At 42.0% G+C, this 144179-nt stretch overlaps 1 protein-coding gene across 2 annotated transcripts; it reads right to left on the bottom strand.

Moving 5' to 3' along the window:
- Positions 1-16511: 16511 nt before the first annotated feature.
- On the bottom strand, positions 16512-110277 carry LOC148034367 (M28 Zn-peptidase nicastrin). Of its 2 annotated transcripts, XR_015691063.1 has the most exons (15): positions 109931-110277; positions 108623-108777; positions 105018-105121; positions 104800-104866; positions 104626-104718; positions 104359-104523; positions 104119-104259; positions 103925-104002; positions 103487-103599; positions 103321-103381; positions 103062-103229; positions 34276-34377; positions 33242-33327; positions 17107-17196; positions 16962-17002 (listed from the first exon to the last, which is right to left on the bottom strand). XR_015691063.1 is itself a non-coding variant. In XM_087679311.1 (14 exons), exons 1-14 carry the CDS (start codon positions 110208-110210, stop codon positions 16940-16942), a joined length of 1680 nt encoding a protein of 559 aa, XP_087535437.1. In that variant the 5' UTR covers positions 110211-110277; the 3' UTR covers positions 16512-16939. The 2 variants fall into 2 exon arrangements, 1 of the variants encoding a protein (XP_087535437.1); XM_087679311.1 differs by lacking the exon at positions 33242-33327 and having other exon boundaries at positions 16512-17002.
- Between the last annotated feature and the right edge of the window lie 33902 nt (positions 110278-144179).

Here is a 144179-nt window from a genome sequence, read left to right on the forward strand (position 1 = left end):
ACCAACAGAAACCAGATTCTTGGTGATATTCGGGACATGAAATACATCGGACAGGTATTTCTTTTTCCCATCCTGCATAGACAAAGGAATTTTTCCTATCTGCACAATCGGATGTGCAGTATCATCACCAGTCTCCACAAATCCTGGTTTTTCCATTTTCCTTGCATCCTCCATCCATTATGCATGACCTGTCATGTGGTTTGATGCACCTGAGTCAACATACCACACATCGTTGCTTTCTTCTGTATTTGTCACAGAATTGTTCATGTGCTGCACCTTAAACAAATGCTCATTTCTGTCATCACCCTGTCTACTAGGGTGCCTCCTCCAACAGACTCAGAGGAGTCCTCTTAGTAGTCAATTGAAATTCATATCCATGCATGTCACCATCTAGTCTTCGTAGGACTTAGTTGAACATGGGAATCTTGGTTCTACTTCACAGGGGAAGCGTGGACAAGTCACCCCTTTTAGCAATCTAACGCCCACCTAAGAAAGAGCACATTGTAATTAATCAAAGACAGGAGTGAGGTTAACACCGCACTTGGTTCAAAGAGAGTGAGAGATGAGGGAGAGTGTAACTCGATCCCCCTACCCATAAGGTAAAATCTCAGCTCCCACCCCCTAAAATAGTGTTAAAACATGGTAACTAATCCTACCAATATTGGGAGGTCACGATTTAATCAATTCTATCTAGTGTTTGAAAGTTACCCAAAAGTTACCCTAAAACAGTGTTAAAACTTGGTAACTAATCCTACCAATATTGGGAGGGTCACGATTTAATAAATTCTATCTAGTCTTGAAAAGTTACTCGGCTTATCCGGTCCACCTAGCCATAGGTGTTTGATCATTAGGATCGAGGCCTCCCACTTTCCTCAATTGGGTTTTCTTACTTTTCTAATTAGCAAAGCATACTACCACACTGTTTGGACATATAAAATCAGCTTCCTTTTATTACCCCTTTAAATTGGGTTGTTTAAACTCAATCTTTAGCACATAACAAATAATTTAAAAATCAAATACTTTATTTCATAGTTGTTGAGATATCGAGCTCCACTCGTGATACGCCAGGGTGACCGTTGTGTATTTATGTCACCGACTTGTCAGTTGCAGACGCGGTTGGTACACCGCCCATGAATAATAGCTACATGATAGCTATCCTTATCTACTCTAGTTCGTGGCTCAGTTAGTATGCCACCTTAGTTAGTTGAGTTTGGTTTGAGACCCATATATAGGGTTCTTCTATTTCTTTGTATGAGAGTTCTTTTGGCTTACACAACTAAGAAGAGGAAAACTGTTTCTCAGCCTCCACCCTTGTGTGTCTTCCCCCATTGTGCAAGCAAGAAAGCTACATGTGAGACTCCTTCCTTCTCTCCCACAATCTTGACATGGTATCAGAGCCTTGTTCGTGGTAAGAAGCTCAAGAAAGCAAGCCAAGCTCGCAGTGATCTGGTAAGAGGAGCAGTGTTGCTTTCATTTTCTGTTTTGGGAGCAGATCTCTACAGGTAGCACAGCCGGAAATTGCAGGAGTACATTGTCTCAGGTTGAGACGCCCTTCGCAGTGAAGCAAGAGGGCAGTATATGTTGCGGGGGAAGGCTTTAGCCCTCGGCGACCCTGTTTTTTTGATTTGAGACCATTTCGGGGCCTGTTTTGGAGGCGGAAGTTTTCTGCACGCACTCAGGAAAAGGCCCAGTTTTATGCTGTGCAGCCACTGTTCTACAGGTCGGTGAAAAGTTTCTGTAGAAATTGCATCGTATGCTTGTGCGCAGAGACATTGGGAGTTACAGAATCATCCCTGTTGCCTGTTGATGCAAAATCGTCACTAGGAAGTGACTGTGTGGTCAAATACCACTTTCACCAGTTTTGCAGATTTGCCCTTGTGAGGGTGAAGCTGTGTTTTTTGCAGTGACAGAATTTTTTGCAGTGTTCTGTAATGGCGTCTGATTCTCTTTCACAGATTGTCACTGAAAAGCTTGACAAGAACAACTTCCAAGCATGGAAGTTTAGGATGACGAATTTCCTTATGGGAAAAGGATATTGGGAATTTGTTGCAGGAAATGAAGAAGAACCAGTTCTTCCTGATGTTTCCAATCAATAGCAAATGCAGGCATTCAAAGCATGGCATGAGAGAGCCAGGAAAGTTATGTACTGGCTGTCTATCAGTATTTCAGACTCTATGATTATGCATATTCAGGATGCAAGTACGCCAAAGGAGGCATGGGATACTCTGTCAAAAATGTATAGCACAAATACGCAAGCCAGGAAAATGCAGCTCAAGCAAGAGTTGCATAACGTGCAAAGAGAAAGTATGAGCATCAATGACTACCACATGAAGGTGAAGAAGATTGCAGATGCACTTGCTTCCATTGGGTCGCCAGTGGAAGATGATGATTTAGTTTTTGTGACCTTGAATGGTCTAGGAAAGGATTATGCGCAGTTTCGGATATCCATTTCCGTCCGTGAAAGATTTCCTGATTTTGAGGAGTTGATTGCTCTTCTAATTTCTGAGGAGCAGAGAAATGGTGGTGCATCTTCTTCAGGAGGAACTTCAAAAGAAGCTGTCTTCTACTCAAATGCTGGAAGAGGTAGAGGCAGAGGTAGAGGAGGCCGATTTGGAGGCCGTGGTAGAAATCAGAATATGCAGCAAACTCAAGAAAACCAGTCCTATGGAGGAGGACGTGGTAACTCTAGAGGCAGGGGGAGCCAAAGAGGTCGTGGTGGATGGCAAAGAGGTCAAAATGCAAACAGTAATGTTGAATGCTACTATTGTGGTAAAATGGGTCATATGGCTAAAGACTGCTATAAAAAGCAGAATGACATCATGAATGGAAAACTGCAACAAGGAAATTATGTATCTTGGCCATGTCAATACCATAATCTGAATGGTTCCTTGTGAAAGTGGCTTTTAGAGATGCATTGTTGCTTAAGTTCCTCAACTTGAGATTGGTCTTTGAGTTGAGTAGCATGCACATAAGTGCAAAGTATTTGGACACTTCTATAAAATTGAAACTTGTAGGTGTGGGAGAGAGATTGGTTGAAGGTTGGATGTGGGAGAGAGATTGGTTGAAGGTTGGATGTGACGTTGAGTTTGTTGCTCCATTTGCTCCTACAAGCTTTCTTCTCGCTCCATGATGGACTTGATGAATGTCAAGCTCCTTCATGGGTGGCTCCTACAAACAATACCTTGGAGGGTAGTGTATTTTAATGTAGCTATTGTTTAAGTGCCAAATGCTTGGCATATCTAAGGTTTCTAACTCCACATTATCTATTTTGATAATTATATGGATGTAGTAAGGACCAAAGCATTGAATTTTGAGCTTCTATTTATGGCATCTCATCGAGCATAAAAACATTAGATCGCATTTATTGAAGGACTACTATTTGATGTGCTTATCAAACTAGGCATTCCATTGGGCCTTTTCATCAAGCATGGCATGAGTTGCCAAAATTTGGGTTTTTGTTCAATGTTCAAGTTATCTAAAGAAATTGGCCAAAGCCTTAGTGCCTTCCCAAAATTTTTGCATCATTTCCATAAGCTAGCCTGAGGGGGTTTACCTCATGGCCATCTTTTAAGTTGTTCAATAAGCCCATAATACCACCATGAGCTTATGATCCCAGTTTGAGCTTAAGAGACTAAAATGTTCTTGATTAAGTAATTGATATATATTTTATTGGTGGGTTCTACTTGGCCATTTTCTTGAGGATAGTATGACCAGAATTCCTATGTAGGACCAGAACATGAACAATAGGTGTCGATGACTTCGCTTAGGAAGTGAGTTCCTTGGTCAATGATTGCCTCCATGGGATAGACAATTCATGAGATGACTTACTCCCATGGGAATTTTGTCATAGTGTAAGCATCATTCCAACAAGTGGAACTATCCTCTAGCTACTTATTTATATAGTTTGGTGGCCACAATAATATAGCGAGCTTGGGAATATTGGTATGTAGCACTAATGGCCCCCATGAAGTCTATACCCCACTTTTTGAAGGGTTGGTAAACGATGACAGGGGAGAGTTCCATTTTATATTTTCAAATCAGTAGTTTAGTTCTTTACTGCTCATCACAAGGATTGTATCCTTGAACAGGATTGAGCATCATAACTAGGAATTCAACACATTCCTAGCCATGGTGTTTGTATTCGAATGACCACCTACAATCCCTCGATATGCTTTTTATAGCACATCCTCAACTTCAAGCCCACATACATATCTTTGAAGAATACCATCTTACCCTAATCTATACAAGTGATTGATGATCATTTAATTAGGATCACATCTTAATGAAGAGATGGGTGAGCTATGCCTTCTTGATAGGTCAATCGAGCAGTCCATTTTCTATTATGAGAATAATGTCATTTTCCCAATGGGCTTGATGACACCCACAAGAAGCATAAAAACAAGGCACAAAAGAATCCAACCATGCATCATATTTTTATTATTGGTCAATAGAATAATACTAAGCTGTTATAAAATCACCAAAAAGAGATAGAGATATGAGGGGGCCACATCCACATCCATCATAGATAAATGATATACACAAAAGTGTTACGTGCATGCATTTGTAAAGGGTAGGAATACTCAAAATTAAAGGCCAAAGGCCTTATAATATCAAATGTATCAAAGTTTCAAAGAAATAATAAAATACGAAGGGTTGTGCTTTTTGGGGAAGAAGTGGGGTGGAGTGCACGAGTGGTTATGTGTCTCTTTCCCTTCCCTCTCTCTTCTCCAATCACATATTCTCCCTTGTAGGGTGGTGCCAAAAATTTGTTCTCTCTCCTCTCTCCTCTGTCTTTTGTGTAGAAATTTCTCTTTTCCCTTTTGTTCTTGCATCATGGTTGAAGCTATGGATGAAGATGATGAAGATGACAAAATTGTTTATTATTCAGAGAGATTTATGGTTTCTTTTCAATTTTTGAGGTCAATGGCAAAGCCATACACATAGATTTTGCGTGCTTTTTCCTAGGTCCTGTGGTTGTTTCTGTTTGTGGGAGGGTTGCTGTCATTTTGGTATGTAGCTAGAGAAGAAGCTAATCTCAACAACCTGAAGGACAGAACCCCCTTCGTGGGAAAATTTCACAGGAAACAAAGCAAAAATGGAGGATACCTTCTGTAACCCTGTCAATGGAAAGGTAGGGCTGAGGGTGTATATAGAAAGGGTCAGCCTCCATATATTGATGGAGAGAAGAATTGGGTTACACAATTAAGATTGAGGATATATGAAGGCAATCCGATGCCCAAAGAAAAGGGCAAGACACGATCAAGTGGAAGAAGAAGCAATTGATTAGAAGAGTGCAAAAAGGAACACCCCCAAAATCACACTCACTTTTGTCAAGTCTGAGGCGTTCTACTAAATTTGGGAGTCTCACCAAGTTTTTGTGATGAAACCCTCTCCTCATCATCGGCATCACCCAGAACAGAGTTCAACGCACCCAACACCTAAATTAGGGAAAAGCATACAAGTTATCTAACCACCAAAATGTCCTCTTATTTCTCTGCGAGAGCCCAAAAACAAAAAAAAAAGGCAGACATGATGATTTCTCTCTCTCAAGGGCCCTGCAAACAAACCCTCCCAAATGGAAAGCTACATTCACTAATCGACGATCTACCCCATGGCTACTCATAGTAAAGACGAACCATTCATTTCCCCCTCCTATGCCTCTCTTCTCCTCTTCGACATTGCCCCCTCCAAAAAGACTCTCTCTCATGAAGTGCCCTACCAGAAAAAATCCCAGAACATTACCTTGTCAATTGAACGACTGAAAGAGATAGGGCTCTTTTCAATTTTAGTTTGAATGCCTCTCTTTCAGTTTGTGCAGAGGGCAACAAGGGAAGATGGAGCCAAATATACTACAATACCACCATGGCCAGTAGATTCCCCCCATTGTAGCCAAGCATTTTAGGCATTATCCATGAAAGGATAGGGCTTGGGTTCTAACATGTAAGATGCAGAGGAAGAAAGAAACCAAAGAAGGACAATAACTACAGAGAAACAAAAATAAGAAGATGTTTCCCTGTTTTGGCTCCCCACATGGCCAAAGCTCCAAGTGTGCTATTGGGCACTGAAGATTACAAGAATAAGAAGATGAAGAAAAGTGAGAGAGAGAGAGAGAGAGAGAGAGAGAGAGAGAAGCCGACGCAACAGCACGAGGGTTTCGCTCCCTATCATGGCCCTGTGAATTCTACTCCCCCAGCCCCTCATGAGAAGAAGATGTAGTAGCAGCAGTAGAAAAGAAGAAGAAGAAGGCCAAGAGGGGGGAGGACTGAAGCAGGTGCACCCAGACACCAACATCTCTTTCAAGGCCATGGGCATCAGGAACTCCTTCATCAATGGCATTTTTTAGAAGCTCGCCCATGAGGCCTTCCACCTCGCCCATCACAATAGGAAATCCACCATCGTGTTGTGGGAGATCCAAATGGCCGTCTGCCTCATTCTGATGGGGAGCTTTCCAAGCACACCGTGTCTGAGGGCACCAAGGCCATCACCAACTTCATGAGGGCCTGAAATCACACATAAACAGGGAATAAGAAGAAGACGAAGAACCAAAAGAAACTAAGGGAAGAGCCTCCCAGTCGTACCAAGAAGAGAAGGAGGAAAAAGAAGAAGACAATTTAAAAGAAGCATGTTGCCTAAGCGCTCTAATCTGCATGGTTAATTTTTGGTGGATATGGTCTACCATGCACACAAAGAGAGACAAGTAGAGAGGGAGAGACTGGGTTGACTCCATTTCTACCTATCTGATGTGAACTAAATTTTCTGAGAGAAGGGAAGAGGTCACAGAGTGGGGCAGAAGGTAGTAAGTGAACAAATGACACACAATTAGGGTTTTCTGAGCAGAAGGGAGAGATCAGATAAAGAGCATAGGATCATATTCACCCTAGAGAGAGAGAGAGAGAGAGAGTATAGTCTGCTTGTCATCATCTCATTCCCATGCTCTACTTTTACTTATATAACACAATGAAAGCTTTGTGTGGCCTTAGCCTTGCCTTCTCCTTAACAAACCCTCCCATGGGCCTCATATATTTACCCTCACCATTTTGCCAACACGGCTTCACCCCTCTTCTCTTTCTTATGTCCACATACCCAACCCTCAGTGCCCTTTTAAAGAACAAATAATGACAAAAATCTAAGTTGAGACATAACATTATCAAAGAAACAAAAAGCTAAAAACATCAAACCTAGGCACATCTTCTAAAATTCTAAAACACACCCTTGTGATACCTTTCACTAGCAATCACAATGCAAATCCTTTTCCAAGGGGATAACTAGCTAAAACAATTTTATCATCATAGCTAAAAATGCTAGCAAAACATCAAGTGCCTTTGGAGCTACGTGCCAGAGGGAGCCATTCTTTTTCCTCCATTGTGGGATGGAGAAATTGTTCTTATGATCCCTTATTGAAGATTACCTATCCTTTGAAGACTAGTAAAGTTTTTTCAGTGTGGGAGTGTGACATAGGTAGGAGTTCCCTTACTCTGGTGGTCATGGATTTAGAGTCCCCATACCCTACCATGGCTAGGCCTTATGATCAAAGTTGTTTTACTAACAATTTTGTATGTGATTTGTGTTAGACAATGGCTCTTCTTTGACAAGGTTCGCGAGGACGCTTCACATTTCAGTGTGAGAGGAATATGATGATACCCAAAAGAAGCATAAAAACAAAGCAGAAAAGAATCCAAGCATGCATCATAATTTTATTTTTTGTCAAGAGAATAATACTAAGTTGTTACAAAATTACCAAAAAGAGATAGAGATATGAGGGGGTCACATCCACATCCATCATAAATAAATGGTATACACAAAAGTGTTACATGCATGCATTTGTAAAGGGTAGAATACTCAAAATTAAAGGCCAAAGATCTTATAATATCATATGTATCAAAGTTTCAAAGAAATAATAAAATACAAACGGGTGTGCTTTTTGGGGAAGAGGTGGGGTGGAGTGCACAAGTGGTTATGTACCTCTTTCCCTTCCCTCTCTCTTCTCCAATTGCATATTCTCCCTTTTTGGGTGATGCCAAAAAATTGTTCTCTCCCCTCTCTCCTCTGTCTTTTGTGCAGAAATTTCTTTTTTCCCTTTTGCTCTTGCATAATGGCTGAAGCTATGGATGAAGATGATGAAGATGACAGAATTATTTATTATTAAGAGAGATTTATAGTTTCTTTTCAATTTTTGAGGTCAATGGCAGAGCCATACACATAGATTTTGTGTGCTTTTTCCTCGATCTTGTGGTTGTTTCTATTCGTGGCAGTGTTGCTATCATTTTGGTGCACAGCCAAGGAAGAAGCTAATCTCAACAACCTGAAGGACAAAACCCCCTTCATGGGAAAATTTCACACGAAACAAAGAAAAATTTGAGGATACCTTCTGTAATCGTGTCAATGGCAAGGTAGGGCTGAGGGAAAATATAGACAGAGTTAGTCTCCATATATTGATGGAGAGAAGAATTGGGTTACACAATTAAGATTGAGGATATATGAAGGCGATGCGATGCCCAAAGAAAAGGGCAAGAAACGATCAAGTGGAAGAAGAAGCAATCGATTAGAAGAGTGCAAAAATGAAGACCCCCAAAATCACACTCACTTTTGTCAAGTCTGAGGCGTTCTACTAAATTTGGGAGTCTCACCAAGATTTTGTGATGAAATCCTCTCCTCATCATCAGGAGCACCCAGAACAAAGTTCAGTGCACCCAACACCTAAAATAGGAGGAACATACAAGTTATCTAACCACCAAATGTCCTCTTATTTCTTTGCAAGAGCCCAAAAACAAAAAAAAAGGGCAAACATGATGATTTCTCTCTGTCAAAGGCCCTGCAAACACCCCCCCAAATGGAAAGCTACATCCACTAATCGACGATCTACCCCTTGGCTACTCACAATAAAGAGGAACCATTCATTTATCCCTCCTATGCCTCTCTTCTCCTCTTTGGCATTGCCCCCTCCAAAAAGACTCTCTCTCATGAAGTGCCCTACCAAAAAATTGGTTGTCTCCTCTCTAAATCCCAAAACATAACCTTGTCAATTGGACGAATGAAAGAGATAGGGCTCTTTTCAATTTCAGTTTGAATGCCTCTCTTTCACTTTGTGCAGAGAGCAACAAGGGAAGATGGAGCCAAATATACTACAATACCACCATGGCCAGTAGATTCCCCCCATCGTAACCAAGCATTTTAGGTGTTATCTATAAAAGGATAGGGCTTGGGTTCTAACATGGAAGATGCAGAGCAAGAAAGCAACCAAAGAAGGACAATAACTACAAAGAAACAGAAATAAGAAGATGTTTCCCTGTTTTGGCTCCCCACATGGCCAAAGCTCCAAGTGTGCTATTGGGCACTGAAGATTACAAGAATAAGAAGATGAAGAAAAGAGAGAGAGAGAGAGAGAGAGAGAGAGAGAGAGAGAGAGAGAGAGAGAGAGAGAGAGAGAGAGAGAGAGAGAGAGAGAGAGAGAAGCCGACGCAACAGCACGAGGGTTTCGCTCCCTATCATGGCCCTGTGAATTCTACTCCCCCAGCCCCTCATGAGAAGAAGATGTAGTAGCAGCAGTAGAAAAGAAGAAGAAGAAGGCCAAGAGGGGGGAGGACTGAAGCAGGTGCACCCGGACACCAACATCTCTTTCAAGGCCATGGGCATCAGGAACTCCTTCATCAATGGCATTTTTTAGAAGCTCGCCCATGAGGCCTTCTACCTCGCCCATCACAATAGGAAATCCACCATCGCGTTGTGGGAGATCCAGACGGTCATCTAGCTCATTTTGCCGGGGCTATGTGGCACAAGGAGAACAAGTTTAGTACTCAAAAAATAGAGGTGACTTTTTCCTAAAGGGTGAGTGGGAATTATATTTATTTTTTACCATCTCCCCCACCCAATTGTAAACACACATACTCTCTATTTTTCTCTTTCTCTTTTTTAATTGAATATAGGATATGATCATGGAAAGGGAACATGGATTCACATTGTTGAGCTTTGGGTTCTACTAGTGTAAGTTCATATATTATCCATAGTTTGCTTCCCTTAAACATTTTGATTGCTTTGATAAATCAACTTTATCTTCCGTATTTCCCAACTACATAGTTGACTATTACCTTATTTGATGAGCCGTCGTGGTACCATCCACTTGAACCCTTTTTCTTCCAATGTTGGCCACAATTTGGTGGTCTCTAGGCTATATGACTCTGAGCTTTCTTCACAATCTTCATCAGCTAGTTCCTCTTGTGTTTCTTCATGCCATGCCTCACGGAGACCTCATATATGTGCAGGAAATGCAATCTTCTTTTATATTAGAGCTTCATTAACTACTAAAATACTAAAAACATGGTGTGTGACATGCCCTCTTTATCTTGTACTTGTTGATCTACTCCTTTTTTGTTTCAATTTCATTTTGTAGTTCTTGTTGTACGCTTATCATTATTTCCTTGACTTCATCTTCAATCTTTTTATTGGTTGTAGCCACTTCTCTAGCTTTCCCTCTAATTCTGCCAAGTGCCATAAGAACTTTTGCAAGTGACAGATCTCTATTTGTCTTAGGCAATTATGCCAAGACCATTGAGAAAGTACTCATTGATGTAAGTACTCCCATGAGCTCAAATCTCTATTTGTCTTAGGCAATGATGCCAAGACCATTAAGAAAGTCTTTAGGTTTATCTCACTGTTATGGTAGGAACTTAGGCCTAACTATCACCCCTACATGCCACCCTTGCACCTAAGGGGAGGTAAGAGGGGAGATATAAAAACTGCTCAATCCTTCTATGTGAACAAATCTATGTAAAAGGGGGGAGAATATGTAGATTGGAAAGAAAAAGAAAAATAGAAAAAATAAAAATAATGAAACAAGTGCCAAACAAGTTGCTCTATAGCTTTGACAAGGGACGGAGATTAAGAGAGACTTCGATGCATCAAAGGCTGAGAGAAACTATAATAGGTCAAATGCTAGTGGGACCTTGAGAAAAGAGAGCTAGAGTGCACAAATTGTTGGTGCTTGAGAAAAGATGAATAGATAGAGAGAGAGTGAGTGAGTGAGTGAGTGAGTGTGTGTGTGTGTGTGTGTGTGTGTGTGTGTGTGTGTGTGTGTGTGTGTGTGTGTGTGTGTGTGTGTATCAAAACACCTGGGTACTACGTGGAGTACAAAGAGAAGATGTGGACTATAATGAAAGGGAGCGACGGATCGAAGGTTGAACTCGACAGCTATGGCGAGAGAGCAATAGCATGAAAGGGAGAGACTAGAAATGGGAACTCCAACAGTCACAATGTGTGACCGGTTTATTCAAACTGTCACTAAAAGAATAAAGAATAAAGTGACGGTGACGAGTGCTCGCCACCTGCAATGTGCAGGGGCGGTGACTGTTAGTGTAGTAATACACGGGCGGCTAGGCAGAGGCGCCTTTACCTCCAATAACCTCCCACTTAAAGGCGAATCTACCCTAGTGAGGAGTGAAAAGAAAAAGAAAAAAAAGACAGTACAACATGTACACATGTACAACAGGATGAGGAAAGACGTCATCTCATCCCACACCCATCAATCTCCTGAGGAAGGCAAAGCGCTCTGTAGAGAGGCTTTTCGTGAGTAGATCTGCAGGATTCTAGTCAGTCGAGATCTTGGAAAGATCAACAGAATTGTCCTCAACGACCCCACCTATAAAGTGATACCTCACCTCAATGTGTTTCGTCTTCGCATGGAAGACTGGATTCTTGGCTAACTGAATAGCACTCATAGAATCCGAATGCAGTGTAGGGATAGCATCAATACCAAGGTCAACAACTAAACGACCCAACCAAATGGCCTCCTTGCAAGCCTCAGTGGCTGCAACATACTCGGCCTCTGTAGTAGAAAGGATTGTGCATTTCTGCACTCTGGACATACAAGAAACAGCACCTCTAACATAGGTGAATACATAGCCGGAACTGGACTTCCTACTATCTGCATGGCCCGCATAATCAGAGTCAGTGTACCCCACGACTCCTATATCCTGGCTGCCATAGCATATGCACATATCTGCAGTGCCCTTAAGGTACCTCATGATACCCTTTACGGCATCCCAATGCTTCTTGCCAGGTGTAGCCATATAGCATGCCACAACACCAACTCCAAAGGCAATATCAGGACAAGTAGCTATCATGGCATACATAAGACTGCCCACTGTGGATGCATAGCGAATATTGGCCATCTCGGCCCTCTGCTCATCTGTCTGCGGACAATCAGCTTGTGAGACCTTCACATAAGAAGACAATGGACAGCCAATAGTCTTTACGTCTTGCATGTGGAAGCGCTCAAGGACTTTATGAATGTACCCCTTCTGTGACAAGTAGAGGAGTCCCTGATACCTGTCGCATCTAACACGCATACCAAGTATGTGAGTGGCATGTCCCAGATCTTTCATCTCAAAGCTCTTCTCTTGAGCTGAGCCTTAAGAGCATCTAGCTCATCATGAGCTTTCCCTCCTATTAGCATATCATCCACATAGAGTACCGAAATCAATAAAGAACCATCACGAGCTTTCTTCGTGTAAAGACACGGATCAATAGCACTCCGGCTGTAGCCATGTGACTGCATAAAGGCATCAAATTTATGATACCACTCCCTAGGTGGCTGTTTCAAGCCATAAAGACTTTTCTTCACTTTGCACACTAGGTGCTGCCTGCCACGTTCTGCAAAGCCCTTAGGCTGCTCCATATAAATCTCATCATGCAAGTCCCCATGTAAGAAAGCCGTCTTGATATCCATCTGGTATAAATCCAAGTCAAGCTGAGCAACCAAAGCCAAGACTAAGCGCAGGGTGGTCATCTTAACTACAGGAGAAAAGATCTCGTCAAAGTCCACACCATGCTCCTGCTTAAAACCCTTTGCTACCAATCTAGCCTTGTATGCCGGCTTGGGGTGTCCAAGGGTACTTTTTAGCTTGTACACCCACTTGCATGGCAAAGCCTTCTTGCCCATAGGCAAGGAAACCAAATCCCAAGTGTCATTCTTATCCAGGAAGTCTATCTCAGACTGCATAGCCCTCTCCCAGGAGTGACTGTCACCCCTGCGCTTAGCCTCATCATAGGTGAAAGGCTCTCCTGCATCTGTAACCAAGACATAATGCATCAAGGGCTGAAATCTATCAGGTGGACGTCTGTCTCTAGTAGACCATCTCACGACAGGCTCTGCTGCCTGCCCAACTACCTGTCCAACACCCTAATCATGAGCATCTACTACAGCTGTAGATTGTCCAACTAGCCGTGCGGGAGCTCTCGGCTCCTCCTGAAATATGACCCTATGGATCTCAACAACTCTCTCAGGCTACCTATGCATTTTGTCTTCATGGAAGACTACATAACTGCGGATGACTTTCCGCACCTGCGGATCCCAGAGATGATAACCCATCTCACCTGCATCCCCATAACCAAGGAAAATGCATTTGACACTCTTGAGATCCAGCTTACTTCTCTTGTCCGTGGGCACATGGCAAAATGCCTCACATCCAAAGACACGAAGATGCGCATAAGAGGGAGGTTTTCCAGTCCATACCTCCTCTGCAACCTGGAAATCCAAACCACTAGAGGGTGATCTGTTTATGACATGCACAGCTGTACTAACTGCCTCAGCCCAAAAGCTCTGTGGTAGGCCTGCATGGCCAAGCATACTGCATACACGCTCCTAGATGGTTCTATTCATCCGCTCAGCCAAACCATTCTGAGGGGGGTGTAGGGGGTGGTCAACTAATGCTTAATATCCCTCTCATCACACAACTGCTCAAAAGCACGTGAGACATACTCACCCCCGTTATCTATTCTTAGGCATTTTAGCCTATACCCAGACTGGTTCTCAACCAATGCAAGCCATCTCTAAAACACAGCCAAGACATCGGATTTCAGCTTAATGGGATAAGCCCAAACTTTCCGTGAAAAATCATCTATGAATGTAACAAAATACTTTGCACCACCCATAGACTAACAAGGCATGGGCCCACAGACATCCGAATGTACCAATGCCAAGGGCTCACTCATGCGTACCCTACAAGACTTCTTATGTGTAGACCTAGTATGGCTGCCATAAAGACAATGCTCACATGAATCAAAACATGCATAATCAAGGGATGGTAAGTACTGCAAACGAGAAAGCATTTTCATTCCCCCTAGTATTGATTAAGCATTGTGACAACTATGTGAAGCACTAGTGTGCAAGCTTGGCATGGAACGCCTAGTATTGATTAAGTACTTTTAACTAATTCTTAACATAATCATTTGAAATCTTCAAATTAGAGTTAGAATGTCATTTGATGCCTACCTAAACAGAAGAAATCATAAATTTTTAATGAAGGCTAATCTTGTGTCAAATTTAAGGCCTATAGTTAGCCCCTACATTACTTGGTGCATAAGAAATGTTCGAAAGACCAAAAGGACTAATTTTAGTGTCCATTCAATAACCTCTAGATTTCATTCGCAAGCCTACCAATTAGTAAGCTATCACATTATCAACCGCCTTCACAATCGGTTCCTCTATACTATTACTTGGTAGTACTCACCACATAAAAACCTCTATGTTACTATGCGGCATGCATATAAACCCTTTTGTGTATATCATACTCTATGTAGTAATACGTCTCATGGTCCCTCAACATCAGGAAAGGGAGGTCAAGGGTGCACCAACCCATGTATGGGGTTGCAATTGGCATGATCCACAAGGGCTCTAAGACCCTAAACTTGCTCAAATTTACATACAACATTGTCTCCCTCTCCCTCTACCATCTCCTTGGCAAATTTGCATGCTTGTTTAGCTTGGAAGCTAAAAACATGGTTTTGAACAACTCACTAAATGTGTGCTCGGCAATGCTACAAGGATGCTCGCAATGGTGGGGCTATAGCTAATAAGATTATTGAAAATCAAATCAAAGGAATAGCTAATAGGAAGATAGTCCATGAAATCAAACAAATAATAATCAAGGCTCAATACCTAATGAAAAGATTGAAAATGAAGTCAAATAAATGACAATCAACGTCCAAGAGGAAATACAAAAGGCAATTAACATGAGGCAGGTATGACAAGCACTATCATTACATTAGTTAATAAAAGCTACATTGCAAATAAATATTGTATTTCGTGCATCTTTAGGAGGTTGACTAGTGGCATAAGAAAATAAAAAAAGAGAGACTAGATAATGAAGACCACTAAGCATGTTGAGCGTCAAACATGCTATAGACTAAACTAAGGCCGATATAGGAACAAAAAGGTTCCTTTGAATGGTACCATGGAAGATTATAAAGCAAGGAAACAATCAAGCAATCATGTTGTTTAAAGCGTGCAAGTTGTAAGTATTCAAATTTAGGACATGATAAAGGGACCATGCCTACCAAATGGATGCACCATCATGATAGTACAATTTGGACCCACTCTACCTTGCACCCAATTGCATTGAGCTTAATCAAACCCTCAAATATACATCACAAGCATAAACGTTGAGAAGTCATAAATCTCATCATTGCAGCTCGCATAAAGATTGTTGTTTACAAGGGACCATCTCCAAATTCCTAAGATGGTTTCAAAATCACACTATGCTACATGTCTCTGTGTCTCATCTAGAGTGAGATGTGAGATAAGTTAGATGTGAACCTCCTTATACTGACTTACTACTCTACACAAGCATGAAAGGACAATATAAACATGGATAGCACGCCATACAAGGAAACGGACAATGACCCTGTTGATTTCCTTGGCCAAAAATATTTTGGACTCTACATTCCAAGGAGCACTAGAGATCAATATTCATTGTTCTAGACCTCGCATTGCGTTTGTTATATACAAGTCCAATAAATACTTGCTAACCGCTCCCCCCCGCCCCCCACCCCCCACCCCCCCCCCCCCTTTCAGCTAGGGGGACCCATTTCCCCAAGTCCCATGTGATTTTATTAGAGAATCAAGCAATCCTCCTCAAGGGCATAAAACATCTCAACAAGCAATCCATACAACTGTGACATTAGATCAAACGCAAGAGAACCTAGTGCCCTTCCATGTTAATGGCATTGCCATTTTTCTTTCTTCTACATAATAAGCTGTACAATGGATGAACTGTATTCATCATTTTTATCTCTAGCCAATTTGGCATTCAGAGGATATCACTATACCATTGCTTCTCAAGCAATCCAAATTGTCAAAAGTCACTCCAGAAAGTTAACTAGGAAGCAAGCCATTCTCTAATCAAAGACGTTCATGGTGCTCACTTCACAACATACATTACAAAACATATGCCAGGCTATATTTTGTAGAAGAGCCACAAGTTCTTTGTACTTGTATCCAATGCTATAACGGATCAATGACATTCTGAGTACTTGTGTCGCTGCTGCTCTTTCAATTGCCAATGGTAGGAAGTTACCAAACTACCAAAGCATTGCAGATCTCTGATCAGACTGGTTTTGCACCTAGTTGTGTGGATGTACACACGAGCACAAGTAGAGACGTGTAACTGTAACCAACCGTCTTAGCATATCAAATAAAAAATTAGAGACCAAAAAAGCAAGCACTAAGAGTCCAGTAGCAAATATGAAGACAGAAACGTTCTCCTTTATGCAGTGGTACATTATCACATTCAAGTGACCAACCCTGCAATTCTAATGTTTTAAGTATCCAGCATATACAAAGTTCGAATCAATCCTAACTGTCTATGCCTTGGATCCCTATGCTCACTCACTCTGCATCAGCTACAAAATTGTACAGGAGACAGGAAAGTACTAGGAACGTCCTCAAATCTGAAGATTGCAATAACCCTTCAAACAGGGGTTTATCCTTCACAAGAAAGGTAGAAATAAATGTAGCCTTCAAAATAAGGATATACTCGGGAGGAAAAGCAGAGTGTACCCTTCCAATCTCTTCACAAAGAAATTGAAGTTCAGTATAGCCCTTCAAATTAAAAATTTGGGCTGTCCTTCAAATTCTAGCACTGCTTTGCCTGATGATACTGCAAGCCTAGACTACTTTGACCTTCTTAGAAGGGGGGCGCCGGAAAATTACAATCAGATCATCAAAGCTCTGCAAAGGAGAAAAAATAACATATGAGGAATAAAACCACAACCTCACTCATCACTCTATAAAGAAATCACCAGTTGGCAAGTGAAAGATACAGAAGCTTGTACCTTTGTTGTTACAACTAATAAAACAAATAGGAAGAAGAGATATGCTAGAACTGCAACCATGATAACCAAGTCAAAAGTTACGCTAGCCACCTGCATAGCCAATGGAGATGCCCAAGTCAGCTTATTAGCATTGACAGCAGAAGCATGTGAAGCTATTGACTATACCATTAAGATATTTGTTTTAGGAGAAGACACACACCAACTGGCAACTGTACTGCAAAATATCTTCAAAATCACATTTAGTTGAAATGCACTCAAGATTCATCATTGTCCTAACATAAGTAGTCGCAAAACTGAACATGCAACAAGAGTGAAGTTAGAACTGCAATGAGCAGCAGTAGAAATAGAGGTTTAAAGAAGAGACATGAAGCTGATGAGCAAGAATGCAAAGTGTGTACTTGGGAGAAGCTAAGATATAACAGACAGCCTGTATGTGGTGTGGATCCATGTCAAAGATAAGGGACTTGCCCTAGTGGGACCATGGCCAAAATGGCCCAGGAACAAGGGAGCTAAATGTCGATGGATGTTGAAATTGCCATGAATTCCTCACATTTTTCTGGCATTTTTATGACTCCTAAGATCTCAAAAAAACTTATTCCATTGAAAATGATTTTCTAGAACTTCAGTAGGACAAGGGCTCAAAATTTTCTATATGATGGAATCATCATCATTAACACTCTCATCCCTCTCCATTTCACTTCAGTGCCAGCTCCCCAACCTCTCCCTGCTGTCATTATCATCATCACTATCAACATAATCATCTCTCCCTCCTCTTTCAGAGGCCACCCTGCTCCAATCAGTCCAGGTGTTGCTGCTCAGCCAGTGTATGCTCAATCATTGCCCTCTGCAGCTGTTGTCATCACAGATTGCTGTGTTTTTTCCATCTCAGCCTGCAGCCTACCTCCCCATCACACCATCCAGATTCTGCACATTGGCCTCTCCTGCCCTCTCCCAGTCATCAACACTGATGGCTACGTTGCTGTGCTGGACTGCTACACATCAAAATATCTGCTGTGTTTTGCTGCTGTCAGCATCTCGTCAACCTCCTGCATTTTAGGTCTCCTGCTGCCCCATATCTTCTCCTCTTCATCCAGTATTGAGCATTGGCAGTTTTGCTGCACTAGGATCCATTCCAAAGGACACCACTCTCTGACACTCTCCCTCAGCTGCTCCCACATGAGAGAGATTGTTGGGCAATCGTCTTCTCCTCCAGCATCCACTGTATCGCACCTGCTAGTGTTTTTACACACTTGTGTTCTCACTACATAATTCTACTGCACCCTTGCATGGTATCAAAGCATGTGCTGTTGTTAGAACTTAAGTTATCCTGGCCTATCATGAGAGCTGGGTTTGCATGAGGACATGATTACAATGGACCACATTTTATTTTAATTAAGAGATACCACTCTCCTTCCTTAAGTAAAATAGATAAGGAGTTCTTTAATCAAATACAACCACAAACAATGTACAAACAATTATCAATAGGTCAAATTTGAAACAATGAGGAGTTCCTGAATACAATACAACTGCAAACAGTCATTATCAGTGGAATCTACAACGATCATAAAATCATTGTCGTACATGTAAGCCAATGATGGAGTTTATGGTAACATTTTATTTTGCTTTTGCCAAGACTCATGTGGAACAGTTAGCTTTTGGTTGCTTGTTAAGGTTCACTGTGCTATTCACTGTTACAATCTTTACTCCAGGTGCTATTGGGAGCTGCCAGGGAAATTGCAGCACCCTCCATCAATCACATTCTGCCATTGAGATTTTTGTTCTTTTCTTTTTGAGGTATGCATGTAAGATGGATTCTAGTAAGGTGTTACATTAGCCCATGTCTTCACCTTCAACGAAGTCTTGTGTTCTCTACTGTGTGCATTCCACACATGATGATACAAGATTGTTCAATTTAGAAAAAATAAAAGAGGAACCTAGATCCATACTCGCAAGAGCAAAACTCCACCAAAGCATTTTGCCACATTGTACCTCTGCTTATATTTATTTGGATTACCATCAAGTACCATCCTATGGTATTGTGGGATCTCACTTAGTTTTTATTGGACATCTCGCAACTTCAAGAGGTGACCAGATGGCAAGACTTCTATTCTTACCATGTTTTGTCACTTGATGCCACAGAGGGTGGGGGAAACCCCCCTTAAAAGCGGCTACAAATTAGTCCATTATGGATTCTAGAAAGAGAATGTTTATACGTCATTACACCAATGATGTAACGTGCCTACCTAAAAGCTGTCCAAGCACGTTTTAGCAGTCCATCAAGAAACAAATCTAAGCATCGCCGCCCGGCACTCCCAGGGAATGTTTTGGGGTTTGTCGCCTAGGGTTTCCCGAGTCTGCCTCGCAACGGAACGTTCACGGCCAAACCCACTTGGATTGACCTGAAATTTGGATTCCTAGGGCCAAGATCTCCTAACAGTATTCCAGCATCGGGTTTTGGATATCCTACTTTACGCAGAGATACCCAATCCGAAGTAGATCCATACCGCACTTGGTTCAAAGAGAATGAGAAACGAGAGGGATGCGCCACTCAACCTCTCTGCCCGTAGGGCATAGTCCCATTCCAGTCCCCTAAAACGGTATGAATCAAGTTCTAACTTAACAATACCTAAAGTCGAATGGCGATAAACCCTTGTGAGAAGCCTCCCAATTCTTTGGGACCACCCTGCCGTAGGACGGACCCGTCAAGAATTCCGTCCACCCGCTTCCCTTGATAGCTTTAGTTTTCTAATTAGGTCCTACCACATTTATGTGCGACATTTAACATCAGCTTCATTAATTAAGCATTTTAGGGCACAGGGTTCGTTCATGTAATTTACAACACAGATACGAAAACAAAACAAGCAATCCTTTTGACAAACAAGTTCCTTAACTTATCTTCAAGTTAATCTTTGTCTCCTGCCCATACATGAGAATTATGTATCCCTTCTGTCCAACAGAAGTACCCGGTCCAAATCACATGGCACCAAAACTTTCATCCTTAATCTAGAATAGGATCTTCCAACACCCTAGACGTTGGGCTCACGGCAATCTGCAATTCTGTTCCGGTCTAGGCAAGGGGTGTCCAGAGCTCCACTGACCCCAACCAACCTAAGAGTGAGACACAACTTCTGTAGTTGGCCTTTTCACCACTTGACCTTCGACCCGTGAATCGAGTAGTGCCCTCTCGGAGTAATCCACGATGCGATCTTGGAGATGATCCACTGGTGCAAAATATCCTTCCTTAATTAATCCAATCAAGAATCAAGCACGATCAAGGTAATCAGCCTAATATCATCTTCCAATGAAACATTCCTTTAATTCCCATGGCTACTTGGCATTATTGACCCTTGCCATGCTTTTACCATCAAACACAATCACTTGGTATATTTACCCAAATCACAAATCCAACAATCAATTGATTGAAAAAAAACATTCAGGATGTTGTTCAATCAACCAACAAAACTAGTTGTATTTTTCCCAAACAATACAAGAATAGACACGATAATAATTCCATCGCATATTCACTCTCCCCCTTGGGATCAAAGAGCCATTCTATGCAAAGTTTACTTAATACTTGTATGCACAATTCTTAATATTATTCTTTTTACGATTATGCTATTTATAACCCCTGACCAATTGCTCTATCAACAAATAAGCCATACGCAACTAAGTGCAATTAACTTCCCTTAATACATGCACTTTGCAAACTCCATCTTTCAAATATGTGAGAAGAGCCCTATCCCTTCCCATGACCTATTCTCGTACATCATAGTAAGGAGCCTAATGTATCTCATATGAGAATCAAAGCAAGCATCTATCAATTTAGAAATACATTACTTACGACGGGAACCACAGTTGGATTGACACTGATGCCTTCGCCCGAAGATTCGTTGTTGGTCGTAGAATTGCCATCCGCACGAGACATTCTTTACTTAGAGACCATCGTCCGCAAGTAGACTCAAGAGATTAAGAAGGTGGAATAGATTCAAGATAAGAGAGTGTAAGAGAAGATGGCTAAGTCGAGGATTGAGATAGAGAGAATTGAGCTAACTCTCTCCCTTGCAGCCTCTCGAGATAGCTATATACTCTCTCTCTCTCTCTCTCTCTCTCTCTCTCTCTCTCTCTCTCTCTCTCTCTCTCAGGGGTATCCTTCTCTCTATCTCTCTCTCGCAACCTCTCGGAGTCTCCTTATGATCCCTTGTGCCTCCCCATGCCTCATATTTATAATGAATTGGAAAAGAGGGGATAAGGCTGAGAACAAGAGTTCTTGGTGGAGGAACTCTTGGAAAACTCAATGATCTGATGCTTAACTCATAAATCCGATGATTCCATTAGCTCCAAAAAAGGGGTAAAACCCCAAGACACTTGATTGGAAAGCTTTCAAATCACTCCTTTCTCTCCCTGTTCGAAGTGTTCTCTACTACCTGTAGATTGTGATTGTGATACGCGCAATTTCGCCAATTACTCTCTTTATCTTTTTTCTTTTTATAAAATCTCCAAAACTAACTAAGACATCACTTGTCTTTTCTTTTAAATGACATCCAATTCTATCTTTTTAGGATAATATCTAAAAGATATTAGTTTTTTGCCCAAAAATCTAATATCTTTGGACCATCCATATTATACACATTGACATTAATGATTAATATGGCTCATAACTCTCGTTCACATTGTAACTTCCGTGAAAAGTGACTATGGTTCTTGTTAATCCGAGAAAAATATCGGATTTACGACACGTTTTTTTTAATAAAATATTTTTAATTAAATAAAAATTGTTAGTTATTAATGTTTGTTAGTGTTTATCTTAGTTAGTCTTTAGTTAGTAATCTTACTAACTTATTAATTGACTAACTAACTTTCAAACTAACCAACTAACTTTTATTGCGTAAAAATATTACATCCTCCTCCCCTTAGAGAAATCGAGATGTCCTCATCTCAAGAGAAACCGGGGGTTTCATTTTGAAACCTGTGGGTTATGGGACCACCACACTTTCGTTGCGTTATTTTGATCACTCATAGGCATGCAGCATGCGGTCTTTTGAAACAACAACCTATTGTATTTGATATATCTGAGTCTTAATTACAAGAGAAAATTTATTGTAGTTACATCTCATGAATATCTTCTAGGTTTTTCCTAAGTACTTGGTATATTCTGAATCACTAGAGCTTGTAAAATTTGTAAGTTCAAGTTCTCTTTGAGTCCTGTTGGGACAGTTGACATGGGTATGTCCAATGTTGTGGCACTCGGAGCATCGGTGTTTAGGGTGCTTTGGACATTCCCTTTTGAAATGACCTAACTCCTTGCAATAGAAACATCGCGGAACTTTATCACTTTTGGTCACAAGATTCTTGGTTATCCTTGGTAGGATTTTCTTCTTTAGACCAAATTGTCCTAACATCCTTTTAGCAGATTGCAGTGGTCCTTTATCTCGCAAACTATGTTCCAAGATTGTCCTCTTCTTAGTTCGGGACTGAGCTCCATGAACAATCGGCTTTGCTTATAATACTAAAGAATACTTCCAAGCTTCGATATTCTGGTAAGACCCAATCTATATTAGTTGAGAAGGAACGACTTAAGAAGAATTCATTGCAAGTTAATACTGTCATTCCTAGCCAGAGTATCTCTAATCATTTACAAGTTCTAGGCTCAAAATAGATGTAACTCATATTACTCAAGTTCACTATAGTTACAAGAGTAAAGTTTATTACAATACAAGTTGTATTTCATGTCGATAAAATTTCTAGGATTTCTAATCATCCTAAAGTGTTGTAGGTTCTAGGTCTTTGTCTTCATCTGACTCCTCTATATATCCATAGACTGCACCTGTGTAGCTTCGTTTTCTTAGAGACTCAATGTCTTCTTGACTTAGATCACGGCAGTCTGCTTGGATGTGACCTAGCTCATTACAATGGAAGCATTGACGGTAGGGACATCTCCTACTGATGTGCCCTATCTCTCCACACAAGTGGCATCTCTTGTCCTGATCTCAAGAATCATCTTTACTACAATTGCCCAATTTAAGTTCTTGGATGATTGGATTTGCTCGAAGTAATGCATCTTGCAAGTCTATTGGACACATTGCTTCAAGACGGTGGTTCAAATGAGTGTTCAAACCATGGCAAAACTTGGATACTTGTTGTGCAATATCCATAGGTGGCGCATATTTTAGTAGGGTTACCAACTTTGAGTAGTAAGCTTTCAAGGTTAATTCCAACTCCTTGAGCTTGAAGAATTCATTCATCTTCAAAGTCTAGTAGGTTGGCAGAACGTATCGTCCGCGTACAGCATCTTTCAGCTGAGCCCAAGTGACAGCGGCTTCAAAAATACCTTGATCTTTGCACCATTGCTTCCATCGTAACCGAGCTTGGCCATCTAGCTTAAGTTTGGCTATCATTGCTTGATTCATGGAGACAGTTCCCGAAGCAGAGAAATAGTCATCCATCAACTCAATCCATGTCTTCGCCTTTGCTATGACGTCTAACTCTTCTCCATCAAACTCGGGTGCCTTAATTTGCTTGAGAAGGAATTTCTTCTCTTGCATATCAACATTCGTGGATGTAGAAGGTGCCTGACAATCAACTATACCATTTAGGTTATATATCTACGAACCATACATTAATCAATCCCATATCATTACGAAGTTTCGCTTTGATATCAACTGTAACGTGCTTGGACAGCCGATAGGCAGGCACGTTACAGATGACTTCCACAACATGTCTGTACATAGAACTTTGACCAAGACACCTCCGTGCCAATAAGCCCTAGGACATCTTCCAACTTTAACGAAAGGCTATACCATGCAAGGAATACCTTTGAATATAGTAGGTGCAACATGCATCCTTTAGATGAGAAGTAGAGTGTTGGTTTATCAAACAAAGACATATTTAAGAAGCCTAAAATTTTGGGATACTAGTGGAGTTTGGACGACCAATACTATGGCACCACATGAACTCATTAGTCTAATCACCACAAAATGGATCAACAATAGCACAGATGGACTTTGAGATTCAATTATTACATAAGAAGCCTAACAATTTCTTATCAAATAAAAAGTCTTATGGTTTGAGCTAGACCGATGTGACTTGGCTTCAAGAAATGTCTCATGCCCAATAGTCCTCTCATTTCCCAACTACTTTATGTATTCAGCTTGAGGCAAATAATACAGCAAATTAGACCATTATCTTGTGGCAGCATTGCTTAACCCATCCATACCTCTCAAGCAACCTCATATCCTTCTTGCTCTTTGTAAGGCCAAGAGACGTTCACAAATGCTCTCTAATTTATGTTTTTCTAAATGCCCCCCTGTACCTATCCCGTATGGACATGCTTACTTTATGGTTCTACTTTTTGGGTCAATCTTGTCATCTAGGTTGACAGTATCTGAACGAACCCCAAAGACATTTGAATACATGCTAAAAATGGAGTTATGCTAGTTTATTGTTAAAAGTTCATTAAGACTAATGAAGCTTTGTGGTCATTAGATCAATAACTCAATTTTTGTTATGTACAGTCCCATGAAATGCAACTAGTCAAGTTGCCACCATCCTTGGTAGCTTCAACGGGGTCGATGCTCTCTTGTTCAAGACAATTTTAACTCACTTCTACCTCTCTCTAAAAGGTAGCATTACATTGTCACATATACCATCATTGCGGTGGGATTTAGCAATGAGTCCAAGATGAAACTTTTAGCCCAAAAGTTGAAGTCAATCAAGATTGGGTTACTTTTGGCAAGGCAGACTATTTGTGCCTACTAGTAAAGAGATCCATCTTAATTTTGTATATGATGCACTATGTGTCAAGAGCCAACATGCAATTTTGAGTTCATTATTAGTCAACGGCACATTATTCGGGGTTTTAAGAGCCAAGAGTCCTTAAGCTCTCTATGGAATAATTATCCATCTTGACCCAAATGTGGAGCAATTGTGCCAGAGAGAGAGAAATGAAGCAGAAGAATACTCAAGTCACAATAACAATCAATCGAATTAGTCAACTGAAATAAATCAAACTACAATGAATCAACAATGACTGTAATGATGTGCTAGAATGCACCAAATGTCTATAAATTGAAAATCCTAGGATTAATTGTACTAAGTGTCCTAAGAAACTCTAAACTTAATTGTACTAGCAGTACTAATTGTCTTAAATCTCCTAAGTGGCATGTCACAAGTGTTAGGCTCTTTACTAGGCTTGTTATTGGGTGCCTTTACGAGCACTTGAGCAACCTATTTAGGGCTAGCTCATTTGTTTGAGGTCTCATCCTAGAGTCTATATAAACTCCACTCCTCTACTCTTGTTGTATTGGATCACATCCACCTAGAGCAAGGAAGATTGGAGATATTGCTGGCCACCACACATGCCATCATCTGTGTGGTTAGTACAATACATCTCCCAACTTGTGTTATGGATTCCATTGCCCATTCATTCATTATTTGAGTTCCTATGTTCTCTCTTTCACTATTCATTCTTCTTAGCGTTTGAACTTTGGTGGTCGTGATTCTCCTAGTTCAATTGCTCATTCTCAAATGGTATCAGATGTCTAGTTTCACATGGTCCAATTTCACATGGTATCAAACAACCAATGTTGCTGATTTTGGTGCTTTGTGCTGCTCTATACAAAGATTAGAGGTCCGAAATTGCTGCATCTTTTACTATGGGGAGTTGTTCTACCTTGCATTTGTTCTTCCTGGCCCTTATCTATTGTTGGGCAGCTAGTCAATTGCTAACGCAGCCTGTTTTACTGCGAGCAAGAGCTGCTAAGTGCTCTAAGTCGTTGTACGGTGACTTCTTCCTCAGCTGGGAGACCTTAGTTTAGGGCTAGGCAACCTGTCCTCCTAGCTGCGGATGCTGGAAACCCAACATTTTGGGCCTGCTCTGCTATCGCTGCTGGTTTTCACCTCGTTTCATTTTCAGCTGAACCTGCTGCTTTTCAATGTAATGAGCTTTGCCTTTTTATAATCTGATTATATTCAACTTGCATTTTTTACATTTGCGCATTTGCGTGTTTTCAGCTTTAGAGAGAGTCTGTTGTCTCGCTTTACATGCTTCACTGCTGCTCCTATCTCGATTAGCTGCTTGTGTGTGAACTGCGTTGTGAAGTGTGGGCCTCTTGACTGTTTGAGCTGGTTGACCACAAGTACTGCAAGTATCTCTCCCTCTCAATTCTCTGCTAATCATCTTGCATATCATAATCATCCTAATGACTTTTCAATCTAGAAGGCTTGATATTTCTTCGCCATTGCCTAACCTTGATCTTTTCATGCTTTCTTTTCAAGTTTGGAGGATGCTTGGTCTTTGGCTCATAGCTGTAGGTTCTGAAGGGGAGAGTGCGCAATGGAGTGCAAGATCAAGGCATGTTGAAGAGCAGAGCTGAGAGTTAAAGAGAGTGATCGCAGAGATAGGTGTACCAGATTGTGATGGTACACAAAGAATAAAGGAATGTATTTATATGTTAGGTACATTAAGGGTGTGTTCACACTCGCAAGTCTATTTACACGGAGCAGAAGGGACATTACACCCAACAACCTCCCACTTAAAGGCCCGAAGTGGTACCTTTAAGCTAACCAACTCCCACTAAACGAATGCAATGCTCATGCTAAGCCTTTGCAAGACACTTAGAGAGAACATCTGCAAGGTTATCTTGGGTTTTGACCTTAGTCAATGTGGCAAGACCATCATCCAAGACCTATCGTATAAAGTGATACTGAACATCTATGTGTTTGGTACGTGCATGAAACATGGCATTCTTAGCCAGACATACTGCTCTCTAGCTATCACAACCAAGCACTGGAGTACGTGAAGAAAGACCAAAATCCTTGACTAGACGGCCAAGCCAAATAGCTTCCTTAGAGATAGCCCCACCACAGTACTCATTGCCACAATTTTCTGCAATCTTGAACACCAAGAGATAGCCCCACCAACCAAAGTAAAAACATACCCACTGGTATATTTTTTAGTGTCAAGATCTCCCGCCATGTCCAAATCACAAAATCCCTGCAACTCTAGTGTACCCTTTCCATAACATATACATTTTTCTTGTGTACCTTTCAAGTATCTGAAGATACATTTCATTGCTTCCCAATGTGGCTTGCCAAGGTTAGACATGAATCTACTAACAACTCCTACTGCATGAGCAATGTCAGGGCAAGTTGCAACCATGGCATACATCAAAGATCCACAAGTTGATGCATAAGGTATATCCTTCATGGCACTAGCAACTGCATCATCCTTAGGGCAATCAGCTTTGCTAAGCTTTGTATGTGGCGGTAAAGGCACACCAAGAGGCTTAGCATTAGCCATATTAAACATGTCAAGTACTTTGCTGATGTACTTTTCCTGTGAGAGAAACAACAAACGCTGCCCTCTGTCTCTTTTAATGTGCATGCCCAAAATGTGTTCAGTTGCCCCCAAATCTTTCATAGAGAGGACTAAACTCAGCTGCCTTTTAAGAGCATTCAAAGTACTCTTATGCTGTCCTGCTATCAACATGTCATTCACATATAAAACCAGCACAAAAAGACTTCCATCATCAATCTTTGTGTATGAGCAGTGATCTGCATGACTGCGTTTAAATCCATTGCAAAGCATAAAGGTATCAAATTTTTTGTACCTTTGTCTAGGGGCTTGTTTCAGCCCATATAAGCTGTGTTTCAGCTTACAAACCAAATGCTCTTTTCCTGGAATAGCAAATCCTTCTAGCTACTTCATGTACAGCTCTTCATCCAAGTCACCATGAAGAAAAGCAATCTTCACATCCACCTGATCCAACTCTAAATCCAAGGATGCAGTGAGAGCAAACAAAACACGGAGTGTAGTCACCTTCACCACTGGTGAAAAGACCTCATGGAAGTCTATACCTTCCTTCTATGTATAGCCCTTGGCAACCAGCCGTGCCTTGTACTTGGGCTTTCCATCAATACATTTTACTTTGTAAACCCATTTATTAGAAATAGCTTTCCTACCCTTGGGCAAAGGTACAAGCTCCCATGTGTTATTTGCATATAAAGACTTCATCTCTTCCTACATAACAAGCTTCCACTTTCTCTTTTCACATGACTGTGCCTCTTTAAATGTTAGAGGCTCACCCTCATCAGTCAGCAAAATGTAATCCAAAGATAGCATTGATTTTATCTCATCATCAAAGCTCCCTGCAATCAACCAGATCTGATTCAGTTTTGACAATTGAAGTCAGCCACCAATTCTCCTGTGGAAGTTCAGCTCTGCAGATTTCCAAAGATCTACAGTGACCACTGCTCCATTGAATGGGGACTCAACTCAGCAGATCATTTTTCTGATGATTCTTTGAAGCCTGGTTTGTATGTATGTCTGGGTAATAGCCTGTTCTTATACCTTTTCTATTGGCTCAGATGTAAGCAATGGTACAAGTTTTCCCTGGAGTCTTTTTGGGATGGCAAATCCACAGCAGCTGATTTGGAGCAGGTTTGACACTGTTCCAGTACTTGTCGGCTTTGACTTCCTCTCTACGTTGTTCGCCAAGCCCAATGCCTTTTTCACTAGCTCCCAGGTCAATTCAATTTGCACCTAACGAGCTTCCTCTCCCTCATGCACAATTATGATGCCGTGGTTCCTATGGAAAGTCCTCAAAAACTCTACATAGTGGATGTAGTCTACCCCTTGGTCTACTGCTTCCACGTATTTCTGCAAATTGCATTGCTCGATGATCTCGACAGCATGCATCTGACTCTCTCACAAAGTTTGCAATTAAATCTTTCTGCCACGCCATTTGATGAAAAATTATAAGGGGCTGTCAACTCCCTCTTAATGCCATGCATCTCACAAAACTTGTTAAATTCATTTGAGGCATACTCACCCCCATTATCTGTTCTTATGGCTTTCAACTTAAGCCCTTTCTGTGTGGTAACAAAAGCATGAAACTTTTTAAAAACATCCAACACTTCCTTTTTGCTCTTAAGTACATACACCCATGACTTTCTACTGAAATCATCAATGAAAGTAACAAAGTAGCGTGCACCCCCATACGAATTAACAGGCATAGCACACACATCAGAGTGTACTAAGTCAAGAGCATTAGACTTCTTAACGACACCACAGTAATAAGGAGACTTCACTTGTTTTCCATATAAGCAATCATTACAAAATTCGAGACCAGAGCCTTTTACATCAAATCTCCTTAAAGAGGAAAAAACCTGAAAGCCTTTCTCGCTCATATGACCAAGTCTTTTGTGCCAAAGCTCCATCTATGAATGGACTTCAGCCACAGCCAAGAACTTACAATGCAAATAATATAAAGTCCCCCTTTTGTGCCTTTAACAACTAGCATAGAGCCCTTATGGACCTTCCAAAATCCACCACCAAAGGTAGTAAAATAACCTTTAGCATTAAGCTACCTAACTAATAGTAGACTTTTCTTTATGCCAAGTACAAATCTGGCATCCTGCAAAATTAACTCTTGGCCATTTTCAAGAGCCAAGTGAATGGTGCCAACACGCTCTATCTCACATACATAGTAATTATCCAAGTAAACCTTGCCAGGAAGCCTGCAGTGTATTCAGAAAATGACTCCAAAGAGGGGGTAACATGAAAAGAGGCACCGCTGTCCACTATCCATGATTGTGGCAACCCATCATGAGTTGAAAGTAAGGTATCAATTACCTCCTTTTTGGTGATGTGCATATCACCTGCTACTGCCATAATATCTCTCAATGGTTTCCAACATGCTTCATTGAATTCTCTCAGTGCCCACTTTTTTAGTGGCTTTGGCGGCCCCATCTCTATGTTATCCAAATGAGATGGTGTCATACTTCTTCCTTACTGATCATGCCAATTGATTGACAGTGGTGACTGAAGCAAAGAGGGTCACTGTGCTCTATGGTGGCATGGCCGATTGTATGGGGCTAATGGACAGATGACTACTACATCAACTGTTGACCCCTCAACCCGGTTTGGACGGTGGTTTCATATCAGGGAGGCTAGCCAACTCCTCCTACAATATAGCTAGGCTGGACCAATACCTAGCAAGTTTTCCTATGCTAGTTCTGCCATTCCCTATGAGACTTATTCTCCTCCGGTGCATGTCTTGGCATAGAGCAGGGATGTCCCTGTCCTATAGTCGTGGAGTGGCGTTCCTCAAATATCCCCAAGCCAAAGGGGGACAATTGTGAGAAGGTGGAGGTAGGGCATGTTATTGCATGCCATACATTCCTTTGATGCTGCGCACCTATTAGAAATAGTCATATCATTGGTTTAGAGGCAGCCTATTTAATTTTATTTGATTATTGGTCAACCTATTTAACAGTAGGACAACTCCTTTATTTTTTTCTATAAAAGAAGGGAGCATCAACAAAGTCACTCGTTCATGTACTTACAAATTCTTGTGGTGCATTGAATTGCAAGTGATGGTAGGGCTTAAGTGGTGTTGCAAGAGTTGTTGTGTGATGCCAAGGGTGAAAGCCAACTTAGACGCAATAGCCTTAAGTCATGGCCATGGAGCTCAAAGACAATAGCTATTAGGGCAGCACTATTGTCTCTATTACCTTTGTTGACCCAAATGTGGATTAATTGTGCAATATAGAAAGTACTTGACCACAATGATACATTGATAACTAATGAATGAAATGAATCAAAGTACAATGGCTCAATATTGATCATAACCCATGAACATAATGATCCACACTAATGTGCTAGAACATAAAAAGCCTTTAAATAGAAAACCCTAGGGTTAACTATATTAAGTATCCTAAGAGATCCTAGGCCTAGCTGTGTTCAGTGCATTACTCGTATTAATTGTACTTAAGTGAAAATAAGTATGTCTAGGAAGGTCGTACCAAAGCACAAAGAACATCAATACACAGTCCATGAGCTGGCAAATACTTTAGGCATCAAATGGATTGACTTTAATATTCATACTTGCATAGGTTGCTCTCTTTTTTCTAAAATGAAAAGCATAAATTTATTAACAAATCCACTGTAAGCAAAGTATCTCAAGGCAAAGTATAAAAACAGCCTTGTAAAGGGACTTCCAAAGCAAAGAATTATACAACAAACAAGAAGTCTATTACAAAGCCTAAGTAAATAACCAATCAGAAAGTCTATACTGCAAACCATGTGTGGTTGATAGTGAAAGACTGATGATGATATCCCAAGTTCTATGAAAAGCATCTCTTCTCCTGCTCTTACTGTCTGAAACACCCTATATCCTCTCCCATTTCAAACAAAGAGTATGGAAAATCATTGTCCAAATCCTTGACAGAGTCTCTATAGAGGATATGTCTCTATATTGGATATGTACAACTGATCTATAGAATGGCTGCATCTTACAGCCCAAATATTGATGTTATGAGCTCCCATTTGTGGCAGTGCCCCTAAATCCATATAGGTTTCTCTCTTTGACATGTCCATTCTTCATGCATATCCATTACTCTTCAATGCATAACTTCTATCCTTCTTTACATTCCCAATACCCAAATCTTGATCACAGAATGGACTGAATGCCACACTCTTCATGCATATCCATTGCTCTTCAATGCATAACTTCCATCCTTCTTTACATTCCCAATACCAAAATCTTGATCACAGAATGGACTGATTTGGCACTACACAAGGTATGGAAAGCCTTGATTAATATCACGTATTGTTACGTAAATGGGAGAAGCAAAACTTAAAATTATGCTCATATAATCAAAGATACAAAGTGGAGAGCTAATCTGTGAAGCATGTGTGGAGCTAGTAAGAAATTCAAGGCCTTGAGAGTGTGAGGGTATGCACATGAATTTATAAGAGGGTTTCAGTAGAGGTAGAGTTGTTCCTTTTTACCTCTGCCCACCATAAAGCTTGGAGTAAAGCTTGACAAAGAAGTCTATGATTGCTTGAGGGTGTTGCTCCTCCTTCCTCGACTACCCAAATCTCTTCAAAACTTAGTGGGGGGGTGAGCAATCTAGATTCCTTCATTTCAAGCTTGAAGTTTGCTTCCCAATTTTTGAAACTACATTGAATCTTAATGAAAACCTTGCTTACAAATGAAGAATGTCCTTGCTTGTTACCTCAAGCTTATTTATAGATTCTCTCTTTTGTGATGCTTCAGAGACTATGGAGGTGAGAGGGATCCAAGTGGAAGAGGAGAGGAGTGCCCTTGTGCCCATCAGCATGAATTTCAATGCATTTCATGCTCATGCTTCCTAACCTGCAATCCTGTTAAGTTAATACTTCTAGCACTTACTAACGGTACTCACTTTCGCAAAGACACTCTTTAGACCTTGGATGATGGAATTGAAGTATGGAAGAACAGATTGCTCAAGGTTCTTAGTTATGGAAGACTGTTCTGACAGGCTGAAAATGAGAAATGCCTCTCCAAACCCTAGCATGTGAGAGCTTGAAGTAAGAGGAATAGATTGGCGATGTCGAATGGAGGGAAACGATTCATGGAAGTGCAGTAGAAAAGCTTGAGGGGGTGGAACAAGAGCGGAAAAGAGAGGAGAAGAACAAAGAAGCTTCTCTAATGATTTCCAATTTGTCATACGAATCCTCAAAAAGGAAAAACACCTAAAAGCTAAGTGTCAAGTTAGCCCTTCCCCCAAGAACAATTGAATTGGAAATGCATAGGACTTTCTCCAAAGTGTGGCCCCAACTAAATATCCTAGCTAGTTGTAAAAACACTAGAAGATAAACTAGAACTACTAGAGCTAGTCACTACTAAGTGACCAAGAGCCAAGCTCTAATACCAATTGTAACAAACCAAAACCTACGAGGGCAAAATAACCCATTTGACAAGGGGTGTGTGTTGACTTTCACAGGAACCCAAGTGCTACCAAGGTATCTAGCCACAACTAGCCGGACTCCCAAGAAGCAATATAAAACATACACACAATGTCTATCCAAGCTAATAAGCCTAAGAGGCCTGAGTCCTTTACAGAGTGAGGGAAACCTTAGAAGTTAGTGTGACGCAAGCTCATGAGTCCCCTAAGATGGCCTTGAGCCCTAGGACCAATTCACTATATCCATGAGCAAAAATCAAGATGTTTGAAACTTTGTATGGAAATATCAGCAAAGAGGCCATACTATGATAATGTCAAAATGCCACATGGCATGGCTACCAAGCCCCCATCAAAAACTTCTTTACTTGTGATATATGTAATTGTTACCAAGCACCAAACTACTTACATACTGCAGCAAAGTGTTGAGAAAGCAATCAAAGACTAGGTAGGATAGATCTCGTGAGCCCAATATCCACATGATCCAAGAGCCAGCTACAAATACAAAGGGGAAAAAACAAGAAACATGAGAAGAGACGCCAAAACAAGTTCAAAATAAGTACTGTATAAGTATTCCATATTTTAAGATGGCATGAGTTCCCCCAACTCACCCCAACCATGGCAAATGCACAGATATTCCATTTTTCTTTGTTCTGTTTAACCACTTCAGGCCATTACTATTACACACCATAGTACTGCATGGCAAAGTTCTAGGAAGCAAAGGGCTGAGGTAAGATAGAGCTTGTGGGCTTATTATCTACTTGATCAAGAGGCAGCTCCACATACAAAAGGGAAAAACCAAAGATTGTGAGAAGAAACTTCAAAACCTGTTCAAGGTAAGCAATGTATGCCATTACTCTCACACTACTAGATGTATAAATATTCACTTTTTCCTTTCTTGTTTTAAACTTCTTAAGGCCCTTATTAACACACACATACCAACCCTCGTGTCTTGAATAGAGAAAGGGCCTGGCCTACAGTCAGTTTTCCCCTTTGAGTTTTAAGTTCACACAAGAATATACAAAAAGTACCACTTTTGTCTCAAAGTATTATTGGTCTTTTCCAAACATTGTTGTACACCCTTAAATCTCAAAGTCCTCAACACTCACTCATAGTTAGTAAAAGCTCTTCTAATCTTTTCAATGGGACTATTGATAATCATCATCCTATAGACATCAAGCCCATTGTTTAGTATGCTGGAAACCACTTCAAATTATTCCTACATCAGCACTCCTCACAACTTTCTATAGACAAACCTTGCACCAAAGTCCCTTGTGGACTCAACAAGTTAAGTAGGTGCACAAATTATTATAACTTGGTGGAATGATATTATGAGCATTTTAAAGTCCTGCAAACTCTCAACCTCAAAAGAATGATCATGAAAGAAATGAAAAGCCAGGAGAAAAAAAAAGAAGACCCAAAGGTTGTGTTTGCAATACTGACTTGATAAACATATAGCTGAGCATTGGGTACATCGTAAAAGGTGAAGTCATTATCCAGAATTTCATGTTGAATGCGCACTTCCGCTGTGTGATCAGCCAATTCCTGCAAGCATATTTGTGCAGTTAATCACATGCAAACAATACTAAACGAATATCATCATAAAATCCAACAACTCAGTCAAAAGTGGCAGTTGTCATTATCATATAGCCTTAAAGATCTGATTCAGGAAAATATTGAGGATATACTTCTTCACAGTTGGTAGATAACAATTTGAAGAATAAGTGACCACAACATACTAAACATGACAAAACACAGTGCTCAGTTTTCTAAATGATATGCTCAAGATGATAGGATGCCACTATAGGCATGCCAATGTGCCAAAAAGTGGAGAAAAACTCCATGGGCACCTGGTTCAAAAGATGGGTGTGTCCCAAATGGAGCTGTAACACTCTCAACACACCAGGTCAAAGAGATTTTGGAAATAATAAAAATGTGGAACTCAAATCATGCTGGAGAGATCCATGCAACTGAACATAAGGAGAGAAGTGATCACCACCACCCTTCTCAAAAGGTGTGATACATGTGTGCCAACGTCCCTGAGCAAGTGTAACATGCATAAGAAAGACAACAGTGGTCAAGATGGAGGCTACAGTGAGTACTCACATGCTCTCTTCTTTGTTTTCTTGTATTCTTGGGCATGGTGTCTAGGCAAAGAGAGAGGGATAGAGGTGGATATAGAGCAACCTTGGTTAGAGATAGGTGAGTCATGGAGGGTGGAGACCCTGCAATACTAGGTGGTTCCTATTAGGATAGTTTCCCTCATGCCTGACGTCACATATAGGTATGTTCTTTTTCCAATTTTATCAAGAATCGCTCTCTTGAGATCTCCCCCTCCTTGAGTTTCACCTCTCTGGTGTTTGCCTCTCCCGATTTTCAACATACAGTATTAGAGCAGGTTCGGCTCTGAGGGAATATTCTTTACAATCTCCTTCACCTTTATCTTTTGAGAATGAAATGGTCAGACATCCCTCATGCATCTCTCCAGCAACCTCATTGGTCAACCTCATTTGTTAGCCCATGCAACAGCTTCTAGCAGAGGAGCTTCACCCATAGTTACCAGGAACGGGGAACGGGAACGGGAACGGGACCCCTTGGAACGGGGGGAACGCCCAAAGCGAGGGAACGGGAACGGAGGGAACGGTATATATATATATATATATATCCTCTAGAGAGAGAGAGAGAGAGATAGAGTCAACACTAGTCTTAGAATCTAGAGAGACAGATCATATCTATTATCAACCATGAATTATAATTCATGAAATTAGACTCTAGAGACATAATAACCAAGTTTCAACTTTCAACAATAATAAAGATTCAAAACATTGTAACCAGCAATGGATTGTCGCATTCATAATTCAACACTGTAATCAACAATGTTGCATAAGTCCAACTGGCAACAAGTGTGCATTGCAAAAACGCAAAATATGCACTAAACAGTAAACTTTAAAGCCTAAATAGTAAAGATCCAAGTTACAAGAGCTCCAATTTCCAAGTCAATACTCTAAAGTTGCAAAAGGCTAGCTACTAAGTGCTCTGATTCATGGAAGATGGCTCCACTGTGCCTGAATGCTCATCCTGCTGAACAACATCCTGCCCATCATCATCACCATCATCATCATCGTCATCTTTTTTCCAACATATAAAAGAATCAGCCTTTGCAACTGATGTACGAGCTAGCAAGCGAAGATTGGAGCTCACATAAACTAGGTCATTCGTCTTCATTGTACCAAGACGATTTCTCTTCTTTGAGTGAATGTGATTGAAGGAGCTCCATAGTTGCTCTAAACAAGAAGAGCTAATTGTTTGGCTAAGAATACGAATAGCCAAACTCTGCAACTCTGGAGCTTCTGCCCCGTAGTCCTCCCACCATAAAGCAGCCCCAATATTTGTCCTGTCCTCTAGTGCATCCTCTGTACCAAACATCCCTAATGTTTGTCGATATACAGAGAGCTGATTTTTAATTTTGCGTTGCATTTCACGGCTAGGATAAAGCCTTGCAAGCAATGTGTTCCAAGCCTTGACTACCTCAAGGTCTCTTTCTTGCATCTTTCCTTGAAACTCAGGATCAAGCACATATGCTGCAGCATGCATAGGAGAGTCATACTCATTCCATCTGCTGATGCATAACTCCTTGATTTGCTCATACTTATCTGCATTTGGTTCCAAACTCTCCAACCTCTCAATCATGCGATCCATACCTTCATAGATCTTCCCAATGCATGGATCCATGCCATCTGCAAGCCTCAACATGTGCATAATAGGATCAACCATTTGGTTGGTGCGATTAACCTCATCCCAAAAATCTCTATCAGAAACATATGCATTACATAACACGGCAGTAGAAGTGGCAGCCCCAGTCCAATTTTCATACTCATCACTAGCAAATAGCTCCCTAATTGCACCTTTGCAATAGTCCAATCGACCAAGCATAAGAAAGTTATATGCAAATCGTGTATCCGAGTATTTAAGAAGTTCTTTGTCACTTCTCTTGCGAAACTCAGCATGCAAGTACTGATGATTACATATAAATGTGATAATCTTGTTGCCTTTCGCAACAAGAGATGCAATCCATGGCAAGTCCCCAATATCCTTCAACAAGTTATTCAAGCAATGCGCCATGCATGGACTAAAGGTGATATGTGGATACATTGCCATTAAAATGTTTCCTGCTGCCCTGTTTGTAGGTTCACCATCTGCCACAAACTGCACTACATTTTCTGCCCCAACAGCCTGCACTGCCTCGCACCACTCGGATGCCAATACATCTGCACTCTTTCCAGTCTCTGAAGCATCATGACTACCAATGAAGTATACATCTCCACGAGAATATGCAACAACACCTTGTATGGACCTATGGCGTGTGTCACTCCATCCATCTGCTATCAATGTCACTCCATTTCTTGCCCATTGATTGCGAATATTTGCTGTTACAATCTCTATGGCTACTTTCTCCTTTTGAAGCAATGTAGTCCTGATAGTTTCTGATGAAGGGGGCTTATATGTGGGTCCATACTCTGCAATCTTTGTCACCATATTTAAAAAATAAGGTGACCTGACTGATTTGAATGCAATATGGTCATGGTACAAAAAGCGTGCCACTGCTGCATCTGTTTCCTCTTTTTTCTTTGGTTCCCATGAAGTGTGCAATGAACTCTGTTTAGCACCACGACCTGTTGCCATTGATGGCCCACGTGAAGGCTGCGTAGCCACTAATCCTGGTGGTCTTCTACATGAAGCACCATGCCCTGCTGGTCTTGGAGTCCATGTTGTTGGATCCACTGCTATATTTGGCGTCCTCCTGGCATGTGAATTCCCCATAGATGTGGCTATGCGGTCAAGTAACTCCTGTCTTTTCTCAATTGATACATTGGTGCAAAAACGCACCTCTTTCCCCTCCTCATGTAGAAGATGGGCTCTCACTTTATCAGCCCCACTAGTGAGAGCATAAGGGCAAAGTTTGCATTTCCAAGGGCGAGCCCCTCCACCTCTCAATGGCACCCCTGCATCTACCTCATCCCACCATGACCAAGTAGTGCTTCGACTTCGTCCAGTTGTTGACGAAGTACCTGCTGAGGATGATGAAGATCCCATAGATGTCAATGCTGCCATCTATATAAAAGTGACAAATAATCAGTAAAGTTCAATAAAATTGCAGAAATTTGCAGCCAAAATTTCAACATGTGTGTGTTAAATTTTTAGCAATGCTAAAAATGCCAGAACTTTGGTGCTATTTCAGCCTACATTCCTTTTACTGAAAATGCCACAAATTTGGAGCATTCTAGCCTGCATTGAACATTCCTTTGCTGAAAATGCCCCAAAATTTAGAGTATTTTCAGCTCCCAAACTTGGGGCAATGACAGACTCAAAATGCCCCAATTTTGGGGCATTCCAGCCTGCAATTCCTTGCTGAAAATGCCCCAAAATTTGGCGCATTTTCAGCTCCCAAATTTGGGACAATGACAAATTTGAGAATCGAGATACTGATCTTCGGACCTTGAGACTTCACCTGATCCCGGGGAGAAGTCACGCCAGGCAAGAGAGGCGGGCCAGGCAGGCGGGAGAGGTAGACGAGTCCCGAGAGCAGGTGGGAGTAGGGCCTAGGCAGTGGGGGCAGGCGGGGCAAGCGAGATAGTCGGTGGGAGAGTCGGAAGGGCAGGCGGAGCGGGCGAAGTGGGCGGGGACAGTCGGCAGGGCAGGCGGAGCAGGTAGAGTGGGCGAGGACAGTTGGCAGGCGGACTGGGCGGACCAGGTACTCGGCGGGAGTGCAGCGTGCCAGCGGGAGCAGTCGACGTAGGCGAAACAGGCGACGTAGGTGAAATGAGCGACAGCGCGGGCGACAGACAGACGGGCGCAGGCGAAACGTGCGACAGACAGACGGGCGCGAAACGGGCGACACGCAAGCAGTTCGAGACAGCGCGGGCAACGACAACAAAAAAAAAAACTTAAAAGTTAAAAATTAAAAAAATTAAAAAAACTCTTGAGCTAGAACGGCCGTTCCAGACAGGGAACGGACCTGGAACGGCCAAGGAACGGACTGGAACGGGAGGGAACGGGCCAGGAAACAGGCTGGAACGTTTCGCCAACGTTTCCTTGGCCCGAACCCCTCGGAACGCGTTAATCCGTTCCTATGTGCCGGAACGGGTGTTCCCTGTCTCTATGGCTTCACCTTTCTTCAACTCAACTGCCAATGGCAGTGTTAAATCCTGAGATGGCAAAAGTAGCAAACTAGTATATGCAGACTGGACTCTGACACTTGCATGTGCACAGCTCTAGATCTCTGCTGCCCCCTTGGGATCCTTGCATTCATCTTTTGCCAAACTATTGGAAACAACAGACACTTAACCTTCCCCATTGGGCATGTGGCTCCACATGTGGCAATCACCATTGACAAGCTGTCACTTTTCCACTCTCTGCCCTCTCTCTCTGTTTCCTCATCAAAGCAATCTCTCACCTTAACATTTCTTTCCTTTCTCTTCATAATTTTCCTCCTCCCTCTCTTCCATCTTCTCTCTCCCCCTAATCCTCTTTTTGCTTTTATTTTTTCTCTTAACTAAGGTTTAACGAACACCTTCATGTAATTCTAAAAAAGTTTCAACTTACTCTTTCCTCCCCTTTTTTTTTTTGAAACTCTTCAATCTTGACATTTTAAAACTAAGGTCTTCAAACCTTAGACCAATTTTTTATTCTCTTAAATAGAGATCACTACTTTACATGCTTCTCTCCCTCTCCTTGTGAAGATATGCTGGGTTTGCATTGAGGGAATACAGAATGTACGACCACGACTAAAACACAAAGACTCAAACAGTGACGTGCAAAACTCAAACCCTAAAAACTCAAAACTCAAAATGCAAAAGCACAAACACAAACAAACAGAGAAAGAAGATAACTCTGAAGTGAATGAATCAATGCAAGTAAATGAATGTAAGAGTGTACAGAATGCTCAAGGGTAGAGCACTCAATGTCAAAGTGTAACATCCACCAAAGACGGATCCCGAGCCCAGTAACCACCAATTGAAGCTCTCTTAAGTGTGGAAAAGATGAAAACCTGATCACCACAAGCTGTGGAGCACCAAGCGATCGCAGAGCTAATGGAAGATGACGCACACAGCAGGCCAAACTGCAAAACACAGCTGTGAAGGAAGTTGCCTGAGAGAGAAACCTGACACCAGGTGTTGGAGGCAACAAACACAAGCAAGAACAAGTGCTAGAGGAGCTACAATGGCAAGAGGACACTGAGCACAGCAAAGGGAAGTCACCAAGTAGCAGGACAGCAGCTGGAGGGCTGATGGAGAGTTGGTAGTAGTCGCAAAGGCTGGACAGCCACTAAGTGGAAGGCTGATGGCTGAAATGTACACATGAACACTAGAAACCAGCACAAAAGGATGGGGTTGAATGGTGGGCAGCCTCTCTATTTATAAATGTGGAAGGATCCTCCCAAATTATGATTTTGCATGTGGGACATAGAAACTCTCTAGAACTAGTCCCCGTTTAATGAATTTGTTTTGGGGTTGTCTTAAAGAGCTAACCAATCAGTAAGGAATTTTTAGCTCAAGACCCCCTCTCAAGCCCAAAACTGAAACCAAGAAGGGACTAGAAGAAAAGCTCAATCCCATTTTTATCCCAAGGAATCCCACCACAAAGCAGCCAAGGCATCAAACAAGGCCTACCAATACTACAAAGGCGATAGTTATCTAACCAAGGGAGTCCAAGTAGTCACCCCAAAGAGGACAAGGCATTGGAAAAAGGGTGCTTGGAACCCATTATTAAGGAACCAAGTCATTCAACACATTTTCCTTCATTACCATTTTTGGTTTCCATTTACAACCCCAAAAAGGCTTTCCAGGTGCCTTCCAGGAGAGTCAGGGCACCACCCTAGAGAGCACTCAAGAGAGTTGCAGCACCACTCCAGAGAGCCTGTACCCATAAATATGGCACTAACTAATCATGTTTCCCACAACAATATCCATCACAAATCCATTTGGGTTCCTACTCATCCCTCCCTCATCTTCCGTTGCACCTTCCTTTCTGCTTCCATTAAGTGCATCACATTATCCACCACACATCACACCAAGGGGCCCTGCACATTTAGGCACAATCTCTAGGACCTCCTCATACCTACTTCTAGGTGGTATTTCAATGACGGAGGCTCGACCTCCCACACAAACTTTCGAGTTATCCCTCTTGGAGTGTATCCCAAACATACTAGAGTGTGGATCGTTTGGTACCACAGTTTGCCTCTATAGCATTACCTAGTGAACCTTCCAATCATTATGTTGTTCCCCAATTGACATTTAGATAGGGCTATCCTGTCCTAGTGCCTCCACATACACCTACGGTATCATATGGATCTATGTCCATTTCGGTATCTCCATAGCAATCAACACTCATTGGACATCAGCAATCTATTTCTACCTATCCACCATTTGTTGGCATTAGAGTCATCCCCTAGACAGGCTGTGTTAGGATTTTTGCACAATTAGGGTTTGGTACAGCAGACAAATCACAGAGCCACGTCAACAACAAACAGAGTACAGTGCCACGTCAGCAGCCAACCACGTCAGTAGACTGCACAGGTGACACGTGGCAGCCTGCAGTGCAGTCGGATAGTATTTGGCATTATTTTATTGCAATCGGCTGCATTTAATGTTATTTTTATGCCTTCTATTTCTGCTTAATATAGCAGTCCTCCAACACATTGTTGACACATTATTCAGTGATTTCAAATTCTGATCTTGAGATCCGTTGGCTGAGACAGACTGTGCTCGAGCTAACGGAGATCGAGGTCATCAAGTCGGCTACATACGCAGATATTTCCTTTGCCCCCTTGTGTATTTCTGCACTCTTATACAGCATACTACACCGCATATTTTCTGCGTTTACACTGTCTCCTTTTCTCTCTCTCTTCTCTCTGTGTTCACTCTCTCTCTCAGTCTCTGTCCTACGCTTCCGCATCGCTGCACTCTGACATGGTATCAGAGCGGTGAAGATGGACTGACTGAGGGCTGAACCTATCTGAAGAGGAGATTTCTGCGCGACACAAGGCTGCGTTTCCAAGATTCGAGGGCGAGCGGGAGGGCTGCGCATCGGATCGAGGCTGAAGCAAGCGTGGGCGTGCGAGAAAGGAGTCTAATCGGTGAATTTGTTGCAGGCTATTGCTGTTTGAAGGGGAGGAAGGCTGCGTTTGAGGCCTTCCATTGCAGATTTTACCTTTTCATCGCCTCCGGCGGGTGAAGGAGGTTTGGGCAGCGGAGGAACCAGCCTTAGAAGACTGTGTTTTCACAATCAAAGGGGGCAGATTTGCGTTTGTGCAGGTATTGCAGGTTAACATGTCTACAAAGACTGATTTGGAGTTCCACGCAATCATGGACAAGAAGGTGCCTGTCCTACGAGCTCTTCCATCGGATCAAAAGCTTGATGGTGACAATTACCGCATCTAGCAGGTGATGATGTTGGCCATTTTGGAGTCTTATGATTTGGCGAAACTGGTGATGGAGGAGATTAACAAGCCCTCAGTGAGGGATGAGTCCAAACTAAACTCTCTATAAATGCTCGTGCGGAATTGACCAAGACCCACTCTCATTGGGACAAACTGAATGCCAAGATTCGATTTTTTCTGTTTCTGTCTTGCACTACAGCCGTGATAGCTCACATCGAGCACTTGACGATGGCTCGAGAGATATGGCTGGAGCTCGATCAGATGTACAACCAGATGACCCTGATGAAGAGGGTTTCTTTGGAGGCGCAGATGCGGACCTTGTCCATGAATACGTCTTCTTCGCTTTGGGAACACATCAACAAGCTTCGGCAGCTTCAGATGCACGTTCAAAATGCGGGGAAGCCTATTTCCTCCAAAGACATGGCGATCACTTTACTATCCCAGTTACCGCCACGATTCGGTACTTTTTATTCCACTTTTATTGCATCACGGCAAGAGTCGACTCTTCGATGGAAAGAGTTGGTTCCTATGGTCTTGGACCAGGAGGAACAACTGAAGGGACAGAATGCTTCCAAATCGGAGGCATTGGTTGGTCAAGCCTCTCAAAAGAAGGGGAAAGACCAAAAGAAGGAGGAGGGGGACAACAAGTCCAAGAAGGACAAGGAGAAGGAATCGACTTGCCATATTTGTGGCAAGACTGGTCACTGGAAGACGAATTGCCCCGACAAAGACAATAAGGATACCAAGAAGAAGGACACGAAGGATTCTGGAGCGGTGGCTGCACCCTCATCAGCTGCTTTTCTACACTTAGCAGTCATTGAGGACTCTACACCGAAGAATTCTAATGTTGCGATGACAGCTCCCCAGGCTCGTGAGAGGATCGTGGACAGTGGTGCCTCCCGACATATGACTCCTTCTCCAGTTGGTGTTGCCCATTTGCGACCTTCGTGTGGGCAGATTCTCATTGGAGACAGCTCTTTTGTGTCTATTGCTATGCGGGGTGAGATGCAACTTATTCTAGATGGAGGTGGTGGTACCCACACCTCTAAGGTGTTGCATGTGCCTGGTTTGGGATATCATTACTTTCGGTCCATAAGATTTGTGCTCTTGGCCTCTTGGTGGAGTTTAACAGTGATACTGTTCGAGTCCTTGATCGTGGATTGAGAAAGGTTCTCTCTACAGGGTATGAGGAGAATGGCGTCTACAAATTGAAGTCTTCTTCAGCTCTTACTTCTCTTCTTCTTACTTCTCAGACACAATCTGAGTTATGGCATGCTCGGTTTGGCCACCTGAACTACGAGTACCTTTGGAAGATGTCGCGAGGGTCATTTGTCCGAGGATTGCCGAACATAGTGGTGAGCCATCAGTCATGTGTCTCCTACATTCGTGGGAAACTGCATCGGGATGTGATACCCAACAAAGCTTCTAGGCGATCTACTTCACCCATGGAGCTTGTATCTATGGATCTTTATGGCCCGATGAGGACCGAGTCCCTAAAGGGGAGCTTGTACTTCATGTTGATCATAAATGACTACAACAGGATGACTTGGGCCTATTTCTTGACTTTGAAGTCGAAGGCTTTCTCTCACTTCAAGGATTGGCTTCTCTTTGAGGAGAACTGTTCTAGCCGATGATTGAAGACCTTGCGTTCAGACAAGGGAGGTGAATTTATGTCTAATGAGTTTGCTTGTTTTTGTGCAAATAGGGGCATTCACCAAGAGTTTGCTAACACTGGCACTCCCCAACAGAATGGCATTTGGGAGCGGAAGAACCGAAGTGTGATCGAGATGGCACGCACCATGATGGAGCAATGATAGACACCTCACTTTCTGTGGGCCGAGGCAATGGCTACCGCAGTTTACATCCTCAATCAATCTCCCACTTCGGCCGATGAGAGGACGCCACCTTTAGAGGCTTACTTCGGGACTAAGCCTGATGTCTCTTATTTCAGGATCTTTGGGTGTGATGCTTATGTGCACATTCCGAAGACGCAACGTGATAAGTTCGAGGTGGCTTCCCAACGACAGGTTTTTGTTGGCTATAGCTCCTAGTCCCAAGGTTATCATTTGTTTGATTCCGTCAAGCGGGATATCTACACGAGCCGAGATGTGCGGTTCATGGAAGTTCCGGCCACAGAGGGGGGTAAGGAGCACCCCGTCCTTGAAGATCCAGGGGAGAGTTGGGCTCCCAAGACAATTCCTTTGGAGCCAGAGCCTCTTCATGGAGATTCTTCTTCCGATTCAGAGTCTTCTCTTCCACCAGCCACCCTCGAGGAGTTTCCGCCGGTGGATCTTCCTGAGTCTTTAACAAATGGAGAGCAACGGGGAGAGGTTCGCGTCCTCCTCGTTGGGCCCATGACACACTCCGAGATTCAGGGATCGAGGGGGTCCCTGAGGACTGGCAACCACAGGATGGACCGCGGAGGTCACGGAGAGCCCAGGCACATTCTTCGGAGCTTGTTTGCTCCAACTACTGTTTGCTAACCCATGTTATGCAGGATCGTGAGCCCACCTCAGTGAAGGAGACTTTGCAGTCTGATCATTGGCGTAAGGCCATGGAAGCCAAGTTGGAAGCTATTGAGAGGAATGGCACTTGGTCTCATGTGCCTCGTCCCTCTCCCAAGAAGGTGATTGGTGTCAAGTGGGTCTTTAAGACCAAGTACCTTAGCGATGGTTCTTTGGACAAGCACAAGGCTCGCCTTGTTGCTAAAGGTTTTGCTCAGCGCCCAGGCATTGATTTCCATGATACTTTTGCCCCCACTGCTCGTATGGCGACTATTTGAGTTGTTCTTGCCTTGGCTGGCCATAGGAGATGGCTTGTTGGATGTGAAGTCGACCTTTCTGAATGGTGACTTGCAGGAGAAGATTTATGTTGAGCAACCTCCTTGCTTTGGATCCTAAGATGAGAAAGTTTACAGGTTGAAGGCGGCCTTGAATGGCCTCAAGCAAGCTCCACATGCATGGAACGAGAAGATTGACTCGTTTCTTCAGTCGAAGCTGGCATATCGGCGCTCCAAGGCCGATCCGCAGCTTTATGTGCACACTTCCACAGTTGGTCGTGTGTTGTTTGTGTTATATGTTGATGATTTGATTTTGACAGGGGATCATGCATAGAAGGTCCGAGAGACCAAGATAGCTTTACATCAGGCATTCGAGATGACGGATTTGGGGCTTCTTCATTTCTTCTTGGGTCGCGAGATTTATCAATCTTAGAGGGAGATTTTCATCTCTCAACGGAGGTACATTCAGAAGCTCTTGGTGACTTTTGAGATGGAGCCTTGTTGGCCCATTACTACTCCTATGGATCCGAATTGGAAGGCCACTTCACACTCAGATTCTCCCGTGATGGATGCGTCACGCTACCATCAGTTGATTGGATCCTTGATTTGGCTTCTCAACACTCGTGTTGATCTTTGTTTTGATGTGGGTCTTTTGGCAGGGTTCATGATGGAACCCAAACAGGTGCATTGGCAAGCTGCCCTGCGGATTCTTTGGTATTTGGGAGGGACCTCTGACTTAGGGATTTCTTATCCCACAGGTATAGATGCTTCAGATCTGGTTCTTGCAGGTTGGAGTAACTCGAATTGGACTGGCAATGTGGACCACCGATGGTCTACTACAGGCTATTGTTTTATCTTGGATACATGTGTTATATCTTGGAGTAGCAAGAAGCAACCCACGGTGGCCCTTTATTCTACTGAGGCGGAATATCGGGCTGCGTCTTCCACCACATGTGAGGTTGTGTGGCTTCGGAGATTGTTGGATAAGCTTGGCTGCCCCCAGACTCGTCCTACTCTTTTGCGGTGCGACAATGAGAGTTGCATTGCCTTGGTACGGAATCCTGTATTCCATGCTCGGACGAAGCACATTGAGATCCAATATCACTTCATTCGCGAGAAGCTTTTGGATGGGACCATTGATGTGGAGTATTGCAAGACGGAGGATAATCTTGCAGATTTGTTTACGAAGGCGCTTCCCCAAGCTCCTCTTCGGCAGCATTCCAGATCCCTCAGTTTGATGCCTTGTCCAAGATCTAAGAGGGGGTGTTAGCATTAGAGTCATCCCCTTGACAAGCTGTGTTAGGGTTTCTGCACAGTTAGGGTTTGGTACAGCAGACATATTACAGAGCCACGTCAGCAACAGACAGAGTACAATGCCACATCAGCAGCCAGCCACATCATCAGACTGCGCAGGTGCCACGTGGCAGTCTGCAATGCAGTTGGACAGTATTTGGCATTATTTTATTGAAGTAGGCTGCATTTAATGCAGCCGACCTGTTTATTTTTATGCCTTTTATTTCTGCTTTATATAGCAATCCTCCAGCACATTGTTGACACATTATTCAGTGATTTCAGATTCTGATCTTGAGATCTGTTGGCTGAGACAGACTGTGCTCGGGCTGACGGAGATCAAGGTCATCAAGTCGGATTCATACGCAGATATTTCCTCTGCCCCCTTGTGTATTTCTGCACTCTTATATAGTATACTACACCGCAAATTTTCTGCGTCTACACTGTCTCCTTTTCTCTCTCTCTCTTCTCTCTATGTTCACTCTCTCTCAGTGTTTGTCCTATGCTTCCGCATCGCTGCACTCTGACAGCATTACCCCCTTCTCCTTATCCACTAACACTACCACCCGCTTATCCTCCATCTTACCCTACCTATCCATCTTCACTAACACCTCATGGTTCTAGCTCCTCATCCGCCAAGTGTGCTTTTAATGACAAGACTCCTTTTAATGGGTCAAACTACACCACTTGGTCAAATCTGATGAGGGATGTCTTAGACTCTCAAAACCTATGGGTTTTAGTGCAGGGTTGGAACCCCAACCTGATTCCGCACTTGTTCCATATGAGATCGTCCGCTCATGGAAGGCTCGTAACGCCTCCGCTATTGTCGAGCTTATACAGGGCTTATTGCCTGAGTTTCACTCTAAGCTTCAACATTTCGACTTAGCATCCGAGCGTTGGGCACACTTGACTGACCACTATGGGCTCAAGATAGGACCTATCGCATCAATTTGAATCATGAGCTTCAAAACTTTAAAATCACAAACAAGGATGACTTAAAAGTCAAGTTGACTGAGTATCAGCATCTCCTCACTGAGTTCTCAACCATTAGGATTCCCAAGTTCTTTGACAATCAAGTTACCTTGTTACTTAACAAGCTATCAAGAAAATATTCCCATTTTGTGCAACAAGTGATTTCACAACTTCAGATGGCTACATTTTATGAGTTTGAGTGTCAACTCTTCCGTTATGCGTGGTTGTTCGATCAATTTCATAACGCATCCTCGATAGAGGAGACTATCATTGCATCTTCTCACAGGGGCAACACGACAAAGGCAAACAAAACTCAAATCAAGATCAAAATCAAAATCAAAACAAGGCTAGTGAATCCCAAGAAACCACTCAATCTACTCTTAAACTTGGATGGGGAAGCAAGGTAGTAGCAACCCCGAACAAGAGCAATGGCAAGGCTAGACCCACACTGCCACCGGTCACCCATCACAATCAGCAAACTACTCAACTCCAGAGGGTTTATCCGATTGGTCTGCAGAGGCCCAGATCATCTCTTTAGAAACATCGGATGCGAGTCTCGTTCACCTTTGTGAGTTGCCTCCTAATGAGGTGACTCATAGACCCACTCATCACAACTGAGCCCCTCAACACACGTTTGGCTTGTGCATATTGGAGCTACCCATCATATGACTCCTATAGCGGCTATATTATTTCCTGAGCCCCTATAGCTGAGAGTGTTTCCATAGGAAACAACTCCTTGGTCAAGATTCAAGCCCAAGATCACGTCAGTTTTTCCACTGACCTAGGTCCTGATCTATCTTCGTTGGATTATGTCTATCATGTCCCTTAGCTTGGAGTAAACTTGTTGTTCGTTTAGCAGCTTTGCTAGTTGGAGAGAGCAGTTTTTCTTCACCACAACCACAATCAAAGTCCTAGACTCTCAAACTAGTTTAGTGATTCTCAAGGCAAGGCACTGCCTAACGGCCTTCACCTTAGTCGCTAAATATATTGTTTGATTTGACTTTGTCATTCAGGACATACTGTATATAGATGAGTTTGCATCAAGGCAAGGAGAAGCTCGACATGCGGATCGACAGAAGGATTCAACTCTGAAGGAGTATATTGGTAACCTTGTTGCAAATTTGGTGGTCTTCCATAAGAAGTGCTCACATGATACATTTTCTTACCGAGCCCACTACTGATGATTTGGAGTTCCATCGCTTCCAGGCATTGGCTTTTCGCTTAGGACATCTTGGCTACAACTCTCTTTATGAGCTATCGCATCAAGGGATGATTGAGGGCCTTCCACACCTAAAACTCTCTTAAGAGGTCTATAAAGCATGTAGGCTAGGTAAGCAACATCGTACACCCTTTCCTCCACAATCTTTCACTCGTTCTGTTAATTCCCTTAGGCTCATTCATGTAGATCTTTGTGGTCCCACATCCACTGTTGCCTTGAATGGTGCATTGTACTTTGTTGTGATACTGGATGATTTCTTTAGATATATGTAGGATGTACTTCCTGAAGCACAAGTCAAATGACTTCACTTATTTTAGTGCTAGGATGCTACTCGTTCATAACCAGACTTGTCGTTGTATGGGTAATATAAGGAGTGATTCTCGTGGTGAGTTTACCTTCCACAAGTTCTTTGAGTTTCTACAAGAGTAGGGCACTACACGCCAACTCACCTCTATCAACTTACCTGCATAGAATGGAGTCGTAGAGCGTAGGAACTGAACAATCATGAATATGACACACTCTATGTTGTTCGTAGCAAAGCTCCTGGAGCGCCTTTGTGTTGAGGCTATTAACACTTCAGTGTACATCCTTAACCAATGTCCATCTTTGGTGGTCCTTAAAAAAACTCCATACAAGACATTTGTTGTGGCGCTCAACCTGTTATTTCTCACTTCAGAGTCTTCAATAGTTATGCTTATATGCACACTCTTGATGTCAAGATAGGAAAGCTCACCACTTGAGTTGATCTCTTCATCTTCATGGATTATTTTTCTAAAGCGAAAGCATCAGATGAACAAGGTGATTATTAAGAGGGATATCGTCTTTAATGAGAGGAATATAGTGTAATCTTCTGCACCAAACTCTTTGTTGGGAATAAAGGGTCACCGTGCCTTTTATTGTGTTCAGGTGTGAACGCACCCTTACACTTTGTACTTTATATATATTCAAAACCTAAAATGCGGTACATTCATCATTGTACCGAATACCCATTGTGTCGTACTCACTCTCTCACTCTACCGCTCTCAACTCTCTGCACCTTCACTCTCAGCTCAGCTTATGCACAGACTCCTTGTCTACATCAAATTGGTATCAGAGCACACAAGCTGTTCATGCTTCCCGAAGCCAATGACGAGTGTCAGGCGAGCAAAAGCTTCAGGTCCCAAATGTGGAACGGCAATTGGCAAGTCGCAAGCTGCAGGAGACGTGTTTGAGGTGACCAAGCTCAAGCCAAACGCTGTAGACAACACGTTGCAGGCGACTTGCGACTAGACGAAACGGGCTGCAAGCACACAACGCACAACAAACTGGACGGGTCACAGGACGACCGGACAAGACAAGCTTCAACTAGTGACCGCGACCAGTCACCACGAACATGGCACACGCGACAAGCAGTAGTCAACGTTTTTTTTTAAGGAAATATCCTTTTTTTTCTCTCCTTTATCGAGCGTTCACACACCAAGGCAGAAAGCCAAATTCTCCCCAAGAAAATTGGGGCTTTTCTCAGATTTGGGGACTCTAATGTAGAAGTGGACAATCTGGCTTAGAAATTGCGAAATCAGTGCACGATTGCCCATGACATTTTGGGGTTTTTTCACATTTAGATGAAATTTCTTCAATTTCAATGAGATTTGTGCACACCCGACCAGAGAAATTTGGGGCTTTTGCAGAATTTCATCAATTTGTGCAAGAATTGCTTGGTATATGCACTTGGGCACTTGAATTGATGCAATTTTGAACAGTTTATCCTCTTAAAATTTAAGGCTTTTGACCCAAATTGTCAAATTTTGCTCGAGAATGCCTTTGGAGCAAAAATTGCAATGAAATTTTGGGGATTTCACATGTAATTGTTAGCTTGGTCTCTAATTGCGTCAAAAATTGCTTGAGAAGTGCGGCAAATGACACTTTTTTATTCTGAAAATTCATTTGCAGATCTGAAAATTTCTGCAATCTTGGGATTTTCATTGTTGGTTGGTACTCTTGTGCACTGTGGTCACTTGTGTCATATTTGGGCTTGCCTTTGGTGACTGGCTGGTCAATTTGGGACTGCAAATTATGGCTGGAAACACTGACAGCAGTAACCTTTTGCACATTAAGAAGCTTGAGGGTGCCCATAATTTTGCAATCTGGTAGAAACAATGCTATAATGTCTTGGTGCAAAAGAAATATGTAAAGCCCATCAAAACAAAGGGAATCAAACCAGCAGACATGGAACAAGACGAGTGGGATGACTTGGACGAGCTTTCTCGCTCTACCATTGAGCCTTTAGAGTTAGACAACTTGCTCTTCAACATTGAGAAGCTGAATTCAGCATATGCAATGTGGCAAAGGCTTGAAGAATTGTATGCTCAAAAAGTGCAACCAACAAGGTTTATTGGCTGAAAAAACTGATGGACTTCTGAAAACAGAGCACGCAACAAATCTCGTGGAAAGAATGTGGAGTGCCATCATTGTGGCAAAAAGGGGCACTACAAAAGGGATTGCTTTTAACTAAAGAAAAAAGAAGGGCAAAAACAAAAACAATGAAGCCAACAAGGCTGAAAACAAGGACAGCCAACCTGTCAAAAAGAGCAATGTGAAAATAGAAGAGGTTAATGTAGCTACTCATGATAATGACAGTGATGGTGATATGCTTCTAGCTCATAGAAACAGGGAACGGCCGTTCCGGCCTGTAGGAACGGTTTAACGCGTTCCAGATCCTTGGAGGAGGTGAAACGGTTAGGGAACGTTCCCTGCCGTTCCTTGGGCTGGTCCCTGCCGTTCCCTATTTGGAACGGCCGTTCCAGGCCTGTTGACCAAAAATTTACATTTTTCCACGTTTTTTCTTTTTGCTTGTATCACACTCCTTCTACCACATGTTCACCTATCTCCATTGCCTAATGTGCAGACACTAATCTCTCTCTCTCTCTCTCTCTCTCTCTCTCTCTCTCTCTCTCTCTCTCTCTCATTGAATATTCAAAGTGTCAAGACAACCCACAAGCCAATTAGGAGTCCATGCAAAGCTCAAATTTGATGCATTATGAACTCTTGCAAATCACAATCAAATTTCAGCCTATTCTCAATTCCAAGGTAATCATCCATTTATATTGTCTAATTTCAAGGGAAACTGGAATAATTGGGGCAATTTGGAGCGATTTGGAGTTGTGGGGGTAATCGAGTCAATTTTGGGACATTCGGGTCAATTTGGAGCATTGAGAGGTATTGCGACAATTAGAGGGACATTCTTTGGGGCAACTTGGTCTTGCAAGGCATATTTGGGGCACTTAAGACATGTGCCGTTCCCCCCCGTTCCCGTTCCCCCACCTTAAATGTTTCCCCCGTTCCAGAGAGTCATGTTCCCCGTTCCAGGTAACTATGTTCTAGCTTCTTCTTTGGATGCACATGCATTGATTGCAAATTTTGAGGATGATATTCACACTTGGATACTCAATTTAGGTGCATCCTTTCATGTCACACCACATCATGAGTGGTTCTCTGACTACAATGGTGTTGTCCACTTGGGGGATAACTATGCATGTAAAATTGCAAGTATTGGCAGTGTGAAACTAGAAAGCATGGCTCCATGTTTGTTTTGCATAATGTGAGACATGTACCTCAACTCAAGAAGAGCTTGTTAAGCACAGGGCAACTAGATGATGAAGGCTATCACACCACCTTTGGGGATAGCAAATGGAAAATATGTAAGGGCTCTCGCATTGTTGCCAGGGGGTCCAAAAGTGATACTCTGTATCCTTTGCACGTATCTAGTGTGCGTAACTATGTTATCGCCATAACTCAGCAGCCAAGCGTTTCTTTGTGGCATAGCCAGTTGGGACACATAAGTCAATCTAGAATGAAAGTGCTCTCTCGTTTGGGTTATTTACCGTGTTTAAGATATGCTGATTTTGAACAGTGTGATCATTGCATTTATGGTAAACATGTTCAAACATCACACAAAAAATCTTTCTCTAAAGTCTTCACCCTTCAGAGTTAGTACATTCAAATGCATGTCAAATGCCAGGGTTATCTGTAAGGGGGAAGAAGTATTTTATTACCTTTGTTGATAATGCCACATGCAAAGTTTGGGTTTATCCAATCCGTCGCAAAGACGAGGCCTTGGATAAATTTAAAAAATTCCTGGCACTTGCTGAAAATCAAACCAACAAGTCGTTAAAATGTCTTCACTCTGACAATGGTGGGGAATATGTATCCAAAGCCTTTCAAGACTTTTGTGACAGCAAAGGAATTAAGAGGGAGCTTACTGCTCCTCATAATCCGTCCCAAAATGGTATTGCAAAGCGTATGAATCGGACCATTCAAGATAAGGTTCGTACAATGTTGTCACATGACAACCGTACACGTGATTAATCAGTCACCAAACAAGTCTTTTTTTTTTCTTTTTTCTTTTTTTTTTTTGGGGGGGGGGGGGGGGGGGGGGGGGGAAGGGCTGCTTAGATAAATCTCCGACATCAAATATGGACGACCACCTAATACTGGTATCAAAGCCATTGGACTACATTTCCTTGGAAAGAGTCGTGAGCCAATTACGTCACTCGTCGCCCTTCCGAACTGGAGCCTAAATCCAGTGTCTAAAACATTTCTTTGTTGGCGGGCTTTTTTCGAAAAAGAGCCGTCGGGTCCCGTCCCTACCTGGCGCGCCAATCTGGAGCTGTCGCGTTACCAATCGGCAACTGTGCACATCAATCCTGCAGCTGTCCACGTCAATACGGAAGCATCCGCACCAGGCTAGTGCGGGCGTCGCCAGTAGGGATGGTGGGACAATGTAAGACGTGTCGGGCGAAATCCCTCCTTAAAGTAACAATAGTGGTCACAGCTAGTTCATACGTGACCTCTGTGTGTATGTGTGTGTGTGTGTGTGGGGGGAGAGGGGGGGGGGGGGGGGGGGGGGTGTGGATGATGTTTAATCCAATCCTCATCCTATGTTTCTGCCCGAAAAGCCTTATTCCCACGCGACCGGCACAATTTGGAGGAAAGTCGAACTGTTCCTCACGTCTTTTGCTATCACTAAACTGTAAAAGCCATCGACATCTGCCCTATCACTGTAATCAGGGAAGTATCTCATCTTGTACACAAATTTCTTATATTTGCTTTCTAATTCCAGTGTATTAATGGAGGGCAAAGAGAAAAAGGAGGTAACCGAAGGCTCTAGTTCCGGGGACTATCCTATGGTGGATCCCCATGAAACGGAAATTCAAGAAGAACAATGGGAAGAATTTTTTGCTACACAAGAACAATTTGATGATTTAATCGCTCGTGTCCAAGCACAGGGGGTTCAAATGGAGTTGCTAACTCAAGCACTCACAGAAATAAAATCTCAATTAGCCTTATTACTAGAAAGGGATGAAAACGGGACGATGTCCAAAGCTATCACCCAAGTATTGTGGTCCTTTCACAATACTTAAAAGGGTGGGAGAACATGCTTACAAGCTCCAACTACCTGTTGGTAGTAAAACACATCCAGTTTTTCATGTAAGTAAGCTAAGAAAGAAGTTGGGCGATATGGATAATCTAATCTTAAATGATAATATCGAGGAGCTATCAGATGACCAATCTAATCCACATGAACCAGAAAGAATTTTAAATGTTCGTAATAGACAAACAAGGAACACTATTTATCAAGAATATCTGGTCAAATGGAAAGATTGTTCAGAAGAAAGCTCAATATGGGAGCGAGTAAGTACTTTAAGAAAAAGGTTTCCCAATTTAGAGTTGGACCTTCCAAGTATCGTTTTTGAGGATGAAACCGATTATTAAGGGAAAGGAAATGTTACATTAATAAATGTAACTTATGGGGAGACAAGCGCGAGGAGGGATGACCGTCCGGGGGCCTTGGGCACCCGAACGGCGTCAAGGGGAGCCTAGAGAATAAGTGAGTTAAAAGATAGTATGACTCACCTAAAGCTGACGGCTGGCAGTCGGCGGATCAAGATTAGGAAGCTAGCAACCTTCTAGGCGAGGCTGGGGGGAGAAACGAACAGAATCTCTCGTGCAGTTTGGAGTTGTCGACAGGGAGGGGGGGGGGGGGGGGGGGGAGGGGGGGGCACTTAGCTGAATCTCCGACATCAAATATGGACGACCACCTAATAATATTGATGATATATTACTCATTGGCTCAGATTCTGTGACTATAGCAAAAATTAAGAAAAAGCTTTGTCATATTCGAGATGACCTTGTTGTCCTATTTCTTGGGGATGGAGATTGTTAGATCGGAGGAAAGTATATTTCTATCCCAACAGAAGTACGCCCTACAACTAGTAGAACAGCATTGCACTGATCAGACAAAGCCAATGGCCACACCTCTAGATCCCACTATCCATCTACATGAGGATACCTCGAGTCCGCTTTCTGATGCTCACACCTATCATTCTATTGTAGGAAAATTACTTTGGTTGATTCATACTAGGCCAAATCTTGCATTCTCTGTTAGTTTTCTTAGTTAGTATATGCACCTCAAATATCTTATTGGATTTCTTGTCTTTTGTGTGTTAAGATATTTAAGGTATACATATAATTATGGACTAACTTTTGGTCATGGTTTATGCTTACAAGGTTACACAGATTCTGTCTGGGTGGAAGATCCTAACACCCGACATTCCCATGGAGACTACCTCTACACCTTGGGCACAACACCCATCTCTTGGGCTAGCCGTAAGGAGACGGTGGCAGCTTCCACAACCGAGGCAAAGTATCAGGTTCTCTTCAATGGTACTACAAAGGCCATTTATCTCAAAAACTAGTTGGCTATACTTTAGTTTCCTTGTGAGTCACCTACAGTTGTCTACTGCAACAACCAAAGCACTATTACCCTTGCAGGCAATCCTATCATCACCCCTCAAACATGACACGTAACGGTTCATTTTCATTTCACCAAAGAGCAGGTTGAGCTAGACACTATTTACCTAGAGTTTGTACCATCCAATGACATTTTTGCAGATATTTTGACCAAGGTGGCGGTTAACAACCCGTTTTACAATACCTTCTATCACAAATTGGTTTGGGTACACCCTCCTCTACTTCTTCTGATAGACAGGAAAAAAGTGATTTCCTCTTACTTCTCCTTCCAGTTTAAGAGAGTACGATTTTCTTCTCTTGGTAGTAACAATCATGACGCTTACAATTTTTCACTTTCAAACATTTATTTGCTTTGTATTGTACATTATAGACATTTGTAACTTCATCTGCAATGTCAAGATGACATGATTGTAAAAGAACACTTGGGCAAATAAACAATTCCCCTACGAGGGCACGATCCAAGTGACACCGTTGCAATGCATTCTCCATGAGCATGCAAACTTGCATCTTTCTCTACATTACCCCATGCATTGGCATTTTATTCATGTGAACATGCATTTATATCCATTTATCGCTTTTCAATCACCCTTAAAAGTGATCGACTCCAGATCCACCATACTCGTAGCATTGCACATGACAATCTCCAAAGGTAATTTTTTCCTATGCTTGCATGTGGGCTTTGTTTGTCTTACTTGATTCCACGTTGTATTGCTTCTCTCTCCACATATTCTCAATATGATTCACACACACACATACCCTCTTAGGAATCCCTGAGCACTTTCCCTAGTAGTATGTGGGATTGTTTTGCTTGTTTTGTGAAGATAGTAGAACTATCCGGCCTTATTTTCTCATTCTTCAAAACACAATGACTCAATGGGACGAACACTAATTTGAAACTCTCATTTCATGCTAAATCTTGTGATACACTAAAACAATACTCTTTTTAAAAAAGGCCAAAATTCCATTGTTGATTTCATCCACCTTTGCAAGACTTAGTAGGTCTTTGAGCAGCCGACAAGCACCCTTGGTCCGATACTAGCCTCTCTAGGGTGATTGCTTGGGCTCCCTTTGTAAGATAACCATCGTCTCTGTAGTCTTGGTAGGTCACTGGGTAGCTAACGTGCATCATTTGCCCAATGCCCTAGCTACTTTAAGGTGGAATGCCTTAGGGTAAAACGACACTATTTGAAAGGGCTTGGCTGGCTTATTTCTCGTGGTTCAAATTTGAGCCTCAAAAGGGGTGTTGAGCTAAAATTATATTAGCATGACTTGAACAGTCCCAAAACGCGCTTAATTAGTGAAGAAACCTTCTTATTTAATTAAAGATGCAATCCTAGAAAGTTATGTGTCCCACTTGCACAACTCTAATTTGGATATCCCAAACTTTCTATAAATAGGCATGCAGCCCATCACTCTCCTACAATCTCGTTTTTGTTGGAAATAAAGGACCATCGTGAGGTACACTAGTCTTTGTATCCAAGAACATCGTGTCGGGCTCACTCTCCTTTCTACTGCTCTCTACTCTCTATGTGTGTTATCCGTCGCGTTCACTCTCAGCTCTATCAGACTGGTATCAGAGCTGATGGTCCACGTAGATAGCCGCAACATTGACAGTCATAGACAATAGTCGTCAGCTGCAATCGACAACCACAGTCAGTGCACAAGCACTAGTTATGGGCAACAATAGTACCCAGGCCCAGGTGTCTGACAGGTAGCGCAGGCAGGTGTCAGACGATGGTCAGCTGGACGAGACCTGCACGCAGCGCGACAATCGACAGGACTGACGAAGGCCATGTGGCGGGCGACAAGGTACGGAGGCCACACGACTCACAGATCGCAAAACTGGAACATGGGGCTGGACGGATTAATGAAGACGTGTGTGGCGGGCAACAGGATTGACGAAGGCCAAGTCGACGAGGGTCAAGGCTAAAGAGAGCCAGATAGGCAGGTCAACGGCCCTCTTTAATAAATTTGAAAATTTCAATTTTTATTCCTTCTCTTCCAAGTGTTCACATGCATGAGCACAAATCATAAATTTCTACAAATTTGCCAATGAATTTTAGGGCTTTTCACATTTAGTGAAATTTTTTCAATCACTGAAATTTGTGCACACCGAACCCGAGAAATTTGGGGATTTGTCCAGATTTGATGCGAGCAAGACACAATAGTGATATTTGTCTCAAAAATTGCAGAAATTTATGACATTTTGCCCCCGACATTTGGGACTTTTCATGTACATGCAAGAATTGGACTGAAATTTACCCAATTTCTCGACATCGATGCACATTGGACCCTGTACAATTTGGGGCTTTTTCTGTTTGGGCGAAATTTGTGCGCCATTTGGTCATTTTATGTAGATGCGGATTTAATTCCATGCTATTTTGGACATCTAGCACTTGGAAAATTTTGGGGGTTTTGCTGAAATTGCTCTATGTTGGCGAAATTGGCCTATTCTATGCATGTCAAAGACAATGCAGATGTATGGTTGATGCTTTGAGCACAAAAATTTTGGGGCTTTTGACCGTGCGTGTCAAATTTTGTGCCCGTGGGTGCATGTACAACAGAAATTGCAGCTAAAATTTGGAACTTCTCGTGTAATGTGATGTATTTGTCCTTGAAACAACTCTAATCAGTTGTGGAATGCTGTAGCACAAGGTTTAATGCTTCTGAAAATTTATCTGCAGATCTGAAATTTCTACTTTTACGTGGTTATTTATTGCTGGTTGGTACTTGTTTGTACCTTGGTCACTTGTGTGACAGTTTGGGCCTGCATTTGCTGAATTTTTTGTCACGTTCGGGCTGAAAATCATGGCCGGCAACAGTGACAACAGTCATCTCATGCACATTAAGAAGCTTGAAGGAGCACATAACTTTGCAGTCTGGCAAAAACAGTGCTATAATATCCTGTTTCAGAAGAAGCAAGGAAAGCCAATTAAGACCAAAGGGGCAAAGCCCGCAGATATGGAACAAGAAGACTAGGATGAGTTAAATGAGCTTGCATGTTCAACCATCAAGCTATCGATTTTTGATGCCTTGCTGTTTAACATTGAAGGTTTGGATTCTGCCTATGCTATTTGGACTCGACTTGAAGAACTATATGCCCACAATAGTGCCACAAGTAAAGTTTACTGGCTGATAAAGCTTATAGATTTGCGTATGAAATAGGGTACATCAATGTCTACTCACTTGAGTGAGTTTAACTCCATTTTCAACCAATTGGTTGCCTTGAAGTTCATGATTGATGAAGAATTTAAGGCTATGTTCTTGCTTTGCACTTTGCCAGAGAGTTGGGATACATTCAGGACTGCTATGAGCAATTCTAATGCGATCCTTCTGTATATGCTGATGTAGAGAGTGCTCTACTCATGGAAGAAATGAATCAGTAAAACAATGCATCCAGTAAGTCTTCCAGTGCTTTGCATACTAGGGCCAAATCGCAACAGAAAGGAAAATCTAATAGCAAGAGACGCAGTAAAATACATGGTAAGGATGTTGAATGCAATCATTGTGGCAAGAAGGGTCACTTTAAACGTGACTGCTACAAATGAAAAAAAGAGAAAGGAAAGGGCAAGAAGACAGATGATAGCAAGGAAGAAAAGAAAGAGAGTTAGCCTAAGAAGAGTAGTGTTAAAACTGAAGAGGCGAATGTAGTCACTCATGACAGTGACAGTGGGAATGACGCACTCTTTGTCTCTTCACACTTTGGTACACATGCTTTACTTGCAGATACGGATGATGACATGCATACTTGGATTCTAGATTCAGGTGCTTACATGAAACCAACCTTCCTTCTTGGAATGGGTGGTGATAACCTGATTTAAGAGCTAATTACAGCAATAAATAAACGCACATAAAATGAAATACACACTTTATCATAACATTCTTGGACAGTAGACACCCTGTTGGCCCCAAAATTGGCACCCCTTGCGGTATTTCTTTAAGCTTTCATTCAATTGGAAGGAGTACAACTTGAGATTCTTTAATCTCCTCCTGCTAACCAATTGCTCTTGCTGTCATATATGTCCAGCAAGCCTTTTAGATCATTTGCCCCTTGTTTCACCCAGGACTTCTCCTCCAATTTGACCCTTGGCTGGCCAAATGCTGCCCCAAATCAATTCGGGATGGGCTGGCTCCTGAAATTCCTTGATAACCTTCAATTATCAGCTGCTGATTTCAATCCCTTGAGCCTTCAATATCTGGATCCCAAGGTGGCTGCTAAACCCTAATTTCTGCTGTGAATTAGGATTTACTGCAGAAATTACAGATCAGCCCACCAAAAATGGCTGAGATCTCCTCCGAATGGCTGAGAATGGCTGAGCATAGGCTGAAGGAAATGAGAGAATGCTGTAGAGAGAGAAAATTTTGAGATTTGTCACGAAGAACTGATCAAAATCAGCTGCTGCCCTACTGTACCAGCCCCAAACAGATGCACCAACAACAATAGGAGCATCAGAGACTGTGATCTTCAGGAGAAAGTGCATCAGCAGCAATTGTCAGCTTCCCAAGGTCAAGAATATGCAATCTCCATCAACAAAATGGTCTCAAATGGCTGGGAATTGGCCCCAAAAGCTGCCAGCCACAATCCAGCATCTCTTTCCAACAGCTCCGAAATGAAAAACGAGATTTCCCTCTCCCTTCAGCCCTATTTAGCCTTTCCCCCACTTGCATGGAAAAGTTTTGCCAAGTGGCAGCTTTCTTAATCCATTTTCAGCAATTTCCAGTCATTTAATTCATTTTCAGAATTAATTAATTCAACCCTTAATCCATGCCCAAAAAATTGACCTTGCCCATCCAAAAATTAATTGGCTAGGCCATTTGCAACCCAAAGTGGTCCCATGCATTAATTGACCCTTGGACAAGCATTAATCCATTAATTAATGCCTAGTCCCTAATGTCACCATTGACACTTAATGGCCAATTAATGATCCTAGGGGCAAACTGACATCAAAATTCACCTAGAATCTAACAAGTGTAACTTGTTACAACTTTTGCCTTTGACACCCATCTTTTTCACAAGGTCCTTCGGTCTTCAACTATGAGAAAGTAGCTTGCAACTCACATGTGCAACACATGTGCATCTTTTAATTGCAAATTTGATTAATCCTTTAATCAAATGTCAATTAAACATAAGCAAAGCATCAAATTTTCACGTCCTCGTGACAGGCTTCCTTTCATGTCACCCCTCATCATGAGTGGTTTTCTGACTATATAGGGGGGTTAACATGGTGTTGTCCATCTTGGGGACCACTATGCATGTGACATTGCAGGTATTTACAGTGTCCAGTTGCAGTTTCATCATGGTTCTGTCTTTACACTTCAACATGTACGGAATGTACCTTAGCTCAAAAAGAGCTTGATTAGCACAAGGCAACTAGATGATGATGGATTTCATACCACCTTTAGTGATGGGAAATGAAAGATCTATAAGGTATCTAGAGTGATTGCCAGAGGTTGTAAAAGTGATACCTTGTATCCTCTCCATGTATATAGTGTGTGTGACCATGTTGTTGCCGTGACCGAGCAACCTGATAAGACACTTAAGTGTCTTTGCTCTGACAATGGTGGGAAATATGTGTCCAAGGCCTTTCAAGCATTTTGTGACAACAAAGGGGTAAAGAGGAAGCTCACTGCCCCTCATAATCCACCCTAAAATGGAGTTGCAGAGCGTATGAATTGGACCATACAAGATAAGGTCTGTACAATGATGTTTCATGCCGCATTACCCCATGGCTTTTGGGCAGAGGCTGTTATGACAACCGTACACTTGATTAATCAGTCACCAAACAAGTCTTTGGGGGGGAGTTCCCCAAGAAGTGTGGTCAGGCAAACCACCTTCGTATGCACACTTGAATGTGTTTGGTTGCGAAGCATTTTGTGACATACATAAGGAAAAACGCAGCAAACTTGAGCCAAAGTCCTATAAATGTATTTTCCTAAGATATGGTGATGAAGGTGAAATGGGGTATAGATTATGGAATCCCGAGAAAAGAAAAGTAGTACGCAGCAATGATGTTATTTCCAGGAAGATCGCATGCACAAACAGCCCGAAAGAACAGAGGAAGTCCGTAAGGTTGTATTCCGGGAAGAAATACCTTTTGGACAGCAAAATGTGCCCGCTGTACAGCAGCAAATACCTGTTGTAAATGAACTTGCAAATGCAAAAAATAATGCTGGAAATGATCAGCCAGCCATTGCCCATCATGATGAGCCACTGGATGTGCACGAAAAACCACGACAGCAAGCTGTTAATGCTGATTTGCACGTTGAAATGCCAGGACAGCAAGCTAAAAATGAAACTTTGCAAGCTCAACAACCAACAAACAATGATCATTGGGCTAGGAGATCGTCTAGGGCCACTAGACAACCTAATAGATTCGTTACTGGTGCAAACAATGTGGCTGATTATGTCATGTTGACAAACTATGGTGAACCGTCTTGCTTCAAGGAAGCAATGGACAGACAGGATAGCAAGAAATGGTTTAAAGCCGTGTTGTCAGAGATGGACTCTCCTGAGAAAAATGACACTTGGGACTTGGTGCAGCTACCTAAAGGGCAGAAAACCCTTCCATGCAAATGGTTTTACAAGATGAAGGTCACTTCTAGTTCCTCACCAAAGTACAAAGCACGATTGGTTGCGAAGGGATACAAGCAAGAACATGGAGTTGACTTTGATGAGATCTTCTCTCCTGTAGTCAAGATGACTACATTGAGAACCATTTTGGGCTTAGTTGCAGCTGAAGATATGAAGCTCATACAGATGGATGTAAAGACTGTATTCTTACATGGTGATCTGCATAAAGACATATATATGCAGCAGCCTGAAGGGTTTGTGGCAAAAGGGGAAGAGACGATGGTATGTAAACTGAAAAGGAGTTTGTATGGGCTGAAACAAACACCAAGAGAATGGTATCATAAGTTTGATACATTCATGCAATTCCAAGGTTTTAATAGAAGTCAAGGGGATCACTCCTTGTACACCAAGAAGGCAACAGATCGCAGCCTCATTATCTTGGTTCTGTATGTCGATGACATGTTGATTGTTAGCAGAGATACTCATGTCTTGGACTCACTGAAGCAAAGTCTTCATGGCAGCTTTGACATGAAGGATCTTAGTGACGCAAATCACATTCTTGGCATGCGAATACTCAGAGATAGGTCAAAAGGATTACTCTATCTATCTCAGCAGGAGTATATCTCCAAGCTTTTGCAGTGTTTCAATATGGAGGGAGGGAAAACAATTAGGTTTCCGTTGCCTCCATATGTGAAACTCGGTGCAGAGGACAGCCCTACATCTGATGATGAGAAGGCTAAAATGGCCAAGATACTATATTCTTCAGCTATTGGCAGTTTGATGTATGCTATGGTTGCTACACGTCCTGGCATTGCCTTTGCAGTGGGAGTGGTTAGCAGATACATGGCAAACCCTAGTAAAAAGCATTGGGAAGCAATGAAAGGTATTATGAGATACTTCAAAGGCACAAAGGATTTGTGCATGTGCTTTGGAAAGCAAAAGGCGTCTATCGTTGGCTTTACGTATCCAAACTATGCTGGTCATGCAGACTGCAAAAAGTCCACTTCTAGGTATGTGTTTACCTTCACAGGAGGAACAATCTCTTGGATCTCCAAGCTACAAAAGTGTGTTGCATTGTCTACTACAGAGGCAGAGTATGTGGTTACCACTGAGGCATGCAAGGAGGCTTTATAGCTTTCACGTCTGGTGGGAGAGCTTGGCATTACAAAGTTACCTGTTCTCCATTGTGATAGTCAGAGTGCTATCATGCTAGCACAAGATCCCGTCTTTCATGCAAAGACGAAGCACATACAAGTGAAGTATCACTTCATTAGAGATGTACTTGACAGCAAGAGCATTGAGCTTGTCAAAGTACATACAGATGATAATTCTACACATCTTTTCACAAAGGGTCTTCCAACAGAGCAGTTTGCTCATTGCCGACAGATGATGGGAGTTGGATAGGTATATGTATTTCAGCTTTGTATATACCTAGACTTAGTTGATTCTTTTCTCCTCTTAAGGCACATTGCCTTTAGGTGGGAGGTTGTTGGGAATAAAAGGCCATTGTGCCTTTTATATGTGAACGAGGGTGAACACACCCTTGGCACATTTGTACTTTCATATATATCTATCTAAAACCTAAAGAGATACACTAGTCTTTGTACCCAAGAACATCGTGTCGTGCTCACTCTCCTTTCTACTACCCTCTACTCTGTGTGTGTGTTATCCGTCGCATTCACTCTCAGCTCCGTCCGTCAACCTCCGTCAGTTTTTGCAAGTTCCAAGAGACGAATCTCTTCTAGTCACACCCTATTCGCAAAGAATATCACAGTCAAAGCTTTCCACAACCATCTACCACCATCTCGCGCCTGATTTCAGCCTCCATCTTCTTCTTCCATTGCTGGCGACTGCATCTAGAGACTCTTCTACTGCTGGCAACTGCTCTTCACTAACGATCTACTATTTTTACCTATCGCCCAGCTACGCACACATCTATCCAAGATATCATCAATTCTTGGAATGGAAAACCTATTTCGAATTGTAATTTTGTTGAGGACTGTGTAGTCAACACACATATGCCAAGATCCATCTTTCTTCTGCATGAAGAGAACTAGAGAGCAAAAAGGTGAGAAATTGGGTCTTATTAGACCCTTCTCCAAGAGCTCATTCACTTGCTTCATAATCTTCTCTTGTTGTGTTAGACTCATGCAATAGGGTGGCCTACTCCTAGGATTGTAATCAATGTGATGATCTTCGGGTCTCTTTGGTGGTAACTCGTCAAGTAAAGTGTCTACCAAAAAATGTTCATACTTCTTTAAGAAACACATTCAATCCTCACTCATATCTAAGATGAACTCTTCAATTCTAGACTCTTTATTAGAATCTTTAACAAAAATCAAATACGAGGAAATAGACTTTTTCATTGCTTTACAAATTTGTACATGGGATAAGATGTGTCAGAGTGAAGCAATGCAGAAGTGAATGACCGTAGTACGTGACAAAGAGTAAACAGAGACAAGAGAGAGAGAAAAAATATATGCACAATATCTATGCATATGAGATGAAGAAAGATGAAAGATGGGAGACAGTGAAACACACAAAATCTGCAATGAAGAATACTATATAAGGACACAGAATTATACACGGGTGCAAAAGAATATCTGCGTATGTCTTCGCCTTGAGGACCTCGATCTCTGTCAATCTCGAGTGCTATCTCCATCACCAGCAGACTAAAATCTGTCAGATACAAGTGATAAAAGCTGCTAGAATCTTAGCCTTTAAAAAGGCTGAAAAGAATGCCTCAAAAATGCATGCCCAAAATAGGCAGGTCAGCTGCCGACTGCATTTGGACAATCCGACTGCTGTCATGTGGCAAAATTGCCATGTGGCACTCTTGACGTAGCAAGGAGCTGACTACTAACACCCCCCCTCAGATCTTGGACAAGGCAGCTGACATAGGGATCTGGAATGTCGATGAAGTAAAGCCTAGGAAATTGCCTTCGTAAACAAATCTGCAAGATTGTCTTCAGTCTTACAGTACTCCACATCAATGGTTGCATCCAGAAGTGTAGGGCTACCTTCGTCTCTTTGACCTTCAGGGTATGAGCACCTACAATAATCAAGTTATCAACATACAAACAACACACGACCTCCCTCGGAAGTGTGCACATACAGCTATGGATCGGCCCTAGAACGCCGATATCCCATCTTGACCTGGAGAAACGAATCAATCTTCTTGTTCCAAGCTCATGGAGCCTGCTTCAAGCCATACAAAGCCTTCTTTAACCTCTAAACCTTCCCATCTGAGAAACCAAAGCCAGGAGGCTGCTTTGCATAGATCTCCTCCTTTAAATCACCATTCAAGAAGGCCAACTTCACATCCAACTGAAAAATTTGCCATCTCCTATGACCAGCCAAGGCAACAACAACGCGAATAGTCACCATGCAAGCTGTAGGGGCAAAAGTATCATGGAAGTCAACACCTGAGCGTTGTGCAAAACCTTTAGAAACAAGGCGAGCCTTGTGCTTGTCCAAGGAGCCATCACTATGATACTTAGTCTTGAAGACCCATTTGGCACCAATCACCTACTTATGAGAGGGACGAGGCACACGGAACCAAGTGCCATTCCGCTCAATAGCCTCCAACTCGGCTTCCATTGCCTTCTACCAATGATCAGACTGTAAAGCCTCCTTCACTGATGTAGGCTCTCTATCCTACATAACATGGGACATCAAACAGTAGTTAGAGCAAACAAGCTCCATAGCATGTGCTCGGTGCCTTCGTGACCTCCCGGTCCATCCTGCGGTTTCCACTTCTCAAGGATCCCCTCGATCCTTGAATCTTGGAGGGTGTCACAGGCCCAACGAGGAGGCGGCCAAATCTCTCCTCAACGCTCTCCATCCACTGAAGACTCAGGTACATCCAACGGCGAGATCTCCAATGGGGTGGCCAATGGAACAGAAGACTTGGAATCTGAGGACGAATCTCCATCAAGAGGCTTTGGCTCCAAAGAAACTCTCTCGAGAGCCCAACTCTCACTTGGATATCCAAGGACAGGGTGCTCCTCACCCCCCTCTGTGGCTGGAACTTCCACAAACCGCACATCTCGGCTCGTGTAGACATCCCACTTTACGAGATCATACAAGCAATAACCTTGGGATTGAGAGTTGTAGCCAACAAATACTTGTTGTCGAGAAGCCGCCTCAAATTTGTCACGCTGCGTCTTCGGGATGTACACATAGGCATGACACCCAAAGATTTCTGAAATATGAGACATCAAGCTTAGTCCCAAAGTAAGCCTCAAAAGGTGTCATCCTGTCAAGGGCCGAAGTGGAAGATCGATTTAGGATGTGGACTACCGTAGCCATTGCCTCAACCCACAGAAACTGAGGTGTTTGTTGGTGCTCCATCATGATGCGCACCATTTGGATCACACTTTGGTTCTTCTACTCCAAATGCCATTCTCTTGAGGAGTGTTGGTATTAGCAAACTCCTAGTGAATGCCCCTATCTACACAAAAACGAGCAAACTCATTAGAAACAAATTCACAACCCTTGTCTTATCGCAAGGTCTTCAATCTTCGACTAGATTCATTCTCCTCGAAGAGAAGCCAATCCTTGAAGTGGGAGAAAGCTTCCGACTTCAACGTCAAGAAATAGACCCATGTCATCCTACTATAGTCATCTACGATCAACATGAAGTACAAGCTCCCCTTCAAGGACTCATTTCTCATCGGGCCACAAAGATCCATAGATACAAGCTCCATAGGTGAAGTAGACAGCCTCGAAGCTTTGTTGGGAATCGCATCCATATGCTGCTTCCCACGAATGCAAGAGACGCATCGCTGCTAGCTCACCACTATGTCCGGCTAACCTCAAACAAGCCATTCTCGCGACGCCTTTCAAAGGTACACATAGTTCACGTGGCCAAACCAAGCATGCCATAGCTCGAACTGTGTCTAAGAGGTAAGAAGAAGAGAGATAAGAACGGAAGAAGACTTCAATTTGTAGATGCCATTCTCCTCATACTCTGAAGAGAGAACATTCCTTGATCCACGATCAAGAACGCAAACATCACTGTTAAACTCCACCAAGAGACCAAGAGAACAAATCTTATATATCAAAAGTAAATGATACCCTAAACCTGGCACATGCAACACCTCGGAAGTGTGGGTACCACTACGTCCACCTAGAATCACTCGCATCTCATCCCATGCAACAATAGACACAGATGATCTATCTCCTATGAGAACCTGCCCACACGAGGGTCGCAAATGGGTGACACCTACTGTCAAAGGAGTCGTGTGCCATGAGGCACCACTGTCCACAATCCACTCTCGAGCCTGGGGAGCTATCATCGCAACATCAGAAGTCTTTGGTGAAGGGTCCTCAATGACCGCTAAGTGTAGAAAAGCAATTGATAAGGGTGCATCCACTGCTCCAAAATCCTTCATGTCCTTCTTCTTGGTGTCCTTCTTGTCCTTGTCGAGACAATCCTTCTTCCAATGGCCGGTCTTACCACAAATATGGCATGTCGATTCTTTATCTTTGTCCTTCTTGGATTTGTTGTCCTCCTCCTCCTCCTTTTGGTCCTTCCTCTTCTTCTGAGAGACTTGACCAACCAATGCCTCCGATTTGGAAGCATTTTGTCCCTTCAATTGTTCCTCTTGATCCAAGACCATAGGAACCAACTCTTCCCATTGAAGAGTCGACTCCCGTCCTAATGCAATAAGAGCAAAATAAAAAGTATCGAATCGTGGCGGCAACTGGGACAATAAAGTGATCAACGTGTCTTTGGAGGAAATGGGCTTTCCCGCATTTTGAACCTGCATCCGAAGCTGCCGAAGCTTGTTGAAGTGTTCCCAAAGCGAAGAAGAATTGTTCACCGATAAGGTTCGCATCTACACCTCCAAAGAAACCCTCTTCATAAGGGTCATCCGGTTGTACATCGGGTCAAGTTCCAACCATATCTCCCGAGCCACCATCAGGTGCTTTATATGGGCTATCACGGCTGTTGTATAAGACAGAAAAATAAAAGAACAAATCTTGGCATTCAGTTTGTCCCAATGAGACTGGGCCTTGGTCAACTCCGCACGAGCACTTGAAGAGAGTTTGGACTCATCTCTCACCGAGGGCCGGTTGATCTCCTCCATCACAATCTCCACCACATCATAAGACTCCAATATAGCCAACATCATCACACACCATATGTGGTAATTGTCACCATTAAGCTTTAGATCTAATGGAAGAGCCGGTAGGACAGCAGGCACCTTCCAATCCGTGATCGCCTAGAACTCCACGTCAATCTCTGTAGACATCTTCACCTACAATGCATGCACAAACGCAAAAAAAATCCCCTCTAACTATGAAAACACAGCCTACTAGGGCTCTTGTCTCCGTGTCCCGAACCTTCTTCAATCGAGGCAATGAAAAGGTAAAATCTACACTTGAAAGCCAAAAAAACAACCTTCTTCCTTCTCTCACAACAGAAAAACAACAGCAGCTTCAGCAAATCTTCTCTTTTCTCGCCTGTCCGCGCTCACCTCAACCTTGTTCTGATGCGCAACACACCTACTCACACTTGAACGCTGAAAACGCAATCTTGTGTTGCGCTAAAACTCCTCTTCAAATAGGTCCACCCTAGGTCAATCCTTCAATGCTCTGATACCATGTCAGAGTGAAGCAATACGGAAGTGAATGGCCATAACAAAGAGTGAAACGGAGAGAGAAGAGAGAGAGAGAGAACGAGGTAATGAAACACAGAAAATCTGCAGTGAAGAATGTTGTATAAGGATGCAGAATTATACACGGGTGCACAGAGAATATCTGCATATGTCTCCGCCTTGAGGACCTCGATCTCCATCAGTCCTGAGTACTCTCTCCATCACCAACAGACTGAAATCTATTAGATACAAGTGATAAAAGATGCTGAAAACTCAGCTGAAAAGAATACCTCAAAAAGACCCACAATAGGCAAGTTGGCTGCATAACTGCAGTCGGGCAGTCCAACTAATGCCACATGGCAAAACTGCCATGTGGCATTGCTGACGTGGCAAGGAGCTGACTGCTAACAAGATGAAAATAGAGTTTCCTTCCACCCCCACATCAAAAGATACATTTTTACCCCTGAAAGGGAATCTAAACTTATTTTGATTCCAATCAACAACTGGATCTATTCTTCTATACCAGGTATTCCCAATACAACATCACAATGACCAAGATCTCCCATGACAAAACTCTCATAATCTACATAATCTCCTGTCTCAATTCGTAGCTTCCCAAGAATGGGAGTAACTTTATACTCCATATCCAAGGATGGATATAATGATATGTAGCCCCTCTATCAAAATGAATAAGAACAAGTTGATTAGCAATCTTACCCTGAGCCATAAAAAGCTTCCTTTTCTCTGACGAAGTTTCATCCTGTTGCAAGGATTCCTTAGGCACAACATTTGCTTGAGGAGTCTTTTGAGACTGGTTTTCCTTCTTTGCCTTATTAGGACATTGACCAGCCATGTATCCTTTTTCTCCACAAGAAAAACATCATCCTTCTCTTGTATATTTTGCTAGTTGCTGATATGTTAGCTTTTTTTTGAATGGCAAAGGGGTCTACCTCCATCCTTATGCTTTGTAACTTGTTTATTTGACTTCTTTTGGTCAAGCATTTTGTGGTGGTTCTTTTATGACTTTACCAAGCATCCATGGCATATGCAGTCTTTCAGCTTCTAAGGCTGCATCTTAGACTGCTTTCAAAGTATCATACTTTGTCATCTTGACAGCTCATCATACCATCGGATGTAATCCATGGATAAACTTTCTTATCTCCACATTGAAAGGAACTTCATTAAGAAATGGTAATTTAATAGAAACATTGCAAACTTGTTGATATATATTTCAGCATTGTCTCCATGGCTTTGCTTTAGCTCATCCCATTTTTGTTGCACATCGACGTCAAAGGATGAAGGCAGAAACTTTTTGTTGAACATATCCTTAAAACTCTTTCCAAGACTTGGGTTCCTTTCCCTCTTGAACAACTTGAGCCATCAATTCAAAGCGGCATCCTTCAAATGCATTTTAACCATTCTAATTTTTTACTTTTCTGTATAATCATCACCACCAAAAGTAGCATTAAACTATCTAGTAAAAGACACAGCTTTCTAAGAATCTCTCTTGCTATAGAAAGCGTCAAACTTGACGCACTTCTCTCTAGGCTTGAAGTCTCTTTTAGCCTCATTTTCCTTTGATAAAAGCATCTTTGGAGATTCAACTACCATGGAAATAGCCAGTTCTTTTATTTTCTTCGTGCCCTTCTCTATGAAGGGACCCTTGGGACAAGAGGCATCTTGTGTATGATGAGACTTTGAAGTCACCGCATGGGTGGATCCTCGAATGATAGATGATATATTACCTTTCATAGACTTAGTTGCATCAATAACATTGATAGCTTTCATGCTGAGATAAGCCTTCGCAACCATAATACCATCTCTCTTTAAAGCCTTCTCGGTAAGGAAACCTTCAAAGACCTTCTCTTCAGCCCATCCTTTAGCCCTTCTCTCCATCAAAGATTGAATTTATGGATCGGCTTCTAGCTCCTTGTATCTTTGTATCTTCTGATAATCAGAGAAGCATACAGACTCAGAGTGTCGAGAGCCTTCCGATTGTTCACCTAAATTCTCTTTACCTCTTGACATGGTGAGAAAGTTGGGCCCAAAGATCGTCACTCAGAAAAGTTCTTGCAAAGAAAAAGTCCTCGCTCTCATACCAATGTAAGCACGGGAAACAACGTGAAAATGACAATACTTTAAACTTAACCAACTCGATCAATTATCACCATGAAAATTGAAAGATAGAGAGTAAGAGAGAAAAGAGTCGACACCACGTTGAGAGAAAAACCGGCTCCTCCCCCTTTTCAAAAATTTATTGAAACAAAACCACAGGCACCAAGTGCCTAAACCATATACAAAAGGGTTCGTTTGCTACAATCCTAAAAATTAGGGTTTTGAAACCCTAATTTTTGCAAACTCTAGGCAACAAGTTGATTTTTTTTCTTTAGTACTTGGATTAGATCAAGCTAAGTAGAAAGTGTTTCTTAGATGAGAGATAGATAGGAGAATGCAAAGCATGCGACTGAAATTTTAGCATGAGAGCTTGTTTTAAATGAAGAGAGAGACTTCCAATATATACGTGTGGGGCTTGGGTGCTCAAAAATCGAAAGTAGAGGCTATAAATGAAAAGTGTTTGCCGTAAATGACAAGTGTAGCGACGCCTTTTCAAAATGACACATCTCCTCTTCTAAATGCCACATGCTACTTTTCTAGAGAAAGAAGCTTCTAAACATTCTACTCTAAAAATTTCTCAAATGGTTAAGAATTTGATATAGCTGCTAAAGACAAAATTGTTCCTTGTGAAACTCTGGAGCCTTTGACATGAGCAAAATTTCCATTTGAGCAACTTCTAAAAATATGATCTCCTAAATTTTAGGAGTCACCAAATTTAGCTTTTGGAGAGCTTCATTATATAGGTTTAATGGTTTGTGGTTTGTTTCTCCGATCTTGAGCATTTGGTTTCACTTTTTGAAACCACTCATTATATGGGCTTCAAGTCAATGTAACTATCTGAGTGTAAAAGTCTTAGTCATCTAAGCCTTCTAGTCAATCTAACCACCCGACTAAACTTTTAATTTCTCTTGGGTATCTTATCAATGATGACCCAAATATAAATATAAAATATTCTAGTCGTTGGCCACCGTTAAATAAAAAGATAAACATTAAATCATATTTTGAACACTTAGATAATACAGATCACATTTCAAAGTACATAAGTATCAAATTAATTTGAAATCATTGAGCCAATATGTCTTGGTAACAATTGATATGCAAAATCTGTTGGAACGCGCAGGTAGCGTAAGCGTGAAGATTTGCAACAGAGGAAGTGAACAAGTGAGTGAGAGAGAGAGTAAGAGTGACGAACAGATTTTGGGTGTACCAACAATGTGTTGGTACACAAAGAATAAAATGTATTTATACTTAGGGCCCGTAAGGGTGCATTCACATGTACAACATAACAATACACGTGTAAAATACACGGAGGTGAATAAAGGACCTTTACATCCCAACAACCTCCCACTTAAAGGTCCGGAGTGAACCTTTAACCAACTCCCACTAGTCGTATGCAATGCTCATGCTGAGCCTTGCCTAGACTTTTAGTGAGAACATCTGCAGCGTTGTCTTGTGTTTTGATCTTGGTCAATGTGATTAGACCATCCTCCAGAATCTGTCTGATAAAGTGATATCGCACATCAATATGCTTTGTGCGTGAAGGATCCATGGCATTTTTAGCCAGATACACAGCACTCTGGCTATCACATCCCAACACTGGAGTACTCATAGACATGCCAAGATCCTCTGCGAGTCTGCTCAACCATATATGAAAGATGGCTTCGAGAAAGACAGAGAAAAAACGATGAAAACCCTGAGCACGAGTGATTCTTCTTCTCCCAACCACGCCTAGATAAGTGCTGGCACCTCTCCCCCGTATTCCTCTGCCAGCCGTCCACTTTTCTTGAGTCCTACTATTCTTGGACTCTCTTACTCTCTAGGCTCCCCTTAACCCCGTTCGGGCGCCCAAGATCCCGGACGGTCATTCTCGTGCATGTTCCCCTAGATTTACCTTAATGTCACATTAAATGTCACTTTAATGTCACATTCCATATTTATGACCTTAACGTGACATTAAATGTCACTTTTAATGTCACATTTCCTTCCCCTTAAGAATCGGTTTCGTCCTCGAAAACGATACTTGGAAGGTCTAACTGTAAATCGGGAAACCTTTTCTTTAAAGTACTTACTCGCTCCCATGTTGAGCTTTCTTCTGAACAATCTTTCCACTTAACCAAACGTTCCTGATAAATAGTATTCCTTGTTCGTCTATTACGAACATTTAATATTTTTTCTGGTTCATGTGGATTAGATTGGTCATGGAATAGCTCCTCAATATCATCATTTAAGATTAGATTATCCAAATCACCCAGCTTCTTTCTTAATTTACTTACATGAAAAACTGGATGTATTTTACTACCAGCAGGTAGTTGGAGCTTGTAAGCCAATTCTCCCACCCTTTTAAGTATTATGAAAGGACCACAATACCTTGGTGAAAGCTTTGGACATTGTCCCTTTTTCATAGTTTTAGTTTGTTCAGGCACCTTAAGATAGACCAATTCTCCTTCTTCAAAGGAGATGTCTCTTCGGTGAGGATCTGCATATGCTCTAGCGCGATTTTGAGCTTTTTTAATATTTTCTTGAGCAAATTTTAACATACTATTCATATCCTCCAAAAAATCTTTAGCTGCCTGAACCTTTTCCTTATGCAGTCCTACTGCAAAAGGAGCTCTGGGCTGAAACCCATACATTAACATAAATGGACTATATCCAGTGGAAGAGTGCTTGGCACTGTTATATGCAAACTCTGCTATCGGTAAATACTCTTCCCAATTAGTTTGCCTTTTACTTACATATGCCCTAAGCATATCTTCAAGAATTTGGTTAACCCTTTCAGTTTGCCCATCTGTTTGCGGATGATCCGCCGTACTCATGCTAAGTTTAGTATCCAATTTCCTAAATACCGCACGCCAAAAATGGCTATCAAATTTTCTATCCCGATCAGAAACTATATTTGCCGGAAGGCCATACAATCGGTATATGTTCTCTACGAACAATCTAGCCAATTCTGGTGTTTTAACATCAGTTGAAGTTGGAATGAACCTAGCCATTTTGGTTAAACCTATCCACAATCACCCACACAGAGTCGTGCCCCCTCTGTGTTTTGGGTAAAGCAACAATAAAATCCATGGAGATACTCTCCCATTTTCCCGAAGGAATCTCTAGTGGATGGAGAAGTCCTCCCATTTTCAATCTTTCAGCTTTATTAACCTGGCATTTATTACATTTGACCACATAGTCAAGGATGCCCTTATTCATTCCAGGCCAATAGAACTGCCTTTTAATAAGACTATAAGTCTTATTAACTCCTGGATGTCTCACGCTCGGGGTATCATGACACTCAAAGAGTATCTGGCGCCTTATTTCTGTATCTTTCAGGACACATACCCTACCCTTGTAGAGTAAATAACCATTATCAATGGTAAAATTCTTCCACTTGGATCCGGTTTGAGCAACCCCTAATGCTCCATTTCCTTGTTGAACATCCTTAGATATTCCTTCCTCAATAGAAGCACTTTCATTTGGATCCCCATTTTTTATTGCTTCCCATATGTTGGAATATGTCGGATCAACCTGGCATTTCCCTTTTAAAGATTCAAGCAAGTTGGAAGTGAACTGAGTAAAACTCAATTCATTAATGATGGGCATTCTGCTGAGTGCATCAGCTACTATATTATACTTTTCTTTTCTATATCTTATCTCATAGTCGAACTCTTGGAGGAGTTCGGCCCATCTGGCTTTACGCCCGTGTAAATCCGGTTGATCATTAAGCCACTTAATGCTTTCATGATCCGATAAAATCAAAAGTTTGGCACCGTACAAATAGTGCTTTCATTTCTTCATTGCATGTACTATTGCATATAGCTCCCTCTCATAAACAGAATAATTCTGTTTTGCACGGTCTAATTTCTTGCTTTCAAAAGCAACTGGTTGACCTTCTTGTAATAAGACCGCGTCTATCGCCTTATCACTGGCATCAGCTTCAACCACAAATGGTTTATTGGGATCCACTATTAATAATACTGGAGCTGTAGCAATAGCTACCTTAAGTTTTTGAAAACTTTCATTTTGATCTGTTCCCCAATTAAAACTTTTCCCTTTCCCTTTAAGTTGGTCAGTCATTGGAACAGCTATTTTGGCATAATCTCGAATGAATCTACGATAAAATCTAGATAAACCTAGGAAGATCTGCAGCTCTTCCAGGTTCCTTGGAGATGGCCATTCAATAATTGCCCTTACTTTTTCTGGATTCATGTTGATTCCCTCTTTCGAGATAATATGCCCCAAATATTTGACCTCTTGTGCAAAGAATTCACGTTTAGTTTTCTTCGCATAAAGGGAATGTGTTCTTAACAATTGGAATACTAATTGTAAGTGTTCCAAATGTTCTTCTCTTGATTTACTAAAGATCAAGATATCATCCAAGAAGACTACTATAAAATGTCCTAGATAGGGCCGTAAAACACTATTCATCAACTTCATAAAGGTAGCTGGTGCATTAGTGAGGCCAAAAGGCATCACCAAAAAATCATAATGTCCGTATCTAGTACGAAATGCTGTCTTGGGAACATCTTGTGCCTTAATTCTTACTTGGTGATAGCCTGATCTTAAATCTATCTTTGTGAAGAATTTTGCCACTTGTAATTGATCAAAAAGATCTTCCATTCTGGGCATAGGAAATTTATTCTTCACCGTTATTTTATTAAGTGCTCTATAGTCAACACAAAGTCGCATAGAACCATCTTTTTTCTTTACCAATAAAATTGGTGAAGCCCAAGGTGAATTACTGGGTTGAATAAACCCTTTATCCAGGTAATCCTTAATTTGTCTTTCAACTTCCTGATGCTGTGTAACACTTAACCTATACGGTGGTTTTGAAATAGGGTGTGTATCCTTATTTATATCAATTGGGTGATTTATATCACCCCTATCTGGTGGAAGACCACTTGGTAAATCAGAAGGAAACACATCTTTAAAATTATCTAACAAACTACTCAATTCATTATTAACATTCAACTCACAAACATAAGAAAATTGTTGCTTTATATTACAGAAAGTAAAAGTATTCTGTACAGGAAGAGACCATAGCATATATACCTCACAAACTTCCTTCTTTGTCAGCTTCTGAACTTCAGTAGAACACAGCAAAGGATTATCAGATACTTCATGTTCACCTTGAATATCAAAAATCTTACCATCCCTTTCAAATTCCAGTGTATTATGGTGATAACTACGTTTTAAGGATGGTTCCAATCCGCATAGCCACTCCCTCCCTAGAGCAATATCAGCTCTTTCCATGTTCATTATTTGAAAATCAAGTTTATCTTTATATCCTTGAATCTCAATTTCCAAATTGGATACCATTGTATCCCATATTTTATTGTCTTGGCCTTGCATCATACGAACAACATATTGATGCCCACTCTTTTGTTGGGAAAGTTTCAATTTTTTGACAAGTGCATAATTTATAAAATGATGTGTGGTAGAGTCATCAATCATGACTCTAACCCTTTTTCCAGCTATCAATCCATGTACTCTAAGTAAATCATGTGGCCCAATAGTAGGCTGCCACATAGAAGTTGACATACAACACTTATGTTGTACATCCATGTGCAAGACCTCTAAAGATTTGTACTTTTCATGGCCCTTTAATTCTAAGGTCTGCACTACATGGATTTGTTTTTCTTTTCCCTTGCCTTTGTCCTTATCCTTTCCTTTGTCTTCCCCCTTTTTCTTTTGAGGGCAATTCCAAGCAGCATGGTTAGGGGATAGGCAATTGAAACACAACTTTTCTTTTTTGGCCTTATCAAAGTCATCAGGGCTTAACTTTGGCCTCATATATGGTTTCTTTTCAAAAGGTTGTTTTTTACCCTTAAAAAATGGCATTTTCCTTTTAAATTTGCCCACAAATTTTGAGGTTTCCAATTCCTTAGACTTGGACTCCGTATCAGTGAGACTAGTGAGTGTACCTGGACGCATACTATCTTCATTAATTAATGCAAATTTAATTGCCTCTTCCAGCGTCTTAGGTAAACTCCGTTTTACTTCCTTTTTACAGGCTTTATCTAGTCCCCTAATGAATCCTCTTGTTTTTTGGAATTCATCTATTCCTTCCAATTTGAGGATTATCTCACGATATTCCTCTAGATATGTCAGCAGGGGTCGTCCCTTTTGTCTGACATAATCCCAATCTTCCCAATTTCTTTCCATTTCATTTTCAGGAAGAAATTCTTTCAAAAAGATGGATTCAAATTGAGCCCAGGTTTCAGGTATTTTATTTGCCTCCTTTAAAGTTCGCCACCACTTATATGCTTTGGGTCCCAAAGTTAAACTAGCCTCCAGTGCTTGGAGATGTGGTGGGGTATTTTTTAATTTATGTAAATCTTCCCATTTTTGGAGGAAATTAAAGATTGTGTCTTTATTCCTATCTTTTTCCTCCCCGTAAAATTGAGGTGGTTTCATATCCTTTAGAACTGGATTATCCCTCAATTTATGGTAAGGTTGGGGTTCCTTAGGATCTCGCATAGTCACATCTAAATCTTTCGATGAAGATGGGACATCCGAGGTTTCTATCTTATTTTTATCTCTTTCCAACAATAAAGTTAATTGAGATTTTATTTCAGTGAGTGTTTGAGTTAAAAATTCCATTTGAACCCCCTGAGCTTGCACACGAGCAGTAAGATCATCAAATTGCTCTCGTGTAGCAAAAAATTCTTCCCATTGTTCTTCTTGTATTTCTGGTTCATGGGGATCTACCATAGGTTGGTCCCCAGAACTAGAGCTTTCCATTACCCTTTCTTTCCCTTTTTCTGCCATTAATACACTGGAATTGGAAAGCAAAGATAAGAAATTTGCATACAAAGTAAAGTACTTCCCTGATTTTAATGGCAGGCAGTGGTTGCTGGTTTGGAAAGAAATCCGAAGAGTAAGGAACAAATTTTATCGCCCGAACAAAGTCGGTCACGCAAAAAATGGAGCTTCTTTGCAGAACGACTAGTATTCAGCCCCCTTCTTTAATAATCACGCTGGTCATCAATGTCGCTTTCCTGAATTTGCTTCCTGCTGAACCTGTACTTGTGATATAAATACAGTCGAGGCTGAAAAGAAAAAGTCCGAACACGCAGTCGACTGATCAAACACATATCAGAAAAGAACTTCAACTTCAGCCCGTGAAAAGGAGAAGAATGCGTGTTTTGTTGGTGTGTTCATGGAGGGCATTCACAAACAGGCGTGGCCAGGATTCGGTGGCCCACGATCAGCTTACGCGTTTTTTAAACAGGCGTAAAAAAATGGCTGCCCTTTCGATACGTTTCGTGACCACAATTAAAGGGCACGTTAAGTTTTTCGTGACGTGTCACGTCACGTCTGACCAGTGGCTTACGGGTCTATCGACTGTTGTCGACTAAATGAATAGCGGGCACTTGACGTTTGACCAACGACTTTACGGTCCGTCGACTGTCGACTGAACAGATTGCGGGCACTTGAGAATCCGTCACTGCCCTTTCATTGAAGATCTCCAGGAATCCTCACGGCTCTGATACCAATGAAAGATGGCTTCGGGAAAGACAAAGAAAAAACGATGAAAACCCTGAGCACGAGTGATTCTTCTCCTCCCAACCATGCCTAGATAAGTGCTGGCACCTCTCACCCGTATTCCTCTGCCAGCCGTCCACTTTTCTTGAGTCCTACTATTCTTGGACTCTCTTACTCTCTAGGCTCCCCTTAACCCCGTTCGGGCGCCCAAGAGCCCAGACGGTCATTCTCGTGCATGTTCCCCTAGATTTACCTTAATGTCACATTAAATGTCACTTTAATGTCACATTCCATATTTATGACCTTAACGTGACATTAAATGTCACTTTTAATGTCACATTAATGTCACAATATAGCTTCCTTAGAAGCTTCAGTAGCTGATATGTATTCAGCTTCAGTAGTACTCAGTGCGACGATGTTCTGCAACCTGGAGCACCAAGAGACGGCCCCTCCAGCAACTGTAAAGACATACCCGCTAGTGGACCTGCGAGTGTCTAAGTCACCTGCAATGTCTGCGTCACAATAACCCTGCAGATTAAGTGCACCCTACCCATAGCAAATACACTTTCTTTGTGTACTCTTCAGATATCTAAGAATACTCTTGACAGCCTCCCAATGTGGTTTGCCAGGATTTGACATAAACCTGCTGACAACTCCCACTGCATGAGCAATGTCTGGACGAGTAGCCACCATAGCATACATAAGAGAGCCACAAGCTAATGCATAAGGGACTCCCTTCATAGCATTGGCTTCCATGTCATCTTTTGGCCTGTTGGCTTTACTAAGCTTAAGGTATGGACGTAAGGGTACTCCGAGAGGCTTAGCTTTAGCCATGTTAAATCTGTCCAGTACCTTTTCAATGTACTTTTCTTGAGATAAGAACAGCAATTTCTGCGTTCTATCCCTACAAATCCTCATGCCCAATATATGCTCTGCATTCCCCAAATCTTTCATGGAAAAAGCTGATTTCAGCTGATCTTTGAGAACATCCAAGCTAGTCTTTCTCTTCCCAGCTAGCAACATATCATCCACATACAAAACAAGTATGATAGGGCTGCCATCTGTATCCTTTTCATATACAAACAATGATCTGCATGGCTGCGCGTAAACCCATGAGAGAGCATAAAAGTGTCAAACTTTTTGTACCACTGCCGTGGTGCTTGTTTCAGCCCATATAAGCTGCGTTTTAGTTTACACACCAACTGCTATTTTCCAGGAACTACAAAACCCTCGGGCTGTTTCATGTAGATCTCCTCATCAATGTCACCATGCAGAAAAGTTGTTTTCACATCCATTTGGTACAGCTCTAAATCCAATACAGCAATGAGAGCAAAAAGCACACGTAGTGTGGTCATCTTCACGACAGGTGAGAAGACCTCCTGGAAGTCAATCCCTTCCTTCTGTGCATACCCTTTGGCAACCAATCTTGCCTTGTACTTGGGTTTCCCATCACCTGTCTTTACTTTGTAAACCCATTTGTTTGGAAGAGGCTTTCTTCGTTTGGGCAACGACACAAGATCCCAAGTATCATTAGCATACAGAGATTTAATCTCTTCCTGCATAGCTAGCTCCCACTTATTGCTGAATTTGCATGACTTAGCCTCTTTATATGTCAAAGGCTCACCCTCATCAGTAAGCATCACATAATGCAAAGAGGGGTCATACCTATGTGGCTGCCTTCTTGGGCGTGTAGACCTACGTACCCAATGATCTACATTCTCAAGAATCGGATCTACATCTGGAGGCATGTTATTTTCAGCATTTATTGGCTGCTGTAAGCCATTTTCAGCATGCTGTTCATGCTGTACAGCACCTTCATTTTCATTTCCAGCACCTGCATTTTCATAATTAGCAAGTCTATCTTGCTGTCCATGACCTCCCTGTGCTTCTATTTGCTGTCCATCATCATCTGGCTCAAAGATAACCGGCTGATCATCAGTTTCAGCCTGTGGTACAGCACCATGAGGCTCATCATCTGAAGTAATAGGTGGCTGCGAATTCTGAAATTTGACCTTTTTCATGTCTTCATCAGAGACTAAAGTACTTTTCAGCAACTTTGCCTCATTAAACACAACATTACGGCTGCGAACAATTTTCTTGGACTGAGGTAGCCACACTCTATAGCCAAATTCACCCTCATCACCATAGCCCATGAAAATGCCTTTGGTGGATTTCGGGTCAAGTTAATTCCTCAGCTCATTTCTAACATGCACAAAAGCATCACAGCCAAATATTCGTAAATGGTCATATGAGGCCGGTTTGCCAGACCAAACCTCCTCAGGAATGCCATTATTTAGGGACCTGTTTGGAGAGCGGCTGCAAATGTGAACCGCGGTTTTAAGTGCCTCCCCCCAAAATTCATGAGGGAGATTAGCAGTGGACAGCATGCACCGCACTCTCTCACATAGAATCCTATTGTATCTTTCAGCCACACCATTTGAAGAAGGGCTGTAAGGGGCTGTAAGCTCCCTCTTGATCCCATGCAAGTCACAAAAGGACTTAAATTCATTAGACGTGAACTCACCCCTATTATCAGTTCTCAAGCATTTCAACTTTCTACCTATCTGAGTGGTCACGAATGCATGAAAAGTTTTAAAAACAGCAAACACTTCACTTTTCTTTTTCAACAAATAAACCCAAATCTTCCTGGAACAATCATCAATAAAAGAGGCAAAGTATGCAACACCACCTAACGATTTCAAAGGCATGCTACATATATCAGAATGCACTAAGTCCAAGACATTTGACTTACGGGAGACACCAGAGTAAAATGAATTTTTCATTTGCTTTCCAAACTGACAGTCATTACAAAAATCAAGTTTAGAGCCTTTTCCATCAACCCTCTTCAAAGAGGTAAGAACATCAAGTCCTTTCTGGCTCATATGGCCTAATCTCTTATGCCATAACTCCAAATGACAGCCAATTTCAGCAACTGCAAGAAACTTGCCATTCAAGGCTTTACAGTGCAGACAATACAAAGTGCCCTTCTTGGTTCCTTTAGCAATCAGCATGGAACCCCTTTTTAATTTCCACAAACCACCACCAAACAGTGTGGTGTAACCATGCAAGTCAAGCTGTCCAACAGATAGTAAACTCTTCTTGATGCTAGGCACATATCTGACATCTTTCAACACAAGTTCTTGCCCATTATCCAAAGACAAGTGTATGGTGCCAATCCCATCAATGCTGCAAGCATGATTATTTCCAAGGTAAACCTTGCCATAACAGCCTGCATCAAAAGTAGCAAAACACTCCAAGCATGGAGTCACATGGAAAGAGGCACCAGAGTCTACAATCCAAGTCTGAGTGACACTATCATCAACTGACAAAAGTGCATCAATCACATCAGCCTTGGTGATCTGAATATCCTGCATGTGACATACAAGGGCATCATAATCCACTGCACATAATACATCAGCCTCTGCATCTGAGAGCTCCTCTATGACAACACTAAAGGCCACATTGGCCTTTACCTGCCTCAGATGCATCTGTCTTTTCCTCTTTCTTCTTTTTGTCTCCTGCATTCTTCTTTCTCTCTTGTTCCTTCTTGTAATACCTGCAATCAGGCTTCTTGTGGCCCTTCCGACCACACTGATAGCATGTAACATCACTCTTTTCTTTTCCTTTGCTCTTGCTCCTGCTTCTCTGTCCAACATTTGCATTTTTCTTTTCAGCCCTACCTCTAACATTATAAGCTGAGTTGCTGCCTTCTCCACTAGACTTACGTCTAATTTCTTCATTTAAGATCGAACCCCTCACACCATCATATGTGAGATTGGGGTTATTGCTGAGAGAAACAACCAAAGTCTCCCAAGAGTCAGGCAATGTCATGATCAAAAAGATCGCCCTCAACTTATCATCAAAATCCAAACTTGCATCCTTGAGCTGATTTAAAATGCCAGTAAATGCACTCAAGTGCTCAGCTGCAGGCTTGGACTCATCCAGCCGCATATTCACCAACTTGCGCATTAAATGCACCTGATTAACAAGTGTGGTGATCTCATAGGTAGTCTTCAACTTCTCCCATATTGCATGACCAGTGTCTAAACCCTTAATGTCTGTCAAAATGTCATCAGTGACACCCATCTTTATATAAGCCATAGCCCTTTTATTGACTTTGGCCCAATCCGCCTCAGACATTTGTGCGGGTTTATCCATTTGCAAAGCATCCTCACAATCCTTTAAGAACAGTATGCCCTGCATACGATCTTTCCAAAGATCAAAGCCCTGACCATCAAATCGCTTGATTTGCATCAAACTTTTAATGTCAGAACTGGAAGAAGTTGCAGCCATTTTATCACAAGTACAAGTGCAAAAGCACTGAACTGCAAGAGCACAAGCTAGATCAGCAAATACACTGCCGTTCTTGCATAACCAGCAATAATCCTCTGCTGTTTTGACATAGACCAACCACTGCACAGGCAAATAATGCAGAAATTTATCAAATTCTGCACAAAATCCCAAATTTCCAGGTCCAAATGTGCGCAAATGTCAGCCAACATGACTCAACTGAGCAAAATTACATCAATACATGAAAAGCCCCAATTTTTCTTGGTCCAATGCCAAGAAATTTTACTCGGATGAGCAAAATTCCAACAAATTTGAAAAATCCCCAAATTAATTGAGGTCAATGCGCACAATGTCTGCAATTTCTGACACAGATGTCACTGTCAAGCATAAACAGCATCAAATCTGGGAAAAGCCCCAAATTTCCAGGTTCAAATTTGACCAAATCTGAGAACTGTGCTTGCGCGCGCAAACTCCCGTCAGTGGCAAAGGGGTTGCTTGCAGTAAACCTTAGAAAATTTTTAAAAATATTTGGAAGAAAAATGTGTCGAATCTACAGCCGTTGACCTGCGCTGCCCGTCAGATGCCACGCAGCCTTGCGTGAGCTGTCGCCTGCTCAAAAACATGACGAAACTGCATCGCGTGACCTGTGCAGCCTGCACCTGATGCCACACAGCCTGTCGCTGCAGTTTCGTGACCTCTGTTGACCTGTGCAGCCTGCGCCTGGCTGCTCGTGACCTGTTCGTGACTGCCTGCCTGGTCAAAAATAGACCTGTCACCTGTCTATCAGGCTGTCGCTTGCACAAAACGTGACCTGCAACACTGTCGCCTGACTGTCCAGCACATACACGTGCCTGGAAACAGTGACGACCTGACCTGTACGAGTGACGACTTACTAATTCCTCGCGAGCGAAGAGCTGGTGATGTCTCATGCGGACTTCGAGGAGCGTGAGCACCTTAACCTCAGCTCTGATACCAGTTGTTGGAGCGCGCGGGTAGCGAAAGCGTGAAGATTTGCAGCAGAGGAAGTGAACAGGTGAGTGAGAGTGAGAGTAAGAGTGACGAACAGATTTTGGGTGTACCAACAATGTGTTGGTACACAAAGAATAAAATGTATTTATACTTAGGGCCCGTAAGGGTGCATTCACGTGTACAACATAACAATACACGTGTAAAATACACGGAGGTGAATAAAGGACCTTTACATCCCAACAAAATCTTTGTTACATCCCACCCTCTTCTCCTCAAGTTGAAGAATACACATTTCGACACTCTCCAACTTTTGCTCTTTTCGAGCCTTAGATACCTTCTTCGGCACGCTCGGCGGTACTTCCTTCATCCTCAAACACCTTGGAGTCCGTGATCCATGAGTTGGAGTCCCTCTCTCTCAAAGGAGGATACAAAGGGAGTTCTTTTCCTTTGCCCTCCGTGGGGACGTCTCCTATTTCTTCGACTTTAAAGGGGGCTCCTACTCCTCCAATTTCCGAGGGAAATTGTACTGCTCTCGAAGTTCTTCACCCACCATCTTTTACTTTCAAGGTTTGGCTCTCCTTCGAGCAGTTTTACCTCCACAGAAACCCAACATCAAGAGGATGTATCTTCAATTGGGGCCCTTGGATTTTCAACAGCGATTGTGTGACTAGACTTTTGTATTCCTTCTGGCATGGTGCACGTAGCTAGTGGCTTCTCACGCTAGGTTGTGTTCCAGGTTCTATCTTTCATCCAGTCTCCTAACTATCTTCAAAGGTCTCTTTCCAAGTGGTATTCTCAAATTATAAGGTGGTTCTTCTTCTTTCCACCTCACTCCTTTTTTGTGCTTTTTTTTTTTTTTTTGCCTAACAGGGGGTGTTGAGAAACCCTTCACTCACCATCTGCTTTCGGCATTCTGCATTTAGGGTTTCACAATTGACAGCCCTAAAAAGAGATTGGGGGTCCATTTCTCGACGCCACCCTAGACTAGTCAAGGAGAGACCCTAGACAAATTTTGCTTGGCTTCTTTTGTCACTCATCCATCACTGGCTCATTCAGTCAATCACCATCATCTTTCTCTCTCCATCTTTCTCTCCTCTCCTTCCACCACTCCACATGTTGCCAAGCACCAACCTCCATCACTCATGGGCTGTGTTTAGGTGACAATGGCTCTCTTCACTACTGATGCTCCATCTCCACCTTGGCATCAACATCTCCTAGAGCTCCTTCATCTTGCGTCTGGTGCTCCTCCTCCACCTGGTCCCTTCATCACCAGGCATCATCTTTCTTAGCTATTGGAGTTTGTGTTTGCCGCATTTGGCAACTGCTCCTTGCATCTAGGCCTTCTTCATCATCTGGTAACAATGGACCAATCCTTGGCAACATCCAGCCTTTGCATTTTGGCTATCTGAGTGGTCACCTTCATCAATCACTCTTCATCTCTACGTTTACATATTCAAAGGCTTCTTTGGCAATTTCCTTGCTCTAGGCGACAACAACTCATCTGCGCATTTGTAGATTCAAAGACTTATTCGACAATCTCCCTCCTCCTAGCGACACATCTTCATCCCTACATTTGCAAATTCAGAGGCTTCTTCAGCAGTCTCTTTTCTCTAGGGCATCTTTCATGCCACGACATCCTTGTATCAGATTCACTTCAGTATTACATCTTGTTCATCTACACATTGTGTTCCTCCTTGCAAACCCTACTCTCTCTCTCTGGTTGCTCAATCATTTCTTGATACTATATAGGCTAAGTTCGATTCTATCGAGCAAAACCAAACTTGGAACTTGGTTCCTTATCCGAAGAAGCAGAAGGTGATTAGTGTGAAATCGATCCATAAGGCTCAGTATCTTGTGGACAGGACCTTGGACAAGCATAAGGCATAACTTATTGCCAAGGAATTCTCTTCGTGAGGAAGTTTGGATTACTTTGAGACTTTCACACTAACAGCTCAGATATCCACTGTTCAAGCTATCTTGGCTTTAGCCGCTCATCACCATTGGCTGGTTTTGTCAAGTGGACATCAAGTCAACCTTTCTAAATGGCGTCTTGGAGGAGGAGATTTATGTCTCACAACCTCTAGGTTTTCTTATGCACGGGAAGGAAAACCGTGTTTACAAGTTACAGAAGGCCCTCTATAGCTTGAAACAAGCTCCTAGGGCTTGGTGTCAACGGATAGATCAATTCTTCTTAGAAAGTGGCTTCCATCGAACAAATCATGACCCCAACCTTTATAACAAGGTTGAGAAGGATAGGTATATCTTGGTCATCTTATATGTTGATGACCTCATTATCACAAGGAGCGACACACAGGAGGTTGATCGAACTCCGGATATATTGCGCCAAGAGTTCAACATGACGGATCTTCGGATCCTATACTCCTTCCTTGGTTTTGGAGATTTATTAGATGGCAGAGAGCATCTTTATTTCCCAACATGGCTGCATATCGGCCTATTTCTTGCCCCATGGACCCAAAGTCCAAGCTTGTGGCAACAAGCAATCCCCTTCAAGATGCCACCCATTACAGATGTCTTGTTGGCTCACTCATCTGACTCATTCACATTAGGCCAAATATTTATTCTGTGGTGGTTTCGTTGTCTTCTTTTATAAAGACTCCTACTCAAGCTCATTGGAGAGCCGCCTGGCACATTCTACGCTATCTACAAGGGACACGATCCTATGGGATCATGTATGGAGAGAGGGCTACTCTTTTCGAATGGAGTGACTCTAACTGGACACGTGATGTGGATTTGAGACAATCCACTACAAGTTAAAGAGATAGGGAGCTATCTCTTGGAGCAGTAAGAAGCAACCTACTATGGCCCTTTCTTCTACGAAGGCTTAGTATCATGCACTTTGTTCTACAGCTATAGAGGTGGTATGGCTCCGTCGGATGTTGGTGGAGCTTGGCTTTCCACAAGCAAAAGACCCATGAAGCTGCGTGTTACATTATAAGGTAAATTAAGGGAAACATGCACGAGGATGACCGTCCGGGGTCTTGGGCGCCCGAACGGGGTTTAGGGGAGCCTAGAACCAAAGAGAGTCCAAGAATAGTAGGACTCACCAAGGTTTGACGGCTAGCAATCGGATCACGATGAGGGTGGCCAGCAATGAACTAGGCAAGGCTGGGAGGTGAAACGGATTGCTCGTGCTCATTTTGTATCGGACTGCTTTCCTCTGGTCTTCATCGTCTTCTTCAGAGCCGCCTGTTAAGCCCGTTGTCCGTCAGTCCGTCAATTCGTCAGTCAGTCGTTGAAGGTTATCACACGAAGTTGTAAACGTTGATCGTGACACGTCACGAAAGTGTGACACATTGCAGCCGTGATGAAAAGCGTGAGGCGACAGCTGTAAGTAACCGTGACGAAAAGTATGAGGCGACTGCTGTGAGACGAACGGAAAAACGTCAAATGGTATTTCAGGTGTTACACATCATACGACTGTCTTTGAGGAGTAGTTTACAGCAGGATCGTGTCCACCCGACTAAAGTCAGGAGCCAGATCGCTATCGGCTAACTGAAGTCGATCAGACCCGTTTTTTTTTTTTACATAGAAAATATACCGGATGTTCCCATGATTCTTCCGTTTCTACCACAGAACTTCATTTCCAGCATGACTGGTTCGCTGCTTTAGTCCGGGAAGGCAAAATTTGTTCCTTACTCTTCGGGTTTATTTACAAAACCAGCAACAGTTGCATGCCATTAAAACCAGGGAAGTACTTTACTTTGTATGCAAATTTCTTATTTTTGCTTTTCAATTCCAGTGTATTAATCGCAGAAAAAGGGAAAGAGGGAGTAATGGAAGGTTCTAGTTCCGGGGACCATCCTATGGTAGATCCCCATGAATCAGAGATGCAAGAAGAACAGTGGGAAGAATTTTTTACTATACGAGAACAATTTGATAATCTTACTGCTCGTGTGCAAGCTCAGGGGGTTCAAATGGAATTTTTAACTCAAACACTCATTGAAATAAAATCTCAATTAACTTTATTGTTAGAAAGAGATAAAAATAAGATAGAAACCTCGGATGTCCCATCTTCATCGAAAGATTTAGATGTGACTATGCAAGATCCTAAGGAACCCCATCATAAATTGAGGGATAATCCAGTTCTAAAAGATATGAAACCCCCTCAGTTTCACGGGAAGGAAAAAGATAGAAATAAGGATACAATCTTTAATTTCCTCCAAAAATGGGAAGATTTACATAAACTTAAAAATACTCCACCACATCTCCAAGCACTGGAGGCTAGTTTAACTTTGGGGCCCAAAGCATATAAATGGTGGCGAACTTTAAAGGAGACAAATAAAATACCTGAAACTTGGGCTCAATTTGAATCCGTCTTTTTGAAAGAATTCCTTCCTAAAAATGAAATGGAAAGAAATTGGGAAGATTGGGATTATGTCAGACAAAAGGGAAGACCCCTGCTGACATATCTAGAGGAATATCGTGAGATAATCCTCAAATTGAAAGGAATAGATGAATTTCAAAAGACAAGAGGATTCATTAGGGGACTAGATAAAGCCTGTAAAAAGGAAGTAAAAAGGAGTTCACCTAAGACGCTGGAAGAGGCAATTAAATTTGCATTAATTAATGAAGATAGTATGCGTCCAGGTACACTCACTAGTCTCACTGATACAGAGCCCAAGTCTAAGGAATTGGAAACCTCAAAATTTGTGGGCAAATTTAAAAGGAAAATGCCATTTTTTAAGGGTTAAAAACAACCTTTTGAAAAGAAACAATATGTAAGGCCAAAGTTAAGTCCAGACGACTTTGATAAGGCCAAAAAAGAGAAATTGTGTTTCAATTGCCTATCCCCTAACCATGCTGCTTGGAATTGCCCTCAAAAGAAAAAGGGGGAAGACAAAGGAAAGGATAAGGACAAGGGCAAGGGAAAAGAAAAACAAATCCATGTAGTGCAGACCTTAGAATTAAAGGGGCATGAAAGGTATAAATCTTTAGAGGTCTTGCACATGGATGTACAACACAAGTGTTGTATGTCAACTTCTATGTGGCAGCCTACCTTTGGGCCACATGATTTAGTTAGAGTGCATGGATTGATAGCTAGAAAGAGAGTTAGAGTCATGATTGATGACTCTGCTACACATAATTTTATAATTATGCACTTGTCAAAAAATTGAAACTTCCCTAACAAAAGAGTGGGCATCAATATGTTGTTCGTATGATGCAAGGTCAAGATAATAAAATATGGGATACAATGGTATCCAATTTGGAAATTGAGATTCAAGGATATAAAGATAAACTTGATTTCCAAATTATGAACATGGAAAGAGCTGATATTGCTCTAGGGAGGGAGTGGCTATGGGGATTGAAACCATCCTTAAAACGTAGTTACCATCATAATACACTGGAATTTGAAAGGGATGGTAAGACTTTTGTCATTCAAGGTGAACATGAAGTATCTGATAATCCTTTGTTGTGTTCCACTGAGGTTCAAAAGCTGATAAAGAAGGAAGCTTGTAAAGTATATATGTTATGGTCTCTTTCTGTACAAAACACTTTTACTTTCTGTAATACAAAGCAACAATTTTCTTATGTTTGTGAGTTGAATGTAAATAATGAATTAAGTAGTTTGTTAGATGAATTTAAAGATGTGTTTTCTTCTCATTTACCTAGTGGCCTTCCACCAAATAGGGGTGATATAAATCACCCAATTGACACAAATAAGAATACACACCCTATTTCTAAACCATCGTATAAGTTAAGTGAAACACGGCATCAAGAAGTTGAAAGACAAATTAAGGATTACCTTGATAAAGGATTTATACAACCCAGTAATTCATCTTGGACTTCACCAATTTTATTAGTAAAGAAAAAAGATGGTTCTATGCGACTTTGTGTTGACTATAGAGCACTTAATAAAATAACGGTGAAGAATAAATTTTCTATACCCAAAATGGAAGATCTTTTTGATCAATTACAAGGGGCAAAATTCTTCACAAAGATAGATTTAAGATCAGGCTATCACCAAGTAAGAATTAAGGCACAAGATGTTCCCAAGACAGCATTTCGTACTAGATACGGGCATTATGATTTTTTGGTGATGCCTTTTGGCCTCACTAATGCACCAGCCACCTTTATGAAGCTGATGAATAGTGTTTTACGGCCCTATCTAAGACATTTTGTAGTAGTCTTCTTGGATGATATCTTGATCTTTAGTAAATCAAAAGAAGAACATTTGGAACACTTATAATTAGTATTTCAACTGTTAAAAACGCATTCCCTTAATGCGAAGAAAACTAAATGTGAATTCTTTGCACAAGAGGTCAAATATTTAGGGCATATTATCTCGAAAGAGGGAATCAACATGAATCCAGAAAAAGTAAGGGCAATTATTGAATGGCCATCTCCAAGGAACCTGGAAGAGCTGCAGATCTTCCTAGGTTTATCTAGATTTTATCGTAGATTCATTCGAGATTATGCCAAAATAGCTGTTCCAATGACTGACCAACTTAAAGGGAAAGGAAAAAGTTTTAATTGGGGAACAGACCAAAATGAAAGTTTTCAAAAACTTAAGGTAGCTATTGCTACAGCTCCAGTACTATTAATTGTGGATCCCAATAAACCATTTGTGGTTGAAGCTGATGCCAGTGATAAGGCGATAGACGCGGTCTTATTACAAGAAGGTCAACCAGTTGCTTTTGAAAGCAAGAAATTAGACCGTGCAAAACAGAATTATTCTGTTTATGAGAGGGAGCTATATGCAATAGTACATGCAATGAAGAAATGAAAGCACTATTTGTACGGTGCCAAACTTTTGATTTTATCGGATCATGAAAGCATTAAGTGGCTTAATGATCAACCGGATTTACACGGGCGTAAAGCCAGATGGGCCGAACTCCTCCAAGAGTTCGACTATGAGATAAGATATAGAAAAGGAAAGTATAATATAGTAGCTGATGCACTCAGCAGAATGCCCATCATTAATGAATTGAGTTTTACTCAGTTCACTTCCAACTTGCTTGAATCTTTAAAAGGGAAATGCCAGGTTGATCCGACATATTCCAACATATGGGAAGCAATAAAAAATGGGGATCCAAATGAAAGTGCTTCTATTGAGGAAGGAATATCTAAGGATGTTCAACAAGGAAATGGAGCATTAGGGGTTGCTCAAACCGGATCCAAGTGGAAGAATTTTACCATTGATAATGGTTATTTACTCTACAAGGGTAGGGTATGTGTCCTGAAAGATACAGAAATAAGGCGCCAGATACTCTTTGAGTGTCATGATACCCCGAGCGCGAGACATCCAGGAGTTAATAAGACTTATAGTCTTATTAAAAGGCAGTTCTATTGGCCTGGAATGAATAAGGGCATCCTTGACTATGTGGTCAAATGTAATAAATGCCAGGTTAATAAAGCTGAAAGATTGAAAATGGGAGGACTTCTCCATCCACTAGAGATTCCTTCGGGAAAATGGGAGAGTATCTCCATGGATTTTATTGTTGCTTTACCCAAAACACAGAGGGGGCACGACTCTGTGTGGGTGATTGTGGATAGGTTAACCAAAATGGCTAGGTTCATTCCAACTTCAACTGATGTTAAAACACCAGAATTGGCTAGATTGTTCGTAGAGAACATATACCGATTGTATGGCCTTCCGGCAAATATAGTTTCTGATCGTGATAGAAAATTTGATAGTCAATTTTAGCGTGCGGTATTTAGGAAATTGGATACTAAACTTAGCATGAGTACGGCGGATCACCCGCAAACTGATGGGCAAACTGAAAGGGTTAACCAAATCCTTGAAGATATGCTTAGGGCATATGTAAGTAAAAGGCAAACTAATTGGGAAGAGTATCTACCGATAGCAGAGTTTGCATATAATAGTGCCAAGCACTCTTCCACTGGATATAGTCCATTTATGTTAATGTATGGGTTTCAGCCCAGAGCTCCTTGGAAAAGATTCAGGCAGCTAAGGATTTTTTGGAGGAAATGAATAATATGTTAAAATTTGCTCAAGAAAATATTAAAAAAGCTCAAAATCGAGCTAGAGCATATGCAGATCCTCACCGAAGAGACATCTCCTTTAAAGAAGGAGAATTGGTCTATCTTAAGGTGCCTGAACAAACTAAAACTATGAAAAAGAGACAATGTCCAAAGCTTTCACCGAGGTATTGTGGTCCTTTCATAATACTTAAAAAGATGGGAGAACTGGCTTACAAACTCCAACTACCTGCTGGTAGTAAAATACATCCAGTTTTTCATGTAAGTAAATTAAGAAAGAAGCTGGGTGATTTGGATAATCTAATCTTAAACGATAACATTGAGAAGCTATTAAATGACCAATCTAATCCACATGAACCAGAAAGAATATTAAATGTTCGTAATAGACGAACAAGGAATACTATTTATCAAGAATGTTTGGTTAAGTGGAAAGATTGTTCAGTAGAAAGCTCAACATGGCACCGAGTAAGTACTTTAAAGAAAAGGTTTCCCAATTTACAGTTAGACCTTCCAAGTATCGTTTTCGAGGACGAAACCGATTCTTAAGGGGAAGGAAATGTTACATTATAAGGTAAATTAAGGGAAACATGCACGAGGATGGCCGTCCAGGGTCTTGGGCGCCCGAACGGCGTTTAGGGGAGCCTAGAACCAAAGAGAGTCCAACAATAGTAGGACTCACCAAGGTTTGACGGCTGGCAATCGTATCACGATGAGGGTGGCCAGCAATGAACTAGGGAAGGCTAGGAGGTGAAACGGATCGCTCATGCTCATTTTGTATCGGACTCCTTTCCTCTGGTCTTCATCGTCTTCTTCAAAGCCACCTGTTAAGGTCGTCGCCTGACACTGCATATGGACAACCAAGTGTCAGAGTGAAGCAATGCGGCAGCGAATGACCGACACAAAGAGTGCACAAAGATAGGAGAGAGAGAGAGAGAGTGTGTGTGTGTGTGTGTGTGAAATATAGAAAATCTCGACTCTGTCAGCCCTAAGAGCAGTCTCCACACTCTGCAGCCTGAAATCTGGGAGCAAACTGTAAAAGATAGCTAAAATCAAGGCTAATAAATAGGCCAACAAGAAATCACAAGAAATACTAGGTCGGCTGCATTAAATGCAGCCAACTGACAGCGGTGTTGTCCAACCAAACTGCCACGTGTCACCTACTCTTGTCCGACCTGACTGCCATGTGTCACCTGCGAAGGCAAGAACAACGCGAATAGTAGCCATCCAAGCTGTAGGGGCAAAAGTGTCATGGAAATCAATGCCTAGGCGTTATGCAAAACCTTTAGCAACAAGGCAGGCCTTGTGCTTGTCCAACTTGCCATCACAGTAGTACTTGGTCTTGAAGACCCATTTGACTCCAATGATCTTCTTATGAGAAGGCTTTGACACAAGATACCAAGTGTCATTCCTCTCAATCAACTCTAGCTCCTGTTCCATAACTTTCCGCCAATGATCATGCTGTAAAGTCTCCTTCACGAAGGTGGGTCCACGATCCTACATGACACAAGTCATCAAACAATAATTAGTGTAAACAAGGTCAATGTGGTGTGCTTAGTTCCTCTGAGAACGTCGCAAGCCATTCTACGCAGCTGCTAGTCCTCAGGGACCCCCTCAATCCTTGCATCACGAAGAGTGCCATGAGCCCAATGAGGAAGAACCCGGATCTCTCCTTGTTGCTCTCTATCTACTGAAGTTTCTGGAAGGTCCACCGACGGCGAGAAACAATCAGTGAATCCAATGGCTGAAAACTAAGCTCCTCATCCGAAGAGTCCTCAAAAGGCACATGCTCCAAAGTAACAATCGTTGGCGCCCAACTATCACCGGGATCTCCGAGAACAAGGTGTTCCTCACCCCCCTCTGAGGTTGCAACTTACATGAACTGAACATCATGGCTCGTGTAGACATCCTGCTTTACAGGATCATACAATCAATAGCCTTGAGACTGCAAGCTATAGCCCATAAACATTGTCTTTTGGAAGCCGCTTCAAATTTGTCATGATGTATCTTTGAGATGTGAACATAGGCTTCACACCCAAAAACCCTAAAATAAAAAACATCTGGCTTAGACCCAAAGTACGCCTCACATGCAATCATACCAACAACAATAGAAGTAGGGGAACAATTAAGGATGTGAACTGCGGTAGCCACAACCTCAGCCCATAGACACTGAAGTGTCTGTTGGTGCTCCATCATGCTACAGGTGATCTTGATCACACTGCGATTCTTCCGCTCCAAGATGTCATCCTCCTAAGGGGTGTTTGTCTTGGAAAACTCCTAGTGAATACCAAAATCTACACAAAAATGAGCAAGCTCATTAGAAACAAATTCTCTGCCCTTATCCAATCGTAAGATCTTCAACTTTCGACACGATTAGTTCTCCTCAAAGAGCAACCAATCCTTAAAGTTGGAGAAAGCCTCCGACTTCAGCTTGAAGAAATAAGCCCATGTCATCCTATTGTAATCATCCACAATTAGCATGAAATACAAGCTCCCTCTAAGGGACTTCATCCTCATCAATCCACAAAGATCGATAGAGACAAGCTCCAAGGGTATTGAAGACCACCTCAAAGCCTTGCTAGAAACAATATTACGAGTCTACTTCCCACGGATGCAAGATACATAAGGCTGCTGGCTCACCACAATATCTGGCAAGCCTCGAACAAGATGTCCCTTGGACGCCTTCCGAAGGTAATCATAATTGAGATGGGGCCAAACCGAGCATGCCAAAGTTCGAACTTGTCAGAGATCATAGCCTGTTTTCAGGCAGCAGCACAGCTGGTCCAGCAGTCGGACCAGCTGCACAGTCGGACTGCCACGTGGCAGTCCGACTGCCTGCAGCCGATTTTTTTCAGGCTGCGCCCTATTTTGGCGCCCCATTCCAGGCAGATTTTCGCCTATTTATTGCTGACGTTTTCAGCAGTCTGGCGATCATTCTCTGTCGCAGATTACAGACCGGTGCCGTGCAGATCTCTGTCACTGTTCGCAGATTTCAGACAGCAGACAGTGCAGACTGCAGCAGACTTCGAGGTGGACAGCAGGTCGCATCGTCGAGGTGGAGACACGCAGTCCAGCGAACTGCGCCCGTGTATATCTTTGTATTCAGCATTCTTTATACAGCAGATCTTCAGTGTACACTGTCTCTTTCTCTCCCTTCTCTCTCTGCGTTCTCTCTCTCTCAGTCCTACGCTTCCGCACCGCTGCACTCTGACATGGTATCAGAGCAGTGTTTGAGGGCTGACTGAGCGCAGAATCAACCTGAAGAGGAGTTTCCATCGCGACACAAATTTGCGTTTTTTGCGTTAAAGGGCAGACAGGAGGGCTGCGCCTTGGAACAAGGCTGAAACGAGTGTGGGCGCACAGGAAAGGAGTACAGGTGGTGGATTTGCTGCTGTTTACTGCTGTTTGTCGCGGAGAAAGTTTGAGTTTTCAACCTAAAAGTGCAGGTTTTGCTTTTTCATCGCCTCCGGCGGGTGAAGAAGCTTCGGGACGCAGAAGAGCCTTAGCAGGCTGAGTTTACCCAGTCAGAGGGGGCTGCTTTTGCGTTTGAGAAGGCATTGCAGGTGAAGATGTCTACAGAGATGGACTTGGAGTTCCAGGCGATTATGGACCGGAAGGTGCCTGTCCTACCGGCTCTTCCTACAGATCAGAAGCTCGACGGCGACAACTACCGCATTTGGCGCGTTATGATGTTGGCCATTCTGGAGTCCTATGATTTGGCGGAGTTGGTACAGGAAGATATTGACCGGCTTTCGGTAAGAGATGAGTCCAAACTCTCTTCCGATGCTCGTGCGGAGTTGGCCAAGGCCCAGTCTCATTGGGACAAACTGAATGCCAGGATTTGATCCTTTCTCTTTCTATCATGCACTACAGCCGTGATCGCTCACATCGAGCACTTGACGGTGGCTCGTGAGATATGGCTGGAGCTTGATCAAATGTACAATCGGATGACCCTGATGAAGAGGGTTTCTTTGGAGGTACAGATGCGGACCTTGTCCGTCAATAAGTCTTCTTCGCTAAGGGAACACATTAACAAGCTAAGGCAGCTACAGATGCAGGTTCAGAATGCGGGGAAGCCGATCTCCTCCGAAGACATGGCGATTACACTCTTGTCCCAGTTGCCGCCACGATTCGGTACATTTTACTCTGCCCTTATTGCTTCAGGGCGAGAGTCTACTCTTCGGTGGGAGGAGTTGGTTCCTATGGTCTTGGACCAAGAGGAACAGTTAAAGGGACAGAATGCTTCCAAGACGGAGGCGTTGACAGGTCAAGCCTCTCAGAAGAAGGGGAAGGACCAAAAGAAGAAGAAGGGGGATAACAAGTCCAAGAAGGACAAGGAGAAGGACAAGGACAAAGACTCCACATGCCATATTTGTGGAAAGACAGGCCATTGGAAGAAGGATTGCCCTGACAAAGACTCGAAGGACACCAAGAAGAAGGAAACCAAGGATTCTGGAGCGGTGGCTGCACCCTCATCAGCTGCATTTCTACATCTAGTTGTCATTGAGGACGCTTCACCAAATGCTTCTGATGCTGCGATGGCGGCTTCCCAATCTCGAGAGTGGATTATTGATAGTGGTGCCTCACGGCACATGACTCCTTCATCAGATGGTGTTGCCCAGCTGCGACCTTCGCATGGGCAGGTTCTCATTGGAGACAGCTCTTCTATTTCTATTGCAGGTCGGGGTAAGATGCAGCTTATTCCGGATGGACGAGGTGGCACCCATACTTCAGAGGTTTTGCATGTACCAGGATTGGGGTACCATCTCCTTTCAGTCCATAAGATTTGCTCTCTTGGTCTTCTGGTGGAGTTTGACAGTTCTACAGTGCGAGTCCTTGATCGTGAATCGAGGAAGGTTCTATCATCTGGATATGAGGAGAACGGCATTTACAAACTAAAGTCTTCCACTGCCCTCTCTACTCTTCTTCTTACCTCACAGTCACAGTCACAGTCTGAATTATGGCATGCTAGGTTTGGTCACTTGAACTATGACTATCTTCGGAAGGCGTCACGGGGACAGCTTGTTCGAGGGTTGCCGGATATAGTGGTGAGCCAGCAGCCATGTGTCTCCTGCATACGGGGGAAGCAGCATAGAGATGCCATTCCCCACACCGCTTCGCGGCGGTCTACTTCACCGATGGAGTTAGTATCTACGGATCTATGTGGCCCTATGAGGAATGAGTCCCTGCGTGGGAGCTCGTACTTCATGCTGATCGTGGATGACTATAGCAGGATGACATGGGCCTATTTTTTGGCACTAAAATCAGAAGCTTTCTCGCACTTCAAGGATTGGCTTCTCTTTGAGGAGAACCGATCAGGCCGGAAGTTGAAGACCTTGCGATCCGACAAGGGAGGTGAATTTGTCTCTAATGAATTTGCTCGGTTTTGTGCAGATAGAGGAATTCACCAGGAGTTTGCCAATACGAATACTCCACAAGAAAATGGTATTCTCGAACGGAAGAACCGCAGTGTGATCGAGATGGCGCGCACCATGATGGAGCACCGACAGACCCCCCAGGTTCTGTGGGCCGAGGCTGTGGCTACTGCAGTCCACATTCTTAATCGATCTCCTACTTCGGCCGTGGAAGGAATGACTCCATTTGAGGCGTATTTTGGGTCGAAGCCAGATGTTTCTTACTTTCGGGTCTTTGGGTGTGATGCCTATGTTCACATTCCCAAAGCTCACCGTGACAAATTCGAAGCGGCTTCCCGCAAACAGGTATTTGTTGGCTATAACTCCCAGTCCCAAGGCTACCAACTCTATGATCCCGTCAAGCGGGATGTATATACTAGCCGTGATGTGCGGTTTGTGGAGGTTCCGGCTTCTTCAACGGGTGAGGAGCATCCCATTCTTGGAGATCCAGGGGAGAGTTTGGCTCCTTCTACAGTTCCACTGGAGCCTGTGCCGTTTGATTATGATTCTGTTTCTGACACAGAGTCTACTGCTCCACCGGATCCTTCTGAGGAGTTACCACCGGTGGACATTCCAGAGTCTTCTACTGATGGAGAACGACGAGGGGAGGTTCGGCCTCCTCCTCGCTGGGCCCGTGACACACTCCGTGATTCAGGGATCGAGGGGGTTCCTGAGGAGTGGGGACCGCAGGATGGTCCGCGGCGGTCACGGAGGCACCAGGCGCATTCTTCGGAGCTTGTGTGCTCCAATTATTGTTTGATGTCCCGAGTTATGCAGGATCGAGAGCCCACCTCCGTGAAGGAGGCTTTACAGTCCGCCCCATGGAAGAAAGCTATGGAAGCTGAGTTGGAGGCTATTGAGAGGAATGGCACTTGGTCACTTGTGCCACGCCCCCCGAAGAAGAAGGTGATTGGAGTCAAGTGGGTCTTCAAGACCAAATATCTCAGTGATGGTACTTTGGATAAGCACAAGGCTCGCCTTGTTGCTAAGGGTTTTGCCCAGCGCCCAGGGATTGACTGTCATGACACCTTTGCCCCTATAGCTCGTATGGCAACCATTAGAGCTGTTCTTGCTTTGGCTGGCCATAGGAGATGGCCTGTTTATCAGCTGGATGTGAAGTCGGCCTTCCTGAATGGTGATTTGAAGGAGGAAATCTACGTTGAGCAGCCTCCTGGCTTTGGTTCTTCGGACGGGAAAGTCTACAGGTTGAAGAAGGCCCTGTATGGTCTCAAGCAGGCCCCGCGAGCTTGAAACGAGAAGATTGATTCGTTCCTCCAGACTCAGTTGGAATATAGGCGGTCCAAGGCCGATCCGCAGCTGTATGTTCACACTTCCGAGGATGGTTGTGTGCTGTTTGTATTATATGTTGATGATTTGATTGTCACAGGTGATGATGCACAGCAGGTCCAGGAGACAAAGTCAGCTTTACATCGGACGTTCGAGATGACGAATTTGGGGCTACTCCATTTCTTTTTAGGACATGAGATTTTTCAGTCTCAGAGGGGGATCTTTCTCTCCCAACAGAGATATGTCCAGGAGCTCTTGGTGTCTTTTGAGATGGAAGATTGTCGGGCCCTCTCTACTCCTATGGATCCGAACTGGAAGGCCACTTCCCACTCAGCTTCTCCTTTGGCGGATGCTTCCCGCTATCGACAGTTGATAGGGTCTTTGATTTGGCTTCTCAACACCAGGGTTGATCTATGTTTTGCTGTTGGGCTCTTGGCAGGGTTCATGAGTGAACCTAAGACGGTGCATTGGCAGGCTGCTCAGAGGATACTTCGGTATCTGAGGGGGACGTCTGATTTGGGGATTCATTACCCCGCAGGGACAGATGGGTCAGATCTTGTACTTGCAGGTTGGAGCGACTCGGATTGGGCCGGTGACGTGGACCACAGGCGGTCTACAACAGGTTACTGTTTTACTTTGGGTGCAGGTGTTATTTCTTGGAGTAGCAAGAAGCAGCCCACGGTAGCCCTTTCGTCTACTGAGGCGGAGTATCGGGCCGCGTCTTCCACCACATGCGAGGTTGTGTGACTTCGGAGACTGTTGGAGGAGCTTGGGTGCCCCCAGACTCGTCCTACATTGCTGCGATGTGACAATGAGAGTTGCATTGCCTTGGCGAGGAACCCTGTTTTTCATGCCCGGACGAAGCACATTGAGATCCAGTACCACTTCATCCGAGAAAAGCTTTTGGATGAGACCATCACTGTGGAGTATTGCAAGACGGAGGATAATCTTGCGGATTTGTTTACGAAGGCGCTTCCTCAGGCTCTACTTCGGCAACATTCCAAATCCCTCAGGCTTCTGCCCTGTCCAGGCTCTGAGAGGGGGTGTCAGAGATCATAGCCTGTTTTCAGGCAGCAGCACAGCTGGTCCAGCAGTCGGACCAGCTGCACAGTCCAGCTGCACAGTCGGACTGTGCAGTCGGACTGCCACGTGGCAGTCCGACTGCCTGCAGCCGATTTTTTTCAGGCTGCGCCCTATTTTGGCGCCCCATTCCAGGCAGATTTTCGCCTATTTATTGCTGACGTTTTCAGCAGTCTGGCGATCATTCTCTATCGCAGATTACAGACCGGTGCCGTGCAGATCTCTGTCACTGTTCACAGATTTCAGACAGCAGACAATGCAGACTGCAGCAGACTTCGAGGTGGACAGCAGGTCGCATCGTCGAGGTGGAGACACGCAGTCCAGCGAACTGCGCCCGTGTATATCTTTGTATTCAGCATTCTTTATACAGCAGATCTTCAGTGTACACTGTCTCTTTCTCTCCCTTCTCTCTCTGCGTTCTCTCTCTCTCAGTCCTACGCTTCCGCACCGCTGCACTCTGACAGAACTAAGTTTGGGAGGTAAAATGAAGAGAAGTCAAGGCAAAAGAAGACCGAAACTTGTAGACTCCATTCTCCTCATAACCTGAAGAAAGAACTTGCCTTGCTCCACAATCAGAAATCCGAAAAGAATCCACATTAAATTCAATCAAAAGGCTAAGGACACAAATCTTGTGTACCGAAAGTAGATGCACCCCAAGGCCGGCACATAAAGCACCTTGGATGTATGAGCACCACCTCATCCATTTGGAATAAGATGCATATTTCCCCTTCCCTGTATAGGAATATATGAACAGTCACCAAAGAGAATTTGGACATGCAAAAGCCGCAAATAAGCAACACCTGTTAAAGAAGTCATGTGCCATGAGGCACCACTGTCAATAATCCACCCTTGAGTATATAGGGCAGTCAACGTAGCATCAGAAGCCATTAGGATCAAATCCGCAACCACCTCCAAGTGGAGGAAAGCAACCCATGAGGGAGCGGGAGCAACTACCACCACTCCGAAGTCCTTTGAAGATTTCTCCTTCTTCTCCTTGTCCGGGCAATCCTTCTTCCAGTGACCTGTTTTGCCATAGATGTGACAAGTAGACTCTTTGTCTTTGTCCTTCTTAGATTTGTCATCCTTCTTTTGGTCCTTCCCCTTCTTCTGAAATAACTAACCAACCAAAGCCTCAAATTTAGAAGCATTGGTCCCTTGCAATTGCTCCTCTTCGTCAAGACCATAGGAACCAACTCTTCCCATTGAAGAGTCTTAGACCACTTGGAAGCAATCAAGGCGGAATAAAAACCACTGAAACGGGACGGTAACTATGAAAGAAGAGAACTCCACCTTATCACTGGAAGAGAGTTGAGACTCATCTAGTGAAGAGGGACAATGAATAGCCTCCGTAACAAGCTCCACCAAATCATGGGACCCCAGACTGGCAAGCATCATGACTTGCCAAATGCGGTAATTCTCGCCATCAAGCTTTTGATCTAATGAAAGAGCCGATAAGATGGGCACCTTCAGGTCCATGATTGCCTAGAACTATGTCTTGGCCTCAGAAGACATCTTCACCTACAATGTCCGCACAAAACACAAAAAGCAACCCCCTCTAACTTTGAGAATACAACCTGCTATGGCTCTTGACCGCTCATCCTCCTTCACTCGTCAAAGGCGATGAAAATGTAAAATCTACACTTGAAGGCCCAAAACACAACCTTCTTCCTTCTCTAACAGCAAAAACCAGCAACAACCTTCTTCCTTCTCTAACAGCAAAAACCAGCAACAACTTCAGCAAATCTTCTCTTTTCTCACAGGCCTAAGCTCGCCTCAACCTTGTTCTGATGCGCAGCCCTCCTGCTCGCACTTGAGCGCTGAAACGCAACCTTGTGTCACGCTGAAATATCCTCTTCAAATGGGTCCACCCTAAGTCAATCCTTCAATGCTTTGATACCATGTCAACGTAAAGAAATGCAGAAGCGAATGACCAAGATAGAGTGAACAGAGAGAAAAGAGAGAGAGAGAGTGAAACGCAGAAAATCTACAGTGAAGAATGCTATATAAGGATGCAGAAATATATGCAAGTGTAGAAAATGCCTGCATATGTCTCCACCTTGAAGATCTCAGTCTCCGTCAGCCTTGAGAGCAGTCTCCACGGTCTGCAACCTGAAATCTGGGAGCACAACCATAAAAGATTGTTGAAATCATGGCCAATAAGTAGGCCAACAAGAAATCATGGAAAATACCAAGTCAGCTGATAGCAATGTTTGTCCGACCAAACTGCCATGTGTCACCTACTCATGTCCGACCTAACTGCCACGTGTCATTTGCACCGACTACTCCTACTTGTCCAGGGAATGATGGACAACCAAAGTGCCCTTGCTCTGGCGAAGAGCCCAATGTTTCATGCTCGCACAAAGCACATCGAGATTCAATGCCACTATGTATAAGAGCAAATCATGGATTCCGAGGTAGCAATGGCTTACGATCCCACAGCAGACCATGCAACAGATCTCTTCATGAAGCCTTTGCCCAAGGCTTAAAATGCTTCATCGTATGAGGTTGTTGGGTCTTCAAACACCCCCAAGATCTGAGAGGGGATGTTAGCTTGCATATTTCATTGTATGTCACTTTGTCGCCTCTTGGTTGTGTAAGTCAGACGGAGACAGAGGAGCTCTAACAGTTGTATGTGCATTTCTTTGATCTTTGCATTGTTCCCTGGGCATTGCCTAGGGTTTTGCTGCCTATGACAATGTTTGTCTGAGTTGTCAGTGACAATCGGCTGCCCCACATGCCATGTCAACATTGCAACTGCATTAAATGCAATTGGACAGCATTTTTTGCCGTTGCACAGTTTTTGTAGCATATTCTGACAGGTGGCAGCACATTCTATCTTGCAGATCTTTAACACACTCCATCTCCAGCATACTCCCCCAACTCTGCTATTGTCATCATCATCCACAACCTGATCTGGTACCCTCACTAATGCTGTGGGCTGCATGCAGGGACTGATCAGCCCATTCTATTTCTCCCTTCTGTATTCAGCATTCATTTCAGATTCAGTGCAGTGTATTTCTTCATCTTCTCTTCTTGCACTCTCTCTCTCTCTCTCTCTCTCTCTCTCTCTCTCTCTCTCTCTCTCCTGTTGCACGCACTCACCCACATGTGCCATTCGTTTGTGTGATTTGCAGGGTACATCTCCTATATTGTGTTATGGATTCTATTGTTTGTATTCTTAAGTCCTTTGAAGTGTTCTTCTCCATTCTTTGTGTTCTTGCAGTCTATTACATCAGCATCTCTCACTTCCATAGCTGCCCCCTATTTTGACAGCTTTCACTTGATAAGTGATCCTTGTTGGGAACCAGCTTGATAAGCCTAACTAGTACCCCTTCTTAGTCATTATAGCACCCACTAGATATGCTCTCACCACCTTGCAAATGTCTTTTATTGTACGTTGAGACAAATGAATTCTGGTGAAAAGCTCCCCACATTTTCAAGTCGACACACTATCAGATGAGTTGTTTGGACAGCTAGATTTGCAGAGTTGAGTTTCTAGGTCTATTTGGTAGCACTATAAATTGTGCTAGATATGAAGAGAATTAGCAAGCTCAAGAATGGCTATGCTATAATATCATGCCACGAAGGCCACCATGGCCCACTTCCTGAGATTAGTTTCAAAGCTTCAACTCCCAAAAGTCTTCTTTGTAAGCATTATTAAAGCAAAAATGAGAAGAGAAAACGTGAAAAAGGTTTTTACGTAGGCTACCAAATCTTGCAAGATTCAATCAGGCTGCTAATGATCTAAACACAGTGGCATGCAAATGCAATGGTGAATCAATAAGCTGTTTGCAGGCTGTTATCTATAGCAACATAGAAGTATATTATCAGATCCTTAGTAGAAGAAGAACATTTTCAGTAGAAACCTCTCTTCCACGCCTTTGTACTTGAACAAAAAGAATGAAAAAAACTCAATGGCTACACTTGAAAGTCAAATTTTGCAACTACCATATGTGATGATTCATCATGGAAACCAACCTTTTTAAGAGCTGTAATGATAGGATCAGCTTTACTTAGAAAAGGTGCCACCCTTGGTGATCTAGCCATCAAATCTAGCCATGAATGAATGTAAGATTGACTGACTGCCAAACTACTTCCATCAGTAAAAATTTCAACCTGCTTTCCTTGATGACTATAAATATGGCTCTGCTTTTCAAAAAACAAACAAAAGCAATCAGCACAAGGGAAACACTAACGAAATTGCATTAATATAAAATTGTGTTCAACCCAAACATACTGCAAGGCTTTCAGCCACAAGCTTGACAGTACGAACAATAGCAGCTGCATCAACATTCTCTCTGCACACCATCTTGCTGATTAGTATCAAGCTTGATTCATTAAATTTGGATTAGACCCAGCATGCAACATGTTAAATGTTGGACGAGGTAAATTAGTGAGGTTGCCTTCGGTCAGATAATCCTCCAGTATGTTCTAGAAGTTCTGGAGCCTTATCAAGTTTAGAAAGAGTTGCAGCTGTAACTCTTTGTCGAGAGAACTGCTCATGCTCCCATGCAACCTGCAAATTCAAGGACATTCACTGAAATAAAAACAATAACTTGGTTGCAAAATTTTTAAAGCACGGCCCATACTAGGCCCTGTCCAACTTGGTTGCAAAATTTTTAAAGCATGGAACCGTACTGGGTACCACATTTCACATTCCTGCATATAATGCACATACATGTATGTCTTTGCATTCTCGTGTGTGTTTACACATCATGAATCGAAGAGTGGATGCACACGCTTCTGCAGGTATATGTCCTCCATTACTTCAGAACATTGGCACTTGTTCAAGACTAGAAACAATGTGCACATACGTGTGCTCTTGAAAACTTGTCACTTACTCTAGAGTTTGATATATTGATCTTCTTATGCTTGATGTTAATCTCCATTCCTAAACCACTAGCCACAGTTTTCATACCCTGCACGGACATTGAAAAACAAGGAGCATGTTTAAAACCCAAATGGCTTGTGATAAAAAACCTACAACTACTTCTGTTAGCAGTGATACAATCTGTGAGAATTCCTTCACACTTACATCATGAATTTGCTTGATAACCACACTCTCTGGTGGCTTCGAAACATGTAGCCATAGCTTATTTGCCCCTGATCCAATACTGTTTAAGCAGATAGCATAGTCAATACTTTCGCGAAGCCGCTGATCAAAGCTCCGCAGCCACTGAAATAGAACATTCGTTCCCAGGGCATTAGGTTCTCAAGAATGCATGGTTATGCAGAGAGTAAAGTTAAGAGTCCATAAACCCCACACAGCCCCCACCTTGGCAGTGCCATTGTAATTGTATGGTCCACCAGCTGTTAAACCAAATAAAAGGTTAAACTTTCCTTGGGTCTTGGCACTTGCATAGAGCCGAGAGAACAGCCTGGCAAGCTCCAATAATGCAACAACGCCGCTTCCATTGCTGTCACTACCTTCTGAAAGCATCTGAAATGTGCATTTATGGAAATTGTCATCAAACAGATTGAGAAAAAGTAATTATATAACATAGCTTGCATTTTTCAATGATTCCAGATGTAAAAGACATACTGGTGCTGCTCCAAAAGTGTCGTATGAGGCCACAATAGCAATGGTAGGAAGCTGAGCAGTCTCACTTTCCACACGAAGACCTGGTAGCCAACCCTGAGCATGTAGAAAATGGCTGTTAAATACATACATATTGCCATAGGAAAGGAAAGAGCTAGCGCGTTCACAAATTATGACCTGAATATTAGTTAGGGTTGTTGGGGCTAACTTCTTTGGTTCAGGGGCAGAGACAACAAGCTTGTACCTGCAAACACAAAGCAGATAAAGACCTGTAAAGTTAAGATCTTTGAAAAATATTTTATAATGCAAGCAGGTAAGAAAATTATGGTTCTTCCATTGCATATCTGAAGAACAGTAGAAGTGTACATAGCACTGAAAGAATAAAGGAAACATACCCCCCAGTAATAGCAGTAGCATGCCTGCCTGCAGCATCATTTTCTTCCAACTCCGTCAAAATAGGAAGAAGTTTTTCATCCTCAGATGCAAAATAAACTGGATACTGTATGCCATGGAAGGAATGAAGCCAAGTTAGTAAACTCATGTTGCCTACAAAATAGAATGCTTGTTCATTCAAAGAAAAAGAATCAGCCATGTTAAATTTAAGCTGGATTGATCTTGCTCTTGCAAATCCATGGATACAAATACACCATGGGTAATTCCCAATGCACACAACTCATTCAAGGGTGGTTTTTAATGCCTTTTTGGGAGAAACACCTCTCACCTTTCGAAATAAATCATACATTTAATGGCAAGTTCGATGGTCACAAATCGTGCACCTTTATGTCAGTGCAAATGACGTCCATAAACCATCAACAAAACAATGCCCATGACCTTCGGGCACTGAAAAGAAAAACAAACAGAGACTTCTGGAAAAGGGACATAAGCATCACTACTCTCATTAGCCTTGGACAGTGTCTTACTTTTCCATCCGCAACTTCCAATAATCCACCAAGATGAAGCGCTGAAGAGCAATTAAATGCATTTTCAACAATGCTCAACTCTATAGTAGGGGCCAACTAGCAAACATCTATCATCACTCAAAGTCTTCAGATTTTAAAAGGGCTAGGAATTACCAACCAAGGGAAGGATATAAAAGGAAACAAGTGTAGGAAGTTTACAAGGAGACAAGAATGACAAGAAGGATCAGTATTGGGTTCTGGAAAAGCTTTGCCAAGTTGTTGATGCTAGTTCTTTGTTGAAGTTTCTCTAATTGCTCCAAACGTGAGGCCACCATGTCAAGCATCGTAAATGAAGAACCTCCAAAAGCACTCCTTTTCCTTACTAATGCCTCCACTCTCTAGACTACAAGCATAAGTTATGCAGCTGTGTTTAGCCAGATTCCACCACTGTGCAATGAACTAAACTCCATCCCTTCAACGAATTGGTAGGTGACTCGATAGCTGGCCTCTAACAGCCACTAACCCAACACTACAAGACAAAGGCTGAGGATCTTCTTGGTAAAAAAAAGTATCCAGGCTGATCAAACAACAGACATGTCAGATTCTTTCCTGAATAGCATAATCTGCAACACTTTCCTAAACTCTATACAGCTGCTTTTACACTGCCTACAGGCATGCTCCCACAAATGTCCAGACGTTGACAAAACTGTTTCAGTCCAGAAAACTTTGCTATACTCAGATCAGACATTCAGATTACTCTGAAAATTCAAGACATGCAAAATACCTGGAACTATTGGATACAATCCAACAAGGTAACGGTGAATTTTCAGACCTGTTTTTGATAGTAGCTGAATTCTATATCAATTTCTAAGATGCAGTGTATACACAGCATCATTACAGGAGATGATTCAGAAACTATTATCATTTAAATATTATACTTCTATCAGCATATCAAGGCAGATTACTGCAAGCATACAGATTCCCAGATCTATCAGCAGACTAGGAGCAATCAACATTTCAAATGCATCAAAATGACATTAGAAAACCCTCATATTCTGAATTTTCTACTGTTATCATACACATCCAGCATCGGATCAGTATGCTGTGCATTCAAATGTTGTTAAATCATGTCCTTGTCATCTAAACTACCAAAGCTTTGACAATTTCATTGGCAACAGCCATAGATTCCAATTCAAAAGAGAAACTGAAGGAGAAGCATCAACCTCCCAGCTATTAATCATCCAGGTCTACAGAAGACACTGCAAATTGGAATTTTCAGGAACCAATGGCTTCTTTATTTTCATTATGAAATAAGAACTGAGAGAAAGCTCTACTTGATTTCCATTTCTTCCAACACAAATGAGTTTTCTGTTCCTCTTCTATCCACAGCATGCTCAGGTCCACAAATGGATGAAAACAAAGCGCGCCCCTTTGGAAAATGTTCTTCCTCTACCACATAGATTTTCCCCAAGAAGTAAGCCACACTTGGTGAACATGCATAAAACTCTGAAACCTTAGTCTGACTCCTAAGAATACTTACAAGCAATTTATTCTAACCCTCATCCATCCCACACTATGGTAAAGGCATGATTCTATTCATTGTCTCAGGCTCTATAAATAATTTACACTACTGTTAACACCTAATGCTCCATGTCAGGGTCAGGAATTTTGCTTGACCAACATAGGCATGTACAGCTTCCTAAGGTTCTATAGCAATCACAGGTAATTCAGCACTCCCCCTTTCACACTTGCTTCCAACCTTTCATGGAGTACCTTTGCTAACTAATACTACAATTTAGGATTACAACAGGACTGAGTTTGCATGCCTAAGTTACATTCTTACTCCCATCTCTCACGCTCTGTTTTCTTGCCATGGCACCTCTGATTACCAAGAAGCATCATTGTGATATAAAGGGATGAGTTGCATGCTCAACACATTCTCTAGCAAGAGCGGGAAATATGGGTGACAAAAGTGCATGCATTCACTGAAGCATGAGAGGGTAAAGCATGTCAAAGAGGGTGCCTCTATGTAGGTCGCATCGTCCGAAACACTGACCCTGCGCCTGGACAATAACTAAGTGCCCAAAGTTAAAACACAAGGGCCACTGATATAAGAAATCCCACTGATGCCCAAAGGAGGCTATGCAACTACATATAAAAAGAGAGAGCACTGGAAAGACAGAAGAGCCTGTTCTCTGGCACAAAGTGCATGCTACTTGAGTCTTGACCGTCGTACCTTCTAGTTTGTACCCTGTGCAAACAGCTATGTGCTTTTTGACCACAAGCAATTTGACGCAATAGCATTTGAATTCCTTAATTTCAAAAGTCTGGCGATTTTAATTTCACATGAAAGGTCAGGCTGAGTTAATATTTGTTTAACTTCAGATTCCTGCTGGATATTTTCATTCACAATGAACCGCCGTAGGAAGTCACTGCTGAAATGGACAAATCAGTTTAGCAGTTCTGCTTTTGAATACAACTTGAGATGCATTATAGGAACTGGCACATTAGTTACAGAAAGAAGATCATTCTTAATACTTACTGTCTGATATGTGAAGGACGTTTAAAGCAAAGATATCCTTTACAGAAATCTAGCAAATGTCCATTGTTTATTAAACTTGAAAGAAAGCCATAAGACAAATGATGGGTATTGCAGCTGGAGTGTGATTATGACATACCCAAGGAAAAAGAGAACTGAAAACATGATTTGTGTCTAAACTAAGGCTGCCACAGCTAGTGATGGCCTCTTCAACTTTCAAACAATCTGGCATGCTTGAAAGTCTATCCATAGTTTGAAGTAGAAAATACAAGAGCACCCAAGGCAATCTCCACTTCCATAACAAAGGCCAGTAAGTTGCACAAAGAGGGCATGTAAAACATGAAGTAAATGCACCATATATCTTGGCAACTGTTAAGTATACCAGAAGTATTCAAGGAAATAACATAATACTAGACAGCTTGTTGCTTGGCTTGTCCCTACAAAAAAAATAGACACACCCTGGTCTCTATCTAGACACATGATGAAAGAAGCAAACAGAATTCTAAATTGCACACCAATAATTAAGAATACGACCGATCAATTAACCAGAAAATGTACTTACTGGAATATTAGTATGTACAAGCCATTGCTCAAGCTGGGCAATTTTGCTGTAAATTGCATCTGCATCTTCTGAATCTGCTTCCTTATCTTGAGTGCTAGATAAAGGAGGGAGAAGTAATAAAAGACCCCCCAAAAGCCGCTTCTTTTGTAACAAATCTGCAGGTCTTTCAAAATGTCAAACAATGTGGATCAAGGTGTCTACAACATCATCACTATTCTAGGTGGATAACTGAGCACAGAATTAAAGTCGCTCTCTTGACAAATCCAAATTGTAGTTTGTAAATGGATAAAAAGCAAGAAACCGTGCTTTGGTGCAACAACTTGAAAATTTCTACAATCTGTGCAACGTCATCAACTATTCTGCAGTATTGTAAAGGCTAAAGCAAGTTCCATGTGCTGATGGTGAACAGCTTAGCCATTACTTGCCTTAAACACGACATTTGGAACCTGCTTTTACCAGAAAACTAGGAGTATGTATAGTTATGTATCTTGGCTCTACCTAATGTATGCTTGATATGAGGTAAAATTCACTAACCAATTTAAACAATTAGTAAGGTTGGTAATCGGAACAATGGGATAACTCAACAGTTGCCTCATGGACCTCTGGGTTGTCAAGGAGGCCATGTGATTTAACAGTTGAGCTAGGCTACGTTTGACTCTTATGTAATATCTTGTTTAATTGGGGCCTGCCTTTAATTTCAACAGAATTAGAGAAGTTTGTTTCAACAAAATAGATCACGGTAGTAAAAAGACTAGCAGGAATAGAATCCTGATATTTAATGGAAGAAGGAGAGCTAAACATACTATTTGCAATCCATACTCCCCGTCATGATAAAGAAAAAGACGTTCACACCAATTAGTAGATTGAAAGTTTAGGCAGGGTAGATAGGATAGTGTGACAAAAGGCCAGCCTTGGTTGAGAATATAGATGCTAGAAGCACAAGATCACAGTGGCATCGCTAACATACACACGCCCAATCATATTATTGCAGTCGTTTTTCCAGGAGCAGGTGTGCTTGACCACTGCACTCGGCCACATTTTGATACGCATGATTTCAATAACTGTCGCTTCACTCTAGAGTGCATGCTCCTTCAATATGTAGTACATGCAATCCCACACACGCATACCCACCAATCTTTAGCAGAGACTGTTCAATTTGTGCCATTATTGGCAACGGGATCACTCACAAACACAGACTAGAACAGGCGGTCTTCCAGCACCACTCTTTAGTAGAGACTGTTCAATTTGTATCATTAATGTAATGGGGACCACTTGCAAGAAGACAACAGGGCAGGCGAGCAAACATACCGCTAAGCAGAGGGAGGTCGACAGTGGCGACAGAGACGATGACAACGGTGCGCGAGAGATCAGCTCCGGGCTGCTGGCAGAAGAGCAGGGAGCTGGCATGATGATTGAGGCTGGCCCTGCGGGAGCCAAAGGGGATCCCATTGAGGTCATACTGGATCATGCGGTAGACGTCCACCATGGCCGTGGCGTCGCAAATCTCCACGCAGGCGGCGAAGATGCAGATAAGTGCCAGCAGCACCGCCTGAGAGGAATCCAGAGGAAGCACTCGGTGCAGGGCCATGTCCACCGGCAGCAAGGTTCTCTCTCTCTCTCTCTCTCTCTCTCTCTCTCCCAGCCAGGGGTTTTCAACAGCGAAACATTTTTGTCTATATATCTCTCTCTCTCCAGGTATAAACATTCTGCTCCCCTCACGTGCTCCTTCCTTGGTGGCACGTGCCGTTCACATCAAAGTCAATTGCTCAATGTTCACTTCTCGAAATTGTTATGAACAATTTAGAACCTTCAACTTCAAATTTTGTAGGTTTTTTTCCAACGCTAGAGTAAAATCAAAGATTAATGACATGGACTATAAACCCTTGGAACCCTCTTGTTCTTTAATTCGTCTTCTTATTTTACAAGTCTTGGCAAGAATAGTCCAAGTTACATTCGCAAAACAATGTGGTTATGAGTTAATTGAATCAATTTCTAAATGCTACATGAGGTCCATGTGGCACGTGGCATGGCATCTAATGTGGCAATCACATCACTCCCCCCCCCCCCCCCAAAATAGGGGAATTTGGTGAGTGTGGCATGTGATAATTTTTTAAGAGTAGCTGCATGGAAGATCAATGGGAGTAATTGACTACAAGATGGGGATTACTTTTGAGGGCGTTGTCACTAACACGTTTGATGTTGTATGTGTTTATTGTTGCAATGAATGAACCTTGTGCATGCTTGACAATGGTATATGGGCAAAGTCATCATTGGAGGAAGGATTTTGACATGCCTATCCTTTGTATGGGATGGTAGATGCTAACATGTACACCTTCTCTCTATTATCTATGGGTTTTAACTTTGTCATAATTCTTATTATTTCTTTGTTTTCAAGGAAATCATTAATATATTGTATTAAGCAAGATTTATCAAATTTACATCAAAGTAAAGAGAGGCCAAAAACTCATTTGACCAATGTAAGAAGTTGTTGATTTAAACTCAAACATGAGAGGAATTCCTTCGATGGCTATTAGCAGAAAGTAGACTAGATTACAAGGTTGCAAACATGGAGTAAACAAGGGGTCATAGAGTTTTTAGAGATAATTCTAGAACTATAAAGGCTAAACTGAGGGGTTAACAATGAGTAGTGGTGAGACAACCACCAAGGCTAAGCATCGATATTTGTTGGTTACATCCTTGATGGCCATGATGATGTTCCACAACTCTTGATTTTCTATTATTGTGTCCGAGATTGCTTGTGCTTTAGCTTTCATTTGTTACAACTATGTTGTTGCTTCTTCCTTGTTCGTTTCACTATTTCTTTCTTCTTTAAATCAACATGCCCAATGAAATCAAGAGAGAATTTACCTTTGAAATTTGCATCATTCCTCTGCAACAATATAGTCCATTAAAAATATGCTCGAATGAATGGTCATAATTCAGTCTCGCAGGAACCCATTGCCTTTCCTTGAGAGCCACTCATTTCAATGTGACAGGGAGGGGGTGGAAGGGTTTAATGATTGCATGTATTTATTTACCTTAGTAAGTACTAACTGCCACCTCTATTTCATAAAGACCATGAAACCCATCGGAATACCTAGGAAATAGAAAATATATCCATCCTTAATGACCTTGCATTCCTCATTAATTATCCAGCTTTGGGAGGGGCTGTTGGGGCTATAAAGGCTTTGTATCTATACCATGGTGTTGCTACCAGAAACACCTATATATGGAGTAGTAGTGACTCTAAGCCTTGCTTGGTTTCCACTCTACATGTGATTTCCTATACCCGATATTGAACACTCATATATGTGGCGTCACAAGGGTGTAGTCCCAGGATGTGCCTATGTCGTGCCATTTCTTTTATTGAATAATACAAGAGTATACCTTGTTCTCACATATCATGTTATCTTGATGTGCCATGTCGAGTGAGTGATTGAGTAAAGATGCATAACACTTGGTATCAGAGTAACTATTGCTTGGAGCTAAGAAGTGCTCACATGGAAGTAGGAGAGAAGATCCAATGCCTTGAATTTGTGTCACGGCGATTCACATCGTGACACCCCACATCATGTTGCCCCATGTTGCATCACCCCCCGTCGCAACATCCCATGACATGATGACTCAGCGCAAGTTACGATTTGAAGATGTAACGTGGCTTCCATGCAGCAACAACCCTAGAGCCAAGGTGTGGCTTCTTATAACAACACGGAGAATGATGGAGAGAATGCACCCACTCGACGGTTGAAGAGAGAAAGAAGAGCCGAGGTCAAGAATGGAGAGAAGCTCAAGAAGAGAAAGTAGCCAGATTAGAGAGGCAGTTAGAGAGCATGTCAGGCTTGTTAGACTCAATTTGGAAGAGCATACAAATGAAGGAAGGAAAGGAGGAAAATAGAAAAAAGATTGAAGAAGAGCAAGGATACATGGAGTGGTTGAAACAACAATAGGAAGAGGAGAAAAGACGCAAACTACAACAATAAGAGGAGGAGAAGACATGCAAACTACAAGATGAGATAAACAAATTGGCAGATAGGTTAGCTATATAGGAAGCATCCAAGAGATCTCAAGACATGAAAAAGGACAAAGAGAAGGAAATGAGAAGAGGAACAAGAGGAAAGACAAGACACAAAGCAATAAGGATAGAGAGAAGAGTGAAAGTTTAGAAGATGACTGTGGCAAGTTCAAGATGCCTTAGCCCACCAAAGTACAAGGGAAAGAGAGACATGCTAATTTTGAAGAAATGGATTGCAAAGGCATACAAATACTTGTACAAGGATCACTGAAAAGAAGGGAAAAGTGGTAGCCATCTATTTGAAAGAGGATACTGCCTACTTGGTACATGTTGGAGCAAGAGTAAGGATGCACCATCTTCTCATGAGAGGAACTCAAGGATTACTTCGTCCCAAATATGGAAAATTTCAAAGTTAGGGACAAGTGGAGAAAGCTCAAGCAAGCACAAGGGAAAATGAAAGAATATGTTAGCAAGTATAGACAATTGATGTTGCAACTTCCAAATATGGACATAGATACAAAATTGCATGGATTCCTATTTGGCATGCAATAGTGGGCCAAAAGAGATGTAAAGAGACAATAACCAATCAATTTGGCAGAGGCCATGAGGATGGCTAAAAGCATAGATTTAGAAGGAAGGAGAACTACCCAAGGGAATCTAGCTAGATTTAATACGAACCTCACCACCAACTCTTGGACCCCATGACCCAACCCCCTGAGAGGCCCCATCTCGAAGATTAGAAGTCAAATCCAAGAGTAACCCCAATCACTTCATAATCTACCTTGGTACCAAGGGGAGCATTTGGAAGGTGGGGAAACAATCACTATGCACCAACTCCGAGTATATATTATGGGTTAGTAGGGTCAAATATATCATGGTGGAGACCCCAAGCCTCAACCACAAGAGTTAGATGTTTCAAGTGCAATTTGGTGTCTCAATGTTACTTATCAAGAAGAAGGATGGGAGAAATGAGGATGAAGCCATGGAAGTTTTGTGAGCACTTCTTAAACTTCCATTTGAGCTGCTTTGTTACAATGAGCTGAAAATCGGCATTATCATAAACTACCTCTAAGTGGATGAGCTGTTTATGCATCATAAACTCCATTAGAGTTGAGAGAAATCCATAGCAAAAATTTCCAATTGTTTTAGCCAATCACAACATTAAGACAACATCAATGGGGCCCATGTCTAATGCAATGAAATCAACCAATGCCACATAATTCTCATCCAAGCGTAGGGGGATTATGGAACATACATGCGTGTTGATTTATTTCTCGCCATCTGCTACTTGAATTTTTAGGGGGTATTGTAATTCCATAGGGATGCATTTCAATTGGACAATGGCTAATTTATTGACAAAATTGTGAGTACTACCACTATCCACGAGGATAAATACGTGCTTTCCATGAACACTGCCTTGAATGCACAGGGTGCTAGGGCTTCTAAAGCTCATCCAAGCATCCAAGGAGATGGAGCAAAGGGAGGTGGTAGTCGAGTGGGATGTCAAATAAAGCATGTGGGATGGGCAACAGCTTGGGTCAAAGGGGAACCCATACTTCGGGTCATAGAATTGCTCGTGGTTCACATCCTTAACATGCTCCTCATTGTCAACAAGTAAGTCATCCTCGTCATCATGCTAATATTCCATTGCATACATGCATTGAACTTTGACATTGGATGTCTTGTAAGGGCACTTGGAGGCATGGTCAGTAGTGTACTTATCCCCACCTTTAAAACATAGGCTTTTTTCCTTCCATTTCTTTTATAACATCCAAGGAAATGAACCTTTAGCCACTTGAGCCATTGGGGGGTGATGTAGTGGGGTGTCTATTTTCAGCATATTTACTCTCATCATTAGAGCCAAGTGTTGTCCCAAAAGTGCCATGTTTTCTTTCAACATGGAAGGGGGGGGGGGGGGGGGGGGGGGGGGAAGGTAAGTGGGTATTTTAGGATTACTATTAGGCATGGAATTGCCTCTAAAGCCACCCCACATGGGACTGACCTCAATGGGGTGAAGGGCTATCCATAACCTTGCTTAAAACTCTCATTCTTACAATACTTTATTGCATATCTTTCAGCCAATTCAATTGCATCAAATAGTTTGCTGGGCTTTTGAGCCATGGCATTCGTTAATAGGCTTGGTTCCAACCCATAAATGTACTTATGCAAATTGGCATCATCACTAATGCTATCCACATACATGGTTAGGTTCATAAATTGATTTGTATACTCTCGTACAGTGAGATTACGTTGGTCAAGAGTGTACCATTGTCTAGAAAACCGCTCTTTTTTTACGGGGGATACAAATACTTGAACCATATGCATTTTAAAGTCTTCCTAATCAATGAACCAATGATTCTCTTGATTGATATAGTGCCACAATGTGTGGCCAAATCCTTCCAAGTGGAGAGAAGAAAATATAATTTTTTGATCATTCATGCGGGGGTAGATATTGAAGTAGGACTCTAATTCGAATGTCTATTCTTCCATAATGGCCATACACGCCTTGTTGTTGTCCATGCATACCATGTTGTGCATCTATCCCATGCTGCCCATCATAGCCATGATGTCTATTATTGCCATATTGATACCATACTATCCATGATGGGGACGAGCCATATAAGTTCCATTAGGGCTATGAGGGAGAGTAGGGGAGCTTCTACCAATGGTGGGAGAGTGCCTCACTGGAGGGTTGGCTGCATGGGTGATGGGGGAGCTCAATTGATGCCAAGAGACATATTCCACGATGGATTCCGTGAAGTTTTTATTCCATGGTGGATTTCATTAGGTTTTCGGTGGATTCCGTGAAACTATATTTATTTGTCAGGCCCCGTACGCAAGGTGGATTCCTTGCGCGAGAAGTTGACGGGGACACCTGTCCTTTTCGAGCGTCAGATTAATTTAATGTGCACGTGGGTGATTCTATAGCGGGTGATTCTGCAAAATACATATCAAATTAATGGACGTTTATGAGTTTAGAGTGCGCACTTAAATTAAATTAAGATTATGATAAAGTTCCAACCTATTTAATTATTTGTAGTTGAACACTGCTAGGTATTCACTTTTGTTGGGGTTTATCTTGTTATTTTCTAACAATTGTGAATGCTTTAGTTGATGTGTAGAGCAAGCGACGATGGCGTTGGGTAGCACTGGGGGCAATGTTGTGAATTTAAGATGCTTAGAAGATTTACTATTTTTTATGGGCGCGCCTTATTACTAAATGTGTGGTGTCAATATTTATTTAAGAGTGCTTATTTATTAAAGCACTTGACAAAACATTTATTATCTTGTATGTGTATATGCGTTCGGTTTAATATTTTATTATTTGACATTGTATTTGGGCACATCCCGACTTTTGGACGCCCAAATGCTTTACTTTATAATTGGGCAAAAGCAAACACAAAAGTCAAAAGCATGTTATTTGTAAAGTGGACTATTATTGAGCTTGGAGATAAATAAATCTATAAATACATGCCTTGTGAAGCGCTCACACAAGGCATGGGGGGAGATTGCACCTAATTTGTCTTTTTGTCTCATGTCGTGCAAACTCTCTTTTTGCATTTATGAAGGTTTTGTAGAGTTCTTTGTTCTTGGGGACCTTTCCACATTCACTATGCGTGCATACAACATTCAATTTGCGCACCAGTGGTATTAGAGCGAAGCTCAAATCAAGACCTTCCAATCACTTAACATCTTGCACGAAGGTGAAGCTCCTGGAATGAAAAGGCTCTATAGGCTGTCTCACGAGAACTGACAATACAAGCGTGTTCCTCGCAATGAAGAATTCCCTGTTGTACCCTCTAATCATGAAGGATCTCTTCCAAGAGGCGAAGGACCAACTTTGAAGTTCCTTTGCAAGTCATTTTGTTGGCAAAGAAATAGATAAGGAATTTCATTAAGTTTGGAGTTTATAAGCTTAATAAGCTTAAAATGAGCTTAATCCTCCACAATTCAACGAACTGCGGCGGTAGTATAAACTGATCGACGTTGACTTTGACAAAAACGTCCCGCCGTCTTACTACGAATTCTCAAAATTATTAAGCTTTTTAAAAAGCTTAAAGTCATTGAGCTTTATTAAAACCTAAACTTCAATTTTCAATCTCTTCCATAGTGGGTGTTCACATTGTGGTACTACAAAACTAGTTTTGAAGTTCCAGCAAGCCCCTGTTCCCACCTGTAACTTGGTAAAGCTGATTCACAGCAAGCAGGTTGTCACACACAGTCTATGCGGAAGACTTTTTCGCTTAAAGAAGACCATTATCAATTGCTTTATCCAAGGAAAAAGCAAGATTGTAAAAGCAAAAGCCATATATATATTTTAAAAAGCAAGCTTTGTAAATCCAAATTTGAGCTACGCTCATCCTTCTAACGAGATTTTGAGTGTGTGAGGTTGTTTGAGATTTTTGTAGCATGTTCGATCATCACATGGATGATTTAATGGGTGAAGGTGATTTGCCAGAGTTGACTATGGAGCAAAAATTGGATCTAATCATGATGCACTTCAAAAAGAGCAAAGGGCACATCAAAATTTGCAAGCATAACTGGCTACACTTCAATAATCCACTGTCGATCAAGACGGCGAGTGCCACCTAAAGGTATTATTGGACGTACGATCAATGCGACATTTCATCCACAAACTCTTAGAAAAGAGGCCAATATAAGTAAAATAAATTTCAAATTTTGTACTTTTAATGGGCAATGTGATAGCAAAATTGTTCTTACTTTCATCAGTCAGTTTGACGACTATTTTTATAAAGAGCAATATGCTAAAAAATATAAACTTAAATGTGTCGCTAATCATCTAGCATATAGAGTATCATTATGGTGGACTATTGTCCGCAAGAGTGTTGATTGTCCCTCTACTTGGGAAGCCTTTCAAAATAAAATTTTGTAGAATTTCCTTCCACCTCAATTCTATGAAAAAGCTATCAAACAGTGGGATCTCCTACAACAAAGAGATCGTGAATCCATCCTGCAATACATCGAGTGTTTCTAGAGTGCCTTACTTCAACTTCGAATGCTTGAAGATGTTCTTGAGGCGACCCACTTGGTCACTTCCATGCCGAAGTGAATATGTTCAAGCCAAAGACTTTGGAGAATGCGATTTCTTTAGTGCATGATGCGGAGGATAAAATTCGTGGACAAGAAAAGTGACTGCAATAATTTTTTATTAATGGTAACTTTTGTACAAAGCAATTCAATTCTAACTTTGGAAGATTCAATCAAAATCACTTTGCTTCTTTTTCTTTTCGTAAGCCTTGGACTCGACCTCCTGCTTTACCATTAACTACTAATTCAAACCCTAAGTCTTCTCTCTAGTCAAATCCCAATATACCCAAACTTCCAACCCTTACCAATAATGTCTCCAAAGCAAAACCTATGGTTTGCTATAAGTGCTATCAACCTGGACACTTAACAGTGAACTATCAATCCAAGAAGCAAGCTGTTAAAATCAATCACTTGGGAGCAACTAATGACGAGGACCATGAAGATATGCTAAACTTCACTGAAGATGATGATGATATTGGTGATGCTTTAGATACTTTACCGGGTATGCCAAATCCTCATTCATTATTAACAATGAAATGTTTTGTGCATGGTCAATAAATTATTGTTTTACATGATGGTGGAAGTATGTATGATTTTATTTCTGCATAGTTGGTAAAAGAATTGAATTTACCTACTATTACAACTCGTTATCGCATAAAGGTTGCATTCTTAGGCACTAGATACAATGGCACACAAGAAGTTCATGACTTAGAGATTAAAATCGGTTATTATATTAAGTGTAAAAATTTATTGGTTGTGCCTTTGCAAGCTAGTGATATTATTTTAGGAATGCCTTGGCATCACAAATATAACTCAAACATATATTATTTCACACATTCCATGAAAATTCATTTTAAAGGGAACCAAATTACATTATATGGATTGCACACCTTTGATAATTTTCCACTGCTTAGTCACACACAGGCTAAACGTGCATTGAGAAAAGGCAATAAATCATATTTAGTATGGTGAATAAAATTGAAGTTAAGGAAAATCAAATGCATCCTAGGCATGCACAATTTCTTTCACAATTTAAAAATTGTTTTACTGCTGATTTACCACCTAGTTTACCACCTACACGTCCTAAAGACCATAAAATAGATTTAATCCCAGGTTCTCAACCACCATGTAAAGCACCTTATAAATACAATCAGATTGAACAGAAAGAAATCCAAGCACAAGTTGAAAAACTGTTGAATCGAGGACTCATTAGGCCCAATAGTTCTCCTTTTCGTGCGCGTGTCATGTTAGTTAATGTTATAAGATTCGAGATACACACTTGAATTTCTTATATACTTAAAATATACATGGCGAATATTATGCTGGCATAGAGGGAGAATAGATGAGAGAAAAGAAAGATGTAGAGAGAGAGAGAGAGAGAGAGAGAGAGAGAGAGAGAGAGAGAGAGAGAGGTGTAGAGAAATTGGTTGGGGACTGGAAGATGGGCAAGTCCCCTCCTCCCTTGTGAAGTTATATTATTGACAAGGAGCAAGCTCCTTCATTACACATAAGCCAGTTCTTACTTGTAGATCTTGGAAACAAGATCACGGTTCCTTGCACGGTATACAACCGGCTAACACTTGCACAACTTGGAAGTTGACACCTTTTGATCCTTCTCGAGTCTCCTTCTCTCCTACACAATATGTGTAGGGTTCTCCTCTTGGCACTTGATTTTAGGAGAGCTTCCGCAGCACTTGCACCTTCTCTTCTCCTCTTGGAACTTGATTTCAACAGAGCTTCCACAGCACTTGCACCTTCTCTTCTCCTCTTGGATGCATACAAAGTGATGCTTCCTTTTTTTTTCTCACATCCAAAGAGAGCCTCCTCTTTTATAGGCTTTCAAGAGCTTCTCTTCTTGGAGAGAGACTTGAGTTGATCTTCATGCAAGATGTGGTTGTTTCAGGACCTACTATGAAGCACTAATTTCAAGATATCTCTCTGTGTGTTGTTGCAGCGCATTGGGTTGAAGGTCCCCACAAAGGTTTGGCAAGAGAAGAATGTATGGGGGTTCAAGAGCTTTTACTCCGGAGGTGGTAGAGATAAGAGAAGGGTTGAAGGTTTCAAGCCAAGTTCTTGAAGATAAGAGACAGTAGGGTGAAGGTAGATTTAGGGAGAGGAGTAGACGGAAGAGAAGGGGTTCGAAGAGATTGAAGATATAGAAGAATACTCCAAAAAAGAATTAGAAAATATAGAAGAATACTAATAGAGATGAAGCTTGTCAGTTTTTTTCAGCATTATGAGAAAATATAACTCTAATAAACAAAAGCGTGTACAAAATAATACCTTCCTCTATGCTACTCAGATCGCCAATCTGATGCCTCCATTAGCTTCAAAAGGGGGTTTGATAGGAAACTTGCCCAAAATTCAGCCAGATCACTCCTTCTTCGTCTCCCACTTTGGAGTGCTATTCACTGCCTGAAAACAGCGATCATGTGTCGCACGATTTTGCCAATCTCTCTTTTTACATAAAATCCTCTCAAATTGACTGAAAGCTACATGCTTTCTTTTATATGTCATCCTAATCTAAAAGTTGTCTATAGTTTTATGGATTTTTTTACAAGAGATAATATCTAGAATATCAAAAATTGATTAGAAACTTATTTAGAAAAATCTAATATTTTGAACCATGGACACTAACACTAATGGCTAAAGTGGCATTGGCTCTCTAAATCTAAAAGGAAGACACACTCTAGATTTTTTTACATGATGTGTGCGTAGCGGCACGACATCCACCCCCTCCTAAGCTACACATCACCTGGCATGTGCCAAAGTCTTACGGATTTGCAATGTCAGAAGAAGTATCTTCTACCATGTCAATGTCTTCATCTTCTGTCTCTTCTTCTACCTCTTTGTCTTCATGCTCTTGAATTATATTCAAGTCTTCTAGCTCATATGTTGAACTTTCTCTTCATTTGAAGAGCTTGATTCTTTTTCCAGCTATAGATATCTTCATGCTTGTTCCATCCAATTTAGCCAATGAATATGTTTGAACGACCTTTACCGCATATGGGCCAAACCAACGCTTTACCATATTCCTAGAAGCACTGTATTGATTGTCTAGGCTGCTGTCATAGACAAGCACCCAGTCATTTTCTTGAATTGCTCTTGGCCGAAGTCAATGTCGCTTATCAAATCTTCTTTTCTTCTTTAGTCTTGCTATCTTTAGCTTCTCAATAGCTGCTTGAACATCTTCATGCCTTCTTTCTAGTTGCCATATGTGCAAAGTCAGCAACTCTTCTCTACTGATGCCTTTCTCCCAAGGTAGAAGACTCCATGTGAGAATAGATTCTTCAATTGGCATAATTGGTTGTTATCCATGCATAAGTTCAGCTGGCATATAGCCATTCACTATATTGTGAGGAGTCCGGTCAGCCCATAATGCAAGAGGTAGCATTCTAGGCCATTCTTTGATCTTTTCTCTACGAGACTTTGCTAGAGCTTTGAGAATAGGCTAGTGCCCTCTCTCACTTTTCCCATTGCCTTCAGGGTTGTAGACTAATGTTAAAGCCAACTTAATATCCAATTGAGCAAAGAAGTTGCGTGCCTCATCAGCATCCAACTCTCCTTTATCAGCAGTTACTTTAGCAACACAACCATATCTACAAAACACTTCTTCAAGCAAAAAACAACAAACAGCTTGAGTGGATTTGGTTGTTAAGGCTTTGCCCTCAACTTGATTGATTAGATCCTCTCTTGCAACAAGCACTAAATATTGCATATTCCATATTCCTGTAGGCATGGTTACAAGATCAATAACCCATCTATAATGTATAGACAAGGAATAAGTCGGTTGTAACCCATCTCGATGCTTGACCATAGAATATATCTGACACACATAACAAGTTTCAACAAAATGTGCTATGTCCCGATACATGTTTGGCCACCAATATTTTTCTTTGACTTTACTAAAGGTTCCCCATATGCCTCTATGGCCAACCCACAAACTTTCATGAAATTCCTTCATTACATGTTGTTGCAATCTTTTGTTACCTAAAACTCGGACATACTCTCATTTCTTCTTCTTTGCGTGCTTCCATAGATGTCATTCTTTAAGAAAAAAGCCATAAGCTTTCCTCTTGATATGCTTGAACTCCTCATCAGTCCAAGTCTTCTTTTTCTTCATTGTGCTCAAATATTGGCCGATCTTCAGCCAATCTTTTGCATAATCTTCTTCAAGGAAATGAACTAGAACTTGAGCAATGCAATGAGCATGCTGGCTTCTAGTTGACCACCCTGTTGTTTTTAGCTTTGGACCAGTATATGCTGTAACTGAAAATGAAATGAAATTCAGCAAGTATAGATTCTTTAGTTTCATCTTCTTCCATCAACTCTTCTTCATTGTCATATCTTGCACATGATAGCATGTTAGCAACTGGATCTGCCTTTCCTACATGCAATCCATCTTAGCATATCAATGTCGGGTGTAGAGCAGTTGGCAATAATGCCCAAGAGTGGAAGACAATCAATTTCTACCACTACGGAAGCACCTACAAAGTATTCACGATCACACTTTAATGCTGTTATAACTCCCCACAATTCCCTTTTTACTTGTGCATACCTTCTTTGACATTCATTGACAACTTTTTCTCCAAAACAAATTGCATACCTATTATCTTCAAGATCCTTTTGGCCAACAGCCCATCCTATCCCAATGGGATATTGTATCCACATCAAGGATGATGGGTTGACCATTTGAATAATCAGCCCTTTTGAGAGTGGGAATTGATATTAATAGCTTCTTTAATTTACGCATAGTGAGAGTATGCTCATTACCCCAAGAGAATCTTTGGCATTTTCTTAATAATTGATAAAGATTTTTGGCTACATGAGCAAAATGTGGTATCCATATGAGATAGAATACACATGCGCCAAGAAATCTTCTTACTTCTAAAGCATTTGTGCATTTTTCTTGCATTCTGCTGATGGCATCTATCTTGATTGGCAAAGGTTTGCATCCATAGGGGCCACATAGATGATCAACCACTAGGACTTCTTCTACTCCAAAAATTGACTTAGCTCTAGAAAGGGTAAGATGTACCTCTTCCAGCCTTGTCAAAATCCTGTCACAATCATGAATATGGTTAACTACAAATGTCCTGTAACCATCTTCGTCAAGCTCCTCATTCTTTTCATTGACTTCACATCCCTTGATAGGTACATCATCAAGAAATGGAAGAGTATGTTGTGGAATAAAGTCCCTTAAGACTTTGTGCATGGCATTCATCATATGGGCTACAGAGTTTGTTGCACCTTGTGGTAGAGTGCACATGCGGACCAATCCAATTGGTGTCTTCATTGTGGTTATGTCTCAGCTTTCTAATGAAAGCTGAGGTTTCTAATGAAAGCTAAAATTGGTCATATCCTGAATATAGGTCGCCCATAGAATAAATTGCTATACCTGCAAAAGCTTCAGCAAACTCATCAACAATTGGACCCGAACCAACATTTCGGATTATGACATGATTGATAGGCTGTAGATCTTGAATGAATTGTAAAGATCCATTTTTCTTAGGCATAGTAAACCATCAGTTTGAGTAAGGTGCTAAAGAAGGTTCCAAAATCTTCATTATGATATTTTCATTTAGAAGTTCCAATAATTCGGGCAAATGCGCCCTTGGAACAGGAATATGTTTGAGGTTCCAAGGTACATGTGGAACTGTAAAAATGGCCATAGGAGCCACAATATTTGGATCCACACAGCCTATTTCACTTGGCTTAAATGCAAAAGCTTTTCCATGTTTCATTAGCATTTGCATAAAAGAGTGTTTTTCAGTCGGTGAAAGGAAAGAATTATCACCTATTTTGAGCTCTTTTATACTTTCAGATGTGAACTTGTGACCAATGTTGGAAGGTGTAACGTGTCCGCTCATTCGCTTATGGGACACGTCTTAGCAGCCCATCAGGAAGAGGGTCTAGAAAACTTCGCCTGGCACTCGCAAGGAATGTCTCAGGGTTTGCGATCTAGGTCTTCCCGAGTTTGCCCCGAGCGGAAGTGTCCGGTCGTTCCCACTTAGGATCGACCTAAAGTCAAGGTTCCTCTCCAATCAGCAAGATCTCTAGGAAGTAGCTAGCGTCGAGCTCCAGATGAATCACTTTGCGTGGGAGCAACAGAGTCAAAGTGGATTCATGTTGCACTTGGTTCATGGAGAACGGGAAACGAGAGGGATGCAAAGCTCAACCTCTCTAAAAATCAACTTAAAATGAATTTGATATTTTTTCTTTTAAAGAATAACTAATAAAATAAAAGCATTATTTATACATAACGTAGGCTTGGCATGCAGGTTGCCACATCATGACCATAAGAGAGGGCCTAGTTTGCCACACCGCACCAACAGTAGCTCAGATGCATTAAAGAAGTCATTGTCGTGATCATTCATATTTTGGGTATCATGCAAACTCCATCTATAGACACGGTAATGGGATGGGGTGACCTCCATTATAGCAATAGATGTGCATGCTAGAATATGATTCCTTTGTAAAAAGAATAGCCAAATGTTGTCTAGATAGAGAGATGCATGCGTGCAAGAATGTGGAGACAACCGTTGTATACCATGTGGCGACCCTCTACAACTTTTACACACACACATACTAGACGCTCCGCGCCTAGTTTTTCTTAGAAACAATGAGGAAAAAAGAAAAAAGCATGCATACACATAAACAATGTGTGCGTGGGTGTTTAATATGTCTGTTTCTGTTTGTGTGGTCTCATAAGTGTGTGTCTCGTCTCTCCCTCTGATCATTTTTCTTTTGCTTACTTTTTTTTTTCTCAAGTCCCTTGTCTCTCATCTTTTCACCACATGCGTACATGTTATATACACATGCATATACATGTGCATGCACGTGTGTATGCGTGTATACACATACACATATATGCATAATATGTATACATGTGTGTATATATATGTGTATGTGTATGCATGCATGTATTCGAGCATGTATATATTTGTGCATGGATATATATGTTTACATGTGTGTGTAGACATGTATATATATGCATGTTCCATAAGTTTGTATCCATTCTCTGTCCTCTTCTTTGTTTCCTCTATTATCTCTCTCTCTCTCTCTCTCTCTATCTTTCTCTCTCTAGTTCTCTCCATTTTTTCTCTCACTCATGTTTATGTGTGTATAGGTATGCATGCATATGTACGTACATGAGTATATGTGTTTGCAAAGATGTATGCATTTGTATATATAATGTATATGCATTTTTATAATACATATATATTTGTGGGTATTTTAAAAATATGCACATATTACATGCATGTGTTGAATAATTAAAACATCATTTTATCATGAAAATTTATCTCTTTTTATAGTCAACATACATTTGTGGATGTTTTTATAAAGGTAAAGCCCAAGTGAAAGCATAGAAGCAAAAGCAAGAGCTATGGCAGATGGAGCAAAAGAGTAAGAGAGAGAGACTGTATGTGGAAGCTCCAATAGTCACAATGTGCGACTGACCTTCTCTTATTCAACAGTCACTAAAAGAATATAGAATACAATGATAGTGATGGACATTCGCCACCTGTAGTAAAGATGTGTAGTCATTGTGTGTGAAATAAATATAGGGCGGCATAGGTAAATGTGCCTTTACGCCCAACACCCTCTCTCTTAAAGCCAAAGGTGCTTCTAATAAGGAGAGAATAAGAAAAAAGTAACAAAGTACAAATGTACATAAATTACAACATGATGAGAAATAGATATCATCTTATCCTACATCCATCATCTTCCTAAGGAAAAGTATTCAGTTTAGAGACTTTTAATGAGCAAATCTACAGGATTCTCATTAGTTGAGATCTTGATAAGCTCAACAAACTTTTCTTCTATTAGCTCCCTAATGAGTTGATATTGCACCTCAAAATACTTTTTTGCGTGGAAGAGCGGATTCTTGGCCAATTGAATAGCACTCATAGAACTCGAATGCAATGTAGGAGTAACATTAATACGAATATTTGCCACCAAATGGCCTAACCATAGGGCCTCCTTGCAAGCCTTAGTGATTGCAATATACTTTGCCTCAGTAGTAGATAAGGTTGTGCATTTATGTATCATGGACATCCAAGAAATATCACCTCCAAAAGGTTTCAGGTAGTACAGGCTCATCCCCAATGTCTAGTAACTATTCAACAAAGGCACTGAACAAAAGGTATATCTTAATTATCCTTAGTTGTTTAGCCCATCAAATCCTCCATAAGTCATAATGAAGAAGGATGTTATGCCCACAATATATCTCCATATGTGACCTATTCCTTGGCCAGAAATCTCTCATGTACCATGAGTTAGGATGAGGTTGCAAAACAATTGGAGGAATAAAGACCATTTCTAGTATCTCAAATATAGCCTCACGATATGAGAATTTATTCGACCCTAAAGCTACTTGATACATCATGGAAAAAATATCCTGCAAATGTGTAGCTTCCTCATCGCTAAGTTCTTGATTATCACGATGTGTATGCTAATGTTAGTGCAAGATAGTTAACAACAGTTTTCTTCAAACAAGTGTGATTATTTTGTTAATTCCTTTTATACATTGACTACTTAACCTTACACTAAAAGCTCATTTGAAACCTAGGCTCTGATACCACATGTGAGGCGCCTATCCAATAGAACCAGAGTATCTTGGCCACCATAATAAAGGCTCATATTTGTAGTGCTTTTTAGGTACCTCATGATACCCTTCATGGCATCCCAATGTCACCAGTCAAGTATAGCTATATAGCATGCTACAACTCCCACTACAAATGCTATACTAGAACGAGTGGCTATCATGGTATACATCAAATTGCCCATTGCAAATGCAAAAGGGATTTTTTCCATCTTGGGCTTCTACTTATCTAGCTAGGGACAATCGACCTAATTGAACTTCATATGAAAAGGTAAAGGATAGACAATAGGCTTAACATCTTGCACATGAAATCACTCAAGCACCTTCTATATGTACACCCATTGGGATATGTAAAGGAGTCTCTTAGAGCGATTGTGATGCGCATACCAAGAATATGCGAGGCTTGCTCCATGTCCTTCATCTCAAAGCTCTTCTTGAGTTGAGTCTTCATGTTGGGAATAAAGGCCTCGTGCCTTTTAAATGTGCTCGGGTGTGAACACACCCTTAGCACTTGTACTTACACATATATATCTATCTAAAAACCTAAAGGTACTCTCTCGTTATTGTACCTAAAAATGTGCTCACTCTCTACTTTGCTCTATCTCACTCTCTCTGTCTCTCACTACACGTAACGACTGTTTGTCCTGATCTCCGTGCCTAACCCCTCACTACAAACTGGTATCAAAACCCAGGTGCTCAACACTCCATCAGTCTTGTAGGAGTCAACGGTAGAGTCAGAGTTGCAGGTTGGGCTGCAGGCATCATGGGTGACACGACTGATGAAGTCCAAGTCAACAGACTGTTGGAAGGGGTGCGCCAAGTCGTGAATAGGTGATAGGTCGTGAATTGCTAGTCGAGCAGAGTAGACCAGCGGCGCTGACTGACAGGAGCCATGTGACTAACGGGCGTTTTTATGATTGCGCTGATGATTAGTGGGGCATTGACTAGCATGGCGACGACCAGGGGTGGGCTAGCCAGTGTCTACATCACATGCTACTGATGGGCGCCTCTTTCTATGCGATAGGATTGCAACGACGTGTTGACCGACGAGACCCACGTGGCGCGAATGGGCAGTGCCAACCTTGACGGGTCAAGGGACCCGTCGTCTAACTTTTTTTTTCCTTAAAAAAAAAATCTCTTGAAATTCCCCTCCCTCTAACCAACGTTCGTGCACATAAGCACAAAACTTAGAATTGTGCCAGAAATTTGGGGCTTCTCCAGATTGAGTATTGTTCATGCAAGATTGAGGCATCTGTGTCAAAAATTGCAGACATTGTGTGCATTTGGATTGGGAATTTCACGACAATTATTGAAATTTTGCTCATCTTAGTGAAATTTCTCAAGATTGGACCCATAAAATTTAGGGCTTTTCCCAGATTTGGGGCTTGTGATGCAAGACAAGCAAATTTGTCTCAGAAATTGCAAGAATTTGTGACATTTTGTCCCCGCCGACATTTGGGACTTTTCATGTACATGCACAAATTGGGCTGAAATTTATCTAATTTCTCAACATTGATGCACATTGGACCCCGTGCAATTTGGGTATTTTGCAGTTTGGGCAAAATCTGTGTAGCATTTGGTCATTTTATGTACATGCAGGTTGAATTTCACACAATTTGGACATCAACACTTGGTAAAAATTGGGGGTTTTGCTAAAATTGCTATATTTTGGCAAAATTGGCATGTTCTATGTATAACAGAGAAAATGTAGATGTGTGGTTGATGCTTTCAGCATAAAAATTTGGGGCTTTTGACCATTCATGTCAAATTTCATGCCCGTGGGTACAAGTACAACAAAAATTGCAGCTGAATTTTTGGGATTTCTCATGTAATGTGATGCATATACCCTTGGAATGACTGTCATCAGTTGTGGAATGCTATATCACATGGTTTGGTGCTTCTGAAAATTTAATTATAGATTTGAAATCTGTGCTTCTGTGTGGTCATGTATTGCTGATTGATACTTGCTTGTACCTTGGTCACTTGGGTGATGGTTTTGGGCCTACATTTGCTATTTTTTTTGTCACATTTTGGCTGAAAATCATGGCTGGCAGTAATGATAGTATTAATTTGATGCACATAAAGAAGCTTGAAGGCGCACATAACTTTGTAGTTTGGCAAAATTAGTGCTACAATATCCTGTTGCAAAAGAAGCAGGCAAAGCCGATCAAAACCAAAGGGGCAAAGCCTGCAGACATGGAACAAGACAATTGGGATGAGGTAAATGAGCTTGCACACTCAACTATAGAGCTATCGATTTCTGATGCCTTGCTGTTCAACATTGAAGGTTTGGATTCTGCATATGCTATATATGGACTAGACTGGAAGAACTGTATGCACAGAAAAGTGCTGCAAGCAAAGTGTATTGGCTGAAAAATCTTATGGATTTGCGTACGAAAGAGGGTACATCAATGTCTACTCACTTGAGTGAGTTTAACTCCATTTTCAGCTAGCTGGTTGCCTTGAAGTTCATGATTGATGAGGAATTTAAGGCTACTTTCTTGCTTTGCACTCTACCGAAGAGTTGGGATACATTTAGGAATGCTATGAGCAATTCTAATGTAATCCTTTTGTATGTTGATGTAGAGAGTGCTCTACTTATGGAAGAGATGAATCAACAAAACAATGCATCTAGTAAGTCTTCCACTGCTTTGCATACTAGGGGCAGATCACATCAAAAGGGAAAATATGATAGCAAGGGACATAGTAAATCACGTGGCAAAGATGTTGAATGTCATCATTGTGGCAAGAAGGGTCACTTTAAATGTGATTGCTACAAATGGAAGAAAGAGAAAGGAAAAGGCAAGAAGACAGATGATAGCAAGGAAGAGAAGAAGGATAGTCAGCCTAAGAAGAGTAGTGTAAAGATTGAAGAGGTGAATTCAGTCACTCATGACAGTGATAGTGGGAGTGATGTACTCTTCGTCTCTTCACATTTAACTGCACATGCTTTACTTGCAGGTATAGATGATGACATGCATACCTGGATTCTCGATTCAGGTGCTTCCTTTCATGTCACCCCTCATCGTGAGTGGTTCTTCGCCTATACATGGGATCGACATGGTGTTGTCCATCTTGGGGACAACTATGCATGTGACATTTCAGGTATTGGCAGTGTGTAGTTACAGTTTCAACATGGCTCTATCTTTACACTCTAGCATGTACAGCATGTACCTCAGCTCAAGAAGAGCTTGATTAGCACAGGGCAGCTAGATGATGATGGTTTTCAAACCACCTTTGGTGATGGAAAATGGAAGATCTGTAAGGGATCTAGGGTTATTGCTAGAGGTTGCAAGAGTGATACTTTGTATCCAATTCATGTATCTAGTGTGCATGACCATGTTGTTGCCGTGTGACTGAGCAACCAAGCGTTTCTTTGTGGCATGGCCGGTTAAGACACATGAGTCAAACATGAATGAAAGTGATTTCTCATTTGGATTACTTCCCTTGTCTTCGTTATGTTGATTTTGAGCATTGTGATCATTGTATTTATGGCAAACATGCACAGACGTCTCTCAAAACGTCTCTTTCTTTGAAATCTTCTCCTCTAGAGTTAGTACAATCTGATGTATGTCAAATGCCAAGATTATCTTTAGGGGAAAAGAAATATTTTGTCACCTTTATCAATGATGCTACACGGAAGGTATGGGTTTACCCTATTCGTAGCAAGAATGAAGTGCTTGACAAGTTTAAAAAATTCTTGGCATTGGGCTGAAAATCAAACAGATAGGACACTTAAGTGTCTTCGCTCTAACAATGGTGGGAATATGTGTCCAATGCCTTTTAGGCATTTTGTGACAACAAAGGGATAAAGAGGGAGCTCACTGCCCCTCATAATCCGCCCCAAAATGGAGTTACAGAGCATATGAATCAGACCATATAGGATAAGGTCCATACAATGCTATCTCATGCTACATTACCCCATGGTTTTTGGGTAGAGGCTGTTATGACAACTGTTCACTTAATTAATCGGTCACTAAATAGGTCTTTGGGGGGGAGTTTCCCAAGAAGCGTGGTCGGGCAAGCCACCTTTATATGCTCATCTAAAAGTGTTTGGCTGCGAGGCTTTTGTGCACATTCGTAAAGAAAAATGTAGCAAACTTGAGTCAAAGTCCTGTAAATGCATTTTCCTAGGATATGGTGACGAGGGTAAAATGGGGTATAAATTGTGGGATCCCAAGAAAAGGAAAGTAGTACGCAGCAATGACATTATCTTCCAGGAAGATCATATGCACAAACAACCCGAAAAGACTAAGGAGGTCTGTAGGGTTGTATTCCGGGAAGAAATACCTTTTGGACAACAAAATGTGCCCACTCTACAACAGCAATACCTGTTGTAAATGAACCTGTAAATGCATGAAATGATGCTGGAAATGATTAGCTAGCTATTGCCCATGAAAATGAGCCATTACATGTGTAGGAACAGCCAAGACAACAAGCTGTTAATGCTGATTTGCAGACTGAAATGCTAGAAGAGCATGCTGAAAATGGAAATTTGTAGGAACAACCAACAAACAATGGCTTGGGGTATCTAGGGATACTCTTCAACTTGTATACCCACTTGCATGTCAATGCATGTTTTCCATTGGGCAAAGGAACCAAATCCCATGTAACATGGAACACAAACCAATTAGGTTGATGTCTATCTCTAGTAGAGTGTATCAAAATAGGTTGTGGGGCCTATATATCCTGTTCAACATCATGATCATGGGCCATTAGAACATTAGATGCTACATGTTGTCTAGCTAGCTATATGGTAATAGAAAGCTCCTCTTGAAAGATTACTTTGCATACATCAACTATCTACTCATGTTGCTTATGCATTTTCTCCTCATGGAAAACAACATCATGGTTGCGAATAACCTTTCGAGCTTGCAAATCCCAAAGTAATAGCCCATCTCACATGCATCCCCATAACCAAGAAAGATGCATTTCATTGACTTAGGATCTAGCTTATTGTTGGGGGTAAAGGTGCCTCTGCCTAGCCGCCCGTGTATTACTACACTAACAGTCATTGCCACTACACATTGCAGGTGGCGGGCGCTCGTCACTGTCACTTTATTCTTTATTCTTTTAGTGACAGTTTGAATAAAGGAAGGCCCGGTCACACATTGTGACTGTTGGAGTTCCCATTTCTTGTCTCTCTCTTTATTGCTCTTGCTCTCCCGCCATAGCTCTCGAGTGCAAGCTTTGATCCTTCTCACCTTTCAACTGGTATCAGAGCACGGCTTTTGACTCTTGAGCTTGGCTCGTGGCATTCTCAGCTTCCCATCGACTCCCCACTCGCATTGGGTCTCCTTCCCGACAGCCATAGCTCATTCTCTTGAGCTCCCATCACTCCCCGGCTTCCCGAGCTTCTTCCCGGCCTATTGAGGCACCATCAGGGCATTGACATTGAGGTATTGCTTCATTATTTCAGAGATTTATCTCAGTCCACAGGTCTAGGTAAATAGGGTTTTCACAGGTTGTGGGCAGCCATAGCTCACACCTCTTGGAGCTTCCTTCACCTGGATCTTGCTGCCACCCTATCAAGGCTTGTTGAGGCTTGGTGTAGGCCTTCTTTGGCCCCCATTTGTGCCCCCTTTGGGCCCCATTGTTGACACGTGGGATAGCAGACCCCCCCAGTTAGCTCACGTTTTTTTTGCGCCTATTTCAAAATCTGGCCCAAAAATCACTCTTTTTGTCATATCTCAAGGATTCGGAACCCAATTCAGGCAAGATAAGAGTCTAAGTTGGGGGTTTGACATGCTCCAGACGCGATGGTGATGTCAGATTTGCCAAATTTTGATGACAAAATATTCTGCAACAGATTTCACGTTTGAGATAGCATGTATTTGTATGTCTATGGCTTATGTGATGCTTCTACTGATGTCTATTAATACCGGATCACTTATGGATGTTATGCCTCTTATGTGAGACGCATTTGGAGATGATTTAGCTCAGCCATTGACTATTTTGAACAATCCTAGATCTATCCAAAACAGGGCAGTCACCTGTTACTTCAATTTTATGCTTAGAGGTCTTGGCATTTGATGCCCAGTTATGCGCAATTGGTGTCTATACATACGGGAATGTATGCTTATGGTTTGCCAATGGATTTGAGCTTGGATTGAGCATTGATTTGCTCAGTTTACAGAGGTTATATGCTGCTGAAAACTTCAGGGTTAAAGCTATTTATGCTACAGTTGGGTTATGCCTATTGGTCACACGGAGTGCTCCCGCTACTCGGTATGATGTCATGATGTATTTGGACTATGCCACATGTCTTGTTTATGCTCCAGAATGCTTTTGAGTTGAGATTAGAGCTCGATTTGGGTTTGACTGTCACTTCTTTGCAGCTGGCATTTCATCTATATGACATGGTTTATGCCTAGGCTATCCAGTACGGGTTATGATGTCTTGGTGAATGCTTTATGCTTTGGATGTGGATGGCAGTTGTTTGAGCTCGTCTCGACATTCATTTGAGTATTCCCTTAAGCAGTTGGATATTGATTTGGATTTTTCCGTTATGACTTGGCTTTTTGCATTATGACCTTGGATGCTATTGATGCATTGTCTTGGTTACCTGTCTTTGGTACTCTGACTTTGTTTGATTGAGTTGTTGAGCTCGTTTATCTACCTTTTGTGCCAGTGGGAGCATCTTGTATGCTTGACCGACATTGAGCAAGAGGTTTATGCTATTTTGAGCATTTTGCAGATACTTGAGACTTTGGAATCTCTTAGACTTAAATGATGCATGGTTCATGCATTGATATCTTGGAGTTGCTTTTGAGCTGAGCTTGGGCTTTACACTCTTGTGAGTATACACCTACTGGTGTGAGGTCTTCCCAGTGTTATGTATACTTTGCCCTATTGTCCAGGGGGTATGCCTACTCTCACTGACGGATGCTTTGGTGACATGTTTGGGTGTTTGCTCTCAGGGTCTTGATGACTTTTTGGTGCTAGTTTATGCCCGTTTATGGCTGATCATGTCTTGGCTGTCATTTCTTGACTTGGTGCAGTGATTTGGTCAGCAATTGCCTCTCACAGTACCCTACTGTCATTTATTACAGCAAGCATATAACTCCGGATTGACATGGATTTTTCATGCTGAAATATTCTGAAATGATATACTTTCACTAGTACTTGGTGGGCAGCAGCTTTGGTTGCACTTTTCTTGCCATTTTTCTCTCGATTTTGGTGATTTTTTGGTCATTTTCTACAGTAAACAGCAAGCAATTTTAAACTGTCTGTAGTCTTCCAGCTTGCATTATGGCGAGTTCGTCCACTAATCATGCTATTTTCAACATCACTAAGCTTGATCGTATGAATTACTCTTATTGGAAGAGCCAGATTTGGCAGGTATTGGTGGAGAAATCATAGATCAAACCATTGAGGTTTAGCGGGCAACCGCCTGCAACTATGCCAGGAGGAATGGTTTGAGCTTGATGAGTTATGCAAGTCCACTATTGTATTATCTCTCACAGAACAGGTTCATTACAATGTATTTGAGAAAGAACAGAGTGCATGGCAGTTGTGGGATAAAATCAAGAATCTCTACGACAAGACAAGTCCAGCGAGTCAGATGTATTGGCTAAAGCAACTTATGGATCTAGGCATGAAGGAGAATGTATGTCTGCTCACTTGAGCCAGTTCCATGCTATACTCAAGAAACTTGCATTCATAGGACATCCCTTTTGCAGAGGATATCACTCCTCTTTTCTTGCTTAGTACTCTTAATGAGTCATGGGATGTATTCCGCACTGCATTATGTGCCTCTACTACTACCTTGAAATTATTTGATGTTGAGAGTACTCTTCTGCAGGAAGAGGTTAACCGTAAGAATTTGGATGCCTCTCGTGTGTCGCATGCTATGACAGTTAGAGGCAGGAATGATGGATATGGAAAGCATGGTGGCAGTGGTCGTGGACGGGATTCTCAAAAATCTCAGTCCAAGTCTCGTGGGAAGTCACATACCAAATCCCGGGGCAGGAATGTAGATGTTACTTGTCACCATTGTGGGAAAAAGGGCCATATTAGGCCACAATGCCATGAACTGCACAATGAAAGGCGCAAAGATAAGAGGAAAGACAAAGTGCATGATAAGTCTTCTGATCGTAGCATAGTGCCTGCAAAGTCTAGTGTTAAAATTGAAGAGATCAATGTTATGCAGCCTGCGGATGTTGATGATGATTATATCCTTGCAACTTCTTTTAGTGCTTCATAGATGACAGAGATACACTCTATGTATGCACAGTGTTGGCTCTTGGACTTAGGTGCATCCTTTCATGTGACACCTTGCCGAGAGTGGTTTCATTCATATCATACTGTTTCGGGTTCTGTGCGCTTGGGTGATGACAACTCTCTTGATATTGTGGGCATTGGTGATGTTAGGCTGCAGTTTCCTTCTAGCAGCAGTTTTGTTATGTAGGATGTACGTCATGTACTTGCTTTGACGCGTAGTCTCTCATGTCAGCTGGACAACTTGATGATGCAGGTTATCATGTATCTTTTGGAGACTCTGCAGGGAAGATCACTCCTGGCAGACTTATGATTGCGAGAGATGCCAAGGTTGGCAGCCTCTATCCCTTTGATTGTATCCGCTTCTTCCCTTGATCATATTTTTTCTGTGGGTTCTATCCCACATGTATCTCTTTGGCATGCTCATTTGGGCCATACATCTTTGAAGGGAATGAAAATGCTTTCTGGTTTGCAGTACTTACCGCCCCTTGATTATGTACATTTTGATTCATGTGAGCATTGTTTTTATGGCTGGCAGACTAGGTCTATGCATAAGAAGTCTGGTAGGGCACGCATGAGTGAGCCCTTGGCATTGTTATATTCGGATGTCTGTGGGCCCATGTCTTCTCAGTCTATGGGTGGTGCAAAGTATTTTGTTACTTTCATAGATGGCTTGCATTGGTTGAGAACCAGTCTGGGTATAGGCTAAAATGCCTAAGAACAGATAATGGGGGTGAGTATGTCTGACGTGCTTTTGAGCAGTTATGTGATGAGAGGGGTATTAAGCATCAGTTGACCACCCCCTACACCCCCCCCAGAATGGTTTGGCTGAGCGGATGAATAGAACCATCCAGGAGCATGTACACAGTATGCTTAGCCATACAGGCCTACCATAGAGCTTTTGGGCTGAGGCAGTTAGTACAACTGTGCATGTCATAAATAAATCACCCTCTAGTGGTTTAGATTTCCAGGTTGTAGAGGAGATATGGACTAGAAAACCTCCCTTTTATGTGTATATCCGTGTCTTCGGATGTGAGGCATTTTGCCATGTGCCCAGGGACAAGAGAAACTAAGCTGGATCCTAAGAGTGTCAAATGCATTTTCCTTATGGGAATCCAGGCGAGATGGATTACTGTCTTTGAGATCCGCAGGCACGAAAAGTCATCCACGGTCATGATGTAGTCTTCCATGAAGACAAGATGCATCGGCAACCTGAGAGAGTTGTTGAGATCCGCAGGGTCATATTTTAGGAGGAGCCGAGAGCTCTCGCACATCCAGTTGGACAACCTACAGCTATAGTAGATGCTCATGGTCAGGGTGTTGGACAGGCAAACTCCTCATAGTTAAGGCCATATTGCTGTGCATACCCTTTTGCAACCAGCCTGCCCTTATAGTATTCTAACAAATGATTTGACTTGTACTTAACCTTGTACACCCATTTGCAGCCAATGGGGACTTTGACTTCAGGAAACTCAACCAATTTTCATGTCTCATTTTTAGCCTGGGCTACATACTCCTCATCCATGGCAGCACACTAGTTATCATCTGTAATTGCATCATCAAAATTTGTAGGTTCTTTGTAACCTTTCACACTAGCCATATATGCATAATGGTGGGCTAAATAACGAATGTATGTAAACTTGTCAACTGGTTTTCTAACTCTCTCAGATCTCCATAACTGTGGGTCACTCTGAGCTTGCCTTGGGCAGGTAGCAGAGCCTGCCGTGAGACGGTCTACTAGAGATAGACATCCACCTGATAGATTTCAGCCCTCGATGCATTATGTCTTGATTATAGATGCAGGAGAGCCTTTCACTTATGATGAGGCTATGCGTAGCAGTGATAGTCACCCCTGGGAGAGGGCTATGCAGTCTGAGATAGACTCCTTGCATAAGAATGACACTTGGTGGGATTTGGTCTCCTTGCTTATGGGCAAGAAGGCTTTTCCATGCAAGTGGGTGTACAAGGTGAAAAGTACCCCTGGACACCCTAAGCCGGCATACAAGGCTAGATTGGTAGCAAAGGGTTTTAAACAGGAGCATGGTGTGGACTTTGATGAGGTCTTTTCTCCTGTGGTTAAGATGACCACCCTGCACTTAGTCTTGGCTTTGGTTGCTCAGCTTGACTTGGATTTATACCAAATGGATGTCAAAATGGCTTTCTTACATGGGGACTTGCATGATGAGATTTATATGGAGCAGGCTAAGGGCTTTGCAGAACCTGGCAGGGAGCACCTAGTGCATAAACTAAAGAATTGTCTTTATGGCTTGAAGCAAGCACTTAGGGAGCGGTGTCATAAGTTTGATGTCTTTATGCAGTCATAGGCCTACATCAGGAGTGCTATGGATCCGTGTCTTTACATGAAGAAAGCCCGTGATGGTTCTTTATTGATTTTGGTACTCTATGTGGATGATATGCTGATAGCAGGCAAAGCTCATGATGAGCTAGATGCTCTTAAGGCTAAGCTCAAGAAGAGCTTTGAGATTAAAGATCTGGGACATGCCTCTCACATACTTGGTATGCGCATTAGGCACGACAGGCATTAGGGACTCCTCTACTTGTCATAGAGGGAGTATATTCATAAAGTCCTTGAGCACTTCCACATGCAGAACGTAAAGCCTATTGGCTGTCCATTGCCTTCTTATGTGAAGGTCTCACAGGCTAATTGTCCACAGACAGATGAGCTGAGGGCCGAGATGGCCAAGATTCCCTATGCATCCGCAGTGGGTAGTCTTATGTATGCCATGATAGCCACTCGTTCAGATATTGCCTTTGCAGTTGGTGTTGTGGCATGCTATATGGCTATACCTGGCAAGAAGCATTGGGATGCCATGAAGGGTATCATGAGGTACTTGAAGGGCACTGTAGATATGTGAATATGCTATGGCAACTAGGATACATGAGTCGTGGGGTACACTGACTCTAATTATGCAAGACATGCAGATAGTAGAAAGTCCACTTCCAGCTATGTATTCACCTATGTTGGAGGTGCTATTTCTTGGATGTCCAGGGTGCAAAAATGCACAGCCCTTTCTACTACATAGGCCAAGTATATTGCAGCCACTGACTCTGTTTATGCAGGACATGCAGATAGTAGGAAGTCCACTTCCGGCTATGTATTCACCTATGTTGGAGGTGCTATTTCTTGGATGTCCAGGGTGCAGAAATGCATAGCCCTTTCTCCTACATAGGCCAAGTATGTTGCAGCCCCACTGATGCTTGCAAGGAGGCCATTTGGTTGGGTCGTTTGGTTTCTGACATTGGTATTGATGCTATCCCTACACTTCATTCGGATTCTATGACTGTTATTCAGTTAGCCAAGAATCCGGTCTTCCATGCGAAGACGAAACACATTGAGGTGACGTATCACTTCATACGTGGGGTCATTGAGGACAAGTTTGTTGACCTTGTCAAGATCTCGACTGACTAGAATCCTATAGATCTGCTTACGAAAAGCCTCTCTACAGAGCGCTTTTCCTTCCTCAAGAGGTTGATGGGCGTGGCATGAGATGACGTCTTTCCTCATGCTGTTGTACATGTGTACATGTTGTACTGTCTTTTTTTTTTCCCCTTTTCACTCCTCACTAGGGCAGATTCACCTTTAAGTTGGAGGTTGTTGGGGATAAAGGCACCTCCGCCTAGCCGCCCGTGTATTACTACATTGACAATCACCGCCATTGCACACTGCAGGTGGTGGGCACCCGTCACCGTCACTTTATTCTTTATTATTTTAGTGACAGTTTGAATAAAGGAAGGCCCAATCACACATTGTGACTGTTGGAGTTTCCATTTCTTGTCTCTCTCTTTCTTGCTCTTGCTCTCCCGCCTTAGCTCTCGAGTGCAAGCTTCAATCCTTCTCACCTTTCACTTATTAGGTTTATCCTTGGATACATGGTAAAAAGGCTCACATCTAAAGACTTTAAGATGTGCATATGAGAGAGGTTTTCATGACCATACCTTCTTTGCAACGTGACAATCAATACCAATATCCACCGCGATTTATGTATCAAATGTACAACATTAGTAATTGGCTCAGTTCAAAAAAGTTGTGGTACTCCGATTTGACTAAGCATATTGTGAACTCTTTCATGAATGGTCATGTTCATGCACTCTGCAACACCATTTTGGGGTGGGGTGTATGAGGCGGTCAACTAATGCTTAATACCTCTCTTATCACAAAGCTGCTCAAATGCTTTAGAAACATACTTACCCCCATTGTCAGACCTTAGGACCTTAGGCATTTCAAGCCTATACCCATACTAGTTCTCAACAAGAGCAATCCAATGTTGAAAGGTGGATAAGACATCAATTTTTTCTTAATAGGATATGCCCAAATCTCATGCGAATAATCATCAACGAATGTTACAAAATACTTCGTGTCACCCAATGATTAACATGGTACGGGACCACATACATGAATGCACAAGGGCCAACGGCTCATCCATGCGCATAATACTAGACTTCTTGTGAGAGCTGTGGATCTACTTGCCATAAAGACAATGGTCATGAGAATCAAAGCATTTGTAGTCAAGAGATGAAACATATTGCAAACAAGTAAGCATTTTCATTCCCTTTAATAATATGTGCCCAAGGTGACGATGCCATAAATATATATATGGTATGTTTGCCACAACCAAAACGTGGTCAAGAGACCCAAATACAAATAAAAGATAGAGGCTACCAGCCTTGACATCTTGAGTAAAGGCAAGATTCCCACATGTAATCTTCCATACGGAATCATCAAAAGATACATAATAGTTTGCATCATCCAATCGTCTAGTAGATAGAAGGATTTTGATCAAGGCAAGTACATGGAGTACATTATGTAAAATAAAGGAGCTGCTAAGAAAAACTGTAGCTTTACATTCCCAATGCCAGTAATATCCAATGGCAAGTCATTTCCTAGTTGCACAGAATTTGTCATGCAACAATAGTATTGAAACTAATCCCTATGCAGGATAACATGACAGGAAGCCCTTGAATAAAGCATCCAACACAAAGAAAATGGAGACAAAGTATCAATCAGCTGAGAAACATCAAGGGAGGAAGTTGTTAAGATGTACTCATCATCTAACTCTAGTTGTACTAATTTTATCTCTTCAATCTTTACACTAGACTTACTAGGGACAATATTGTGATCATCAGACTTTTCATGTACCTTGCCCTTCTCTTTCTCTTTGTGCTTATCATTGCACATCTTGTAGCACTGCAACTAAATACAACCATGCTTCCCACACTAATGATATGTCAGAGAGAACTACTAACCACAAGACTTACTACAATATTGTCCATGTGAGACTAAGACCCTCTTGTTGAGGTATCGAGCTCCACTAGTGATATGCCAGTGTGACCGTTGTGCATTTATTTCACCGACTTGTCAGTTGCAGGTGCGGTTGGTACACTGCCCATGAATAATAGCTAGATGACAGCTATCCTTATCTACTCTAGTTCGTGGCTCAGTTAGTATGCCACCTTAGTTAGTTGATTTTGGTTTGAGACCCATATATAGGGTTCTTCTATTTCTATGTACTTGAGAGTTCTTTTTGGCTTACACAACTAAGAAGAGGAAAACTGTTTTCAGCCTCCACCTGTGTGTGTATTCCCCCATTGTGCAAGCAAGAAAGCTACAAGTGAGACTCCTTCCTTCTCTCCCACAATATTGACATGGTATCAGAGCCTTGTTCGTGGTAAGGAGCTCAAGAAAGCAAACCAAGTTCGTGGTGTTCTGGTAAGAGGACCAGTGTTGCTTTCATTTTTCTGTTTTTGGGAGCAAGTATCTGCAGGTAGCACAGCCGGAAAATGCAAGAGTGCATTGTCTCATATTGAGATGCCCTTCGCGGTGTAGCAAGAGGGCAGTATATGCTGTGGGATAGGGCTTTAGCCCTATGTTGCTCTGTTTTTTTGATTTGAGGCCATTTCACGGCCTGTTTTGGAGGCGGAAGTTTTTTGCACGCACTCAGGAAAAGGCCCAGTTTTATGCTGTGCGACCACTATTCTATAGGTCGGTGAAAAGTTACTATAGAAATTGCATCGTATGCCTGTGCACAGAGACATTGGGAGTTACAGAATCATCCCTGTTGCCTGTTGATACAAAATCGTCACTAGGAAGTGACTATGTGGTCAAATACCACTTTTGTCAATTTTGCAAATTTGCCCTTGTGAGGCTGAAGCTGTGTTCTTTGCAGTGACAGAATTTTTTTGTAGCATTCTGTAATGGCGTATGATTCTCTTTCACAGATTGTCACTGAAAAGCTTGACAAGAACAACTTCCAAGCATGGAAGTTTAGAATGACGAATTTCCTTATGGGAAAAGAATATTGGGAATTTGTTGCAGGAAATGAAGAAGAACCAGTTCTTCTTGATGTTCCCAATCAATAGCAAATGCAGGCATTTAAAGCATGGCATGAGAGAGCCAGGAAAGTTATGTATTGGCTGTCTATCAGCATTTTAGACTCTATGATTGTGCATATTCAGGATGCAAGTACGCCAAAGGAGGCATGGGATACTTTGTCAAAAATGTATAGCACAAATACGCAAGCCAGGAAAATGCAGCTCAAGCAAGAGTTGCACAATGTGCAAAGAGAAAGTATGAGCATCAATGACTACCACATGAAGGTGAAGAAGATTGCAGATGCACTTGCTTCCATTGGGTCGCCAGTGGAAGATGATGATTTAGTCTCAGTGACCTTGAATGGTCTAGGAAAGGATTATGCACAGTTCCGAACATCCATTTCCGTCTGTGAAAGATTTCCTGATTTTGAGGAGTTGATTGCTCTTCTAATTTCTGAGGAGCAGAGAAATGGTGGTGCATCTTCTTCAGGAGGAACTTCAAAAGAAGCTTTCTTCTACTCAAATGCTGGAAGAGGTAGAGGCAGAGGTAGAGGAGGCCGATCTAGAGGCCGTGGTAGAAATCAGAATATGCAGCAAACTCAAGAAAACCAGTCCTATGGAGGAGGACGTGGTAACTCTAGAGGCAGGGGGAGCCAAAGAGGTCGTGGTGGATGGCAAAAAGGCCAAAATGCAAACAGTAATGTTGAATGCTACTACTGTGGTAAAATGGGTCATATGGCTAAAGACTACTATAAAAAGCAGAATAACATCATGAATGGAAAATTGTAACAAGGGAATTATGCATCTTCTAGTAGACATGGTGATGATAGAAATGAGCATTTGTTTATGGTGCAGCACATGAACAATTCTGTGACAAGTGCAGAAGAAAGCAATGATGTATGGTATGTTGACTCAGGTGCATCAAACCACATGACAGGTCATGCATAATGGATGGAGGATGCAAGGAAAATGGAAAAACCAGGATTTGTGGAGACCAGTGATGATACTGCACATCCTATTGTGCAGATTGGAAAAATTCCTTTGTCTATGCAGGATGGGAAAAAGAAATACCTGTCCGATGTATTTCATGTCCCGAATATCACCAAGAATCTGGTTTCTGTTGGTCAAATGGTTGAACAGGGCTTGCAGGTCAGATTTAATCCTCATGGATGCTTTGTTGAGGATATGAAAAATAAAGGTCGCTTGATAGCAAAAGGAAAGAAGAAGGGGAGAATGTTTACGTTGGATGCAGACATGTCTGAATTGAGTGCAGCAATGTTTGCACATGGGACTGGTGTAGTTGCAGATATTGATATCTGGCATAAACGCATTGGTCATGTTAATGTACAGCGACTTAAATCAATGCAGGCCCAAAATATTGTTGCAGGATTGCCAAAATTCAAGGTTGCAGAAATGCATAAGGTATGTGAAGCCTGTCAGTTTGGAAAACAGGCAAGGAAACCATTTCCTAGACATGTTCAAGAGAGTAAGAAGCCATTGGAATTAATCCACTCTGATGTGTGGACTACTAAAGCTGCATCTCTTGGAGGCTGTCGTAATTTTGTCACTTTTATTGATGACTATAGCAGAAAAGTTTGGGTGTATTTTATGAAAAAGAAAAGTGAATTTTTTGGGCATTTCAAAACTCTTAAAGCTATGGTTGAAAAAGAAACAGGTTTGCGAATAAAATGCCTAAGGTCAGATGGAGGGGGAGAGTACCTCTCAAATGAGTTTACAAGATTCCTGTAGGAGTATGGCATAAAGCAGCAATATTCATGCAGTCATACCCCACAACAAAATGGAATTGCAGAAAGGAAAAACAGGCATATTGGAGAGGTATCTCGTGCCATGCTCAATGAAAAAGACTTGCCAGATTTTTATTGGGCTGAAGCAGTTGCTACAACAGTCTACATAATGAACATGACTCCCACTGCAGCAATACATGGGATGACTCCAGAGGAGAGGTATACTGGTAGGAAACCAGATATTTCTCATTTGAAAATTTTTGGTTGCATTGCCTATGTACATGTGCCAGATGAGTTGAGATCCAAGTTGGATCCAAAAGCTGAGAAGTGCATCTTTATTGGTTACTCTCTGCAGCAAAAAGGGTATAGATGCTATAACCCTTCTACTCGTAAGTTTACAGTGAGCAGAGATGTTGTTTTTGATGAGATGAGTAGCTGGTATAAACCAGTAAATGTGATTGATAATGTAGATGCACAAAATGGTAATGTTGCACAGAATTCTCAGCAGCAGTCACAAGATATTAGTGGACCTGGAGCGTCCTCTAGCAGTGGTTCATATTCTTCGCCATGGACAGGCAGATTGAGATCAGGAGAATCTTCTCAAAGCAATGTAGATAGTGGTATGCAGGTATCACGAAAAGGAAAAGAGAAGGTAGATCAGCCCATGTTTGATGTGAATCCAGGGCACTCTTATGTGGATGGTGAATCCAGTGGCTCAGAACAGAGCATTGATGATGAGTTGGGTATTCCTTCTATTGTTACACCTGGAGTAAGGAAGACCAGGGATGTTTTGAGAGCACCTAGGAGTGAACCTACTTTGTGCAAGTCTACTAGAGCTAGGTATCCTATGGATAGGCTGAAATATGATGGATTTACAGCCATTCACTATGCCTATATGGTCAAAGTAATATAGGAACCAGAACCCACTTCTTTTGAGCAAGCCATGGGAAAAGAAAAATGGGAGAAAGCCATGGATGAAGAAATGGATGCCTTGGAAGCAAATGCTACATGGGAATTGGTACCTTTGCCTAAAGATAAGCATGCAATTGGTTGTAAGTGGGTTTATAAGGTGAAACACAATGCAGATGGCTCTGTGAATAGATACAAGGCAAGATTAGTAGTCAAGGGGTATGCACAAACATATGGCATTGATTATGAAGAAACATTCAGTCCGATTGCAAGGATGGCAACCGTAAGAGTAGTCATTGCTATGGCTGCATCAAAGGGATGGTCTTTACATCAGATGGATGTAAAGAATGCCTTCTTGCATGGTGATTTGCAAGAAGAGGTCTATATGGAGCAGCCACTAGGTTATGTGCATGCTGTTCATCCTGAGTTTGCTTGCAGGTTGAAGAAAGCCTTGTATGGCTTGAAGCAAGCACCTAGAGCATGGTCTGACAAGATAGGACAATATCATGTCACTATTGGCTTTCAGATTTCCAAGGCAGATTTCTCACTTTATGTGAGAAAAAGAGAGAAATGTATTATGCTGCTTGTAATTTATGTTGATTTGATTATCACAGGTGATAGTGGTGAAGATATCCTTCATGTGAAAATGCTATTGAAGCAGAAGTTTGAGATAAAGGATTTGGGAGA

This window comes from Lygodium microphyllum, chromosome 6 (genome assembly GCF_053477565.2).
Source record: "Lygodium microphyllum isolate KBCC chromosome 6, Lygodium_microphyllum_v1.1.10, whole genome shotgun sequence".
NCBI lineage: Eukaryota > Viridiplantae > Streptophyta > Polypodiopsida > Schizaeales > Lygodiaceae > Lygodium > Lygodium microphyllum.

Excerpts from the sequence above, each read along its gene's own strand:
- LOC148034367 (XM_087679311.1), bottom strand. The coding sequence starts at position 110,210 with ATGGCCCTGCACCGAGTGCTTCCTCTGGATTCCTCTCAGGCGGTGCTG. Across the intron at positions 108,778-109,930 it reads CGACCTCCCTCTGCTTAGCG|ATTTGTTACAAAAGAAGCGG; the intron begins GTATGTTTGCTC and ends AAAGACCTGCAG. Across the intron at positions 104,719-104,799 it reads CAACCCTAACTAATATTCAG|GGTTGGCTACCAGGTCTTCG; the intron begins GTCATAATTTGT and ends CTACATGCTCAG.